Source organism: Chinchilla lanigera, unplaced genomic scaffold, assembly GCF_000276665.1.
Source record: "Chinchilla lanigera isolate Chin_1 unplaced genomic scaffold, ChiLan1.0 scaffold00014, whole genome shotgun sequence".
Classification (NCBI taxonomy): Eukaryota; Metazoa; Chordata; class Mammalia; order Rodentia; family Chinchillidae; genus Chinchilla; species Chinchilla lanigera.
This window is the reverse complement of record NW_004955415.1, coordinates 30,577,655-30,711,891: the sequence shown is the minus strand read 5'-3', so window position 1 is coordinate 30,711,891 and position 134,237 is coordinate 30,577,655. Positions and strand designations below refer to the sequence as shown.

General features: G+C 47.1%; 5 protein-coding genes and 1 long non-coding RNA gene across 12 annotated transcripts; 2 read left to right on the top strand and 4 right to left on the bottom strand.

The window, feature by feature from the left end:
• Positions 1–10,731: 10,731 nt before the first annotated feature.
• On the bottom strand, positions 10,732–13,374 carry LOC102008089 (cystatin-C-like). The gene is made up of 3 exons (XM_005380979.2): positions 13,053–13,374; positions 11,781–11,882; positions 10,732–11,068 (listed from the first exon to the last, which is right to left on the bottom strand). The coding sequence occupies exons 1-3, from the start codon at positions 13,293–13,295 to the stop codon at positions 10,985–10,987; spliced, it is 429 nt and encodes a 142-aa protein (XP_005381036.1). The 5' UTR covers positions 13,296–13,374; the 3' UTR covers positions 10,732–10,984.
• A 1,117-nt stretch (positions 13,375–14,491) lies between these two features.
• LOC106148107 lies at positions 14,492–16,651 on the bottom strand. The gene is made up of 3 exons (XR_001233277.1): positions 16,487–16,651; positions 15,878–16,039; positions 14,492–14,634 (listed from the first exon to the last, which is right to left on the bottom strand). It is a non-coding gene; the product is annotated as an uncharacterized LOC106148107 (long non-coding RNA).
• A 23,126-nt stretch (positions 16,652–39,777) lies between these two features.
• LOC102007547 (cystatin-C-like) lies at positions 39,778–63,209 on the bottom strand. Of its 5 annotated transcripts, none has more exons than XM_005380977.2 (5): positions 63,129–63,209; positions 52,528–52,656; positions 42,106–42,350; positions 40,791–40,892; positions 39,778–40,115 (listed from the first exon to the last, which is right to left on the bottom strand). In XM_005380977.2, exons 2-5 carry the CDS (start codon positions 52,601–52,603, stop codon positions 40,032–40,034), a joined length of 507 nt encoding a protein of 168 aa, XP_005381034.1. In that variant the 5' UTR covers positions 52,604–52,656; positions 63,129–63,209; the 3' UTR covers positions 39,778–40,031. The 5 variants fall into 5 exon arrangements, with proteins under 5 accessions (XP_005381034.1, XP_013367856.1, XP_005381035.1 ...); XM_013512402.1 differs by having other exon boundaries at positions 52,502–52,656; positions 63,129–63,208; XM_005380978.2 differs by lacking the exons at positions 52,528–52,656; positions 63,129–63,209 and adding an exon at positions 62,979–63,101.
• A 2,573-nt stretch (positions 63,210–65,782) lies between these two features.
• On the bottom strand, positions 65,783–77,302 carry LOC102007223 (cystatin-C-like). Of its 2 annotated transcripts, none has more exons than XM_005380976.2 (4): positions 77,248–77,302; positions 68,259–68,503; positions 66,851–66,961; positions 65,783–66,080 (listed from the first exon to the last, which is right to left on the bottom strand). In XM_005380976.2, exons 1-4 carry the CDS (start codon positions 77,267–77,269, stop codon positions 65,997–65,999), a joined length of 462 nt encoding a protein of 153 aa, XP_005381033.2. In that variant the 5' UTR covers positions 77,270–77,302; the 3' UTR covers positions 65,783–65,996. The 2 variants fall into 2 exon arrangements, with proteins under 2 accessions (XP_005381033.2, XP_013367589.1); XM_013512135.1 differs by lacking the exon at positions 77,248–77,302 and adding an exon at positions 68,733–68,756.
• A 21,393-nt stretch (positions 77,303–98,695) lies between these two features.
• Positions 98,696–104,824, top strand: LOC102012640 (cystatin-SA). The gene is made up of 4 exons (XM_005381141.1): positions 98,696–98,774; positions 100,757–100,872; positions 102,083–102,184; positions 102,875–104,824. Exons 1-4 carry the CDS (start codon positions 98,696–98,698, stop codon positions 102,956–102,958), a joined length of 381 nt encoding a protein of 126 aa, XP_005381198.1. The 3' UTR covers positions 102,959–104,824.
• Positions 104,825–127,967: 23,143 nt separating this feature from the next.
• On the top strand, positions 127,968–131,228 carry LOC102006343 (cystatin-C-like). 2 transcript variants are annotated; one of them, XM_005380974.1, is made up of 3 exons: positions 127,968–128,357; positions 129,910–130,011; positions 130,897–131,228. In XM_005380974.1, the coding sequence occupies exons 1-3, from the start codon at positions 128,115–128,117 to the stop codon at positions 130,978–130,980; spliced, it is 429 nt and encodes a 142-aa protein (XP_005381031.1). In that variant the 5' UTR covers positions 127,968–128,114; the 3' UTR covers positions 130,981–131,228. The 2 variants fall into 2 exon arrangements, 1 of the variants encoding a protein (XP_005381031.1); XR_001233254.1 differs by lacking the exons at positions 127,968–128,357; positions 130,897–131,228 and adding an exon at positions 129,410–129,749 and having other exon boundaries at positions 129,910–129,998.
• The last annotated feature ends 3,009 nt before the right edge of the window (positions 131,229–134,237 follow it).

Genomic DNA, 134,237 nt, shown 5'->3' with positions numbered 1-134,237 from the left:
AAAAAAAGAGCAAAAGAGGCTTGATCTCCCCTTCTTCTCTTGTCACTTTTGCTGTCTTCTGCTGCCTTGAACTGTTGTCCCTGTGCCATGCCATCTTGCCTTGGAGCCAGCTGGTTGCACACTAAAACCTCCACAAACTGTGAGCTAAATAAACTTTTTCTTCCTTAATTTTGGGTGTTGGGTATTTTGTCTCAGCAATGAGAGAAAAGTAATGAAGACAGGACTCTTTATATATTCCATACTGGCCTTGAACTTACTGTGTACCTGGTACTGACCTTGGATTTGCAGGAATCCTCCTAACTTAGCATCTGAGGTGTTGAGATTACATGTTTGCACCACTATGCCTATGCCTGAATGCCTGAGCACTGTGAAATGGGACCCAAGAGAACTTGTTTGAGCAGGCATCTCAGTGGCTTTCTTCTCAAATGAGTTTTCTAGTTTTTACTTCCCTGAGCCTGTGAAAGATGAGGGTCTTGCTGATTCCTAAGATGCACTCAAGTCATCTTTCCTATTGTCCTGATGCAAAGTACTTGGCTTCCTTTTAAGGCTAATCTTTTCAGCAACCAGCTTTCCTTCACCTCAGCTTTGCAGGCTCATCTTTTCTGATGAAACTGCAAACTTCTCACATGTGATTTTTGCTTTTGATTTTCATTGTAGGTCTGGTTTTAAGCAGCCAGCAGTACCCAACCTGAACAACCAGCTCTGAACACTGGGTTGCTTGAAATTTACTCTATCAGATTAATTATTCCACCGTCCTTAATTTTGGTCTCCTGCAAAGTCTTAGGACAAGAACAAAATGAAGACAAATTTTCCGCCATGTGTAACACAGTGGGCTCTATCTAGCACAGCTGCCAATGGAGCCCTCCTCAGCCTACCTTTTACTCTCTGCATGCCTATCAGCATTCTGGTCATCATTCATCTCCAATCAGAATCTCTGATCAAGCTCCACCTACAGCATCCTAGGGCTTCTCTAGCTGGCATCTGCAAACCTTTCCAAACTCTTACAAAAACCAGTTCCAAAAGCTTCTAAACCATATGGTTATGTCGGTCAAGTGATGACCCCATTTCTTTGGTACAATGTTTGTCACTGAGACAAAATACTCAGCATCCACAATTTAAAGCATTTTGGTCACACCTTGTAAAGAAACTAACAAAAGAGCCCTTTCAGAATGGCTTCAATAAGTGGCAAGAATGATGGGATAGATGTGTTCAGATGAGGGGGAGTATTTTGTGGGGCACTAATGGTGATGCGTCTTTTATTATAGAAGTTTTTTAAATTTAAAAATTTACCATATTTGTTGGCCACATTTCATACACACACAAACAGACACACACACATCACGTATGTCATACATATGTGTATGTATAGTATGTGGAAGATCTATGTCTGAGTCTCTTAAATAATCAAAAATTCTATTAAATGATCTGTGGAAAATAATATCATTTTCAAGTGTTAAGAAGTTTTATTATCTGAACTCCTGACATCAATCAGACATTCATTTTTCTATCTAATGTCACAGAAGGAATGCAGATCAATTGTACTAAATCTAAAATCAATAATTTTGAAATATAGCCATCAAGATTTACTTTATAATCAGTAATACCGAGTAAAAGCCTTTAGTTACTTTTGAATACATTTCTAAAGAGATTCTTTTTGACAATGCACCAGAAACTATTTGGTTTATAACAAGACTTCCTGGAGTACTTTATAGTATTGATCTGTTTCTCTGCCTGCGTGGGCAGTTAGGACACCTGCTTTAGGAGAGCCCCAGATCAGAACCGTTGCTCTCTGTTTCTGAGGGAGCCCTCATTTGTATGTATGATGAGGAAGATGCTGTGTTTAAAGGTACTGTCATCCTGCTGAGAAGGGCAGGATTCTCCTCAGAACCCGACCTCTCCATACTCTGCAGTGAGGACAGACCACCAGGGACAGTTCCATTTTGAAAATCCCAGAAGTCTCTGCAGCTGGGGCCAACAGGTACCCCATCCCTGGGGTGGGGAGGTCAGCTCAGTGCTAGGCAAGGGTGCAGGGCTGCTGAGGTATGTGAGGCCCACCTCTTGGCACAGGTGGGTCCCCTCACACTGGAGTTTGTCCTGGGGGCAGGCAGCAGGGTTCCCAAGCATCAGGACATTGGCAGAGGGCTGGGAGGGGACATGTGCCAAGCTGCCACTTTACCATTTCCTGGGGATGGTTTCTTCCTTTACCACCAGGTTTTTATTTTATTTATTTTTTTACCGGAAATTGAACTAGGGACCTTGTGCTTGCCAGGCAGGTGCTTGTGCCACTGAGCTATATCTCCAGCTGCCAGCAGGTTTTTAAAATCACCTGCCTTTGCAGATAATAAACCACCTGTTTATTATCTGTGGGAACATCCCCTCAAGGCACTGTTAGGTGACTCACAAATCTAAACAGAACATTCCCACCTGAGGACAGATGCGATGCACAACCCATGTCCAAGAGAGATGGGACTGCGGGGGAGACACATTGGCCCAAGTGGATTTCCCACCCCTGCAAGGGGGCCAGAGGTCCATGCATGAGGCCCACAGGAAGCCAACGTAGGTTTTCAGGTTTTCAGAGTTTAGCAAATGAACATCCCTTGAGGGGATGTTCCCACAGGGACATGCAAAGGCAGGTGATTTTAAAAACTTGCTGGCAGCTGGAGATATAGCTCAGCGGCACAAGCACCTCCCTGAGCATTAGAAGTGATGTCACCCATGAACTTCGTCAGAGCTCCATCCATGCCCTAAGCACAGCGAGAGGGCCATGTGGGAGAGAGACAGGTTGGCCCAACTGTCTCGCTTCTCCAAGGCCACGTTCCCAGCACTGTCACTCCTGGAAAGTGTCCTCAGGGACAGGAAGATGTGCAATATAGTGTGCTATAGGCCAGGCCTTGCTATAGTGCACCACAGGCCAGTGCTCATGCGGAGGCCAAGTGAACCCATAGATCCTGCTTCAGCCCCCAAAGGAGGACGGGGAGCTGGAGGAGACCTAGGGGAGGCAGAGACCTGGGGGAGGCAGGCGGGGAGAGCGATAAGGGAGGGGAGAGGCAAAGAGGGAGAAGGACAGGGAGAACTGGAGCACAGTCCTGATCATTATGTCCGAAGTATGTCTGCCCCAGCCTCTTTCTTCCTCGTACCCCTCTGTCCTAATCTCCCCTCAGGACTCAGGTTGCTTCCCTTCCACACAGCATCCTGGTTGGGGCTGTGGGGCCTGCAGTGGCCCCTAGGCACGTCCACACTTATCCTTTTTCCCGGCAGCCTGGTCACCAGGAGTGACAAGTGTGCAGTGTCTCTCATGCCTCACCGTAAGTCCTTCCTGAGTAGGGGCAGCTTCTTGCCGAGCACTTGGAGATGATGCTGGCTTCTTCCTGTCCCAGGGGAGGGAAGTGTGGCTGCTCTCAGCAGCATCACTCTTGGTACCATGAGCTGTATCTGCCTTTGGTGGAGGTCATAGGGGAGGGACTAGAAACCACCTGGTTGGTGTGGATGGTGTGGCGCGTACCCGAAGCTTAGGTCTGCAAGGAGGAGCAGTGCCTGGGTGTGCACACAGCAGGTGGCTTCCTAAATCCTGGAACAGCACTCCAGAGCCTCCTCTGGCCCACAGGGCACTGGCCAGGCCCTAGCTGACCCCAGGGAATTGGTGTCCTATAGGGCACATTTCCATACTGTTCACCAAGTTGTCACCACCACAAGCCAAGCACCGGAAGCAGATGGGAAGGAAAGTCACTGGAGCGGCTCAGGCAGCTGACACAGGGCAGAGGCCCAAAGCCAAGGCCAGGGCCAGCAGCTCCGGTGTGTACAGCCAGGGTGTACAAGACTTGCTTCTCATCAGCAAGTCCAGGCCTTCACAGTCTTATCTAAAGTCATAACCAAGTCACAGCACTTTTTGGAAGTAAGTTAAGTCCGACGACTGCTCAGCCCACATGCAGCTATATGAGTCCCCCAAGTGTCTGCTCGTCTCTCTCAGAGGCACCTGCAGAGTTGCATGAGCAGAGGGGCTGATCCCAGAGACCCCACGGTACATGGACAAGCTTGCCAACCACACAGACACAGTGTTCGGGACAGCATCCTGTCACACTGGCCGAGTCCAGGGCAGACACTGGGCAGGGAGGTTCGAGGGCAGATGCCACAAAGGCTAAATAGCAGCTGGTCACTGCTGTCAGCCTTGGGGGCAGTGACTCGCTGAATGTGGTTGTCATTGAGGGCAGTGGGATTAAGATGAGGCAGGAAAGATGTTCAAAGGACAAAAGGGGATTGGACAGAGAGCTCAGGAGTCGTCCTGGTCAGAACTCGTCCCTCACCCCAAAGCCTCAGAGTGCACTGTGTGTGTGTGTGTGTGTGTGTGTGTGTGTGTGTGTGTGTGTGTTTCTGTCCCTGTCCTGGGCAGCACCAGGAATTAAGACCAGCCCTCCATGATGTGGGAGGCACACGTGTCAGGGACACTGCAGAGGAGGCTGAGGAGGATATGTGGCAGGGATTCCAATCAAAGAAAAGGCTCAACTTCCTCTTCTTCTCCGTAGAGCTGGGGCCCTGCTCTGCGGGCCAGGCTGGCCTTCAGCTCCTGGGTTTTCCACCTTGATCTTGTGCTCCAGAGTAGTTGTGCACCAGCTTGCCTGCTTCTTAAAATAGACTTTCTCCTCTCTGACAGCACAGAAAGGGTGGGGGCCTGGGCCGGAGGCACAGGCAGGTGGCTGGAGAGCCTGCCATGCTGTTTAAACTTCTCAGAGGCTGCTGGAAATTAGGTGGGGCAGCGTTAGTGAATAGACACCAGCCTGAGAATAAATTCTGCAATTATAGTCTGGTTCCAGAGTGGGCCTCCAGGACAAGCATGCTTGGCCCCTCCTGCCTTCCTGGAATCACTGCCCCAGGAACCCAGTGTTTTGTGTTCTCAGCCTGCTCAGTGTTGACAGAGCCTCAGAGCTATGTGTGTAAGTGTTTCAGCTGCTTGCAAATCTGTCTCAAAATGAAACCTAAACTCTCCAGGCTAAGTTAGAAACAGAGGGCAGTTTCAGCCCTGAATTCAGTGGGAAAAGGGCCACAAGCATCCCATTAATTCACACTGGCTCACAGCCCCAGGAGGCAGCTCATGGACTCTGTGTTCAGGGCTCCTCTCTCTGCTTTCCCTGTGGGGGAGGGAGTGCGTCCTGGGAGCTAGGACTTGGGGCACAAAGTGGAGCCATGTGACAGAGGGTGACAAGGGAAAGAAAACTAAACCAACGCCATCTTGTGTTCTAGGGCCATTTTAAAGCTGAAGTTTCTGTTTCCTTAAGTTTGTTTCTTGTAAATGTTGTCATAGTTACCTAACCCGATGCCACCCCATGCTGTGTCAGAAGACTGCTTGACCCCTACGTAAAATGTCAAAAACCTTTGTTCCTTTGCCACAGGCTAAGCTTTGTACTATTTCTGTAGCTGCACTGAATTATACCAGCACCCCTTTTCATTGACCCAGAACTAGACTCAGAACTAGAACTGTATATCTATTCTCCCCTCCTGCCCTTCAGGGTCAGTGCTTGGTCATGTACTAGGTACCCACCACCGGCCCCCAATAAACTTGCTTGTCTCTGCATCCAGCCTCCAAGAGTGACTCAATTAATATAACTGCATTTGCTACAACAAGGGCATCTCAGCAGCCACAGCCCCTTTCTCCAGCTAGCTCAGCTCACCTCACGACAGCCACTGCGAGAGGTCCAGGAGCTGTGCTGCAGACACAGCCTCAGCACCTGGATGCGCCTCTCTGAGCTCAGTGCTCAGACCACAGGGTCCAAACCACCAGGGTGTTCGGACAGATGCTAAGTTTGGAGGGAGAAAGATGAAATTCTGAATCCCTTGACATGAACTCATGTGCAACAAAACTTATACTCACAAGTGGGACATTTGTCCCATGGTTTCCACAGGGATTAGTTTCAGGATCCATGGATACCAAAGTCTGGGATGCTCCAGTGCCTTTTGTGAAATAGCATGGTGTGTCATCTAATAGCCATTTAATAGTTATCTAATAGGCACCTCCTCTTGTATACTTTGAATCATCTTTAGATGACTTACAGTGCCCAAAACAATGCTATACAAATAGTTGTTATAATGTATTACTTAGACAATAAGAAGAAAAACGTTCATATATATTCAGTACTGATACAATTTTTAAAATATTTTTGATCTGGGGTTGTTTGGAGTGAAGAACAGACTAGTTCACAGGGTGGATGGCTTGGGTCCCCAAGGGGAAATTGCTTGACTTCTCTCTAATTTCCACCTTCACAAATGCTTTGTTGGATCCTTTTCCCTTTGCTTGATCAAAACTCAAAAGCTAGGATGATTTTCCCATACTTGTAGTCACTGCACCATAAATGTCCAGCCTGATGCAACTCAAAACCACCATCTCTTGTGCATTCAACCCTTCAATTTCCAGTTTGAGAAGATAGAGGAGGGACAGAAATTGTAGGAACTGAGGTTATGGCAGGTCCTTCGGGGAGTTCTGGTCTACCCTTGCAGCACTGGGGACAGTGTTCGAGTTTTGGTTATCAAGAAGAAAAGTGCTGTCTGCTGGGTGGAAGGCTGGCTCTTGGCAGTATGCCCCCTGGAGAGTGAACACCTTGGACCCATACCTTCAAGATGAGCAATGCTTTAACAAGCATGGAGGAAGAAGCAGTTTTTCAAAGAACTCACAGTCATCATTGAAAATATTTTTATTGTTATGCGATTTTATTGTGAGGAGGATGGAGATGTGGCTATTCAGATTTTTAAAATCATCTTCCTAATGCAAGATTATGTGAGCTACAAAGTCATTCATTAAAAACAATGAGGCTGGAGATATAGCTCAGCGGCACGAGCGCCTACCTGGCAAGCGCAAGTTCCTAAGTTTGATTACTGGCACCAAAAAAATAAATAAATAAATAAAAATAAATAAATAAAAACAATGAGGAAGATGAAAATTTACAACAAAATAAGCATTTTTGAAGAATTGGTTATTGGCCTGAAAAAATAAATAAGGATGTTTCATGAGATACATTTCACATTTGTGAGGATTCCTTTTTGCTATAAAAGTCTTTGAAAGTAAGTATCAAAATAATGCAAAACACAATCTCAAATTTCTGTACGACACCATATTATACAACTAAGCAATTTTTAAATTTTTCAAACATTTGATCCTATTATACTCATTAACATATCATTAGTACTGGAAGATTTTAAAAATGTCTTCATATGATATTCATCATCTATTCCTACATGTCCCCAAATGTAGATGACATGTAAGTACATACACAGATACACATACATTTAAGATCATAACTGTTTGGAAATACTAGAATTTTCAAATTGAAAATCAGCAGTGCAAAAGCCTTTATACCCCCAGATTCCTGGGCCTCGAGTTCAGGGCCTGAGCAGCTGCCTTGTGCCCATATGGAGCCACTTCTGCCGCACAGAAGCTCTGGGACTCCGCACTTGCTGGGCGCAGACTGGGCCCTGCAACCTCTTCCAGATGCCTCCTCTGAACTGTTCCCTGCTTTCTGGAAAGAGGCAGAACACCAGACTTGTAGTTTATCTTTAGGAAGCATAAATTTCTTGAAACCCAGCAGGAAATGTGACTCTGACTTTGAAGTACAAATGTGTCTTTGACTCCACCTTTCAGTTGCCCACCTCCTTCCTATGTGCAGTCTGCCTCGTAGGAGCAGAAGCTAAGAGGACATCTGTTTGTAAGTGGCCAGTTGTGGAGGAGCCCTGGAGAACCCAGCAGAGATGCTGAGGGGCAGAACGGGTGAGCCTGGTGGCAGTTTTGCATTATCAGCTAAACTCAGAGTCTGTCCCCCCAGGGAAGGCCTTTCTGATCTCTGAGCCATCACACAAAGGATACTGGCCACAAAGGGGCATGAATACCTGGATAGGTGTGGCTCTCTGAGCTCTGGGGTGGGGTAGCCCAAGGGTAGTACCAGAAGTGCTTTAGGAACAACTATGGGAGGCAGAGCCTGGGAGAGTCAGAGTCAGAGGTGTCCTAGGAGACCTGGGTACATGGCTACATATGACCTCCATGAAATCTGGGATGTGGCCACATATGATGTCCAGGACATCTGAGACATGATCATGTATGACCTTCAGGAGATCTGGAGAAACAGACACATCTGTCCTCCAGGAGATTTAGAATATGGCCACATATGACCTCCATGAGATCTGGGACATGATCATGTATGTCTTCCCAAAGATCTGGGGACATGATCACATGTGATCTCCAGATTTGGGACATGATCATGTATGTCTTCCAGGAGATATGGGACATGGCCACATATGTCTTATAGGAGATCTGAAACAAGGACACGTATGACCTCAGGAGATCTGGTACATGACCATGTATGACCTCTAGGAGATCTGGAACATGGCCTCAGTTCATCGCTGATTCTCTCAGAGTACCATTTCTTTCCTGCATGAGCTCCCCAGTTGTCCTTTTGTGCCCAGATCCGGTCAACATCACCAAGACAGTCCTCCAGGATGCTCACTCACACCATGTCAAACTGAGACAATGGGGACCAGATGTCACCAGTTCAGCTCTTTCTTATTTAAGATGTATTTGAAGCATGAAAAATTATATTCAGCCTCAACAGGGACCTAAGTGTTCTGGATGATACGAACTCGCTTTTAAAACCTGCGCTTCAGGCTACTAAATGAGAATTTTTCTTATATATATAATACCCTTATTTGACTGCTTAACTAACGGGTACTGAATGCGATCAATATTTCCCTAATAACGCAAGGCCATGACTGCAAACACCATGCACTGCTCAGCAGTGTCATACAGTCACTTGCGCAGAGTCTACCAAGAGTGGGAATTGGGGGAGAACAGTTTGCAAACTTTGAGAATTTTACTTGGGAACACAATTTCTCTGGATTTAGATTCCTCAGGACTTCAGATTGCAATGGAAGTTTCTCATGCACTTCAGGTATTCCTGAGAAAAAGATAGCAGTGGCTGGGTGGGTGGTAAATTTCTGATCAAATCTGGGGCAATTATACAACTGTTGGTAATTAGAGTAAGTGGCTGTTATATAATTTTTTGAAACATTTTGGAAAACATGAGTGGAAATTATTAGGGATGGAGAAGAAAAGAGGAGGTAAGCATTTCCCTAGTGAAAACTGTAACTTCAGTGATGATTTTTAAACAGATTTTTGGAGAAAAATCATCCATGTCGCACAAAGCTCCGATTCAAAATTAACAATGCAAGAGTTCTTAGCATATTCACAATATCATGCACGTGTCTCCACAATATCATTTTAGGCCATTTTCATGGCCCAAGGGAACCACCTCCTCAGCAATCATTCCCCACCCCACTGCCCTACCTGGTAAAAAAATAACTCACCACTCGGCCTTAAGTTTGCCTTCCTGGATGCTTCAAGTGAATGAGAGGAGAGACTGAAATGTTCTGCTTTTGATTTTTTCCTATGGCATACTTTTGAGATTCTTTCAAATTATGCCAGTATCAATGTGTCCATCTTAAAGAACTGACAAATAATATCGCCTTGTATTCTTTATTTAATCATGGATGGATGGATATTTAGGTGGTTTCTCTTCTTTGTTTTCTTGTTTTGAATCCTACTGATATGGACATTCATGTAGACATTTTTGGTGGAAGAATGTTTTTGTTCACTTAGGGTGGGAAGCATTTATGTGTCCCATGGAAACACAGTGTTTACAGTATTGGAGACTCACCAGCTATTTTCCAAGCAGTGTACTTTTTCCCAATCCTCTAGTTATACGTGATTCGCATTTTGTCCTGAACCTGTGATCATCTGGATTCCAGTGAAGGGGGAGCCCCACTGATTGAGACTGACACAGACACAGAGTCCTCTTCTGGAAAGGAAACCATCCCTCAGACATCAAGATCTCAGAACTATGACACATGATGAGACACTGACCACCTGGACCCCTGCCCACCAGCCAGTCCTTAACAGTGGCCTCTCACCTGTGTCACCGGTCTGAACCCCTGTGTCAGGGTGATCCCTCCAGTCACCTAAGCTGGATCCTTTCCTGTCCTCCCTGAAGCCTTCCAAACAAAACTCAATTTCTTTTCTTTTTTTTTTTTTTTTGGTTTTTCTCCGGTACCGGGAACCGAACTCATGACCTTGCGCTTGCCAGGCAGGCGCTTTTGCTGCTGAGCTAAATCCCCAGCCCCACAAAACTCAATTTCTATAATAAACAATACTGTAACAATTAGCTTCAGGCTACGTGGACAAAATGCCGGTGAAAACTGAGTGCATTTCTTGCTCAGAAGTGGGTCCATTCCCCGGTAAAATCATCATGTGTGTGAAGGTTTCCCACAATCCCACAGATCTCTGAGACTTGGAGCATTCTGGTCCCAAGCAGCCTGCAAAAAAGACTCTCAGCCTGCAGTCAAATAAAACCCCACCGTGAGTCACAGGAGCCGTAGTCTAGACCTGCTTCAGGGGCTCTGCTCATATGGCCCCTGAGGCTGGGGTGGAGAGGGCACCAAGCCTGGCTGACCAGGTCACTTTCTCCAAGTCTGGTCCCCAGGGCAGAGCCAGGGCCTTGCAGAAGGCTGGAGAAAGTGGACAGGAGGGTGGGCCCCCAGGAATGTGGGATGGTGATAGAGTTAGGGGCCTCAGTGACTGACTCCGCCCCACCTTGGGTATGTGACAGTGCCCAGGAAGACTGTGTGACAGTCAGACAGCATCTAGTTATGGGGACAGCTCCCCTAACCCTTCCCCTGCACTCCAAGAACACACCACACAAGGGAGCTGTGCAGGTTTTATTGAGCAAGTCAGAGGCGGCCTGTGTGTCCCCCACAGGTGTGGTTGAGAAGCACAGGAGAAAGGAAGAGGGTCCAGCTTGTGGGTGTCCATGCTGCCCAGAGTAGCCGCTGTCCTGGAGCCCAGGTGCCGGGGCACTGAGGAGACTACATCAGGACTAGGCTCCATCACATGGTTAGAGACAAGGCAGGGGACATAGGTAAGGGGTAGTCATTTTGTCCTGGCCAAAACAGAACCTTAGGTAGTGTGACAGGTGGCACTTATCACGGCCATGTAGTCGTCCCAAGCCCTGTCATAGACCACGAAGGAGCAGAGCTGCGTCTGCCAAAGGAAGAGAGAGGGACGGTGAGTGTCGCTTCAGGAGAGAGGGAGGACGCCGGCCATGGACATCAGAGGGCAGGAGTGGTGGAGGGGAAGTCCCTGCATGGCGCTGTCCCCAGCTCAGGGATCCCAGGTCCTTCTTCCCCACAGCCCGCAGGGGGCAGCCAGCCAAGGCCAGGAGCTCAGGGGGCACAGGCCGGGCAGGTATGACTGCCTCAGCACCTCTACCCCAGCCCAGGGCAGCACTGAAAGGCACCCAGGGAGGAAACAGGCCTGGCTACCAGGGGACAGGTGGGGTGGGCAGGGTGACAGGGACTCAGTGCCCGGAGCTCTGCCTCCAGGGATCTGGCAGTCAGGAGAGGCTGAGGCTGAGGGTAGCATGGGGTTTTGGTCCTCTCAGGCCTGACCTGCTCAGGATGGCTCTGGCGGGGCCGAGGCTGGGACTCCCAGAGCCCTCTCCCTCCTCACCAGCTTGCTGTTGCACCTTCAGCCCAGCAGGAGAGCCCCAAAGCAGGGGTCACCTCCCAGCACCCCACTTCCCAGGGTCCCACTCAGGACCCCAATCTACCATGTGTACAGCCCTGCTCGGCTACCCACACACACCATCTCATAACCAAACACACACGCACACACACATGCACACACACACACACACATACACACAAAAACACACATACTACTTGTGCTGCCCCTGCCCACTTCAAGCTCATACCAGCTCCCCACTGAAGGGACAGTCATCCTGGGTGGGCTGGTCCTTGGCACATGTGGTTCTGCCGATCTCCAAGTCCAAGTAGTAGTTCATGCCGCCCACCACCTAGGGAAGAAGAGCAGGACTCTCTCAGCGCTCCGTCCACCTCACTGCTGCAGTCACTGGCTTCACTGGACTCACTGTGCTTGCCAGGACTCAGGCCAAACCCATCCCAGCCCACTCTGCACCACATCTGCCTGTGTTCAACCTGTTCCCTTCCAAGGAACTTCAAAGAGGAGTCTTATGCAGCAGAGCAAGACAGAAATGGAACGGGCAGGTAGGAGCCTGGGCTGCACCCTCTGATCTGGGCCTTGGGAGGGAGGCCAGCTTGGGGAGCAGCCCAGGCACTGAGCCAGCACTTCCTGTCCAGGAGGCAGGGCGGGTCCACCCCAGCAGGCTCTATGCCCAACAGGACGCACTGGATGCGGGTGCGGGAGAGCTGCAGCCTGAGGACTAAGCCCAGCTGCTCCCTCAGTAATCTGGTTCCCCTCCCACAGGGTCCTCTTTACTGGTGCAGCAGTAGGGGGTGACCCACAGCCCACAGGGACCCTTAAGGCTCCCAGGGGAGATACCCAGGACTGGTTTAGTATCCTTAGAAGTTCACTGTGCGATATTATGGAAGCATCCACCCAAATCCATACAGAGCCCCACGCTTTATTGGGAGCAAGGAGCAGGGCCTTGTGACCAAGGGTGACCACTCGGGGGAGGGCAGGCACAGGACCCAGGACGCCCTCTGCTCCTGCTGTGCCTACTCTACAGACCTGAGGTCGTGACAGAGGCAGCAGCTGAAGGACAGCAGGTGGAGGTTGGGAGAGGAGGGAACAAGTGCAGGATTCCTCTTCCTGCTGTGGGGTCACTTGATTCACAGTTCCCTCAGATCCTTGCCCAAGAGGTGGTCAGCGTTAGCCAGGAACCCCCAACCCTTGTCTGGCGCCTGGTGTCTCTGCCAGCTGGCATAGGAACAGCATCTAAGGAGAGGTGTCACCTGCTATGCCCAGCAGGACCCAGCTCAGGATTCCCCTGCAGTGACTGAGGGACAGAGCAACACCAGGGATGGGGCTTGGGTGAGAGGCACAGGGGTGCCATCCCCGGTGGGCTCGCTCAACCTGGACAGGGCCGCAGAGTAGGCAACACAACCCCGGTGAGGACAGGGGCAGGGAGCAGAAGGGGAGCCGCAGGGCGTGCAGAAGGACAGCACTTCCTGGGTAGCCCGCCTCAGCCCTGGTGACCACGCACCTGCTCACGGGCACGCACCACCTGCACCAAGCGGCTGAGGTTCAGGTCTTTGCTGTCATTGTTGTACTCACGGAGAGCAAAGTCCACTGCTTCCTGCACACCTTTATCGTTAATGTCCACATCTTGCAGGCCCCCAGGTAGGTAAGGCCCCTTCTGATGGAACTCCAATGCCATGGGGGTCATGGCCAGGTCCAAGACCACTGCAGCCAGGAGCAGCAGAGGGACACGCAGCAATGAGGCCATGTCTGCAGGACACAAAGTTGGAGCTATAGGATACAGAGAGCAGCAATCCAGAGGCCACAGTGCTGCCCTGGGCTGCCCTACTTTATCCTCTGAGGCCCCAGTCCCTCCCCTCCCACCTGTCCAGCCTCCCAACCCAGCCCCTCCTTTTCTGTTGGCCCCTCCCATCTGCTGGTTTCTCCAACGCTGGCTACTCTGTCCCTCTCTGCTCCAGGCTGGGGCCTTCCACTTTCCTCCTTCCTCCCTCCTTCTCCTCTAGTGCCCTCCCTGACTCCTGCTCCTCTGACCCTCTGAACTGTCCCTTTCCTCAGCTCCCCCAGACTCGGACTCCCTGTTCTCCACAACTCTGTGGGAACTAAATCCTGTGACGTAGAACACTACTTCTGCAGGAAAGGGGACAGAGCAGTCTTGGCTTCTCAGGTGCTCTGAAGTCAGGGGCCTTTGAGGTCAAGGGCATGACTCCTGGGAGGAGAAAGGGGATTCCAGAGGTTCTGGGAAGCCCAGGCCCTGCCCTGTCCTGAAGAACTTCTCTGCCAAGCAGGAGTGACTCCCTTTTACGTGGAAAAGGACAGGGGTTCTCTGTAAGGACTCAGAATCAGTCAGTCAATCAACAGATCTCCCAAGAACTACACCAGGTCAGGTGGTTCAGGCCAGAGATGGGCACAGGAGGCAGAGCCCAGAGGGGACACCTGGGAGGAACCCCCTAGAGCTGGGATACTGGCCATGTATGTATTTAAAATTCAGGTAGACATATGAGGAAAGTAAAAAGAACAAGTGACATCATGTTAATAAAATGTCTATTTAACCTTTACACCAAATGTTAGTTCATGATACAGGACAATTCCTAATCAGGAGCTTCAATCTGAGTGTGTGTATGTGTGTGTGTGTGTGTGTGTGTGTGTGTGTTTTCTTTAGAATCTGGGTGTTTGTGACCTGCAGAGCAAGTGTCCATGCGGACTGTGCACATTTCTAGCCCCCATGAACCCGTGTGGTGATAGCTGAGCTCCAGCTTCAGGGTAGGAATCTGGGGACTGGTAAAAACTCTTCAGATCAGGGAAGCACAGGAGAGAAAGGACTGGAGACAGAGAGCTGGATCCTTTCTCCTCCAAACCCACCCTCTCTGACTCACAGTGACCCAGGATAGTGACTCTAGGGTGATGGTGGTCCACTTTGCCAAGTCTCTGGGCCCTTACCTGGTACAACAGTTTCCCGCACTGCAGAGCAGATTCCCAGTGTAGATGAAATGGTGTTGGGTCAGCATGAGAGACATCTGGGATTTCACAGTAGGGAGAAGTCAGCTCCTGCTGCACAGCATGAGGCCAGGCTGACGTCTGGTCAGGAGCTAAGGCAGTGGTGAGGTCAAGAGGACTTCACGGTCCTCCACCATGCTGAAAACACTAGAGCCTAGAGCAGCCAACTTCACAGTGCCTGTGGCCTGCTAGCAGCACAGGAATATAAACCAGGTGACATTTCTCACAGGTGTGAAAGTCTGGTTCAGGATTTGAAAATCAATATGAACCATCACATCAACAACACAAGCAGGAAACTCATATGGTCATTGCATAGACAGAGAAGGAGCGCCTGAGAAAGTACAAAACCTTCCATGACAAAAACTCATAGCAAAAATATAAAGAGGGACCGAGGTAAAGATGGCTTTGATGAAGAACATCTACAGAAACCCACAGGCACATCACATTCACTGCGGATGATTTAGAAGCTTCCCTCTAAGAAGAAGCACAAGGCAGGAATGTCCTCTCCATCTACACTGTGCACCATGACACTGGAAGTCGTAGTTAATGCAGAAAGAAGAAGGGCAGTGATAGGTGGGCAGGTGGTGAAGGAAGTAATAAAGCTGTGACCCACACACCATGATCAATGGGTCTGTGCAGAGGAGCAGAGGCCATTCCACGAGAGGAACAGCCTCTCCACACACTGGGCTGGTACAGCTGTATGTCCTGGGAATCCAGACCTAGACCTGACTCCCTTCACACATCTAGCTCAGGATTGGGCACTGGCCCAACGTGCCATGCAAAGCTCCTGAGCTCCTAGGAAGCAACAGGAGGAGGCCTTGATGGGCTGAGGCATGGCCCAGATGTCTTAGATGCAGCCTCAAAGGCCTGGCCCAGGAAAGTCAGAACCCATGAGCTGGGCCTCAATCAAATGAGAAACTTCTTTTTTCTAGAACTCAGGGTCAAGAGAGCTGGGAGATCAGACACAGAGACGGGATGTTTTCATAATGCACATCTTTCAAAGCATGATTGCTCAAAACAAAGCCTCAAACTGAACATGAAGGAAATAAACTCAATTAAACAATGGGGCACAGACCTTAAGCAAAACGGACCTCCAGGTGGAAGTGAGTACCTGAGAACAGGGGCCCTGCCCACTGTCAACAGGACATGGAAGGTGAACGACCAGGATGCATCATGTGAGAATCACCTCTGCCAAAGTGGCTGGAATCCAGATGCTGACAAACCCAGTTTTGGAGAGGATGTGGAGCAGCAGAAACTCATCAGTGCTGGGGAAGGGAAGGGTCGAGCCTCTGTGGAAGAGTTTGATGGGCTCTAAAACGGTAAGCAAACACTCACCCTAAGGTCCATCAATCCAGCTCTTGACATTTCCTAAAAAGACCCATAGAGTTACATCCGCATTGGTTTCTGCATACAAAGTTTCATCCGAAGCAGTCACAGCATGCCAGCAAACCTTCAGTCAGGGCTGTGGGACACCAGGTGCATCCAGAGAGTAGAGCACTGTTCAGAGCAAAAGGAAATGAATTTTCAAGTCCTGAGCAGACTTGGAGAAAACTTAGAGTCCCATCATGAAGTGAGGAAAGCCAATCAATCTGAAAGGCTGCATCTTGTGAGTCAACTCCAGAACATCCCGGGAGGAGGCACAATGGGGACATCAGAAAGATCAGGGACTCTCACTGGAAGGATGTCACAGGAGCCTGGAGGGTATGGAAGCCATGGGACTGCTCTGACGACCCTCTCATGCTGTACACAGCCCTTGCACTTGTCCTACACGCAGGCTGCAGGCCGGGCATTCTGGTGTGAAGCAGCTCTGGGGAGGACAGTGCAGGGCTGCAGGGAAAGCCGCTGTTCACCTAGGTCCAGCTGGAGGAGTCGGCCATGTAGGAAACGGTCAGTGTGCGGGCAGAGAACATGCATGGGCTCATGCTTCTGCAGTTTGCTCCTTACCTGAAACTGCTCTTTCAAAAGGTGCAGCTGAAAAGGACCATCAGTTTAAAATGAAAACAATAATAATAACAAAACAAATCCCAGCACACAGCCCAGCGGTAAGCAGTGTAGTGAGCTGAGAGTCTCTCTGGAGGGCACAGAATGGCCTTAGTCTATGCTGCATGCTTTCTCTTCTGCTTTGGGGTTTCCACACTGGACAGGAACTTGAGCTGTGTGTGAACTGCACTCACCCTGATTTAGATCTGTTCTTCCTGTCCCTGTGTTTGTCTGGATGTCATGGCTTTGGTTGCCTTATGAGGATAAACCTGATGTCATCAGTCTTTTTTTTTTTTTTTCATAAGTCTTGATCTAATGTTTTTATTTTTATTTATCTCTCTTTCTCTCTCTCTTTCCCTCTCTGTTGCTCTCTCTCTCTCTCTCTCTCTCCTTCTCTCTCTCCCTCCCTGTCTCTCTTTCTCTCCCGTTCCTCCTGCAGGCTCTGAGACCACCTGTTTCAAGCCCTTCCAAGTCCTCTAGGCTGCCCTCATCTCTTTTTTCATGGCCCCATTCCACCCAGCACCTGCTTCTGCTATCATAGGTCCCGTGACTCTGACCTTATGCCACTGTCCCAGAATGATCTTGGTGATGACATTGGCCCTAGCTGCATGGACAGATCCTTAGCTGAATCAACTCAGCAAAAACCCTCTTGCCATGTAAAGTGAAGGAGTCACAGGCTGAGAGGGGTTAAAGTGGGGACTCTCAGGGAACCTCATTGTGCCCAGCACCCTCCATATGTCACTCGCTTTCTTCTGTTTAGAAGGCCATGGTTAGAGGACACTGTCCTAGTTTCCCAGGCTCCCTGCAGGAAGCAGCTCCTGGTTGCTGTGACCAAAAACCTGACAAAGGAGGAGGAAATGGCTCCTGGGCTCATGATCAAAGAGGTTCCAGTCCATGGTCGGCTGGCTCCATGGCTGTAGGCTGACTGGGGCAGACATCATGGTGGAGGGCTGGTGAAGCAGAGCTGCTCACCTCATAGCAGGTGGGAAGCAGAGTACAGGAGAAAGAGCTAAAGAGGAAAGGGCCGGATCCAGATCCTCCCCAAGGCTATGCCTCATGACTACTCCTGTCCCTCGCTGTCTTTGTATCCTCTCCTGCTGATACAACCAACGCTGACCTCTTCAGTGGACTCATTCAGCAGTACAGTTAGAGCCTCACAATCTGATCACCAGCCCCAAGGCCATTCTTGGGACACAGGAGCTTATTTTGGTGGGGATATTTTGGATCTAAACAGTAGCACAGCTCTTTCCTGGCTATTGCAGGTTGGTTCAAGGGTCAGGGCTGCTGCTCAGGCTCACACATCCCTCTCACTGGTGTGGGGCTGAGATGGGGACCCTAGCTGATTGCTCACGTGGACTTGGTCACAGGGAAGCCCTGCGAGCAGTGAGGGCATCAGCTAGGACATGGCTGCAGAGGTGTGGGGAGAAGAGGTGAAGGCAGAGGGGAGGAAGAGGCAGCACAGACCATCATGCCTCCATCCTGTGGTGCTGCTCCTCTACCCCCTCTAGACAGTGTCCTCGGTCAACACCCCACATCTGCTCCACAGCTACACTAACTGAAGCACAGGAGCCCATGCGACAGCTCCAGCCTTGCCCTCTCTGCCACCTATCAGGGCCTGTGCAGCCTCTGCTGCCTCCAGGTCTCCCTCCAAGCAATGACTCAGCACACTGAAACCCCATCTGGCTGCACATGGTTGGCCCCAGGGAGGGGGGAAAATAGCTACCCTGCAGAAAGAAGAGCCAAAGTACTTGAGAAGCTGCATTGTGTCTGGGCTGAGACCTGTCCCCTGGGCAGGGAGAGAGAATCAGGACAGGTCAGGAGCTCAGACTGGGAAAGGTCCCTGCGGTATTTTTTCTCCTTGAATCAGCTGTGGGGAGCCTGCCCTGGACACATAAATGAAAACCTCATCAAGGCATAGGCAACAGCTCTGCAAAACAATGCTTTGAACAGCAGACTTTTACAACACAGAGCACCTGTGCATTTGAACTGACTCAGGCTCTCATTCTCCAGGGAAGTTTAACAAAGTCTCCTCGTGCCTATTAGAAGAGCATACACAACCGCTGTGCATTATTCCATAGACAGAAAGGCCAAAGCTGCGAAGCCAGAGTGTGAATAGAGAGCAAATTATTTCCACCAGTAATGAACTGGCTTTGGGCGAGAAAGACTGAGGGGAACCTGCATCACTCTCCAGATGCTGCCCAGCAGCGACCACGGAGGGCAGATTTGGGACACAGAGCAGCCATTCTTCTTGTCTACATGGAACAAGGTGTCTTTGGACCAAACTGGCCAATGGGCATTTTCTTTTTAAAAAATGCTGACTGCTTATGCAGTGGCCTCTCTTTGTGGGATCACTGAAGCAAAATCCCTCCCCCCAGGTCTTCAGGTGAAAACGTGAAAGAACAACCTCACTTGGCCTGGGAGTTAAGAGAAGGGTTAGATACCACCTGCACACACACAGTTTTCGCTGATCCCCAGATCTCAGGGATCCATATGCATGGGATGAACCTTATTCCTGCGCCAGACAGGAGCAAGAGGAAATCTGGAGGCTGCTGCAGGCAGGGAATGGCTGAAGGAAAGTGGCAGTGGTGTAGTGCAGGGGACTTCACAGGGGACCCAGCAATCATCAAAGCAAACCGTGTGGCCAATGCCACCACTAAATGTGCAGCTCGCTGCAAAGAAATTCTCTAGCTCCCCTCAGCCCACCTGCCTCTCTGTAGTGGGGGCTCTGTTACTCTGAAGGAGGTCTGGACACAGCAAAAGGCTAGACTTTCGGATGTCTCCTGTTTCAGGGTGCAGTGCCTGACAAACAAGGACAGCTCTGCTTGCCAGAAAAGGAAGCCAGGAAATGTACTAAATTTGCTCATTATTCAACCCCTTATGGAAGAGAGACTCAATACCACCTCTCAGAGAGGAAAGACTCCAAACATAAAGGAGATGGTGGTGGAACTGAGAAGACAGTGTGTGCACTGACAGCAAATTAACATTGAAATGAGCGCCCTGTACCTTATGAGAGAGGGAACCTGCAGGCCAGAGGAATGTGGTGCTGGGAGGGCTGGCAATGGCACTCCCAGTCCTGCCAGCTGCAGCAGGACCAGCTGAATGTCTCCTAGCTGTGTGAGTGCTATTCCTGGGTGCATCCTTGCCTTCCCTTGCAAAACAAAGAAAGAAGGAGAAGTCATGAAAAGACTTCTAAAGGAAAGTATTCCTAGGTTTGGGTTACCCTGGTCTATCCACAGTGACAATGGGCCTGCTGTTATTTCAAATGTAGAGGGTGGAGTTTCCCACATCCCTGGAATACAATGTAGGGTACATGCAGTGGGGACCCCATAGTCCTCTGGAAATGGAGAGGACCACCTGTACACATCAGGTTACCCTGGCCAAACTGTGTCAAGAAGCTTGTGAAAACTGACTGAAACTTTTCCAGTTGCTATACATGCCTCAGAGGTGCCCCTAAAGTGTGCTCAGGGTCTGAAATCCTGGGCAGAAGTCCCTTCCATGAGGAACTAACTTCCCCACACAAGCTGAGATGGAAATTGAGTTGTCAATAAAACACACACTCAGTACAAGACCGGTGATGTCAGCCCTTACTAAGTTTGCAAACCTATAACTTCCTTTTCCTGCAGGGATCTGACTTCACCCCATGAACCAGAGAACTGGGTTTATTTAAAGGCCTGGAAACCAGGGTCTCTTCAGAACCAGTTTAACCCAAAGTGGGCAGCACCCTACCCACCACTCACTCATGCTGTAACCTCCATGGTACAGCCCCCTGGATTCACCATGCCAGAATGAAGTGGGTTCAAGACCAACGGACATGAGGGAGCTTTCAAGAATCTACTGCTGGGAACCAGGAGGAGGACTCACCCCAGAGATAATCTGCAAAAGTGACTGTGCATTTTTGTCACTTCCCTGAAACCAATCTGCGTGAATTCCATTTATATTACATTTCTCCCTACTCTTGTATTTGCTTGGAAGGATAACTCTATGTTTGGAATCTCTCAAATCCTGGCTGAGGCAGGACATTTAACAAACTGATATATCACGCCAAATCCCTCTTACTCCTTTCCCCTCTCATGGTAAGTGCAAACTCAAGGCCAGAGAAGGCACCTGGGCCTGCCGGGGAAAGGGTCTCATTAACATTGGTGGAGAGCCCCCAGGCTCAGGCTTATGGACAGGTTTTGGCTATTGAGGGACTGCATCTCAGGTCCTCCTTTTCACAGTGAACTCAGAACTGTAGATAGTGCTTCATACTTCAGGGAGCTTCTTCTCATGCCCCTTCTAGCACCTCTTCACTCTGCTTCAGCTTACAGACACATACTAAGATGTGATGAATTTTAAAATTTTCTGTCATAGAAAAGCAGCTGTACTTCCATCCTAGTCATCACAGTTCTCAACATTAGGGTTCTCTCACCCAAACACACTATGGGCAGACAAATCTCTGACATACTTGAGCTTACTCTGTGGCAACAACTCTGAACTCCCCTGGCCTCAGATTCCTCTCCCACAGAGCAGGGCACATGGAGCCCTCAGATCCTGGAAGGAAGTCAATGAGCATCGGTGGTCTGGATCACTGTGGAGAAATCTCATGAAGCTGAGGACACCAGGTTCCTGTGATGCTTCCAAAATGCTTAACAATAGGGCAAGGCCATTCTCCTGTGCTTGTGAGGAGCAAAGCTGCCTCTGCTGTGGGCCAAGAGTGAGGTCACTTAGTGTCACCTGCACACACGATCAGGCCTTCCAGTGATATGTCTTCAAGTGTCTCCCACCATACTCAGCACCATGTGTGCATACTGCTTGGGTGCTGTAGTTGAAACTACAGCAGCACTGGTAAGCTGTGGCTGAGTCTTCATTCTGGCTCCACCAGCTGAGTCAGAGCTGTTCCTGAGGAGCTCCAGAAAAGCACTGCAGCAGCCTAAGCTGAGTCAGAGGCACGGAAACTTGCTGCCTCTCATTATTCAAACTACATGGAAGGAGACAAGGCAGAGACTGCTGGGAATCAGAGTGGCCCTGGAGATGCGGAAGTGGATGCCTGAAATCACTCGAAGAAAGGAGAGGGGTCTGCCTGCTGGGGAGGCTCTGGGGCATGGGGAAAGTTTCAGGCTTCTGCAGCCCCAGAGTGTGGGGCAGGGCCCAGTGGCAGGCTGCTTACCAGTCAGCAGGAACCTAAACTCCTCACTGCCTACCTCTCTCCCTAGCAACCCTGAGGATTCCCAAGGAGCCAAGGTGACCTTGAGGAAAGCACAGAGGTGAGGCAGCAGCAGGAGTTCAGGGGGACTCCTGGATAGCTCCCACTCACTGACCTGCCCTCACCTCTGCAGCCTGGGTTCTGCAACTGCTCTGTCTAGGGGACAGTACCCGGGAGTAGCAGGCACCGTGGGACCTTCAGGACTATTTAGAACCCCAAGCACCTCAGCTTTTTGGTTGCCTTTGCCCAATCACACTCAAGCCTTCTCCTGGAGCTGTCCCTCTCCCAGCCTGTCCCACATCCACACACAACTGTGATCTCACGATATGACATGACGCTAAAATTATGACTCCTTTAAAGAAGAAGGGTCATTAAAGAAGAAAATGTCTCCTGTGCTTCCATGGGAAAACACATGGTCAAGCAAGGCGGTGACCTGTCCTGGCAGCTGACACTGGCAGAGGAGCTGAGAGGCTCTGCACATGGTTTTAAAAGTGATGCCTGAGGAGTCAACTGACCTGGATGGATAGCAAGAGCTTAATTTTGATTAACGCAGCTCTCACTTTTACTTGTTCTTCAATGACCAGCAGATAATTATATCCAAAAGACTTATGAAAAGTAATGCCATCGTAATAAAGGCTAGATAGAAAAAGGGATCTCTAGGCACTACACTGACCCTGCCGGCACTCTCTAGTTACACCTGTCGTTAACTGGGATGATGGTTTCATGAGACCAAGAAATCCACAGGAACAGTTGTAGGTGCTCAGGAAGAACCTTTAAATTCCACAGCTAAAATTGTTTTTCAAAACCACTGACCTCTCCATCTCCTACAGTGAAAATCAGAGGGACTTGTGCATTAATAAGTAAAACTTGTTATTTTGTGCACATTGATGTCGGAGAGACATAACTCCCAGGCTGCTAGATGTTAGAGGTGTGGAGCTTGTGTTCCATGAAATAGAAGATGAATTCCAAGTAACAGCGGAGGTTAACAGTGGGAAAGGTTCATTGAGTGATATAGGACACACTCAAGAGGGAAGTGCAGGTGCTGAGAGGAGTGAGGCTCACACAGTTGGGACCCAGTGATTTCTTATGTTTTGGGAGGCAGACATCCATGGGATTCGATAATCTATAATCTGAGTCTTGTCTTTAGTCTTTAGCCTAGCCTTAACCTTAGCGTTAGCTTTAGCCTTAGTCTCAGTGGGTGAGAGAGGATGGGTCAAACTTAGTGAAATAATAGTCTTATTTCTATGAGCAATCCCAAAAGAGGTACCAATTACAGTGTAATCTCAAGCTTCCTTCAGCCCTCAGGGAAGTATGTATATCTGGCCACTGTGACTTTAATCTTGAGGTCTTACATTCTCAGACGCACTTCCAGCCACAGCTTTAAAGTGTTTCTATCTCCTGTACTGGGCCTCAAGAGCCTAGCCTTGTCTGACTGACTATTAATTTCTACTTGATTTAGATGTCTATGATACCATCAAGTGAAATAAAATGTTAAAACAATAAAATAAATATCAGCATTATAGATTACTTGCATAAACAGGAAGGTCCAGGACCCAGCTAGTTGCAATCCCTATTGCAATCCCTTAAATGTAGTGTCTAACCTGGGCTCCTTCCAAATCTGTTGTTTCAATCTGGTTCTTATGTTTGGGCCATGCAGTCTTAATCTCTTGCTTACATTTGTCTCTTTTACCTGAAGGCTGTCGAACTCCAAATGGTCATAAAAGAGGAAACCACCTCCTGGGGTGAAATTGGGCAACTGTGGGCTAAGTGTACCTCTAAACTCCCTGAGCAAATCGATGGATATGACCCCAGCTATGTCCAGATATGACTATAAGATTAATGGAGCATAAAGGTCTTGCAAAGCTCCACCAGAACTTCCCGCTCTCCCTTGATCTCTGTTCACAGCCTTAATCACTGCTTTGCTTCTGGAACCTGGCTTCACACTGATTTCCAATGAAAAATCGCCCCATAAGAAAGAAACAATGTTTTTCATTTAAAAAAAAAACAACCAAAATAACAAAAACAAATACATAAATAAAACAGCAGAGAGAAAAACAAAATTTATATGTATATATAAGGATAGCTGGATTAGCTGTATTTTTGATGTCTGTGGTTTATTGAGAGAAACAGTCAAGGCTTGAAATTTTCTTTTTTCTTGACCAATTTGCATGCTTGAATTTGGTAATCAGAATGGCTGATCTGAAAACATTATGCAGTATTAAAACCATTGTTGAATTCTTACCATCTTGTATGGTGAAGCTCTGCATCATTTCCAATGTTGTTTTTATTTTATTTTTACTTGGAACTGTCTTTGACTGTTGGATCTATCTTATATTCTCATGTCTAGTGGACTGAGCAACTTCACTGAAGATAACAGAATGTAATATAGCAACCATAGTAAATTTCTATCCTTTTGTTTTGAGGCCACGTATCATTTTTGTTTTTGTGTTGTTTTGATTTTGTCTTCATTATTGTTTTGTCAGTTTTTAAATTTTTAAAATAAAAAAGAAAGAAACAATGTAAAAAGTGGAAACAAAGCTTTGTTCAAGGATCTCAGGGAGACACGAGTACCTTGTGGAGAGGCCAGCAACTAATGTCTCTGCCTCTAACTCCATGTACAGGTGTTTTTGTATGGCAATCCTGCTTATCTTCTGCTTTGGTCACGTGGATGGACCTATGGTGACGTGGTGCTAACAATGAATGTGCTGGAGCTAACAATGAATGTGCTGGACTCCTGCTATCAAAGTCCACTAGACCAATCTTCTGACATGACTTCATGAGTGTTAAACCTCAACATAACTCCTACCCGAGGCCTCTTAGATAAAGCTCTCTGGAGAAAGTCCTTGACTGAGTCTCCCCTACTTTGATCCCTTTCTGCACCAAGTGGCTAGATTTGGTCTTTACCTGTTCTCCCTTAACATCCCTTAAAGATTCTTCTTAAAGGGAGGAAATGTAGGAGATAGTTTATTTAGATAGGTGAGGAGTAAGGCAGCTAGCTAGTGAAAGGGCCTGAGATAGAGTGGGGTGACCAGACATACTGATAAAAACTTAAGAATAGACAGTAAACTAGGACCTTGGACAAAGAATAAATTTCCTCAGGCCGTGTGGAATGCTGCTGCCCACTCCCTACTAGAGGGAGGGGTGACCCCTCCCTCCTAAGATCTTGGATTTCCAAGGAAGTATAATATAAATTACTACATTCCTTCTGAGATCTAACTTTACAGTAAATATTTTGTGAAAGAGGCTGAGTCCCAAATGCTCATTTGAAATCACCAGAGTCACCTGGGATAGGTGACCACTAAACAATCACTCATTTCCTATACCCTAATTTCCCATAAGCAATTCTAAATTGAGAGGCCATGTGGCCACCCCATTCCTGACCTCATCTGGAAATTCAGGAGCTCTTCTCCTTCTCCTTATTTCCAATAAAATTTCCTAACAACAGAAAACAAAACAAAACAAAAAATCTGTCCTGAAATTTTATGGAGAAAAAATTTCCACACTGTTCCCCATGTTGTGGGTTTGTACTTTAGGCTCCAAGCCCCACGTGCTGAGTCTTGTGTAGATGGAGTCTAGGTATTGTTTGTCTTCCTCCCCCTGGCCTACACGAGCACCAGACACAGATGCTCAGCAGGTTTGAAATGAAAAGCTACACAAGAAGCACCCAGCTTGTCCTACTTGAGATGCCAGGGGTCCACTGTGACATCTCTGACTGTCTTTGTGGGGCACCAGGCAGAGGGCAGAAGCTGTGCCATGTGCTCAGGGAGCACCAGACACCAATCTTGCAGCTCTGGCTGTGGCAGTGATTCCTCAGTATTTCACAGCAGACAAGAAGAGAGTTCTGGAGAGGGGTTGTGGGCTCCATGTCCACTGCAGCCTGTGGGGCCTCTGTGACAGGGATTATTGATCTGGGACCTCCAAATGATATAAGGAAACATTATATCTCTCAATCGGCTGGATGTCAGATACACTGAGCTCATAACAAGATGCCAAGATGAGCCTGGGCAGAGTCAGATGGTCGGCCTCCTCAGTCAGGAGGACAGTTGCAGCAAGAGCACACATGCAAGGGGGCCAGCTTTGTGCTACCCCATCCAGCTGTTTACACAAGCAGGACACTGGCTTTTCCCAGGAGCCAATGGTCTGGACTAGCACCCCAATGGCCATCATTTTCCATTCATTCACTTAGAGAGTGAAGGGCTTGCTCAGTTTAGGGAGGCCTAAAGCTGGCACCTCTCGAAGCTTCTTTTTAGAGGTCTGAAGGTGGTTGATTTTTCTTTTTCTTTCCTTTGTAGCTTCAAAGAAGAGTTTTGCCAAAATAGCATAGTTTAGAATCCATGTTCTGCAGAAGCCTGAGGCCCCCAAGAAGTCCTGCAATTGCTTTCAGGTCTTGGGCTCAGGCATATTCTGTATCACCACCTCTCAGGCTGCTCCCAATTTCCTCTCTCCCTTGTTTAGACAAAATCCTAGGGTTATGGTTGATACATGTGTCAATTTGAAAAGTTTAGAGGGTTAACTAAGTGACTCAGCAGGCGGCCAGGGTCCTTATTTTGTAAATATCCTCATCCTGTGCAAGAGGAAGGTGTGGAGATTGTGTGAGTGCTACATCCACCCTGGTGGGTAGTAACTGGGAGTTGGTAACCTGCTTGCAGTACAAGGGAGGAAAAGAGGCTGGTTCCCCCTCTGTGGCTCATGTGGCTTTTGCTGTCTTGTGCCACCTTGAACTGCTGCCCCTGGGCCATGCCATCCTACCTTGGAGACAGTTGGCTATGGACTAAAACCTCCACAAACTGTGAGCTAAATAAACCTTTCCTTCCTCAATATTGGGCATCAGGTGCTTTGTCTCAGCAATGAGAGAAAAGTAACCAAGACACCCAAATATTTGACCACCATGCAGCACAACTGTGCCTTTTCTGGGAGCACTTTCTATCTTTCATGCAAGGCTGTCTGAGCAGCTCCTCCCAGCCTTTCTTGCATCCTTTTTTGTTTTTTTTTGTCCTAGGGGTAGGTCATTAACATACTGCAATAAAGTGCACCCCAGAGTCTGTGCAGGGAGTGAGTGGTGGTCTTGTGCTAATGCCTGCCTGAATATGGTGAGGGAGTTCCTAAAACCTTGTGGCAGTCGAGTCCAGGTGAGTTGGCTGTGCTGTCCAGTGCTGACTGATCCCCACTGGAAAGCAAAAAGCAGCTGGGTCTCTAGAGCGGAGTGTATGCAGAAGAAGGCATGTTTCAAATCTGGACAGGTAACCCACTTTACTGAAGCTGGCAATGGTTCTAGTAGAGAGTAGGGATTTGGAATGGTGGGGTACAGGGTCATGTGGCCTCATTGATTGCTTGGAGGTCTTGGACTTGGCAACAGTCTCCAATATCCACCTTCCTGGCTGGAGGGAGAGGTGTGTTCCAGGGTGACTGGCAGGGAACAAGGATACCATAGCTTTGTAGTCTCTCTAAGTGTGGCTGAATTTCCTGCTGGGCTGTCTGAGGGACCAGGTATTGATGCTGAGTGACCAGCATGACGCCTTGTTTGAGTTCTACCTTGACAGGGGCTGATCTACAGCCAGACCACATGAGTTGTCTTCCATTCAGGGCTTTGGGCCATTGTTCAAGCAAGTCTCTGTCCCTCTCAGGGACCCTTTGAACTGGTCTGTGATGATGGGTCAATCAAGCTTAAGATCAATCATGGCAGGAAGCAATTTTTGCCCTCAATTTAGCCAAGAAATCCCTCTTTAAGAGGGGAACTTGGCAATCTGGCATGTACAGGAGCTGATGCAGCACTTCATGGCCTTCTATCTTCCAAATCCATGGCTGGCAGAAGGCTTGAGCTTTTAGATCACCCTGTGACCCTTGTGATATTAACAGTCTGGCTGCTTAGGGGCCCAGCTGGAGACATCACAATGGGATAGTCTGTCCTTGTGTCTCTCAGAATTGTATTGGCTTGTATCAGGACTGTGGCTGGAGGCACATCTGAAGATTAAAGTCACAATGGAATTTTTTATACTTACCTAAGGATTGAATGGAGGCTTGGGACTATTGATATCACTGTTTCGAGATTTCCCATTATCTCATTCGGGGCATCCTTTCCCACACACTAAGACTAAAACCACTAAGACTAAAACTAAGATGAAGACTTAGATGAAGACTTCTAAGACTAAAGACAAAACTAAGACTATAAATTATTAACTAAGGTTAATGATGTCATCTCTGTACCCTTGCTACCATTAGTTCAATATTACCTGTGCAACAATGCTTGCAATCTTATTAGTTGATCATAATTTTGCCCCATGTTGTACCTGCCTCATGATTTTGTTCTACAAAACTACTTTTGAGGGATGAGCTCATTGGCAACCCATATGGGACCTCTCCTGTCTCTCAGGAGCTATTCTTATTCCCTTTCTCCATTACTCATTCCTATTCCCTATTCTTTTTCTTCAGTAAATTTTCTTACTCTTAAACTCTGTTGTTCCTTAGAATTCATTGTTTGACTTCAGGGGACACTGAGCATTCTTTGATTTTGTATTTGACATCTAGCCTTTCCCCTATATCAATAGGACCTCCATATGATATAGGGAAATATTATACCTCCCAAGCTGCTAGATGTCAGATACACTGAGTTCATGTTCTCCAAAATCGAAGAATGAATTCTGAGGAACTACAAGAGGTTAAGAGTAGGGAATTTTATTGAGGGAGAGACAGCTCCTTCCTGGAAGAGACAGGAGGAGACCCAGAATGTGGGTTTACCATGGACTCCACTTTGTGCAGAAGGTTTCATAGAGGAAAATCACAAGGTGAGTACAATGTGGGACAAAACTATGACCTAGAATATTTCTGCCTAACTTAGCTATCTATAGCATATCATCACCCTTGGAGCCTCTTCCTGCTTGAAGATGTGCTGAGTGACTGCCAGCAGGAGCCTGTGGGTGACTGTCTTCTGCTCACTAAAGCAGCACTCCAGGTCTCCTGGTGGAGATTCTCCATGTCTTTTTTTATTTTATGGAGAAAAAGTAAAACAAAATTTAATAACAAAGTAATAGGAGAATAACAATAGATAATACATGTCATGTTGTTTATCTTTAAAGTAGTTGCTCAGGGTACAAAATATAGACATAAACATTTCTCCAATCAATATTAGCTCAAATCTTTCCTTTTAATGAAGTAAGAGCCACGAATATTATAACTGACTTACATTTTTCTCTTTTCCCTACTGTCCTTTCCCCTTTAACCCATCCTAGTTCTTTTTTCCTTTTAAAAAATTTCTTCCCATTTCATATCTGTTGTACATTTTAGAATGTATTTACTCTTTCAGTTTCTCACACCAGGGAGACAGCTCAATGTTTACACATGTGAGTCTGATTTATTTCATTTGTGAGTACAGACTCAAGTTGCATCTATTTGCCTATAAAAATCTAATCTATCCATCTTTATAGCTGAGTAGTGCTTTATTGTATAAAAATATCACATCTTTTTTATTCATTCCTTGATTGATGGACCTGCAGCAGCCAGACTATGGCAAGTTCAATTTTTTCTCGATAAAATGTAGGACTCAGAAGGAGTTCTTTCAAAGATTTAGCTATTACAAATTGTGCTGTTATAAACATGGGTGCATATATATTGCTATGGTATGATGCTTTTAATTCTTTTGGGAACATACCCGGAAGGGAAAGAGCTGGGTGGAATGGAACCTCTAATTCTAGCTTTTTGAGGAATCTCCACACTGATTTCCACAGTGGTTACACCAGTCTACACTCCCACCAAGAGTGGAGAAGGGTTCTTTTTCCCCCACAACCCGTCCAGCATTTGTTATTGGTTGATTTCTTGGTGATAGCCATTCTTTCTGGGGTGAGATGAAATCTCAGTGTTGTTTTAATTTGCATTTTGTGAATGACCAATGCTGTTGAACATTTTCCATGTATTTATTTGCCATTTGCATTTCTTCATTTTAGAAGTGTGTATTTATCTCAGATGCCCATTTTTGGATTGGGTCTTTGAATTGGGAAGGTCTGATTTTTTTTTCAGTTCTTTATATGTTCTAGATAGAAGTCCTTTGTCTGAGGTAAAAGTGGCTAAAAGTTTTCCCATTCTGTGGGTTGTCCTTTCAATTTGTTGATGACTTCTTTTGCTGTGCAAAAGCATTTTAGTAAGATGAGATCTCAGGTGTTAATTTTTGAAGTATTTCCCATGCAGTTTGGTTTTTGTTCATGAACTCTCTGCCTACTTCTATGTCTTCAAGATTTCTATCTCTTTTCCAGTAGATTTAGTATTTCTCCTTTAACATATAGATCTTTAATCCATTTGACTTTAGTTTAGTTCATGGTAATAGACATGGTTCTAGTTTTAGTCTTCAGCATGTAGAGAGCCAGTTTTTCCAGCTCCTTTATTAAAGAGGCTATTTTTCTTTCAGTGAATATGTTTGGCCCCTTTGTCAAAAATAATTTGACTGAGTGTGTTTGGAGTTGTGTCTGCATCTTGTAATCTGTTCCATTGGTCCTCAGGTGTTTTTTTTCCCCAGTACCATGCTGATTTTATCACATAGTACATGGTATCTTTGTAGTTTAACTTTAAGTCAGGGATTGTGATGCCTTCTGCCTTGCCTTTGTTGCCCAGGATTGCTTTTGCTATTCTAGGTCCCTTCTGGTTCCAAATGAACTTTAGGAATGTTTTCTCTAGCACTGTAAGTTATACTGATGATATTTTGATTGGTATAGCATTAAACCTGTATAACGATTATGGGGGTACACCATTTTCACAATGTTGGTTCTTCCTATGTATGAGTAAGGGATATCTTTCCATTTTCTGAAATCCTCTTTGATCTCCTTTTTCAGAGTACTATAATTTTCAATATAGAGATCCTTTATTTCCTTTGTTAGATTGAGTCCTAAGTATTTTTTTTTTTTTTTTTTTTTTTTTTTTGGGTTTTTCTCCGGTACCGGGAACCGAACTCACGACCTTGCGTTTGCCAGGCAGGCGCTTTTGCCACTGAGCTAAATCCCCAGCCTAAGTATTTCATTTTTTGGATGCTACTGGGAAGAGAGTGGTTTTCCTAATTTCTCTCTCCATGAGTTTGTTGTTTGTGTACAGGAATACTATTTCTTCTTGAGTGTTGACTTTTTATCCAGCTACACTACTGAATTTGGTTATTAAATCTAGAAGTCTTTTGGTGGTTTTTGGGTGTCTTCTTTGTAGAGTGTCATGTCATCTGTGAATAATGATAATTTAACTTCTTCCTTTCCTGTCCTCATTCCTTTTATATCTCTCTCTTGTCTAATTGCTCTGGCTAATGTTTCCAGAACTTTGTTGAATAATAGTGGTGACAGTGGACATCCTTGTTTTATTCCTGATTTTAGAGTGTAAGCTTTCAATTTTTGTCCATTTAGTATGATACTGACTGTTGGCTTGTCACAGATGGTTTTCATCAGACTGAGATAAAGATCATCTATTTCAGTTTTTTGTAGAGTTTTTATAACGAATGAGTGTTGAACTTTGTCAAAAGCTTTTTCTGTATCTATTGAGATGATCATGCAATTTTGGTCTTTGGTTCTTTTGATCTGGTGTATTACAATTTTTGATTTACATATTTTGAACCATCCCTGCATTCCTGGCATGAATCCCACTTAGTCATGGTATATAATCTTCTTGATAATTTACTGCATTGCTGGTATCTTATCAAAGATTTTTGCATCTACATTCATTAGAGAGACTGGCCTGTATTTCTCTTTTTTGATTAGGTTTGGTATCAGGGTAATACCTTCAGGAATCAGTTAGGGAGTCTTGCTTCCCTTTCAATTTCATTAAAGAGTTTGAGGAGTATTACTATTAAATCTTCTCTAATTTTCTTGTAGAATTCAACAGTGAATCCATCAGAAACTTGGTTTTCAGAATTTTAAGATTGCAGTTATCTGTTGCAGGTTGACACAGGAGTCATTTTCCTCTCAAAGAACAGTCAAAGTTGAGTGTATAGGATTAAATGAGAGGGAGTATGGCTGGCTTGATGTGAAGGAGATGTCCTCCCAGGCTGTAAGTTTGTGCCTGGAAGAAGGGGTGAGAGGCAAGAGTCCTGGTTGCCCTGGTGATGGTAATTTTTTGACAGAGGGAATTTTGAAGGCAGAGTTCTGTTCAGTTGTCTACCAGGTAAGTCACAGGTTTTCCCCTGATTTTTTCAATGACCACAGGCTCTCAGGGGCCCAATTTGATAGAGCTTGGTCTGTCCTATCTATTAAGGCCCAACAGGGTGCAACTCATTTTTCAGGGCTGTCAGTCCATGCCAGAGACCTTCCAGTGCCTGTTCCTTGACAAAGTCAAGACTGGCAGTGGGTACCTGCAAAGCAGGATCAGAACTGAAAGTAGTTAAAGAATCAGAGCCCAGGATAAAAGGCACCCCTCCAGGGTTGAAAGGGGAAGTAAAATCCACCACAGAGATTTGCATCAATCCCCTACCTCCTGTGTGGCAATATTCACCCACTAGAACAGGAGGGAAGTGCTGCACAAACCTCAGTGTGTGGGAAAACATTGGGCGAAGGCCCTGTGTGTGCTGGATTGGCTCTAGGTGGAGATATTGTAAATGTGGGTCCTGTTGTCCAGTAGACAAGAGAACAATTCTGTGAAAAATTATACCTAATCAAGGACACCTAGTGATTGATCTTTTTGCTTCCTTTTACTTGCTTTAGAAAAGTTGATTTCCTGCTAGGGTTGCAGCCAGATGGTCGGTTAAACATGTCTGAATCTGTAACTAAAATGGAAACCTCATTGCATCTAAGAGTTTCATATGGAATTGCAAAACTATATAGCAAAGCAAAAAACATTTCTCTGTGCCAGAGGGGCCTTGCTCAGCTGTCCCACCAGAAGGACCTCTGGTGACTGTGTTGTTTGTTTCTTCACCCACCTGCGTCATTCCCTCCTGCAGGAATCTCCTGGACCTGCTGCAGCCAGACCATGGCAAGTCCAGTTTTTCCTCAATAAAATGTAGGACTCAGAAGGAATTGTTGACAGTCGTCTTGGATGGGTATTAGATGATGCCCATCTGACCAGGATAGGTCTATGAGCAGAAAGCTCTGCAGGGAGGGCCTCTGTGGCTGAACACAGGCAATGGCTAGCTAGAACCAGTTCAAATGGCTGGAAGAAGATGAGTCTGTGGTGGGAACTGAAGCTACAGTGTTGGTAGAAACTGCAGGGGCTGATGAAGGTGCCAAGATGGAATTCTCAAGAGTAATAGGCCTTTCCCTGTTTTTTTTTCTTTGACATGCAGGTAGCAGTTTGTTTACATTTTTAACTTCATAACTGCCAGTTTTCCTGCAGTTAGGGACTGTGGGTCTTAAAAAATTAATTCCCATTCTGTCTCCTTATACAGCATTTGTTGTGTACCCTTGAACAATCATGAAACAAACAGGACAGGTGTCCTTCAGAGAGAGACAATTCAGATGCCAGACTGGCTGCACCTCTGTGAAGACTTAGGCACAACTTAGCTAAGGAGGGTACAAGGCCTCTGTTATGCTATATGTCAACCACCACAGAACCACAGGTGAGGGCCCAATCAGCTACTTGACCAGTGCATCCCAGTCTTGGTGCACGGATGGGGCAGCCTATTGCTTGTGCTGTCTGTTCCACTCATGCACAGTTCCACTGAATAGGCACTCAGACATTAAAAATTCCAACCCCACTTCCCTTGAGGGTGGCCATAACTAATAAGACTTGATCAAGTTCTTCTGCTTGAACTGAGCAGGACTGACAGACTGACTAACTAACTAGGGTGCCCCCAGGGGTCTTACCAGAATCAGACAGGCAAGAAGGTCAGCAGACAGACAGACAGACAGACAGACAGCCAATGTCCTCCTCCTTTGGGGAATGATGTGAGCCACTGTAGAGGGAGCCAATAATCCTTCTCAAGAACTCTGAGGGGACTCAAGAAATCTCAAGGGTGCACCTTTCCAGCAGGACCTAAGAGGTCCTTCCTCTTTCTTGAGGGTCACAACTGGTGACCAAAGAGGTCAGCATAGTCAGTCTTCCCAGCTGACACAGCAGATACAATGGCAAGAAGAAATACCAAAATGATACCCAGGATTTGAAGGCAGATTTATTTACATTGACATGCACCAATTGGGGTAATCCCCAAAATATCAGGCCCTTATCTCTGGTGCTCTAAGTCTTACACTGGATAAGCAAGGAGAAAGTACAGAGGCAGACTGGCTTGTCAATTAGGGATTGATTCCTATAATTTGCATTATAGTGACCAGCTATGCATTACAGTAAGCAGCCATTTCTTTCTTCCTTTTTCTTTATCTTTTTCTCCAGCCATTTCTAACAGACAGGAGCAAGGAGATCTGGAACAGGAACTATTACCTGGGCGACTAAAAAACTGAAGTATACTTGCTGAGTGGGCCATTTTCTGTTATAGTTTTACCCTGTGGTGGGGAAATTTAAGAAGGATAATGGGTAGAAGAGAGATAACAAGAAATAAATAAAATAGAGACCAGGCTGGAAGAATAAGGATGATGACCAAGATTTGGGAAACTAGAGAAGAGGACAGAAGAGAAAGAATGAAGGTGTAAGCAAGAGATTGTTGAAGTTGACCAGGAAAATTAGAAAGACTATTCACTCATAAAAATATGATTAAGTCTAGAGAGGTAAATTGAGGAAAGGGGAAAGAAGACAAATAGATTGCAACAAGAATATATGCAAAAGACAAAAAAAAAAAAAAAAAAAAAAAAAAGAAAGGAAAGAAAGAGGAACAGAAAATAAAACAGCAAAAAAGAAGAAAAATAAAATAAAATAAATTCCTCTGGTGTCCACCAAGAGTCCAAAACTACTGAATAACACTGACAAGCCTGTAGTAGAGTTTGTGCTGGATGTGAGGCTGATCTTGGCCTCCAGATGTGGGGACCTGGGCCAGAGTCTTCAGTCAGTACTCTTTATATGTCCCTTAGTGGTCTCCCTCTCCCTATCCTGTTTCTGGGTAAGGAGCGTCTCTCCCAGTTGCTGTACTGTATTGAGACAGAGACAGAGGGCTGTTTCCAGTCCCATGCACCTTTGGCTCTTCCTGGTCCTTGCTCAGCTTTCTCTGTTCCTCTTCCGCTGGTGAGTCTCTGTCTTCCAAGGTCCTTTGTTGCAGGGTGGGGTGGGGTACTGCGATACGCTCTGGTCCTCTGCTCTTGCTATTGCAGTCCAAGGCTGCTCAGTCTCATTTCTTACTCCTCTCCCAATGTGGGGTGCTAACTTCCCACTCATTGCTTTACAACTTCTGCTGCCACCATCAGCTACCTCTGCTGTAGTCTGCAACTCCCTCAGGTGAGATTAAGGTGTGCTGTGAGGTGCCTATCTGTTCCTGTCCCCAGAAGCATGAGGACAGCCCTGGGCTGCACAGTCTCAAGGTGCAAATCTGTTCAATTCTCCATGCCTCTCTAGCCACAGGTCATGTGGGAAGGGTTAGCTATTGTATTTACTAAGCACCCCCGTGGTCTTTAATCTTGTTCCTGGCAGTTCCAGTTAGTGATCTGGTGCACACAAGGAATGGGAAGAAAAGAAAAGAGAAAAGGAACTGAAAAAAAAAAGAGGAAAGAAAAACCTAAAATGTGGAAAACTGGCCAATCATCAGGAAGGGAACAGTTTGTGTCAGCAGAATTTACTGTTGGACTGTAGTGTCTTCTGTTTGGAGGAAGGCAGAAGAGGCAGGGGAACTTATAGCTCAAGGGGTGATGTGTGGCTTGGTTTAACCACATTATTTTAGTATATCCTTTTTTAAAAATTCTTTTAAGATTCCAAGTATGGCAAGCAGTCAGCCTGATCCAGCAATCCACTGGCAACTGTGTGGACTGGCTGGCCATTGTCTTAAGTCCTTTATTTATGTTTTGCTTGATCTATTAGTCATTTATGTTGGGATTGATATTAGTTTCAGGGTGTATACTCATCTCCTTTTTTCCAATGACTTGTGTTTTAGTTGAATTTCTCTGAGTAGCTCTGAATAATGCTCCTCCTCTATTCAGCCCTGTTGTCTCTGATTCTCTGTGTCTTACACCTGCAGGACAAGGAGTAGCACACAGCAGTAGGAGCCAGGAATGCTGAGAATGCTGTCTTTATCTACTCTGTCTTTCTGGAACAGGACACCTGAGCCTTGGAAATTATAAACAAAGGAGTTTCATTTCATGTATGGTTCCAGAGGCTGGAATTTGAATAGTATGGTGGGATATATCTAGCAAGCACCTCCAGCTGCTTCCTCTCATGGTGGAGAGGGAAGACAGTGGCTGGGGGCAGAAGAAAGGACCATGGGAGAGGCAACCTCGCTTTGCTATGACTTCCTGTGACACACCTAATGCAGGCACGAGAGGTCAACTTGCAATGGGAGTTCCTCATACACTTCAGTATTGCTGAGAATAAGATAGCAGTGACTGGGTGAAAATTTCTGGTCAAATTTGGGGCAACTAAACATCTGATGGTAATTACAACTAAGTTGCTGTTTTGTAATTTTATTGAGGCTTGTTAGGACAACATGGTGGGAAATTATTAGGGATGGAAAAGAGAAGAGGGGTAAAAACTTGCCTGATGAACACTATAGTTTCAGTGAAGATTTTAGACAATTTTTGGAGAACATCTATGTTATGCAAAGCTCCAGTTTAAAATTTACAATGCAGGGGTTCTGAACATATTCACAATATCCTGCAAGTGACTCCATAGTCTAATTTTAGATTATTTTTCATGGCCCAAAGAAACAACTTACTCACCAGGAATCACTCCTCACCCCACTGCCCCAGCATGGTAACTGTTCTTCCACCACCTGACCCTGTAAATTTGCCTTCCTGGCTGTTTTGTGTGAATGAGATCAGAGACTGTGTACTGTTCTGTAGCGGATTTCCTCCCTGTGGCAGATTTTTGAGATTCACTCACCGTAAGCCTACACTGGTGTGTCAACTTTAAAGAGTTGCTAAGTAATATCAATATTGTATTGTTTATTCAATCCCCAGTAAATGGGTATTTTGGTTGTTTCTTTTCCTATTTTGGTTGTTTTGAGTTCTCCAGCTATGAGCATTCATGTAGAAGTGAAGTTTTCAGTGGGACAGTGGGTTCATGTAGCTGGGATGGGAAGCATGGCTGGATTGGGTGGCAATTCTCCATTTACCATGTTGAGGATTCCCCAGGCTGTTTTCCAAAGCATGCACCTTTTCCCACTCCACCAGCTGCCAAATTGGGGATCCAATTTGTTACCATCTCCTTTTCAATTAAAGCCATTTGCTGGGTGTCAGTGGAGGTACGTTTGTATCCTAAAAGAATATGTTTTATCTTATTGAGAGGAAAAAGAGTAATTTGTCCCAATTGAGACATTTTGTGATTTGTCTTAGAGGTAAATTAAAAGAAAGAGAAATTTCTAAAGAAACCAGTAAGTAGAAAAGAGATGCAAAGAAAGATATATGTAAAAGAATGTCTTAGTTAAGAAAAGATTTTTCAGAATGAAGATAGACAGATAAATACAAGATCAGAAATGTAATGCAAGTTGCAGAAAGTTTGTGAAGGGTGAAACTTGGGAGAGAAAATTTCAAAGTGTAGTAGAGTTCATGATGCTTTCAAAACATAGTTATAGAAGTTCTCAGAAAATAAACTTTGTAACATTGATGCGCAAATTCCATGTGTAAAACAGTGTTTTCTAAAGGTTGATCCACTCTTCGTACCAATTGACAGAAATTACCCTTCAAATAAGAGTTGTGTTTTATGAAGGCAATTACTTCTCTCTTCTGCTATTAGGCTTTGAGTACTGAGGAAAGAGTCACAACACAGTCTTAGATTACTTAATGATCAGTTTATAACTCTCCTTAAATTAACTTCTGTTACTTTAAGTTATTATACTATGTTGGCAGTTCTTATGTCTGAGACTAAAGATATATAATGCAAGGATTAGTCATGCTGTGAGAGTGTGCATAGGTTGTGAGACTAATGATGCATGAGTGTGATGTGTGCAGAGTAGCCAGTAAGTGCTGTCTCATACAGCACACACAGCATCTGGACCTGACACTTACAACATGGTCAGTAGAAACTAACATTTCTGATGCTATTCATTACCATTCAGGTGGCGAAACTGCCACTTGGACAACACTACCATTTTAACTATGGTCTACATGTATGGACTGTAACTCAATAATTTATTGCACAAATGAGATGCAAGTGTACATCAGGTAAGAAGCTTACTTGCGGGTAACACTACTGTTTCCAAATGTTGTAAGAGATCAAAAGCTACTCTCTAATTGCTTTGTATCATTACTGTTAAACTTTGTACATCTCTTAAGTACAATATCACATGATTATAGCTATACTACTGACCACAGATTCTAAATTTTACCTCAAATGTGAAAAGATAAATTGATATGTAAAAACTTCTAGTACTGGTACTGCTAATTATGGCTGACTCATCTGCATGTTAAATGCGTGTTACTCCTGAAGTGCACAAGCCTTCTGAAGTATAGGGATGCGGAATATTCCTTGATGTACTGGTTTTCCCCACAGAACCAACATTGCCTTAATGATAGACATTATTTCAGCTGTGTTCCTAATTGTGATACCATGATTAGATACGGCTAAATTCGGTGGCATTAGTGACCTAAAAGGCACATTTATAAGCAACTGCATTCTACTTAAAAGGACCCTAATTCTGACAAGACTAAATTATCAGTTCTGTCTCTTATACAATGATCCTGTTTTGCTCTTGGTATCTTTGTTTTGGATTTTCTGTGTAAGATTTGCAATTGTGATCTGTCCACATTTCTCAGGGTTATAAGTTCTAGACAACAACATGAAGAGAACTTTGGGGAGACAGGCCATGCTCTGTGAGGTAGATGGGATCTGACATGGACTCCAAGTATCCAAGGAGAATGACAGTAGGAGGAGCTCTGCTGCTCACATGGAGACTGGTGCAACTGACCTTGTGGGTGTCCAGCAACAGAGGACCCAGGCTAAGGCACTTACTACCTGATCATTACCAGCATGCCCTGTGTTTTAGTCTGGGACAGGCAGGGACTTAATCGCCACTTCTGCCAGAAACCATGGCTCTTCATTTGGGCTACAGATGCCCAATAGGCAACTAACATCAGAAAACTGCTTGACCACCATTTCTGTCCTTGTCACTGTAAGTCCTGGGTTAGATCCCTTCTCAGCTCTGTGTGGGGCCTCGTGGTCATTTAGGATCTGGCTGGACAGGGCTGGTCAGCCCTGAATTCAGAAGGTCTTACTCTCTCCAAGACAGGACCCAAGGTGAGAGGTTTACAAGGATATTTAGCTCCTCCTAAAAGCCTGCAGCCACTGTCCTGAATCTGTGATCACCCAAATGCTAGGGAGAGTGGAACCCCCAGGTGACAGAGACCTCAGGGTGGCAGAGTATTGTCTGGAAAGGAAACTATCCCTCAGCCATCAAGATCCCAAAACTATGACCGAGGTGGTGAGACACTGAGCACCCAGACCCAGTCCACTAGTCTGTCCTTAACAGCAGCCTCCCACCTGTGTGGAGGGTCTGTCTGAACCCCTCTATCAGGGTGACCCCTCCAGCCACCTAAACTGGATCCTTTCCTGTTCTCCCTCTGACATTCCAATGAAATATTTCTTCCTATAATCTTTAGCTTTAGGCCTTGTGTACAGGATTCTCAGGCATGGGCCTCATCCCCAAGTAATCTCATAACATGTGTAAAGATTTCCCACAATCCCACAGATCTCTGAGACCTGAAGCACTCTGGTCCCAAGCACTCTGCACAAGGGACTCTCAGCCTGCAGTCAAATAAAACCCCACCATGAACCACGGAGCACCACGGCCAGACCTGAGCCAGGGGCCATGCTCAGGTGGTCACTGAGCCTGAGATAGAGAAGGTACATTGACTGGCTGACTGGGTCACCTTCTGTAAGCCTGGTTGCTAGAGCACAGCCAGGACCTTAGAGAGCTGGAGGGAGTGGACAGGAAGGTGGAACCCAGATAGAGTTTGGGAACCAGTGACTATGACTCAGCCCCACCTTGGGTGTGTGACAGTGCCCAGGAAGACTGTGTGACAGTCAGATAGCATCAAGCTGTGGGGACAGCTCCCCAACACTTCCTCTGCTCTCAAAAACATGCCCACAAGGGAGCTGCTGCAGGTTTTTATTGAACAAGGAAGGGGCGGCTGTGTGCGCCCCCAGAGGTGTAGTTGAGAAGCGCAGGAGAAAGGAGGAGGGGACAGGCCTAGGGTGTCCACGTTACCTTGAAGCTTCTGCTGTATTGGAGCCTGCGCGCTTAGGCACCAAGCAGACTGCACCAGGGCTGGGCTCCATCACATGGTTTGAGACACTGCAGGGGACACGGGTAAGGGGTGGTCGCTGTGTCCTGATCAAAGCAGAACCTCAGGCACTGTGACAGGTAGTGCTTATCACAGCCATGTAGTCCTCCCAGGCCCTGGAGTGGACCACAAAGGAGCAGAGCTGGGCCTGCCAAAGGAAGAGAGAGAGACAGTGAGTGAGACTTCAGGAGAGAGGGAGGACGCCTGGCCATGAACATAAGAGAGGAGGAGAAGTGGTGGAGGGGAAGTCCCCACATGGTGCAGTCCCCAGCTCAGGGATCGCAGGTCTTCATCCCCCACGGCCTGCAGGGAGCAGCTACACAGGGCTAGGAGCCCATGGGGCACAGGTAGGGCAAGTGCTCATCGCTCTAGTGCCTCCACCTCAGCCCAGGGCAGCACGGAGAGGCACCCAGGGGAGAATCAGGCCTGGGGACCCCGAGAGAGCTGGAGTGGGCAGGGAGACAGGGACTCTGCGCAGAGTGTCACCTCCCAGGATCTGGCTGTCAGGAGGGGCTGAGGCTGAGGGCACCACAGGGTCTTGGCCTCCTCAGGCCTGACCTGCTCAGCCTGGATCTAGCAGGGACGAGGCGGGGACTCCCAGAGCCCTCTCCCTCCTCACCAACCCTGCTGCTGCCCCTCCTGTCCAGCTAGCACACCCCGTATTCAGGGGCTGCCTTGCAGCACCCCACTTCCTAGGATCCCACTCAGCACCCCAATCAACTGTGTGCACAGCCCTGCTCTGCTACACACACACACACACACACACACACATACACACACTGCCCCAGTACTTGTGTTGCCCCTGCCCACTTCAAGCTCATACCGGCTCCTCACTGAGGGAACACTCCTCCTGGGTGGACTGCTCCTTGGCACATGTGGTTCTGCCGATCTCCAAGTCCAAGTAGTAGTTCATGCCGCCCACCACCTAGGGAAGAAGAGCAGGACTCTCTCAGCACTCCGTCCACCTCACTGCTGCAGATACTGGCTGTGCGGGACTCACTGTGTTTACCAGGGCTCAGGCCAAACCCATCCCAGCCCACTCTGTGCCAGATATACTTGTGGGATGGCCCTGCCCTGCATTCAACTTGTTCCCTTCCAAGGAGCTTCAAGGAGGTGTCTTGTGCACAAGAGCAAGACAGAAACGGAACGGGCAGGTAGGAGCCTGGGCTGCACCCTCTGATCTGGGCCTTGGGAGGGAGGCCAGCTTGGGGAGCAGCCCAGGCACTGAGCCAGCACTCCCTGTCCAGGAGGCAGGGGGGGTCCACCCCAGCAGGCTCTGTGACCAACAGGACGCCCTGGATGCTGGTGCAGGAGAGCTGAGGCCTGAGGACTAAGCACAGCTGATCCCTCAGGGACCTGATCTCCTACACACAGGACTCCTCTTCCCGGCTCACAAGCAGGGGGCTCCCTGCTGCCCACAGGGACCTTTGAGGCTCCCAGGAGAGATGCCCTGGACTCTTCTACTGTCCTTGGGGATTCAGTGTGTGATGTCATGGAAGCATCCACCCAAATCCATACACAGCCTCATGCTTTATGGGGAGCAAAGAGCAGAGCCTCGTGACCAAGGGTGACCACAAGAGGGACAGGTGCAGGATCCAGGATGGCCTCTGCTCCTGCTTTGCCTGCTCTGCACACCTGAGGTAGTGGCAGAACCAGAAGCTCAAGCACAGGCCTTGGAGGTCTGCAGAGAAGGGAACAGGTGCAGGATCCCTGTCCCTGCTATGGGGTTATTTGGTTCCCAGTTCTCCAGATCCTAGGCCAGGAGATGGTCAGCATTAACCAGGGAACCCCTGATCCTTGTCTGGCACCTGGTCCCTCTGCCCGCTGGTGTAAGAATGAGGTCGAAGGACAAGTCTCATCCATTATGCCCACCAGGACCCAGCCCAGGCTTCCCTTGCACTGACTGAGAGACACACTCAGGACAGGCTGCAGGGACAGAACAACACCAGGGATGAGGCTTGGGTGAGAGGCACAGGGGTGTGCATCCTGGTTGGGCTCGCTCAACCAGGTCAGGGCTGTAGAGTAGACAATACAGCCCCAGTGAGGACAGGGGTAGGGAGCAGAGGAAGGGGAGCCGCAGGGCGTGCAGAAGGACAGCATTTCCTGGGTAGCCCGCCTCAGCCCTGGTGACCACGCACCTGCTCACGGGCACGCACCACCTGCACCAAGCGGCTGAGGTTCAGGTCTTTGTTGTCATTGTTGTACTCACGGAGGGCAAAGTCCACTGCTTGCTGCACACCTTTATCATTAATGTCCACATCTTGCAGGCCTCCAGGTAGGTGAGGGCTCTTCTGATGGAACTCCAATGCCATGGGGGTCATGGCCAGGTCCAAGACCACTGCAGCCAGGAGCAGCAGAGGGACACGCAGCGATGAGGCCATGTCTGCAGGACACAAAGTTGGAGCTATAGGATGCAGAGGGCAGCAATCCAGAGGCCACAGTGCTGCCCTGGGCTGCCCTACTTTATCCTCTGAGGCCCCAGTCCCTTCCCTCCCACCTGTCCAGCTCGAAACCCAGCCCCTCCTTTCCTGCTGGCCCCTCCCCTCTGCTGGTTTCTCCAACGTTGGCCACTATGTCCCTCTCTGCTCCAGGCTGGAGGTTTTCTCCTTCCTCCCTCCTTATCCTCCAGTGCCCTCCCCCACTCCTGCTCCTCTGACCTCCTGAAATGTCCCCCTCCTCAGCTGCTCGAGGCTTTGTTCTCTGTTCTCTACAACTCTCTAGGAACTAAATCCTGTGATGCAGAACTCTACTTCCACAGGAAAGGGGCCAGAGCACTCTTGGCTTCCCAGGGGCTCTGAGGTCAGGGGCCTTTGAGGTCAAGGGCGTGACTCCTGGGAGGAGGAAGGGGACTCCAGAGGTGCTGGGAAGCCCAGGCCTTGTCCTGTCCTGAGGAACTTCTCTGCCAAGTATGAGTCACTCCCCTCTACTAGGGAAAGGACAGGGGTTCTCCTTAAGGACTTGTGATCTGTCAGTCAATCAACAGATCTCCTAAGAACTACTACCAGCCAGGTGTTCCAGGACAGAACAGGCACAGGTGGCTGAGCCTGGAAGGGACACCTGGCATGGCCCCCACAGAGCTGGGACACCAACCATGTGTGGCCTCAAACTTCTGGTAGACATATTAGAAAAGTAAAAAGTACAGGTGAGGTACTTTTAACCTTTACAAATAAAGGTTAAAATGTCTACTTAACCTTTACACCAAATGTCATTTCATGATACAGGATGACTCTTAATGAGGGGCTTTATACTGAGTGTGTGTGTGTGTGTGTGTGTGTGTGTGTGTGTGTGGTTTTCAAATATGAACACTTGTGACTTGCAAAGCAGATGCCCAAGAAGACTGTCCCAATTTCTAGCACCCATGACCCTGTGTGGTGGTGGTTGAGGCCCAGCTTCAGGGAAGGAATTTGGGGACTGGTGAAAAGTCTTCATATCAGGGATGCACAGGGGCTCCACTGGAAGGAGAGCAAGGACTAGGGACCGAGAGCTGGATCCTTTCTCCTCTAAACCCACCCTCTCTGACTCAGAGTAACCCAGAACAGTGACTCTAGGGTGATAGTGGTTGGCTTTTCCAGGTCTCTGGACCCTTACCTGGTACCCAGCAGGTACCCACACTGCAGAACAGATTCCCAATGTAGATGAAATGGTGCTGGGTCAGCACGAGAGACATCTGAGATTTCACAGCAGAGAGAAGTCAGCCCCTGACTGCACAGCATGAGGCCAGGCTGGACGTCTGATCAGAAGCTAAGGCAGCTGGTGAGGTCAAGAGGACTTCATGCACCTCTACCATGCTGAACGCCATAGAGCCTGTAAGAGCAGCTGACATCACACTGTCTGTGGCCTGTGAGCAGCATAGGAAAGCCTGGCACTTGGGCAAGGACGATGAGAGCTTTCTGGTCCGTGTGGGTTTGTGTGTGGTCACCTGTGACCCTGTTTCCAGTCTTGGTCTGGCAAAACCAAGAGCTGAGGAGCATGGGCTTCCTCTGTGCTTCATTTCTACAGAGCCTGTGTTGTTGACCTGAGTCCTTTAGGCACACATGGGCTTGTGGCTGCATCTGCATGAGAACTATTTCATATTCGGATGCCTCAGCCTGGTCACATCTGTTGTATGCGGACATTTTACTGAGAATGAACAAAATCTGGTGAGCCCCTCTCATAGAATGACACGTTTGTCGCATGTGCTAGAATTCTTCATTTTAAAAGGCAGCAAAGGAGCTGGGGATTTAGCTCAGCGGCAAAAGCGCCTGCCTCGCAAGCGCAAGGTCGTGAGTTCGGTTCCCGGTACCGGAGAAAAACCAAAACCAAAAAAAAAAAAAAAAAAAAAGGCAGCAAAACCAATGACATGTCCATGTAAACCGGGTGGAATTTCTCACAGCTGAGAAAAGCTAGTTCAGGGTTTGAAAATCAATATGAACCATCACATGAGCAACACAAGAAGGAAAACTCACATGGTCATATCCATAGACAGAGCTGGAGCACCTGAAAAAGAACAACACCCTCCATGACAAAAACTCCCAGCACATTACAGAGAGGGACCTGGGTAAAGATGTCTTTGATGAAGAATATCTCAGAAACTCACAGGCACATCACACTCATCGAGGGTGATTTAGAAGCTTCCCTCTAAGAACAGACACAAGGCGGGAATGTCCCCTCCATTCGTGTGATGCAAGATCACACTGGGGGTTGTAGCTAATGCAGTAAGAAGAAGGGCAGTGAGGCATACAGGTGGGGGTGGATGAAATAAAGCTGTGATCCACACAGCATGTTCGATAGGTCTGTGCAGAGGAGCAGAGGCCATTCCACGAGAGGAGCAGCCTCTCCACACACGGGGCTGGTACAGTTGATGTGGAAAGGGAATCCAAACCTAGACCTGACTCCCTTCACACATCTAACTCAGGATCAGGCACTGGCCCAACGTGCCATGCAGAACTCCGTAGCTCCTAGGAGACAACAGGAAGACACCTGGATAAGCTGAGGCATGGTGCAGATGTCTTAGATGCAGCCTCAAAAGCCTGGCCCAGGAAAACCAGAACCCATGAGCTGGGCCTCAATCAAATGGGGAACCTCTTTGCAGAACACAGGGTGAAGAGAGTTATTAGATCACACACAGAAGGGGGAATGTTTGCAAAATGCACAACTGCCAAAACAAAGAAAGCTTTGCTCAAAACAAAGAAAGCTTCAAACTGCACATGACGGAAATAAACTCAAACAATGGGGCACAGATCTTAAGCAAAAAAGACCTCTAGGTGGAGGTGAGTACCTGAGAATGGGTCCCTTCCTACTGTCAACAGGACACAAAAGGTGAACAACCGGGATGTGTAATGTGAGACATCACCTCTGCTAGCATGGCTGGAGTCCAGATGCTGACACCCTCAGTGCTAGAGAGGATGCGGAGCAGCAGGAACTCATCAGTGCTGGGGAAGGGAAGGGAGAAGCCTCTGGGGAAGAGAGGTTTTTTTTTTTGGTCTTTTTGAGACAGGGTCTTGCTATGCAGTTCAAGCTGGCCTTGAGCTCACTTTGTAGCCCATGCTGATCTCGAAATTGCAAGGATCCTCCTGCTTCAGCCTTGGGGAAGAGAGTTTGGTGGATTCTAAACAGCTAAGCAAACACTCACCCTAAGGTCCATCAATTCAGCTCTTGACATTTTCTGAAAAGACCCGTAGAGTTACATCCACTTTGATTCCTACTACACAGTCATCCAAATTGGCGACAACGTGCCAGCAGCCAGTGTGTCCTTCAGTCAGGGCTGTGGGGTACTGGGCACATCCAGACAGTGGAGCGTTGTTCAGAGCAAAAGGAAATGAACTTCCAAGTCCTGGGCCGACTTGGAGAAAACTTAAAGTCCCATCATGAAGTGAGGAAAGCCAATCAGTCTGAAAGGCTGAATCCTGTGCATGAACTTTCTTACATCCAGTCTCAGTTACTTCTCTTTTATTGCTGAGACAAAATATCTGACACCCAATTTAAAGAAGGAAGTGTTTACTTGGCTTGCAGTTTGTAGAGGTTTCAATGCATAATTGGCTGGTTCTGAGACAGGGTGGCACATAGCAGAGGGGCAACAGTTTGTGGGGCCAGAAGACAGCAAAAACAACAACAGATGAGAGAAACAAGCCTCTTTCTGCCCCTTTTATCTTATCCAGACTGCTAGGTTTAGTGCAATGTGAAGCCTCCACTACTGTCCTCCTGTCTGTGCCTCTCTGGCTATTACAGTGAAGAAGGTCTCATTGAATAGTGATCTATGGGTCACTGCTTAGTGGGTTCCTTGCCCTGGACCTGCAGCATCCCTGATCTGCCTGCCTGAAATCCCTGCTGTCCAGGAATCATCACTGTCCAGGTGCTGGAGCAAGATACAAACAAGGAGAAAAGGAGAGACAGACAGTTCCCTTGTTATCTCCACCAAAGGACACAGAAAGTCACCTGGTTTCCTAGCTGCTGCCATGAGCCTTGGTGCCTTAACTTCTCACCACCTCTGAGGAGTAGATGCCCAATGAGCTCTGCTGCTGTCAAGGAAATGAATTGCAATTCTGGGCACATGAGATGCAGGCAACATAACAGCTCCACAGCATTTGGTCTCCAAACAGAAAGAGAAGCATGAGGCACAGTCCTGAGAGCCTGTGGGTGAGTCTGAGCATTTTCCCAGATGGGAGCCTCACTGTGAAGCAGGCAGATAGGAAGAAGGGAGGGGCCATGGACAAGGCAGGTCATGCCCCAGGGAAATCCCAACCAGGCCCCATCTCCTAGTGGTGGATTAATTCACTAATGAGTGTAGTTACCCATGATCCAGACACCTTCCAAAATCCCTGCCTCTGAACACTGGAGACCATGGAGGACATTTCAGATACAAACCATACCAACATCCTCCTTCTGCTCTGTGATGGACCTTGGCTAACAACCTGTTATGTCCCAGGGAACAGGCTGGTCCCCACAGCCCAGCGACACACTCAGCAAGAAGAGTCCTTCCCCAGAGGAAAGGGTCTAGGGTAAACTTCCAGGAGCAGATGGTGCCTCGTTTCCCACTGCTATGCAACAGGGACACTATCTGGCCCAGGGTTCTCAGCCCTACATGGTAGGAAAGAGACTCCTGTGTTCAAGACTGGGGCCAAGATGTGTAGTGAGAACCTGTGTGGCCTCAGACTAAACACCCAGTCTCCCTGACTCCCCTCTTGCACCACACAGCTCAGAACAGGCCCATCTTTGCCTTCCTTCCTGAAGTACCCTCCTTAGGCAAGTGACAATTTCTTGCGTGGGACACAGTCTGGAGGAGCAAACCAGGCAAGGAAAGGAAGAGGACCAAAAGAGCAGGACTCAGAGTTAGACAAGCTCTGCTCTCTCTGAGCCATTGGCTGAAGGACCATGGAGCACAAAGAGCCTTCTGTTGCCTGGACCTGAGATGTTGCATCAAAGGTCAGGGCTGAATAACACTGGGCACAGCCCAGCCGAAGGGGTTACACACCATTTAACCTGTTTCCTGTAGCCTCAAAGCTCAACTTCCTTGGACTGCATCCATGAGAGTGAGCCACTTAGCGAGGGCGGAGGCCTGAACAGGGCATCAGTCCCATTTCTTTGAAGGAAGACAGCGATGGCAGCTTCTGAAGCTGGGGCACTGTGGGAAGCACCCTGTGTTCTCAAATTGTTCTGGTGATCCAGAGCTCAGGGACAAGACCTCTGCTCAGTCTATCGGATTCCAGGGGGTTCCATTTGAAAGAAAGTGAGGTGTGAAGTGAATGAACTGCTTACTGTATGCAGAATCATGCACTGGACAGGACCTTAAAGCACAAGAGGACACAAATAGCAGATTCCAGGAACTTTGCAAGAATATTAAAATAAATAATCAACCCACCAGTAAGACTTACTCTTAAATGAGAGTGTACCAAACACCAGTGCCTCAAAACAAGAGAATAAAATGGGGCTGGGGATTTAGCTCAGCGGCAAAAGTGCCTGCCTGGCAAGCGCAAGGTCGTGAGTTCGGTTCCCAGTACCGGAGAAAAACCAGAAAAAAAAAAAAAAAAAAAAAAAAAACAAAAACAAGAGAATAAAATGTTTCAGAAATGAAAGGAGAAGCTGGGCATGGTGGTGCACACCTGTAATCCCAGCACTCAGGAGGTTAAGGCAGGAGGGTCGTTGCAAGTTTGAGGCCAGCCTGGGCTCCAGATTTAGTTGAAGGCCAGCCTGAACTGTATAGCAAAACCCTGTCTCAGAAAGACCAAAAAAGGGCTGGGGGTTTAGCTCATCGGCACAGCACCTACCTGACAAGTGCGGGGTTGCGAGTTCAATTCCTGATACCAAAAAAAAAAAAAAAAAAAAGAAAGGAAAGGAAAACAAAAAAGGAAAAAGGAAAAGGAAAGGAAAGAAAGAAAGAAAGAAAATGAAATGAGAAATTCACAATCTTCAATTATAAGGAGGATTTAAATAGCTTTCCATCACTGACTGACAGGTGTGGTAGAGAGTATGCAGCAAGGCTATAGAACACCCAGCCGGCACGATCCACTAGCGGTGTCTGAGTGATGTGCACAGAACCCTCCCTGAAGCATGCAGAGCTCACATGATGTTTTCAAGCATTATGGCATATACACCTGGATAGGACATGAGTGACCAAGAAACCAGCCTCAGCAAGTATGCATTCTCAAAAATCATATAGGCTATGTCTTCTCTGAAGAGAAAAGAATGAAACTAGAAATCAGTAACACAAGGGAAGCAGGAAAATCTCCAAATCTTGTGATACTCTGTGAGTCAAAGAGAGAAACTACAGGAAATAAAAATGCACAAAACAATAAAATTAAAATACAGCATATCAAATATGTGGAATGTAGTGAAAGCCATGCCAAAAAGAACTTTTTATTTTTAAATGTTTATCTTAGACAATAATTAAGATCCAGGGTCAATAATAATAATAATGCTAATAATAATATAAAGTCCCATTTGAAGAAATTAGAAAAGCAGGAACAAAATTAATATATGAAGAAAAGAAGTAACAAAAAATTAAAAATAGGAAAACAGTTGAGAAAATCAATAAAAGAAAAACTTAAACAACCGCTGTTGAATTCCTACCATCTTGTTTAGGCTTTTCTCTTATTGATTTTCTCACTTGTTTTCCTATTTTTAATTTTTTATTGCTTTCTTTCTTCATTTATATTAATTTTGTTCCTGTTTTTCTAATATCTTCAAATGGGACTTTATATTATTATTAGCATTATTATTATTATTGACCCTGGATCTTAATTCTTGTCTAAGATAAACATTTAAAAGTAAGAAGTTCCCTCTTGGCACTGCTTTCACTGCATTCCAATTGCATTCTTACATGCGGTAATCTGAGCAACTTCTTTGAAGATAAGAGTATGTACTATAACAACCACTGTTCATTTGTTAATTCCTATCATTTTGTTTTGAAATCCTGTGCCACTTTTATTGTTTTCTTGTTTTGTTTTTTGGTACTGGGAATTGAACTCAGGACTTTGTGCTTGCCAGGCAGGTACTTGTGCCACTGAGCTATATCCCCGGCGCTCGTTTCCATTGTTTTTGTGTTGTTTTATTTTTGTCTTTGTTGTTGTTATTTTGTTATTGTTTTCTATTCTCTTTAAAAGAAAAAAAGAGAAAAGCCTGCTTCTTCACAAAAAAATAACAAAATTCTTAAACTTCTACAAAGCGTGACAAAGACAAAACCCAGGTGACACGGTCATCAGTGTCAGAACTGAAAGAGGAACTAGGACCAAGGATCTGCATCCGCTGCAAGTGAAATAAGTGAGTTTCGTGACTTCCGCTCATAAGATTATCTGTTTAGAAGTAGGGCACCACTCTTTCAAACACCACAAACCAAGAAAGCCCAACTAACAGAAAACAGAAAATCGCAATTGTAATACAATTAAAGCGACTGAATTCATAACTTAAAAGCCTCCTAAAAATCTCCAGGTTGCCTCACTCACTGCTCAGGCTTATACCCAGATGTCTATAAAGCCTCGTGCAATCTTAGGTGGGGCTTCTGGAAGGTGTCTGGATTACAGGGGCTTATGGCTGAGCTGCAGGGGCCTGGCCAGGGGGGAGGTCACTGTGGGAGTGACCAGGAAGGTCATGACTTCCTCCTTGGGTCCTCCCTGTTTTCTAGTCACTATACCATGAGCAGCTCTCCCCTGCCCAGGCTCTTCAACCAGGCCATCCTGCCTTGGAGCAGGCAAACTGTGGACTAAAAACCTGAGTCAAAATAAACCTCTCCTACTTTCATGTGTAGCTGTCGGGTATTATGTACCAGTAATGAGAACAGTGATTAAGACTCTTAAGAATTCTACCAAAACTTTTAAAAATAAGTGTTATGCTATCTCTTCCAGAAGATAAAAGAGGAGGAAACACTTCTTTATAGATTTCATGAGACAAAAATAAGACCAAACTATGTGAGAAGAAAACACAAACCAGTATCTTTCATGACCTTGTGCACAACAGTCTCCATAAAACAGTAGCACATGCTTAGCAGTAACTACATTATGAGCTCCTGTCATTGATCTTGTGTAGCTATGACTCAACATTTGAAAATCAGTCAATATGACAAACAATATTAACAGGCCCACAAATTAAAGTCCCATGATCACAGCAGCTAATGCATGAAAAAGACAAAATCTAAGAACCATTCTTAGTGAAAACTCTCAGCAAAGGTGTAGAGAGGAAAATACTTAACACAAAAACAGCATCTACCAAAAATTTACCACTAGCATCATGCTTAGAAGTGAACACAAACAACCTTTCCTTGAGGTGGAGATAAAGGCAAGGAAGTCTCTTCTCATTTACTCAACTGTAAAGGAAGTAAAGCAAGGGAAGAAAAGAGAAAGCTAAAGAGGTACAGAGCTATGAGAAGAAGAAATCAAACCACCTCAAGTTCCCACCTCTTCCCAGTTTTACACTAGTGAAACAATGTGGTGCTTGCACATGCATGTCTGATTTATTTCACTTATGAGTATGGTCTCTAGTTGTGACCATTTACCTATAAAAGCCTCAAGTTTATCTTTCTTTATAGCTGTGTAATATTCCATTATATAAAAGTACCACAATTTTCTTATCCAATCCTTGGTGGATGGACATTTGGGTTGCTTCCACAATTTAGCAATTACAAATTGTGCTCCTATGAACATAGGTGCACATATATATATGATCTTTTATGATCTTTTATGTGATATGATCTTTTATGTATGAGTAATGAGAACAGTGATTAAGACACTTAAGAGTTCTACCAAAACTTTTAAAAATAAGTGTTATGCTATCTCTTCCAGAAGATAAAAGAGGAGAAAACACTTCTTTATAGATTTCATGAGACCAAAATAAGACCAAACTATGTGAGAAGAAAACACAAACCAGTATCTTTCATGACCTTGTGCACAACAGTCTCCATAAATTACAATTACAAATTGTGCTCCTATGAACATAGGTGCACATATATAGCTGTGATATGATGTTTTTAGATCTTCTGGGAAAATACCCAGCAGGGGGATACCTGGGTTGAGTGGGACCTCTAGACCTAGTTTTCTGAGGAATCTCCAAACTGATTTCCAGTTCAAGGTAATATGATTACCTATGTAGAAAATCCTAAGGAATTATAAATAAATAGGTCAGGACATACATAAATAAATCAACTTCCTAAAACTAAATGGTGAGCAAAGCCAGTCACATAATAAGAAGAAATATGCATAATGTACAAACCAGGATTAAAACCACAGTATCATTTACAATAGCTTCAAGTACAATAAATACCTTAGTATAAACAAAATTTACTGGAACAAGCATTATAAAAGAATTAAATAGGACTTAAAAAGTAGAGAAATACACCATGTTCATAGATTGGAAGATTTAATGTAGTAACAATGTCAACTCTCACCAAATTGCAGTTTTAGTTCCTACCAAAATCTCTGTAAGATTTTTTAAAGCTTTATTGAGGTATGATTCAATTAATACACAGTCTTCCCATTTAAAGTGTAGCATAAGGGTCTGTAGTATGAGCAGAGTTGTACCACTGTTAAAAAATCTAATTTTTGGAAATTTTCAATCCTCCCATAAAAGACTCTAGAGTCCATTTACAGTCACTGTCCATTCCCAGTAACTCCACTCCCAATCCCAGGTGTTATGGCTTGTGTCTAGATGTCCCTCAAAAGCCTCATGTGCTCATAGGTGGGGCTTTTTGGAGGGGCTTAGATCTGGCATATGTAAGCATAGAATGAGGGTGTGTGATAACTAAAGTAGTCCACTGACTGGTTTAGCACAGTTCTGGTATGGATACTGGGAAGGCCCACCCTTGGATGTGAGTGGCCCCCACCAATAGGTGTATAGCCTGAAGGGAAACGTGGAAGTCAGGACTGAAACCTCAAAAATTATGTGAGCTGAAATAAACCTCTACCCCTTCAACTTGTGGATGCTGGGTATGGTATTTCAGGGATGAGAAAAGTAACTAAGACACCAGGTATACACAAATTTACATTTTGTCTGTCTGAATTTGCTTATTCTAAATATTCCATCTGTATGAAAGTATATAATATGTGACCGTCTATCACTGGCTTCTGTTACCTTAGCATAATGTCTTCAAATCTCACCCATGTTGTAGCATAGACCAGAATTTCCTTCCTGATTTACTTCTGAAAAATATTCCCTTGTATGGAGGCACCACATTTTATTTATGTTTCATCAGTTGATGGGCACTCAAAGGTGCTGGAGGTGGGCCTCTAAAAGAAGAAAAAGAAACTTGATGTAAGCCTCATTTACATACACACACACACAAAATAGATGACAGATTTAAGCATCAAAAACCATAGAAGTCTTAGAAAAATATAAAATTACATGTCCAGAAATCAGACCTATCAATTACTTTCTAGATGAAAAATGTACAGCCCATAAAGTAACAAATTAAAAAGCTGGACTACATGAAAGTAATTTCCCTGCCAACATTCCCTTAGCCGCTTTGCAGTCTCTCACCAGACCCCAGCTCTCTCGACCCCTGCTGTGTCCCCCTGTGTTTTCATGGCCCCAGAAGGCCTTGGACAGATCCACACAGCATGAGGCTTCCTCCTAGTCATGCCACACACACTGGGGATTCCTCCATGTCTTGTGTAAGGGTAGATCCTGTCTCAAAATATCTTAAAGTGTGTTCATAAATCATCACTTAAAACTTGAAGAGAAGACAGGTGGGGATTATGATAAGAAAGGGAATTGGGGAAGCTGAGGTAAGCACTTAGTCCTTGAAGCAGCTGCAGGTCGGCTCCATCATTACATTCTCCCCTGCTTCCTCCCCCACCACCCAGCACCAAGAATTCAGGGCTGGCTGTCCTGGGAATGGGAGGAGCCTACATCAAACCCTCAGCTTTCTGATTCCAGAGAAAGTGCTGTAAAAATTATGTGCTTTATATCTCCCTCAAGTCGGTGCTTTTAGGACCATACCAGAAATCCAGAATACATTAACCATATGACCTCCCAGAGTGGTGATTTTAGAAGTCAGCCAAAAGCAAGTGAAGCAGGAAGGTTTAATCAGGTTTTCCCTTGTTTTCGAAGGCTGGCACCACAGCAGAATGGGCATTGTATATGTGACTGTGACTCCTCTCTGCTGATCAGGAAAACATTCATGAACATCACCCTGACAACCCTTCTGAGGAGGATGAATGTCTTATATCATCATGTCTGACTTTAGAAGGACATTTGAAATGTTCTTAATAAGAGATTTCTAATTTTTCCCCTAAATCGCTTATTAAAGTAACAATGGACAGCTTGTTATATGCCAAGTCCTGCTCTTCGCTTTCATACCAGTTGATTTTCTACTTGAACAACTTAAAATATGTGTTTGAATGAGGCAGAAAGCACCATAACTTTACTCATAAAATACAGCCTTTTCCCACTATCATGTTACACATTGCTCATCAGGCAATAAGTGAAACCAACACCCTCAGTAATTCTCCAGTTTCTCCTCAACTGTGAGATTTAAAATTAAATTGCATGGACAGCTGTATAGGAAGACCCTCCTCCATGCCAGAATTGGTTGCAGCATGAGATACAAAGGTGTGGAACTAAGTCAGTTCAGTGCTAAGTACCTCTGCAGAGCCAGCATGAGGACTTGTGCTGCAGAAGGCGAACCCAGAGGTATTGTGGGACTGACTGTGCAGCAATAAGAACCACTGCCCTGGTGAGGGCACCGCCCCTGCTCACCGAGCACCTCCTGTGGCCACTCTGCTTTATCCTTGCCAACTTCTCACAGTACCTGAGGCTGGTGCTGTTACTCCCTCTGAGCAGCTGGCCCAGGCCATCTCTACATCCCTCGAGGCAAAAGCCAGGTGATCAGGGAGGGCAGACAGAGGTGGCATCCTCTGTAAGCCGGCGATGTTGGATTGGATCAGGGAGAGGGCCTGGCAGCTGCTCACAACAACTCAGGGAGAAAGCCACCCGAGCAGAAACCTCAGCAGCTAGCCTGTGGATGACGGGAAAGTGTGTTTGCAGTGAGAAGATGGCAGTGGTGTGCACGTCCCCGAGGTGGCTTGTTTAAAGCCAGCCCGTGGGGCAAAAGTACTTCTAGAATAGCCTTGTCCTAGGAACTTCTAATGCATGAAAATTACTTGAGTGTTTTCCCCTTGATGAAAGTGCTCCAGTAAATCCTTGTTTCTGTAATTCTGGGGGATGGCTGTGTAGGTGAGGTAGACATTTTGTGCACAGGGCATTGTGCCATAAAGGAAAAAATAAATTCATTCCACCAGTTATTTAGGTCACCTCACTGGGTAGTAATTCATCATTCCTGATTAGATCATTATGATATTTATGGTTATTTCGGTAAAACATTTGGGATCCATTCCATAATGCAACCCATAAGTAGGACTCCCTTTGGCAAAAAGGTTTAATACTTGCTGGTTTTATTTTTTCTGGAAGGACTTGAGGATGTTTTGGACCCCGAAAATATCCAGCAGATGGTGGTCTCTCCAAGGGCAAATGGGAGAAACTACTTTCTTAGTAGAATCCAAAACCAAACTAAAAGACACCTTCAGGGTCTCCCTCGTCACTCAACACAGTCCATTTTATGAACAATGGGGGAAATTTTTCTGGAATCTACTGCCTCACTTCTCAACCTTTTGGCTAAGATCAAGTGTGGAATCCACTGGGCTTTGGTCTTCATGGCTCCACTGGAGTCATCCATTAGCAAACCCCTTTCATGAGATACCATTATGTTTTTCCTCAAACTATCACACATTCCTGGGAAGTCTTCAACGTGAAGAGTCTGGGTTTGTGCCATGGACTGACTTTCTCACCCACAACTACAATGAAAAGTGAAACCACCATTACAAACCCACAGGTGAACTCTCCATAAGAGAGGAGTGCCTGTCCCTACTCATGGGTCATGAATTCGGTAGCCTGATGTGAATGGAAATAAGGACACTTACATGTATTGGGAAGTCTAACTGTACAGGCAGAAGTAGCCAGAAGAGAGAACTGGGAGTGTCCTCAGGGCAAAGAAATCAGGAATGATTGAGGTGATGGATCTACCATCATTTAAATTTGACCAGCACACATTTTATGTTTCAAAATATCACACAGTATCCTATAAATATGTGAAATTATTATTTTAAGCACACATTGACAAAAACAACACCTATCATTCTTTTATAGGGAGAACGTTCAAAATTCTTTCCTCTAGTTTCTTGAATGTACAGTATAGAGATATGATCTATAATCACTGTACTATGTAATAGCATGCCAGAACTTTCAGCTATCTAACTATAACTTATTACTTACTAGTTACTTCATTATTTAACTACAAGGACTAACTATAATGTAGTGCACACTGATTAAATTTTCCTCATCTCTCCATCCTCTTCCATACCCTAGGTCTCTGGTCAGTACTCTTCTGCTCTCAACGGCTCTGAGATCAAATTTTAGGATTCCACATGGGAAAGAGATAAGGTGTTAACTGCCTTTCTGCACCTGGCTTCTTTCACTTAATAATGAATTCCAGTTCTACGTATGTTGTTACAAATGCTATAATTTCATTTTTCTTCTATAGCTAAGTAGCATTCTGATTATATACATGCCACGTTTTCATCTATTCATCAGTTAAGGAACACTTGGTTTTCTTTTTACATTTCCTGGCTGTTGTGACTATAGCTGCAGTAAACAAGAGTGAAAATGCTCATTCAGTATAGCAGCCTTGTTGAAAATTAAGGATCTGTACATGCATGGGTTTAATTTTAGACTCTCCATTCTACTGTATTGGTCTGTATGTCTGTTTCCATATCAATATCATGCTTCCTGCTTTTTGTTTTTGCTGAATATTGCTTTGACTAATGTGTGTATGTGTGTGTGTGTTTGTACACATATGTGTCAATTTCCATACAAATTTTAGGATTATATTTTCTACTTCTGAGAAGAATGTCATTGATATCGTGAAAGAAATTGAATCTGTAGACTTCTTGAGTTAATATCAATATTTTGAAAACCTTGATTCTTCCAATCCATGCACGTGGGATATCTTTTCATATTTTTTTATCCTCTTCAATTTTTTCATCAACATTTTTTAGTTTTCATTATAAAAAACTTTACTTCTCTTTGGTTGTATTTATTCCTGTATATTTTATTTTTGTGGCTTTTGGAAATAGTATTGCCTCCCTGATTTTCATTTCAAACAGTTAGTTATAGGTGTAAAGCAATGCTGCTTATTTTTGCATATTGATTTTTGTATCCTGCAATAATCCTGAATTAATTTATTTGATCCAATAGCTTGTGGACAGAATCTTCGGGGGTTTCTGTACATAAGATAATGTCATAAATCATAAGGATTTCTCTTTTTCCTTTCCAGTTTGGATGCCCTTCATTTCCCTGCCATGTCTGATTGTCTGCCTGGTACTTCCAGGTCAGCCTGGAACTAATGTAGTGAAAGTGACCTCTGGGGCACGTGTTAATCAGATGCTATAGGGCTGGAACTTTGAAACTTCAAAACCTCTGAACACAATGATACTTTGTCAGGAGAGACACTGGCACCTATGGCAGCATCTTCTCCAGGCCTCCAGTTTAGACCCACTCCATGCAACCAAAATTATAGCCTTTATCCAGGCCTGACTCAGAGTCAAACCCCTGACATCCTCCTCAGCCTTTCACTCCTAAGCACTTGGTTGAGCTGCCTTAGTAAGCCTCTCAATCATTAGTAAGGATTTAATCTTGACTATCCCACCATGACTAAGGGCTTCCTGAAATCCTTACACAGAAATGGAAGAATGTGTTGAGTGAGGTCATGGTGTGAAACTCATTTAACTCATTGTCTGATACTGAGAAGCAGAGCTTTCACACTAGCAAAGCCTAATGCTTACATGGATTGAATAGTATTTTCCAAGAGGTGTAAAATTATGCCCTTGGTTAAACTATGTATTTAAGGAAATAAAATATTATTTAAATAACATGTTTGACTTCTGCAAGCAAACTGGGAGTAGGAAGAAAAGAGCAGCCCCTGGGTAAATACAAGTGATAAGTTGAAGGGAAGCCAGGCACATCACATCTGTCAGCTCCTCACCAGCCTACTGTCCCCTGGTGCTTAGATAGGTAGGGTGAATGGAGGCCATGGTACATGGGATCCACATCGGAGTTCAGAGTCCAAGACCCACTTGCCACCCACTCCTGCCTCACAGGACAGACACAAATGCACAGCAGCATGCAGCACTTAAATAATGATGGAAAATCATGGCTATTGAGTATGTTAGCATCATTATATGTAAAAATATTACACCAGTCAAGGGACAGTGAAACTCACTTTAACAATATGGCTTTTTCTTTCTTAGAATTTCATGGCAAATTTAAACTATTCTTCAGATTGCAGGGAGAGCACTGCTGTCTCTGTGACTTGCATCGTCCCAGCAGAGGAAGCAAGTTGTTAGGGACTGGGAGCAAAGCTTTCATAGACTCAGAGGACAGCAGGGCTGTGTGTGCTACAGCCAAGGCCAGGCCTGGACAACCAGTTCCCCCAGCTCCTATTTCACTAAACCCATCAAGCTGTGTGACCTTCTGCAGAGAAGCCCTGCCCAGAGCCCCAGGCTTCTGTGCTAGCAGGGACAAGGACCTCAGGCCACCCGGTGCTGTCAACTGCCAGCATCTTCCCAAAGCCCTGGGAGCAAAGCCTCTCCCTGAGCACGGGACCAGCAGCAAGTCGGGGCTGCACTGACATGCAGGGCTACGGTGTGGAAGCACTGTTTCCGGTTGGTGATGGGCCATGTCCTCTTCTGCCCTTTCGTGCCTGCCCTACCAGTGGGAGGGCAGGTTTCTCCTTCCTCATTCCACCTGACTTTCACTTACTCACACAGTAGTTTTACTAATCAGTAACCTGGCACGACCTTGTAGTAACTTCCTCCTCTATTTTCATATCCAGCTAATGTACCATCATTTGCATTGTCCGGTGATATTGACTCCACACCATCACTTCCTGTAAATACAAAAGATGGGTGGGCCAATCTTCCAAACATGCAAGCAGTTTTGTGGAACATCTTTTTTCTGCTTTCTCAACTCTACATAAGTACGGCTGTGTGAGTTTTCCAGGTTGTTTCAAATCTGGAAGAGTCCCCCTCAGTTTTCTCCCATTCAGGAGCACTCGGAGGTTCCTCGGTTTTCTTGATTTGAGATTGATGAGTTTAAGACTGAATGGACAGCGCTCACTGAACAGTCACCTAGCACTGAGCTTCCAAGCCCTTGTGGCCATGGAACGCGCACTGCACTGAGGAGCTCGTGGAACCTGCAGAAGGAGCTCCCGTGAAACAAGTGTTTCTTCAGGTTGTGTCACCACCCAAGCCATGACCTCACCCTGTCTTCTCTGGCATTGCCAGCTCTGTCAGGATGAGATGAGGTGTGAGATGGCAGGTCCCATGTGAGGGATTTATGCCACTGTACACACACACACACACACACACCCTTCCTTGCTCCTGGTGCTTATGCAATGCAGCTGTGTGCCCTGCAAATGAGGGAGGTCAGGAAGCTCCATTTCATCCAATTCTATCAAAACTAAAGACTCATGCATGCACTGTGCACACATTGTCACATGTACCATGATGATGAGCACTTTTGCTTCAGGTCAGATATCAAAATGAATCAAACTCTCCACTCCTAATATTTTATCTTTGTTGTGCCGGCCAGCTTTCCTTTATTGGGACAAAATATTTGAAGTACCTGGGTGGAGGAGAAGTTGATGGTTTCAGCAGCCTCAGGAACTAGGCTCTCTGGGGCTAGACTGCTGCTCTGGGGCTGGACTGAGGCTGCTTATCATGGTGCCAGGCTGGAAGGGGAGGCTGCTCCCCTCATGGCAGCTGGGAGGCACAGAGAGAGGTAGATGTCCCAGTGTCCCCTCCAAGGATGCACCTCAATACTTGACTTCCCTTCAGGCTTCACCTCCTGATCATCCCAGCACCTCCTTAGCACCCTGGGCTGGGGATCAAGCCTTCAGCACCCAGATGTGAGGCAAAGTTCACATCCACACTTGAGCACCATGACAGGAATGGTTTCCAGCAGACCAGCCTCGGGCTCCAGGCATTGCAAGCCTCCTTCCCTCCCCACTGACAGAAGCTTCCAGAGTGAGCTCTGGGACATGTGGTGGCCAAGACGCAACCTCTGTCATGATCCTCTGTGTCAAAACCTGGGTGGATGCACTGCTGTGTCTTGAAGCCTTTCCTTTCCTGGGATCCCCAAAGTGACAGAGACCTGTGGGAATCTGCAGCACTGGCCTAAGGCAAAGACTTCCCTAACTGGACTTCCCCTTCCCAGATGCCAGGGAGGCCTGTGTCACACTTATCACCCAAGGGGAGAAGGGACAGGGGGTGGGAGGAAAAAACCAAAGATACTGGGCTCAATGCTCAGCACCACAAAAAGAAGGAAAAAGGATTAAAATAATGTAGAAATGATGCAAAATAAACTTTGGACACAAGTTGGATTTTGTCCCATGTCTGGCCACCAGTTACTACCCTATTTCAGGAAATTATGCCTGATGGCACCCGGCATGAGCTGGGTACCCCAGAAGCTGCAGGCAGCAATCACAGGGCTGCAGGGTGCTGAGACCCGGGGACCACAGAGGAGGCCCCCACCCCCGGAAGGAGGGATGCAGAGTGGGAAGTGAAAGGGACTCCTGCAGGTGGCCTTACCTGCATTGGGACTCAAGGGAGGTGTTGGGTAGGGAGGGTCAGGAGGCAGGGTTCCAGACAGAGGACCACAGAGGAGCTGTGAGGGCACAGGTTGCTCAAAGCACTTGGAGACACAGTTCTGGAGAATCAGTGTGGGAGGCATCAGGCTGGGGGCAGCGTGTCAGGCACACGTGGAGCTTGGAAGCCACACTTGGCTCATGGATTCCCGCTTTATACAAGTTATAAGCAGAGAAGCAAAATATTGAATGTGTGAGCACTGGGGAGTGTGGATTAGAGAAGGGAGGAGTCGGATGCTGGGAGGCTGTGGTCTCACTTCTGGTTTGGAGGACAACCTGGAGCCAGGGCAGCTTCCGTGAGGTGCCTGTCTGTGTCCAGGCCACCCGCCACTGGCATGGTGTGGCAAGGAGGCCACCAGCTGCAGCTTCAAAATGCAAGCATTCACTTGGAAACGCAGCACAGCAAGAAACTCAAATCGTTCAGTGATTTCTCCCCTGGAGACAAGTTCCAATTCCCACGAGTGTCAATCTGCAACCCTCGGTCCTAAATGGGTGGGGGCTCTGGCTTCTAACTTCACATCGAGGACCGAGCAGTTCCATCTCAGCTCCTTGTTTTAGAATGCAGAGGCCACAGTCTTCAAACAGCAACAGGGCACAGGATCCTCAGGGCACCAGGCCCAGATGCCCTTGCTCCACATTCTAGGAAAGGCAGGGTTTGCAAGGATGGGGGTGAAGGGGCAGCAAAACCTCAGCCTCCCATCAGTGCCCTTTGCCTGCATCGTGTGCAGAAGGAGCCGGGCTCGGAGGTGAGCACTGAGACCCCTAGACCCTGCCCGCCTGCCTTCCCCCAGGCACCTGTTTCATCATTCCTCCTCAGGGGTCTTTCTGGACCCTTAGTCACCACTGTCCATGACAGAGGAGGTGGGCAGGCATCCAGCAGGTCAGAGAAGGTGGCAGAAAGGCACCAGTTAGAAGATCAGGGCGAGGAAGCACAGAATGTTGCCCTGGCAGTGGGAACCCACGCAGCAGGCTTGGCACAGGCAGAGGCAGGGATGCAGGCGGGTGGGTCCAGGTGTTGCAGTGTGAGTGAGTGCCTTGGAGCTTAGGTCAGAAGCTCAGTCCCCCGTGCAACGGTGTTGAGCTGGGACCCTGAGAGTGGTGAGTGGTGAGGTTCGGAGTGTGGAGTGGGCTATGCCACTGTCTAGGCTGGGCTCCTCACACAGGGACAAGTACCTCATCCCCGCCTTCTCGTCCCCTCCATTCCTTTGCTCTTCCTCCCTGGAATGATGCAGCACCAAGCCTCTCAGCAGGCGCTGTGATATCAGACTGCCCAGCTTCGAGGACCAGGAGAAATAAATGTCTGTGCTCATGCATGGCCCAGCCTGGGGTGTGCGGTGACAGCTGCAGGAGAGATGCTAAGATAAGGCTCTTTGACACCACACTAATGGCTTTCAACGCCCGCCCACTGCCCTGTGTCCCGAGGGGCTTCATAGCGATATGCACACAAGGAACTCACATCAAATGGTGAGAAACAGTGAACCCTGAGCAGGCCCCCTAGGGAGTATCTCCCCAAGAGATTAAAAGCTCTCAGTAATCTACAGGAATAAAAGACATTTGAATTTGCTAAACAAGCCCACTTCCCAAGGTTGCTTGGTCAGTAAATGCTTTATTCACGTAAAGCATTATTAGCTACTGTGAACTGAGCAAGACAACAAGGACAGTGAGGACCCATCCCTCGGGTCCTGCTCTAGGGGACAGCAGGAAGCCCTCAGAGGTGGGAAAGCCCATGTGGTGTGGTCATCCACAGCAGGCTGGGCCATGGTCTGGACAACGCCCTCCTGGTATTCTGCAGTTTGTTGCGATATTGCAGAGCTCCCAGCAGAGATGTGATCTCTCTCCCCTTCCCACACATGGTGGTTTGGCCGACAGTAAGTGTGTAAATACAGATGTACATGGGAAGGCTGGGAGAGACTTTCACATTCCACTGTCGCCCCAGAACACAGCCACGCAGCCTCTGGTCCATGGAGGAAGAAAGACAGAGGTAGGTCCAGACCCACCCAGCAGCAGAAGCAAGGCCAGCATGCCCTGTGAGGCCAGCCAGGACCAGCCAGGCCCACTGCCCTGAGACACGACACCAAGCTCTGCTAGAATCGCATGCTATATGTATAAGAAATGAAACCACTTTCTGCATTGAAATGAAAGACGGGAAACACACACCTAGTCTGGATCATACTGAGGAGGTAGTAAAACTGCAGGGCTTGCAACGTACATTTCAACTTCTGGAGTGAGGGGATAAAGAACATAATGCAAGGCCTGGTAGACAAGAAGTTGAACCAGAAGCTGCTAAGCCACAGATCTTGCCTGGACACTGAGAGCTCTAGCTTTCTGCAAGGCAGGAGATATGTGAATGTGTAAACACAGCCAGGCCAAGTGAGTTGGACATAGGACCTCCAGCCCTCCCTACCCTATCCAGCGGCCAGGCCTCCTTTCTAGGTAAAACGCTGAAGATGTTTCCCTAAACCACTGAGCGGCAACGGGAAGCCGTGCAGATGCTTAGCTAAAGATACCAAGGTGCAGGGGTCACAGCAGAACTGCATGCCCAGGTCTTGTCACAGTGAGCCCATGGTCCACAGGGTTTATTCATGACCAGGGCTCCTGACCACTGTCCACCTCCTCTTTGAAATGAGACCATGGTCATCAGACATTAACGAAATCTTCTAAAATAAGACACAAGCAAACCAGAAGGGGAAGTAAGCGAGCCCTGGAAATAAAAAACAATGGATCCTCCGTCCACCAGCATAACTCTGATCAGAAGGGCTGGGACCAGAGGGGAGGACGCCCAGGAACTGGGGACAGGGAGGGTGCTCACCTGCAGTGACCTCAGTTGGAGGGACACGTGATGGAACTCACCGATGGAAGGAGGAAGCGGAGTCCCCTGACACTGCCTCTGTCCTGCAGCCATGACGGGAAGTGGGAGGAAGCTGGCTGGAAAAGGGAGAGGAGAAACAGAGCAGAGAAAGAGGAGGAGGGGGGACCCGTGGGAGAGAACAGAAGCCAGACCTGTCCTCGGGTTCCACGGGGTCACTGTCACCTGCTTCAAGGAAGTCCCTGTGTCCCCATGGGTCCCCTTCAGGCTCCGCTGCTCCTCCCAGTAGGCGCAGCTCCTAGCAGGAGCAGGGAGGAGCTGCGGTACAGGACGCTGCTGCCCTCTGCTGGCGCTTGCTCCTCTCCCTGATGACCGGTGTTTCCTGGGCCAAAGGCTGCAGGACAGGGCCAAGGAGACGGCTTCCCGAAGCAGGGACAGAGCCGGGTATTCCGGGCGCACAGCTCCTCCTGCAGGCAGAGTTGATCCCTGCAGGGCCCAGCCTAGCAGCCGAGTGGGCTGCACTAGAGGCCAGGCCTGTAGCTCCTGAGCAGGCGCGTGCTGCTCTCTGCTGGGCATCGTGGTCAGTGCAGCATTCCACCCATCCTGGGTCATTCCTGCTCCCTGCTGTTCTGGAGGACACCCAGAAGGACTGGGGGCCTGCAGTGCCCACTGACCAGATGCCACGTGCTCCTTGATGAGTCTGTTCTTGGAGTCCTGCAGGACATGCACACTCACACCCAGCAGCAGGTCCTGGGTGTCTGTTTGTCACGGCCACCTGACCCTTCTTGCTTGGTGGCTAACACATCAACCTGCTCACAGGGCTGGGCTGGCCTCAGGAAGGTCCAGCAGGCAGGTCCTGCTTGGAGACTCTACATGGTACAGCCAGGATGGCTGGAGCTGAGTCTCCTGGGCATCCAGGTGGACAGGACACCTCTACCCCCAGGGTCCACTCAGTAGGCAGTATGTAGTGCTGGCTTTGGCTTGGAGCTTGGTTAGAGCTGCACCCAAAGCACCATCAGGAAGCCTGTTGGGCACAGTGGCTTTGGGGAGCTGGACACTCACAGGGACCTGGGATCCCCAGGATGAGGGCCCAGGAGATGATATGGTGGTGGTGACCTCCCTGACTGCCTGGAGTCACCACCTCATAGCTCCCCAGGTCAGGAGGTGGGGACATAGCCCCATCCCAGTGTTGATTGGGAGGTTCAGGGCAATGTGTGAACCACTTTGATGTGGAATTCTGTCCCTGGAGAGAGGTCTAACTGTTCCAAGGACTCAACCCGTGTCACACACAACACTCCAGCTCTTTATGTGGAAACCTTGCATAACATACAGACATGTGAAATGATTAACATTTGTAAGGTAACAGGAGCTCTGGGATTCCCTCTGGGGTGTGTGGGTTGCAGTGACCCCAGGTCTGAGTGACTAGTGACTCTTCAGCTCACTCAGAGCCCAGGGTCCTGGTTCCTCAAGGATCAACCTGCACCCTGGGGGTTGTGGCTGAGGCCCTAGACTGAGGGAAGAAGGGACAGACACGGGGGGCAGAGGGACTCGGCACACTCACCACCATCCCCAATATCCCAAGGAAGAGACCTAGATGGTGACTAAGGTCACTTGAGTTCTTCATTGGGGGTCACTTGAGTTCTTCTCATAAGGTCACTTGAGTTCTTCTTGCATAAACTGCAAGCCCCTGTTACAGGGACACTGAGTGAGAACCACCACTGCTTCAACTGTTGCTCTGTCCACCACCCTGTGCTGTCAGAGGCCTGGTCATGGAGTCCTCTAACCAGAGGGTCTCTCTGGACTGCAACCCTGGGAGCAGACACCGGGCACTTCTCTCCCTCACCAAGGACTGATGTTGGTAACACCGGGGCAAAAGTTTGGAGGCAGGTCAGAGAGGACGTAGCCACTTGCAGGTGCTCCGCCTCCATGTAGGCTTGGACTTTGCACCCTGAAGCCCGCAGTGTGCTGGCCTTTGTCGCTCATCCTTAGCATCCCTGACAGTGGCCATCAACACTTCCCAATGTGCTGAGTGTGGAGGGCATTGAGACCTGGACTCCAGGGGCCGGGACAGCAGGACTTCCTCCTCTGCCCTGGGCACCCAGGAGAGCAGGGAGGGACGGGTCACAGAGCACAAGGTTTAGGACTCAGTGTCCCTGTTCTGTGCACCCATGGTGCCACCAAGCGACCTTATGAACTCAACCTCCTGCAATGACAAGCAAGCCCAGCGCAGGGCAGCCCTTTTCTGCTCTGAACGCTGTACCCCTGGGTGGGGGAAGAGGATCCAGCTGACCTTCACACGCCAGCTCTGGGCACCCATGGGCGGAAGCCAGATGCACCTGCCCGGGTGTGAAGGTGCTGCCCATCCTCTGACCCAGCTTCTCCTTCTCGGGTCCTGGCTGGTGCTTTCCCCACCAGCTCCGCACACAGATGCACTTTCCCTCTGTCTCACAAGGGGCCCAGATCCTCCACGGGCGACGTGGACTGGAAGCTCTGTTCTTTTTGTCTTCAGGTAAGGTGAGCAGGGGGAGGCGGCCCTGCAAGCATCAGCTCTGCACCCAAGGGTGAGGCCACCGAGCTGTGCCCTGTGACTGTCCCTGTGTGCAGCCTGACTTCTGTTGCAAGGCACAGCCAGTAGCAGGCCAGCAGCCTGGATCCCTGCTGCCCTGTCCATGTCCAGGAGCCACCGTACTGGGTGGCTGTGTCCCCTTCCATCTGCTCTTTGTCTCCCTAAGATCCAGGGATTCCAAAAGGGTGGCTCTACCCTGACCTACAGGAGTGACTGAGTGGGTCCAGCCCCTGTTTGCCCCCAAATCTTCCCCTGCATCCCAAGACCACAGGACCCAGGAAGAGCTGGTGCAGGTTTTTATTGATCAAGGCAGGGGCAGCCGTAGGACCCATGCACAGGTGTGGCTGAGATCAAGAAGAAAGGGAGAGGGGAAAGCTTGTGTGTGTCCGTGCTGCCCGGAGAAGACCAGCAGTGCTAGGGCACCAAGGAGTTGGGGACCCTGACAGAGAGGGAGGGGGTAAGGGACACTCAGCATGGCCTGGCCTAAAGCAGAAGCTCAGGCATCATGACAGCTAAAACTGGTCACAGAGATGTAGTTCTCCCAAGGCCTGTTATAGATCACGAAGTTGCAGCGTTGATTCTGCCAAAGGAAGAGAGAGGGGTGGTGAGTGCGGCTTCAGGAGAGAGGGAGGATGCCCGGCCATGGACATCACAGAGAAGAAGGACTGGTGGAGGGGAAGTCTCCACAGGGCACTGTCCCCAAGTCAGGGATCCCAGGTCCTTGTTCCCCACAGCCCCCAAGGAGCAGCCAGGCAAGGCCAGGAGCCCAGGGGCTGCAGGCAGGGCAGGTCTGCTTGCACTGTGGCAGTGACTGTCCCAGCACCTTGCCTCAGCTCAGAGCAGCACTGAGAGGCACCCAGGGGAGAACTAGGCCTGGGAAGTGGGAGACAAGCTGGGTGGGCAGGGTGACAGGGACTCAGTGCCGGAGCGCGGCCTCCAGGGGCCCAGCTTTCAGGAGAGGCTGAGGCTGAGGGTAGCGTGGGGTCTTGGAACTCTCAGGCCTGACCTGCTCAGCCTGGCTCTGGATGGGGTGAGGCTGGGTCTCCTGGAGCCCTCTCCCTCCTCACCACCCAACAGGAGCGCCCCAAAGGCAGGGATCATCTCCAAGCACCCCACTTCTGAGGGTCCCATTCAGCATCACAATCAATCTTATATGCACAACCCTGCTCTGCTACCAAACATGCACACAGATGTATACACTCATATATTCACATTCACGCTCCTCCCTGTGTGACCCAAATGGTGCACACACCCTCCGTAACACACTCATGCACCTCATAGTCACACAGGAACACACGCTCACAACGCCTACTACATGTGCGATTGGCCCGGGACACCTCAGACCCAGACCTTCAGCAGATCTTGCTGTTGGAAGGGACAGCTGGCCCGGTTGGACTGGGACTTGGCACATGTGGTTCTGCCAATCTCCATGCTCAAGTAATAGTTCGTTCCGGCTGTGACCTAGGGTAGGAAGAGGAGGGGCCACTTAGAAACCCATCGCCCTCACACAGGGCAGCTGCCTGCTGTGTTAGGGTCACTGTGTTTCCCAGGTCTCAGCCTGTGCTCATGAGGGGCCAAGTCCACCCCTGCGGGAGGCAAGCCATTCCCTCCTGAGGGGCGGACGTGGGACCTGTTTGCAACTTGTTTCCTGCCAAACTCCAAGAAGTCTTCTGCAGAGTGAGAGCAGGAACAGGGAAAGAGCAGGCAGTTTCAAGGACTGGACGTGCTAATGTACTGCAGGATGGGAGGCTGCTGTGGGGACCAGCTGGGCTGTCCAAGAGGCAGGGAGGGTCCAGCCCTCAGTGCAGGCTCTGTGCCCAGCTCTGGGTGCACTGGATCCCGGCACACACACCTCCTCAGGATCCAACCTTACCCGGAGCCCCCAGGATGGATCAAGACTGTGCCCCCAGCTGGGTGGACCCCAACAGGCCAAGATCCCAAGCACAGAGCAGCTGCTCCAGGGGAGAGGAGGCTGAGTCAGGACAGGCTGGGCACGACAGTGTTCTCAGGCAGGGCACGACAGTGTTCTCAGTAGACACTGGCCACACCGTGTGAGGCTCTGTGGGTGACTGAGTGTGAGTGTGGCTTCCTGAGGTCAGCCTGGTCCCAGGTGTGGAGAGCAGGTCCTCGTGGACAAGCAGTGTCCACTGCAGGGTGCATCCCTGTGATCAGGAGAATCCTCCCAAACCACACATAGCTCCATGTGCTGTGGGGAGACAGAAGCAGGGCCCAAGTGGCCACGGGAGGGACGAGCACAGGGCCCAGCACACCCTCTGCTCCTGCTGCTCTTGCTGATCCTGCTCTGCAGATCTGAGGTTGTGTCAGAGCCTGGAGCTGAAGGGCAGGAGTGTGGAGGTCGAGAGAAGAGAGAACCAGCATGGGGTCCTTGTCCCTGCTGTGTGGTCACTGGTTCACAGTTCACATGGATCCTAGTCCAGGAGGTGGTGATCCGCACTAAACCGGGGGACCCTGACCCTGTCCTAGCACCTGGTGCCTCTGCCAGCTGGGACTGGAACAGTGTCTAAGGACAGGAACCACCCACCCTGCCTGGACCCAGACCCTGCTGCAGATGAGATGCTCCAGAGACAGCTGCAAGGGGCTGGGGTGGTGGGAGCAGGGATCCCTGCTGAGTGGGAGTTGGGGTCGGTCTGCAGAGTGCAGTTTGAGGGGCACCTGGAGGGCAGTGGCCAGAGGTTTGCTTAGACACAAGACCCCCAGGGCAAGCCCATCCATCACTTGAGCCCCAGAGGACACTCACCTGATGTTGGGCGCTGACCACCTGCACCGTGCGGCTGAGATGCTGGTCATTGTTGGCTGCATTGTAGACACTGAGGGCGAAGGCCACCATCTGCTGCACACCCTCCTCACTGACATCTGCCTTCTGCACAAAGCCCCCTGCTGTCTCTTGCTGGGGTCTAAAGCTGGCCCCATGGCTCAGAGCCAGGGCCACAGCCAAGCAAGACAACAGGAGCAGGGCCCGGGCCATGTCTGCTGGATGTGGAGCTGCAGGGAGCAGAGGACAAGAGTGCTGCCTGTTCTGGGCCCTCCTCTTATCCCAGAGGGATGACAATCCTGCTCTGCCCTGCCCTGCCCCATTCTCCTCTTCCTGCCACCCCCCAGCTTCCTTCTCCTCCCTCCTGCTCTCCTCTCCTTCCTCCTCCACTGCCCCTGCTGCTCCTAACCCTGCCCTGCTTGTCTGTATGAGGGCACCAAACTCTGGAAGGTGAAAGACCTGTGACCACTCAACTCTGCACACACAGAAATGGGAAAAGAATACTCTCAGCTTCGTGCAAGCCCCTGAGGTCAGGGCCTTCTTGAGCCCTGCATGAAGCTTGGGGAATTCCCAGAGCAGGAACACTATTCCAGAGGTTCCAGGAAGCCCAGGCCCTGCCCTGTCCAGGGGAACTCCTCTACCAAACAGTAGTAACTCCCCTTTACTTGGGAAAGGACAGGAGTTCTCCTTAAGGACTCGTGACCAGTCAGTCAATCAATAGATCTCCCAAGAATTACTCCCAGCCAGATGGTTCAGGCCAGAAACGGGCACAGGTGGCTGATTCTGGAGGGGACAGCTGGTAGGGCCCCCACAGAGCTGGGACACCGACCCCTGTGGGTTTTCCGGGTAGACATATCAGGAAAGTAAAAAGAACAAGTGTGATCATTTTAATAAAATGTCTATTTAACCTTTACACCAAATGTTATTTCATGACACGGGACAATTCTTAATGAGGCGCTTTATACTGCGTGTGTGTGTGTGTGTGTGTGTGTGTGTGTGTGGTCTTTGCAGTCTGGCTGTTTGTGACCTGCAGGGCAGGTGTCCACATAGACTGTCCCCATTTCTAGCCCTTGAGCCCTGTGTGGTAGTGGCTGAGCCCCAGCTTCAGGGCAGGAATTGGGGGATGGGTGACAACACCTCAGATCAGGGAATCATGGCAGCTCTGCTGGAAGGAGAAGCGGGACTGGGGACAGAGGTGAGGACACTGGACACTGGCCAGAGGTTTCCTGGGACCTGAGACGATGCGAGGTTCCTCCTGGACCAGGATGCAGAGCAAGCAGAGGATGCAGTCAGGGGCAGGTCTAGGGGAGGGGCTCACTGTCCCAGGAGCAAGGAGCCAGGGCTCAGGGCCACCCAAGCCCTGTAGTGTCCACATCTCATGGCTGCAACTTTCCCTGGGTGCTGGTCATAGAATTATGGGATTTAGTGTTTGCTGGGCTGGGTTTCAGACTTGCTTTTGCTGCTTTTGACGAAGAGGCCATCAGATTCAATCCTCCATTCTTGCCTTTTGGAATGGGAATGTTTATCAGGTGCCACTATGTCAGCAGTGCTTAACTTTCTTTTTTTGTTTTGACAGGGGCTCACAGCTGAGAGTTTGCTTTGCTTTCAGAGGACACATTGGAGTGCTGGAACTGTTACAGTCTTGGCCACTCTTAGAGATGGACTAAATGCAAACTGCATAAAGAGATATATGTGAGTCTTTTGGGGTGTGGGGGGGGATGTTATGGTTCAGATCTAAAATGGCCTCCAAAGCCTGATGTTCAAAATGTAAGTGGATCGCCAGGGTTTATAGCTGAGTTGGTGTAAGGAGGTAGGGTCTGGGCAGAGGAGCCGGGTCCCTGTGGGCATGGCCTCAAAGCATGTGTCTCCTTTCCTGGCTCCTCGCTTGGCTCTCTGTCTCCCCAGCACCACGATATGTGCAGCTTTTCCTCCACCGTGCCCTTCCGCAGTGTAGCCCTCCAACAACGGACTGCAACATGAGGCAAGACAAACTCTCCCCCTTTAAGTTGTGGGTGTCCAATATTGTGTCCCAGTGATGAGAAAGTGACCTAGACAGATGGCCTCGGTAGAGGAGGAGGTGACTCTCAGCCAGCAGCCGCTCAGACCTGGCTGGGCAGGGTAGCATCAGCCAGAATCAGCAGCAGGTGAAAGAAGAGCCCCTGGACCGTAAAAATGGGAAATGAAGAAAGTTGCCTAGAAGACCTAGCTGCATGAAGATGGCTAAAATAAACAGCAAAGTGTCAATGTAGATGAAATGGCCTTCTATTAGAAGAGGCCATGTAGGATTTTTGAAGCAAGAGAAAGGAAGTCAATGCCTGGCTCCATGGCTTCAAAGGAAGGCTTTCTTGTTAAGGGCTTAACATAGCTGCTGACTTTAAGATGAATCTGTGCTCTTCACCACGCTGAACATCCAACAGCTCTTAAGAATTACAAGGCATCACTCTGCCTGTGCTCTGTAAAGAGCACCCCAAGGCCTGGGACCACAGCAGAGAGGCCCTGTTCTTTCAGGTCCATGCAGTTTGCATGTGCTCATGTGTGACCCCTTTGCACCCGTGTGATGTTGGTGAACCTCAGAGCTGACGAGCACAGGCTGCCTTTGCTCACTCCTTCACTCACTCATTCTGCTCCATGAGTCCTCTCAGCACTCATGGGCTTGTGGCCACATCATCCACAAAGACGATTACCTGCTGCGATGCGCACAGCCTGGCAACGTCTATGTGAATAAGGACATTTTACTTGCAAAGGAAAAAGTCTGATCAATTCTTTCTATGTGCCAAAGAGTGATGCATATTATGGATTAGTGAAGACCACTGTGTGGGCCTGGGAATGCCTTCCAAATGGACTAATGATTAAGTGAAATACTCTCATTTGTGAAGGCTTAGATGTTAAACCAATAAGGTTTAAAGAAAAACAAATATTAAAAGGAACAGTTAATGTGTAATTGTTTAATCAGTCTTACATGCCTATATCTGGTTATCTGTGCAACCACTTTGAAGACAACAATATGTAATATAACAACTATTGTTAATATCCTATCACCTTGTTTTGAAACTCTGTATCATTTTTTATTGTTTTCTATGCTGGTTTATGTGTTTGTTTTTGTTATTTTGATTTTTTTTCTTTACTCTTTAAAATGAAAAACAAACTTTACATATATGTACATGGATAACTGGGGTAGGTGTATTGCTGATGTCTGTGGTTTAGTGAAAGGAACAATTAATGCTTAAAATTTTCTTTTTCTTCACCAATTTTGCACGCTTGTATCTGGTAATCAGAATTACTGATCTGAAGTCAACAATATGCAGTATAAGAACCATTGTTGAACTCCGACCATCTTGTATGGTGAAGTTCTGTATCATTTCCAATTTTTTTTTATTACTTGTTTTTGTTTGATCAATCTTACATTCTTACATCTGGTGGACTGAGCAACTTCACTGAAGATAACAGTATGTAGTGTGACAACCATTGTTAATTCCTATCATTTTGTTTTGAGGTCATGTATCATTTTCATTTTTGTGTTGTTTTTGTTTTTGTTGTCATTGGTGTTGTTTTATTAGTTTTTTTCTCTTTAAAATAAAAAAAATTTAAAAAGAAAGACTTGCATAAGATCAGAGTTTCTGGGAGGTGACACTTTTCATGGCAGTGCAAGCAACTGCAGAGGCTGACTCCAAGCCAAAGCCCATGCTGGGCCACTGCAGGATGAAAGCCACTGGGACAAACCTGTTAAAGTGCCAGTGCTGGGCAGGGTGGCTGGTCCTGACTGAAAAGTTGCCATCTGAACACTGATAGGGTGGAGTGCTGCCAGGAACAGGCTGCTAAGCTTACAATAGCAAGAACACTACAAGAGGAGGGAGTAGGGGAGAGGGAGAGGAGGAGGGTGAGTTATAAGCAGGAGGAGTAAAGAAGGATTTTCCATGGTAAAATAAGATTATGTTCTAAAGTGAAATGACTGGACTGATTTACTGAGGAAAAGGAAAGGTAAATGCATAACCACAAACCTTAGGCAAATAAAAAAACAGTCTGAGTAAATTGCATAAGGTTCCTGGAAAATAAAACTTATGAAAATAAATTTATAGTGGTTAAATTGTAACAATTCAACTTATTTAGAGTTTTCTAAAAATCAAACCTTGATTCACTCATCTAAAACTAGAATCTAACTCCTATGCTTAAAGTAATAAGATTTTCTTAAGATGCTGATCTGCTGTTAGTAAAATGTATAAATAAGAACTGGCCTAGGAAATAAAGATTTTATCAAGATTATTTCTACTCTCTTTCTTAGGTTTTTTATTACTTGGAAAAACGAAGTTATTATGGTTGATACATTGTGTCAACGTGGGGAGTCTAGAGGTTTGGCTAAGTGACTCCGCAGTTCTGCATCTTGGGGTGACAAGGACATGCCCTTACCCTTCTGGAATGTTGTTCATTGTGTCAATTTGCGAAGTTTAGAAGGTTAACTATGTGACTCAGCAGAGAGCCACGGTGCTTACTTTGTATTCATCCTGAGCCTGTGCAAGAGGAAGGTATGCACAGGTTGTGGGTGTAGAGGATCAGCACCCCCCAGGGCAGGTAGGCTGCATTAAAAAAAAAAGGGAAATGAAGAAGGACTGGGTGCTGGTTCTTTGAAGGAGCTCCAGTCTTCACCTTCAGCTTGGTCATCTCCTGGCTTCTAGTGCAGACTGTTGCGGAGTCTGCCTGGGACTCTTCAGCCTTCTGGTGTAAACTCTCCAGCCTTTGCTGTAGATTCTTCAGCATTCCATCGCAGACCCATCAGCCCCCTGATATGGGCTTGCATGGACACTGCAGTGAGCTCCAGACCTGGGACTGGGCTCTTCAGTCTCCAACATGCACACACCCTCTGCACGCTGCCTAATCCAGCTCTGTGGCTGACCACTGCAAGCCGAACTTGTAATTTCTGGTGCATTTGTGTATCTTGTGTTATATCTGTTTTTATAGTAAAACCTGATTGATACACAAGTCATAAAAGAATTGAGATTTATTTAAGTGTCTTTTATTTTAAAGTCTGTTACATAACCCTTTAAAAGTCTGGTCAACAAAGCTTTTGACATTTCTGCTGTTTGTACGCAGTAGCATTCAGAAGGGAAAATGCTAACATTTGGAGAGCCCTGTCATCTAAATCCTGGACTTCGTTTGTTTGCTTTCACTAATAATTGTTTTATTGTTGTGTAATGAGGTGTTGTTGCACACAGGGTAATGAGTCCATATGTGGTTAGTGCTCTTTCCTAAACTTGTAAAAGGACTGAATCCATTGTTTGACTTTTGTCCCCCTGATAATGGAAAAGACTGGACATTAACCACCTAGAGAACACATCTGTAAGCCAGGGAGAGCCCCCGGTCCTGACATAATGCAATCAGTCATATTTGTTATTTCAAAATGCTACCTATAAAAAAAATAACTGACTGGTCTGGTGAGTTGCAAAACGCTCTTCAAACTTCATACCATGATTGCTTTTTGTAGTTTTTCAGCCACATTTGATTACTCTCTGAAGCATTCATAATCAGATTCATGGAAAAGCCTCCAAAAAATACTGCAGGCAAGTTGGTCCTTCATTTGATTATCCTTGGTAAAAATTAGCATGAGTAAAAAATTATGTTTCTTGGTTCAAAATTGACTGAGCAAATGGAACTTGTTTTGCTTTTGTTGGTTTTGTTTCATATTGTTTTGAACCTTTGTAACTGTTGTCTCTTGCAATTGCTTAGAACTATAACTCCTAATAAAATGATCTGGCCTGATGCTTTGAGATTTACCCATCACCTATAAAACAGATCCAGGTAAGTTTAGACTGAGAGCTACTGCTCAGTCTCTTTGTTGACATGAGCCCACAAGGGCCATGATACTCTCAACAGTCAGTCCCTTCCCTTCTCTGTGACAACAAAGAAGACCAGCACCAGGTGAGGACTCCAGAGCTAGGACTATGGAAACACAGCTACAATAGGGCTGAGCAGCGAGTTCTTCCGAGGAACTTTGAGAAGACAGGATGAAGTAAAAGAAAGCTGGAGAGCTGTCCAAACGGAATCACTGTGTCCCACATCCAAGACGTACAGCTGGAGGCTGTGAAGGAAGGTTTTACTGATGACTGCCTTATGACAACAGTCACAAAGGACTCTGCCGGAATCACAGGTTCTTCCTGAGCCAGTTTGAGGCTGACCTAACACAACTGTCATTGAAGAGTCCAGACTTGAGATGGTGACTGGTGAGAGCAAGTTTATGGACCGAGGACAATGCCAAACTGTGTGCACGATCGTAGGGGAAAAAACTCTAACGCCAAAATGAAACAAAATTCCCACACAGCTAAACTAAAAGAGATCACAAGTGTGCAGTGAGCTACCTGTGACCCCCCCCCAGTCTCACACACTGGCAGCACCCTTGATGTAGTAGAACTGTTGCATCTGGTGGGTCTGGAGTCTAGGGATCCCCACACTCATGCTAGCCAGGCTTGTCTTTCTCTCTGATGCAGAAAGAGGAAGAGGAGATGGAAGACCAGTGCAGAGCACTTTTACTGCAGGTATTGAAAGAGGAACTGGTATAAAGCCACTCCGAGGAGAAGGGGGTCCAGAGCTGGGGCTTTGATCCTGTTTTGTGGGATAGGGGCCTAGCCTCCATCCTCTCTAAGGGTCACTACTTGATTGGTTATTGAACTTGTTGCCAGGGGCCAGGTTTGGTGGGCTAAGAAGGGAATGTTGAGGGGAGAATAAACTACTTAAGGGCAGATTAAGAGGGTCAGTAGCAGCTACACAGAAGGAGTCAAACCACAAGCTGTCAGCTCAGCTGTTTGCTGCAATGCAGAGGCTATTTCCTTTCTACTCTTCAGATTAGGTCAGGCTCCTCCTACCTGAGGGTCCCAACTTTCCCTACAGAGCCATTGTGAAGCTATAGTAATTCTTCATGGGCACAGCTGGGCAACTGCACTGTTAGCATGAACTGTACTCGGACTCTTCTTTAAAAACACCAAGTGACTTTCATTTGCTGTGAGAACACATGAAAGTAGTGAGCCTTGCTGGGGTGCACTGTGTTGATGGCTGGTGGATGAGGGCAACACAGGAGGCAGTGAGAGGGAAACTCCTCTCCCTACTGGAAGAAACAGTGGCAGTTCTCTCCACCCTCTGTCAATATGGCGGACACTGTCATCAGTGCAATCTAGTCACCACCAGGATGGCAAGGTCAGACAGTATGTCCAGGCACAAACCACATGCCTTGGGTGTGTGATGATCATAGATGTCATTGCCCGCTCTGTAATTGGGATGGAGGAAGCCCTGGGAAGGCCTTGTGTACCAGCCCACGTACCTCCTTCTGCATCAATGATTTCTAACAATTGGGATGCAGGAAAAGATAGGAGCAGCTCAAGCTACCTACTGGCTGTTCTTACACGCTGGCTAGACTTTGTCTTCCTATTTTGATTTAATGTTTTTCTTTATTAATACTTTTCTTCTTGGTTTGTATTACTTTTGCTCTTATTTTTCTAATTTCTTCAAATGGGAATTTATATCTCTGAGTCAAGTTCTTAATTATTGTCAACTATAAACATTTGAAAGTATAAAATTTACTCTCAGTCCTTCATTGTGATAGGCAGAATTTTATTATTTATTTATGGGGAGACTGAGGCAGGTCCTCACTGTGTAGTTCAGGCTGGCCTTCAACTTTCTACCCAGCCCAGACTGACCTCAAACTCACAACAAACTTCCTGCTTCAGCCTACCGAGTGCTAGGATTACAGGCATAAGCCACCATGCTTGGCTTGGCAGTATTTTAATTTTGTTCTATTTTGTGTACTTTGAATTTCCTGTAGTGTTTCCTCTTTGACTCATGGAATATCAGAAGGTTTGGAGATTTTCCTACTTCCTTTGTTTTCTAGTTTCATTCTATTCTCACCAGACAACGTACAGCCTATATGAGTTTAGAGAATGCACCCTTGCAGAGGCTGGTTTCTTGGCCACTCATATTCTATCTGGATGGATATGCCATTACTCTTGAAAACATCATGTGAGCTCTGCATGCTTCAGGGAAGGTTCTGTGCAGGCTGCTCAGATCCAGTCAGTGGATCATGTGGGCTGGGTCTTCTGTAGCCTTACTACATTCTGTCCACTATACCTGCCAGTCACTAACTGGCAGTCATTTAATCTTTATTTGTAACTATGGGTTGTGCATTTTCATCTCATTTCTAAAACCTATTTTCTTGTTCCATGGCACTGTTGTTTGGTGCATTTATATTAAAGATTAGGTCTTTCCAATGGGTTGACTGTTTATATTTTAATAGTCTTGATACTAGATTCTAAGGACTTCAGAAGCAAAGACTCTCTACTCTCTTCAGTGTTTAGTTCCTTAGAACTAGGAATTACTCCTTAGTTCCTACAGGAAGGCTGGCACAGAGGATGTATCCTTTCTCTGGGTGTTAAGTAAATGAATGAAATATTTTAAACATAAAAGATTTTCTAATCCAGTCATAGTAGCTCATGCCTGTAATGCCAGCACTCTAGCAGGCTGAGGCAAGATAACTCAGAGACTGAGCCTGTCCTAGGCAATGTAGCAATTTAGTGTGAACTTGTCTCAAAATAAAAAAATAAAATAGAAATGAGGATTAGTCCTTAGTACCATGAAGTATTCTAGATTAGTATGATTATTTCACAATGGAGAAACTAAAATGCAGAGTATATCTTAGTTTTTTATGGTTTCAGTATCCAGGTAGGGAGCATGGAGGTTTCTGTATATAAAATATCCACTGATATAAAATATCCACTGATATGCATGTGTATGTATGTGTGTGTGTGTGTGTGTGTACAGCACATATTGTTGAGAATGAGATCAAGACATAAAGAAATAAAAAAAGACCCCAAGTCCTGAGATGTCCCTGGCATCTGCTCTTTGTGTTCTCTTGTGCTTTAAGGTTCTGTCCAGTGCATGATGCCACACACAGTAAGCAGTTTATTCATCCTTCACTGCTACTTTATTACTCACTTACCTTCAACTGGAACCCCCTCCATCAGATTGAGCAGAGGTCTTGTCCCTGAGCTCCAGGCTGCACCTGAACAATCTGAGAACACAGGGTGTTTCCCACAGAGCCCCAGCTTCAGAAGCTGCCCATCGCTCCCTTCCTCCAAAGACATGGGACTGACACCCTGTTCAGGCCTCTGCCCTCACTAAGTGGCTCACTCACGTGGATGCAGTCTCAGGCAGCTGACCTTTGAGGCCACAGGAAACAGGTTAAATGGTGTGTAACTTCTTCAGCTGGGCTGTGCCCAGTGTTATTCAGCCCTGACCTTTGATACATCGCAGGCCCGGGAAACAGAGGGCTCTTTGTGCTCCAAGGTCCTTCAGTCAGTGGCTCAGAGAGAGCAGATCTTGTCCACTTCTGAGTCCTGCTCTTTTGGTTCTCTTCCTTTGCTTGCCTGGTTTGCTCTTCCAGACTGTGTCCCATGCAAGAAAGTGTCACTTGCCTTAGTAGAGTGCTTCAGGAATGAGGACAAAAATGGGGGCCTGTTCTGACCTGTGTGATGCAAGAGGGGAGCCGAGATTAGGTGTTTAGTCTGAGGCCACACAGGTTCTCACTACACGTCTTGGCCCCAGTCTTGAGCACAGGAGTCTCTTTCCTACCATTTAGGGCTGAGAACCCTGGGCCAGATAGTGTCCCTGTTGCATAGCAGTGGGAAACGAGGCACCATCTGCTCCTGGAAGTTTACCCTAGACCCTTTCCTCTGGGGAAGGACTCTTCTTGCTGAGTGTGTCGCTGGGCTGTGGGGACCAGCCTGTTCCCTGGGACATAACAGGTTGTTAGCCAAGGTCCATCACAGAGCAGAAGGAGGATGTTGGTATGGTTTGTATCTGAAATGTCCTCCATGGTCTCCAGTGTTCAGAGGCAGGGATTTTGGAAGGTGTCTGGATCATGGGTAACTACACTCATTAGTGAATTAATCCACCACTAGGAGATGGGGCCTGGTTGGAATTTCCCTGGGGCATGACCTGCCTTGTCCATGGCCCCTCCCTTCTTCCTGTCTGCCTGCTTCCTGGCTGTCATGAGTCAAGCAGCTCTGCTCCCCCGTGCCCTCTGCCAGGACATTTCTGCCCTGAGCCAGATGATTAGACCTAGACAGAATGCGCTGAAACCATGAGCCAAATTAAACTACTCCTGATAGGTTGTCAGTGTGTAGTATTGTGTCTCAGCAACAGGAAGGCTGACCAGTATCACATCCCTGGAGGTGTCCAGTGCCCAAGTTCTCAGCACGGTTTCCGCTCTTGTCCCTGGAGGTCAGGAGAGCTCTAGCAGTGCTCACAAACTCCTGCTTTTTCTCTACAGTGTGTCCAGGGAGATTCTTTCTCTATGCTTTGTTCTCAGTGGACGCTGTGTTTCTCATAGTTAAGAAGTCCTTCCAGAGCAGACAGAGTAGGATCTCACCATAGAGAGCCAAGTTTCCACCTGTGCTCTCAGTCAGAATCGATTTCCCCAGGCTAACCTTGTGTACCTGACAGATGGTTTTCTTGTCACAACTGTAGCAACAATGCTGCTCTTTTATAAATTGGTAGTGCATGTCTGCAGGGCTGTTTGTCCTCAAAATGGTAAGCTCTCTTCTGTGTCTTGTCTCTCATATCCCAGGTTCCCAGGGAGGGAAATTCTAAGGTGTTTACATTTCAAAGCTTACAGCCATAGAAACAGTCATAACTCATCCTGGGATAAGTGGCAAGGAATGTCTGGATAGAGAGCTGTGAAAAAGTCTCACTCCCACAATACTGTCTTCTGTATGTGATATTCTGTCATCAAACTGGTTCATTCTGCTGCATATATTTTCAATGGAATTTTTAATCTCCTGAATATCTGTTTGAATCTGTTTCATGGATTCCATTTCTTTCCAATGTTGGGCATTCATGGTTTCTATCATTTTCCTAAGAACTTCTATTTTTTTACATTTTTATCTGCTCTAGAGTCACTGAGTATGTCTCTCATTATGGTCACCATCTCTGTAGTTATAAGAGAAATTATTTCTGACTTAATTTTTTCTAGAGCCTCACCCATCTGCTTTGTTACTTCTTCTATTATCACTTGGCCTAAAGTCAAGGTGGGTGGCTTTCAGATTGTTCTACCTCATTACCACCTGAGTTTCGCTTTGGTGAGCTGAAAGTCTGGGCTGCATCTTGTTTACATGTTTTTTCATTTTCTATTTTTTTAGTTGAATTCCTGGGTTGATGCTTGTAAATTGCCTATGCCAAGTAGCTTTATTGCTATATTTAGGACCCTTAGGAAATGACTACTTCTCAGAAGTATCTTCCACGTATAGTTCTCATTTGGGTTTTGAGTCTGTTGCAAGAGTATACGTCTTCAATTTATTTGGGTTTATGTATTTCTGCCATCTCTGCCAGACAATACTGGAAGGCAGAGTCAAGATCTGAGTTGATCAATCCCAGCAAGCCAGCTATAGACTTACAGCAGAATGATTGATAATGCTGGTGAGCCTGCACCTTTAGTTCTGCTGAAGTGAATTCTGGTTTCTGGCCTAGGGCTGGCACAGATTTATGTCTCCTCCTGGCTTGAGCTTGGCTTCCTGACCCTGATTTCCTGACTCAGAGCCATCAGATAGAGGCAGCCAATTTATTATGGATTGAAACTGGTGCAAACTGTGAGCTAAGTAAACCTTTCTTTTCTTAATTTTTGGCATCAAGTATTTAGTCTCAGCAATGAGAGAAAAGTAGCTAAGATAACCCCTGTGACTGCATGAGGCTTTGGGGGGACATCCAGACACAAACCATAACAGTGAGTTTAAAAATCCAGTAACCTAGCACTGAAGGGTGTAGTAGTGACAGTGTGAGGGGACGAGACAGTTGAGGACTGTTCTATTCTGATCACTAGAGCTGCAGAAAGGTAAATTAACCTCAAACATTGCTTCAGGCACACAAACCTAGTATATAATACACCCAATATTTGATGCAGGACAAAGAATCCAAAATTAATCATATGGAAATTAGAAGGTCCAGGCTTTCGTTAAAAAGCACAAATGTGTGTTGTAGGGCTGAATATGAAGAGAAACATGGCAGATCTGTACACTGCCAGAGACAGAGGGATCAGCAGATACATCTTCTCTCCTGGTGTAATTAAGAATTATAATTGAACACTGAAGGCTGAATATAAACCTAATGAGTCAAGAGAGAAAACAGGAGGAAGGGAAGTGAAGTTCTTCTCAAGCTGACTCCCATCTCAGGGAGAACAGACAAGAACAGCAGGCAGTACGTATTCCTGGGGTGAGCCCCAGCTCAAAGAGGCACAAATTTCCAAACTTCATTAAAACATCTCCCTATCTGTAGGTTACCACAGTCTAAGATATTCTGGCATAGACAATATATGAACACTAACATATATCAAATATGTAGAAAGACAGCATGGATGGCAATATTGTCATCAATGCAGTAAAATTCAAGGCAAAAAACTGTAAGAAAAGAGGAAAAACATCACAGTGGGTACATAACATTGATGCAATCTCATGTACTCATTAGAACTGCACCAAACTATATGAAACAAAATTGATGAAATAAAGTTAAGAATTCATAGATGATAAGTATGGCAATTAGAAATACAGCTGTCTCAGCCTTTGAAAAGTCCAGAAGACACACAAAAAATAAGGATGCGAAGAATGAGGGGTAGGATTTAAAAACTGTTAGCTTTTGCAACAAGAAATATGCTTGGATTTTTTTAGAAAACTTTGAGGAAACTCACCAAGTATAATATCCAAAAAAATAGTAGATAAGAAACACTGGTTGTATTCCTTGTTAGATTATAGTAAAACATGACACAGATGTGCAGAAAGATGCAAACATTAGCCGAATATCTAAAAGTATTTGGGTCAATTTAGTGGACCTATGGGGAAATGGAACCCACGTTTGGAATACTCAGCACCTTGGACAGACCGTGAGCCCAGAGCTCTTGGCACTGATGAGCTGATCTGGTGGGCAGAACGTTGAGCTTTGTCATCCTCTCTACCCGCATCATAGAGGAGGAGATCCAGGGTGGAACAGGAGATCCAGGGTGGAACAGGATGAATCCCTCACCCAAGACAGGGTCACAGGTCAACACTCAGAGCTGTGTGCACAGTTGTGCTCCAGGGCTCTGTTAACCACAGGGGTAGAAACCTGTGTCTTCACCTGTTTTCTCTAGAATTCGCTCAAGTGAGGCTTAAGCCTCCACCCTTCACAGTATCAGGGTCACTATGATCTCCGCATTGCTGAGCCTGAGGTTCAGTTCTTGGCCTTCATCCTCTGTTTCAGCAGCATCCTGCTACCTGATTCCCTGAATCTTTACTTGCTTCCTCGCACAATGCCTTCTTTCAGTCACTCCACTTCATGTCTCCCTCCTTCCTTCCTGCCTCCTTGACTCTGAACTGTGGTGGCCCAGGATTTCCTCTTGGGTCTCTACTCCTCTGATTTAGGTGACTAAATGCATTTGTCATGGCTTCAAGGATATCAATTTGAATTAGTGATGTTTGCAACTCCTTTACCTTGAATTTCAACCCTCCTTCATCCCTGGAGGATGAAAAATGCAAACCGCATGCTCAGCATTTCCATGTCTGTGCCATGCAGAACAATTCCTGCGTGATATGTCCACACCACAGGTCCCCTTAACCCCACTTGCATTACCACACTGACCTGTGCTTTCCCTCACTTCCCCTGTCCTGCTTACAGTTCCTTTGTCCATCCAGCAGTGTGGGATGAGGCATCCTGAGTCCTCATCCATGGCTGTATTAGTCAGCTTTCCTGTTGCTAATACAAAGTACTCAACACATACCACTTAAAGGAGGAAAGATTTATTTTGGTTCATAGTTTTAGGGGGATCACTCCATGGTCAGCTGACCTAAAACCGAAACAGGCTGAAGAACGAGCCAGTGGAGAAAAGCTGCTCATGCCATGGAAGGCACAAAGCAAGAGAGAAAGCAGGAGCCAAGAATGAGAATGGAGACTTCCAGGTCACACCCACCAGTGACCCACCCCTTGCAATCAAGGCCCACATTTGAATGTGAGAACTGGGGAGAGTATTCTAGATCTAAAACATAACCAAGGACCAGGAACATAGCTCAGTGGCATAAGTTCCTGCCTGGCAAGCGCAAGGTCCTGAGTTCAATTCCTGGTACCAAAAAAAAAGAAAAGAAAGAAAAAAAAAAACCCTAACAGATCTAAAACATAACCTTCTGTCCCTGGGCCCCAAATGTTTCATGCCCAGCTCCTTATGAAATATGCACTCAGTCCATCCCTCCCTAAGATTTGCCAACATTTTAACAGCTCCAGAACTGCTGAAAAGTCCAGGTCAAAATGAGACAGAGGAGTGCCTAAATTGTTCACTTTTCCCATGCTACTGGAGGAGGGAGTGGCTTGGCAGGAGTTTTCTGCCCCTCCCCTTGCCTCAGTTTGCTCCTCCTTGCAGCCCAGTGGCCTGGGACAGTTTGCTTTGGTGCCCTTACTGGCCATCAAACTACCACTCTCCACTCCAACATGATTGCATCCATAGGCAGTGTGGTTCCCTCCCACACCCTGGCGCCTTCAGAGGATGCTGTTGCCTTTTAGAAGGAAAAGAAACCCTGAGTGGGTTTGATCAAGGATGAAGGAATCTAGGTCCCTTATTGGCATACGCAGAATTCAGAATGATCTTTCAGCCCTCCCCCTGAATCATCCAGGTCTGCACCTGCTATATAAGCAGCACTTTCTCCCCAGCCACTTCTTGAGTTAGTCTAGAAAGTCTTCTTCCTATGTTCTAACCTTTATGTGGTGCAGCACAGGCCCTGTTAAAATACTCATTTTAGTGTTCCTATAAAACTGCTCTTACCTTATTTCTCAGGTAATGCGGGCTCCCAAAGTTTGATAAATCTAGTTGGGATTTTTTAAAAATACTGAATAGTGTCCATAGAGCAATAAACAGTGCTCTTAGCACTAAAGAGCTCCAGAGACCGGCAGACAATGAAGACTCATGGCAGAGACCAGCACATGTTGCCATTAGACAGAGATGACCAGCACCTGGCTGTGTCTACTGTTGGCATCCAGCACTATCTGGCATCATCTGGTGACATCAGGACTTCTGGCAGAGCTGCATGTTGTCAATTCATGATTTCCATCTGAATCATGCAAAAGAACATTTTTGGCTACACAAAGTATCTTCTAAGATAAAAGGCAAAGTCTTAGCTGTCAGATCATTGTTATAATTAAAAAGAAGGTTAGAAACTTCCAATAGATAATGGCCCAAGGTAAATATTAATGTTCCAAAAGGAAGGAATAAGGGAATAGACAGAAATAGGATCAAAGCAAGACTGAAACCCAGCAGGGCAAACATCTAATCCTGTAGCTCCTTGTCCAACATCCAGGGCTGCTTGTAGTGAAATGTGAGCCTCCAAGGGTCTCTGCAGTCCCATGCCTAGGGTCCTATCAGTTGCAGCCCACATGGTCTCTTGGGCTGGCTCTGCTTAGTGCCTGAAGCTCTGCTTAGCTGATATTTCCTGCTCCTGGCATCTGAAACTTTCTAAGATCTATGTTGTACTATTGGCTTTCTATCACAACTTTACACACTACACTTTCATGGGCTCTTGGCAGGAATGAGTCCCTGTGACACATCTTTGCCAGGTCTGCCAAGGCTTGAGAAATCTAGGTGGAAGAATCCATGATCCTGTATCTCTTGCATCCTGCATGGCTGAAAACCAGCACTGCGTTGATGACACCAAGATTGTCTGAAAACTTGAGCAAGATCTGGGATATCATGGACCATGGCTGAAGCACCCTCTGTAAGATGTGAATAAGCAGACATTCCAGAGAATTGCTTCTCAAATGAAGAATTAACAGTTTCATACTCTTGAATCTATAATGATTTCTCAGAAACTCTCAAGATATCTTTCTTCTTGCATCTTTAGAAAGGATGTGGTTTCTTTTAATGCTAAATTTTTCAGCCACCATGTTCTCCTTTGCCCAAATTTTTCAGGAGCTGCCATTCTGGTAAAACTGTAAATTGTCCACATCACTAAGCCCTGCCATTTGCTCTTGATCCTCACTATAGATGTGGCTAAAATCAGATAGCAGTACCAATACCACAGCATGATGGTTGTGCTGCCTTGAAACTTCCTCCCCTGGGGGCTGGGGATTTAGCTCAGCGGCAAAGCGCCTGCCTTGCAAGCGCAAGGTCGTGAGTTCGGTTCCCGGTACCGGAGAAAAACCAAAAAAAAAAAAAAAAAAGAAATTTCCTCCCCTGGATTAATTCACTTTAACGTCCTCTAAATCTCAGGGCAGCTAGCATGATGTTTCCCAGGTAGTAATCACTTTGTCATGAATGTTGTCCAAATGATTAAATAGTCTGAAATCAGCTTCCTTGCTGGTTCCTCACAACATTCCCAGCCCTGTGTCAACATCTTGTGTTTCATACCCATTGGATCCCACAGTTGCACTAGGGTTAGGGCCCTGCTCTAAGGTTCCTCACTTTTCTGATGAAGACAGTGAGACTGGGTGGGCATGACTAGTTGCCCAGGGCTGAGAGCCCAGTCCCACATCTGTGTCCCTTCTGAGCCTCATTGGCTGTGACCTGGCTTGGAGGGTGCACATGTTCCTCTTTCCTCCACAGCGAAACAAGCTCAGAGCCTTCATGCGAAGCTGTTAGGACTGTGAAACTGAACTTCTAGGTTGATTCAGTTTTAACTAATTTAAATGTATATAGTTACACATGGCTAGTGGCTGTCATGTTATACAGTGTAGTTCAGCATAACCACATACAAACCGCATCCTCCAATATCAGTTTGTGCCGACATTTAGAAGAAAATAGATTCCTTCTATAATCTGCATATTCTTGTTTCCCAGAATTTTTATGTTGAAATCTAATTTGTGGTGTGTTGGTGTTAAGAGATTAAGCTTAGGAAGGTGACCAAGTCACAAAAACAGAACTTGTAGGTGGGGCAACTGTCCAGACTCTCATCTTTTCTATGGGGAAGTAGTCTTTGGATGTGGAGAAACATGGTAACAGATAGAACAGAGGTGCAACGTGAGTGCTTGTCCACTGCTGGTTTTCAGAGTGAGAGGTTCAGAGTATGTCCATCAGGAACATAAATGTTCTGTCCCCCATGGCCCTCAGGTGTCCTGTGTGCTCACCTACAGGGAGTGAGCAGCCTGGGACATCCATCCAGCAGGTGACCCTAAAGTTACCTCAGGCAGGGATGGTGCTGCTGCTTTGGGGGCAACTCTCCCTGCCCTGCCCCCTGAGTGCCTGAGCAAGCAGCTCTTCGGGGGATGTAACCATCACTCCACAGTGCTGCTATCCTGGCAAATTTGAAGCAGCATTGCCAGGGCTCTGGGTCCCTCAGGCCACCTATGTGAAGGCTCCGTGCAAAGGAGAGCTGAATGATGGGGACTCTGCTCATGTCACAAGGGTCAGAGTTCCAGGCCAAAACTGGGCAGCATATGCTACAGCCCAGGTCTCCTGGAACTGCTTCCAAGTTGGCCCAATCCCTTCCTTTGCTGTTCTTTGCACTTTAATGCCAAAGGTGAGCTAGGAAAACCAAAGGAAACCAGTGCCTGCCTTGACCTACCAGTGTTCCCCGCACGGCTCTCCTGTCATTGTCAGCATCACTCAGGACCTGGTGTGGAGGTCTCTCCATAGCCATGGACCATGTTCTCCATGCATGCATGGTGCCATCTTCTGCTGTGTGTGGCAAACTTGTGCTTCCTGACACAGAGCTGGTGACAGGTATGCTCTGTGACATGCTGTGAGTGGAACTGTTAGTGTGCTAAGTGTGAGAATAAGTGGAAGAGATTGGATGCATTGGCTGCATTTCCTCCCCAGCCTTCTCACTACTGCAAGTGGAGGGGTTCCACTAGCCTTATCTGTCTCACTGAAAGTGGAGCAGACTTTACATGGAGTGAAACAGAGCCTTGGCTCAAGCTCTGAGGATTCAGAGACTCTCAGCTGAGCCAGCTCAGATCCACCTGCTGTAGGTCCCTGCTTTACCTGCTGTTGGTCCTGGGTCCCTCCAAGTCCCTGCAAGGACCTTGGTAAAGATCATCCTGGGAGCTGACCATGTCCACTATCCTAACCAGGACAGAGACCACAAGGAGGAGCCTCCTTCTGCTGCAGCAGCTGTGCTTGTGTAGACATTGGTCACACTGTTGCCCACTGTGCAGGGTGTCACAGCAGGTTGAAACATTGCAGAGGGACCATGTAGATTGGGTCTTGGGCAGAGGATCGAGAAACAGAAATGCAGCTAAAATTATAGACTGATCACATATGTGAGGCAAGCCATGAAAACAAATCATTCCAGTTCTGAGAGTGTGAGGTGCTCTGGTGAGAGGTGTTCAGGTGAGACAGGCAAAGTTGCTAGGCAGAGGGGTTAAAATTGACATCAACTTCCTAAGTGTATAAATAAACCTTCTGTGGGGGTTGAACAGTTCCTTTTCCTCTCAGCTGGAAAGAGAGCTCCAGCTGACCTCAGCTTTCTGTTTATTGTCTCTTGTTTTTATTTCTCCATCCTCTACATCCTACACCCTGGGAACTTGAAGAGCTACACTAGACATAGCTTACTGGCACCTGAGCAGGAACCGGGGTTTGAAGAAATGGTGGGTGAGAGGACACTTCTCACTGTGCTTGCAAAAGGGGGAGAAGTCCATTGATCGCAGAGTTTGATTAATCACAGAGAATACTGATTAATCACAGAGTTTTATTGATATTGATATTATCAGGTGTAAAACTTAAGGCAAGAGAAAAATGGGCTCATTAGGGCCAAAGAGAAAAATGGGCTCAGAGGAAACAAAAGTGAGAGACAGATTCCTCCTTTCTCAAGAACCACAAATGTATAAGGAACTGTTTGTTGTATTCCTGATTCCTGTATTTACTTTACTTTTGTTGATTTGCATTAGGGAGTTCTTTAATGGTCATAGATTTGTTGGGATAACCATAAAGGATTTGGCTCGGAGCACTAGTTTACAATCAAGTTCCAAGCAGGAAAAAGATGGTGGAATAATAACCACCCTGATAACCTTAACTGAGCTACAAGCAGCAATGCCCACCTTTTCAGTTCAGAGAAATTTTGCTGCATCACAGGTTGGAACTTCTGTCTCTCAGAGAGTAGAGCCGTTTTCTCTCATTCCATTGCAATTGGCACAAAAAGAAGCCAGATGGGTGGGGGAGTCCATGGAGGGTTTTCAACATGTCTGTCCTGTTACTGAAGTTCAAGTTCCCTGTAATCTTGGACAAGTTATACATCTTCATGAAGCTGTACCCTTTAAGACCTTAAAAATATTAAAACAAGTGATCCCTATCTATGGCCCTAAAGCCCCTTTTACCTTAGGTTTAATAGAACTTATAGAACAACATATTATAGCCCCAAATCATTGGAAAGGAATAACTGCAGCGTATTTAAATCTGGGAGATTATTTTTTGTGGATAGGAAATTTTTTTTCAATTGTGCATGAATCAGGCTGCTCACAGGGCGCTCATAGCATAACCACTACAGAAGACATGTTAACCAGAGAAAGTGCCTTTGCTGCCACAAATCATCAACTTACTTTTGAATTACAAGTATATGAACAAATTAAAATAGCTGCCACAAGGGCTTGGAGGGAGCTTCTTCAAAAGGTGAGACACCCCTTGATTTGACTTCCATTCCTCAGGGTTCTGATGAAACCTGAGATTTTGTGGCATGCTTATTGTAGGCTATGGGAGGATTGTAAGTGATATAGAAGCTAGCAAGTTAACAGTTCTACAGTTGACCTTTGAAAATGCAAATAAATGATGTAAAGGGGTTTTAAAGAGCCCACAAAAAATGGGCTATACTGGCTGAGGTTATTTGAATTTGTGCAGACATTGGCCTCTCATATGTGCAGGGGGTTACCTTGGCATCAGCTATCACTTAGGTTATTCATCCACAGCCTAGAGGAAAGGGGAAAAACAGGGTTACTTATTTCAGCTGTGGGGGCAGCTGGGGCATTTTGCCAAAAATTACTCTGCTGCACCTATAGGGGTAGCACAGCTGCTATCTGTCCCTTCAATAAAACCTTCTGCTATCTGTCCAAAGTGTAGACAAGGGAATCATTGGGCAAATGAATGTAGATCCAAAAACTAATGTGGAAGGCAGGCCCATTTCTGGAAACTTCCAAGGGGCCTGTTCTGGTCCCACTAGACAGTGGAGACACTTTCCCTAATTTTTCCCCAATGCTATCCTCCCACACCAAGCATGTTTCTGACCTCTGCTGAGTGACAAAAGACAGTGGAGGCTTGGACTTCTGTCTCTCCTTCAGATTCATTATAACTCCTGAAGTGGGACCTCAAATTATTCCTATTGGAGTCTCTGACCTTTGCCTCATAGAACAGTGGGACTCACGCTAGGCAGCAGCAGTCTCCCTTTAAAAGATCTTCAGCTGTTGCCTGGTGTCATCCATGCTGAATATATTAAGGAAATTAATGTTATGGTTCAATCTATCTGAAACACTGTTCAAAGTCACACTAGACTCTTACATCACACAACTGATCATGTTTTCCCTGAAAAATATTGGAAAAATCTATAAATAAGGAAAGGGGATTCAAGAGTTTTGGGTCCTCTGATATGTATTGTGTTCAACAGATTAAAAAGGATCATCTTGAGATGGAATTGATTATTGAAGGAAAAACATTTAAAGGGCTTTTAGACACAGGTGGGAATGTTTCAATTATTTTCCAACATCATTGGCCTATGACATAGTCTCTGGACATTGCAACTACAGATCCACAGGGTGAGATCAGTGTTGCTTAGTTCTAACTCTTTGGTGACTCATCAGATGTTGCAGGAAGTCTTCCTTCCCACTGAAGGGCTTGGTACAAACAACCAGGGAAGGAAAGAACCTCTTCCAGTTTTCCAAAATGACCATTTTGATGTAGGCTACTTGCCTTCACATTTTGAGGAGGGGTCTTGATTTGTTCTCTGACCCCACAGATGGCATCCAAGATAACTTGGAAATCTGATGACTCTGATTGGGTTGATCAATGGCACCTCACTCAGGAGAAGCTTACAGCAGCTTATACAGTGGTTAGTGAACTGATGATGGCAGGGCACCTGGAATCCTCCCCTAGCTCTTCAAAAACCCCAATTTTTGTAGTAAAAAAGAAATCAGGATGATAGAGATTACTACAGGATTTGTAGACTCTTTATCACACCATGGAACCTATGGGAGCACTTCCACCAGGATTGCCTAGTCCCTTAGCTATTCCTTTACATTTTTCTATCATGATGATTGATTTAAAAGACTTTTTTTTTTTTGCTATCCCTCTCCATCCTCAAGATAAAAAACGTTTGCCTTTAGTTTACCCTCTATTAATCATTCAAGTCCCTACACACCTCTTCCAATGCTGTTGTCTGCCACAAAAAATGGCAAACAGTCCCACCCTATGTCAAGAGTTTGTGGCTGCAGCTGCATTGTCAGTCCTTCAGGCTCATCCATCTGCTTATCTTCTCCATTACATGCATGATATTCTTCTAGCACATGAATCCTCATCCACCTTGCACCAAGTATTTTTTCAATTAAATAATGCCCTTCATAATTCAGGCCTAGTACTGACCACCCCCAAACGATGCAAACCACAGCACCTTTTTCATATTTCGGTCACCTTATCCAGCAAAGACATATTGTGCCCCAAATTGTTCAGATTCAGGTTAATCATCTTGCAACCCTAACTGACTTTAAGACTCTACTTAGTAATATTAATTGGTTCTGCCTAGCTCTTAAGCTAATTTGTCTTTTTTTTTTTTGGTACCGGGAATTGGTCTCAGGATTTTGTGCTCTCCAAGTAGGCACTTATGCCACTGAGCTATATCCCTAGCCTTCAGTTCTTAAGCTAATAACTCATGATTTAGCCCCTGTCTTTGATATTCTTAAGGAAAACCTGGCCCCCTCTCTCCAAGAGTACTTACATCAAAGTCTGAAGCCACCTTTGACAAAGTTAATATGGCTCTCTCTAAAGCTCAGCTCTCTAGAGTTGACACATCTTTGCCAATGCTTTTAATTAGTATTCCAAATCAACATATGGCCACTGGGGTCCTTTTGCAGTCTCAGGGCCCTCTACAATGGCTACATACAGCACATCCTCCACATGAAACCATTGCACCCTTTTGTGATGCTGTGCAAGACTGATCACACATGGGCAGATGCATGCTGCTCAACATTTTGGATGTGAGGTGCAAAATATTATTGTTTCCTTTTCTTCAGTTCAACAACAATGGCTAAGGAAATTCTTGTTTTCTTGGCAAACTGCATTAGCTAACTTCCCTGCTGTTATTGATTGTCATTATCCTCTAGATAAATTAATTCAATTTGCTTCCCTCACATCCTTTGTCTTCCCGTCAAAAATAAGCTCAGTTCCCATAGCAGGAGGGTTCTCTGTTTTCACAGATGGCTCCTCCCCGGGTAGGGAGGTAACGTTACAAACTCTTCTTCCTGAATAAAGGATATGGGGTTTCTCTTCTGCACAAAATATGGAATTGGAAGCTGTTATATGGGCCTTACAAGATTATTCATCCCCTCCAATTAACTTATTTTCAGACAGTGCTTATGTTTGCAGTGCGATGTGCCACATTGAAATTGCCACCATTCACACTAACCAGGAAGATCTATTTCATTTATTTTACACTCTGCAATTTGCCATTCAGTCACATCACGTCCTGTTTTATTGGTCATTTGCATTCTTATTCCCAACTGCCAGGACCTCTCCCTGAGGGAAATGCTGCAATAGAGGGATTCCCAGCTACTGTTACTGTCATTTCCTCAGACACCATTCAACAGGCTTCTGTTTCCCATGTCACCTTTCATCAAAATGCATAGGACTTACATGTATAGTTGCATTTAACCCAGGAACAGGCTAAACAAATTGTTAAACACTGTTCCTCATGAGTAATACATTTTCCTTCACCTTCTTTGGGGGCTAATCCCCAAGGATTATACCCCAATCATCTCTGGAAAATGGATGTCACTCACACTTCTGAGTTTGGCTCTGTATGCTGAGGCCACATTTTAGTAGATACTTCCTCAGGATTTGTTTTTTGCTTCAGCCCACACTGATGAAGCAACTAAGTGTGTCATTGCTTATTGTTTGAATGCATTCAGTAGCCTTGGCTGCCCATGGGCACTAAGACTTCCAATCACCCATCCTATACAAGTGCTGTCTCCCAAATGCTTTGGAAAACTTTTCACATTTCCCTTACCACAGGAATTCTTTCTAACCTTCAAAGTCAAAGAATTGGTAAATGTGCTCACCATATGCTCAAAATTCAATTACAAAACCAAAATATAGAATCCTTCCCTACAAAATTTACATGTCATGATAGACTTCACTTGGCAGTATATATGATTAAGTTTTTAAAATCCTGCTAGGCATACGACTACAACAGCAGAAAGATAACCCAATCAGGTAAAAGAAAAAATAGCTAGGAAATGTCCTTTGGGAAGACCTTCACACTGGACAATGGAAAGGACCCAGTCCAGTGCTCATTTTAGGTGAAGGGTTTGCTTGTGTCTTTCCAGAAAATGCTGAACAGCCTATCTGGGTACCAGAGCATGCTAGCTGGTGTATCATGGACCCAGGCCTGGAGAAGGAATTATCTCCACCTTTCAAGAAGCTGATGCTTGGTCTGACGACAGTGATGCCTTGGAGGCTGTTCTACAACTGATAGAGAAGCATGGGGCTCCTCCTGACCTGAGACCAATTGAAGGAATTGACCCAGAATGTCTAGGAAATGGTATCCAAGAAAGGGAAAGTTCTGAGTAGGTGGTAAAGTGCTTGGAGATAACTGAGCTGCAAGTTACGTGAAAGAAGGGGACACAAAATTCATAAGTATTCTTAAGACAAAATAAAATACAAACATTACATGTTAATCACAGATAAAAGATTTTATTCCTTCCAAATTCTTCTCATAAGAGATCTCTGCTAACCAACTTTCAAATAAATTTGATTACTCCATTTATAACTACAAACTTCTAAAATTGTAGGAGAGTTCTTATAATTCAGTTTAGTGAAATATATGAGTGCACTCTGACTATACAAGATGTTTGTCTGCTTGTCCAATCTGTTAAGCTGTGTATTTGTTTATTTGCCTGCTTGTCCTTTTTGTGACCAGCTGTTTTTTTATTTGAGCACAAAGTTTTTCTCTTTTTTCCTTTTTTCTTTTGCAGTTTTGGGTCATTTGTCTTTTTTATAAAATAACTTGGTTTATAGATTTAAAATCATGCTTCCTCCTGGGTTGCCAACTGGTCAAAATGATATCAAATTTGGTTTTCTCACAGGTTTTCAAAAATTGTTAAGCTAATTACACAAAAATCCCTTTGGGTGCAGGGAAATTGCTGCACAGGATTCCAATTGATAGGTAAGAAAGGAGAAGCCTAGAGACATTATCCAATTCTTGTTCACTGATGGGAGTTCCCAATGATCTCATAGCCTTATGGGAGAGACCTCAATAAATGTTATTAAAATATGCTATTGTAATATGTTTGCATTGCTCATTCATCAAAGTATTAAGTTTTCTAGACCATAAGGTTTTTGACCTCAGAGTGTTCTGGTACAAAGGTTTTCATATGACTATGACAATTGATTGTTATTGATTCTTATTTTTTTCTAGTGTACTGAATATATTCATGCCTGCAGATGTGCAGGTCTTCCAAACTATGAAATGAGGATTGCTTATAATGACAGACTTTTCTTTTAGATTCAGACATCCGCCTTCACTACAAACTTATATGATATACATCCCATTAAAAGGCAATGTTAGATGAAAATATCTTATGTATTAGATAGAGCTGATTGATTAAAAAGGTTATGCTATGTCCTGCGATGACTGTATTGCTGTTGTCTGATGGTGTACTGAAATGAACAGTTAATGCTCACAATTACGTATGTTCTGATCGACTTTGCATGCTTGTGTCTGGTGGTCTGAGTAACTGATTTGAATGTAACAATATGCAATGGAATTACAATGGTGAACTCCTACCATCGTGTCTAGTGAAACTCTGTTATCTCTAATGTATTACTGAAGAATTATTTTCTTATTCTCTTTAATGGTTTGAGCAATCTTTCATTCTGACATCTGATAATCTGAGCAATGTAATTGAGGATAGCAATATGCAATGTAACAACCACTGTTCGTTTGTATTAATTGGTCTTGAAAGCTGCATCACTTTGAATGTTCTTGCTTTGATTTGTTTATGTTCATGATACTGGTATGCTGCTACTGTTCTATTTTTTGCTTGTTTCTCATGTACTACTCTCTTTAAAATGAAAAAAAGTTAAAAAAATAAATAAAGTTTATGCTATGTCAAAATGGAAATTTAAGTATGTTACAAAATGTCATGATTATTATGCTGCAATATTATGTATGGCTTTTGATTTCTACTTTTCTATGTAAAATATGTATAGTGGGCCCAGGAGAGTGGTCACAAGAGAAAAAAAATCTCCCAAGCTTACACAGAAAGAAAATTGGTCAAACAATGGCTGTGACTCATCCAGAAGGCTGACACTGACAGAAGTACTAAAAAGTACTGTGCATAGTTTCAAGCTATATCCTGAGGAGACTTCACTGATTTTGATAGATAACAAAACGCTGATTAACACAGGTCTCATCTTAACTTGATCTTGAACATCGAACAGAAAAGTATAACCACAAGATGTACAAAACAATACCTTGGTAATATGATAGCTATAACAATTTAAATCACTAGCACCTTTTGACAATTGCAAGCTACACTGGTAACTGATAACTGCGATGGATTAATGGAGTGTATAGAGTTAAATTTCTGAAAACAGGGACCCAAAATCCTTGGACTTGGAATCTATAACCTACATGAGTAAGTTCACTCAGAAAGGAAACACTTTGAGAATGAGAAGGTCTTCTACAGAGTCCTCCAAATGCAGCTCCCCCACCTTCAACTGACTACCCATCACTTGCAACCATAAAACATAAAGGGAGATGGAGGAGCAGCTAAAGCTGGAGATCAATCACACTTGTGAGGAGAGCCACAAAAACAATCTGTTCCAGCTCCAAGAACTCTAGGTACTCAGGCAAGTCAGCTACAGGTGCTAGGCAGAGAGGTTCAAATTGACATCAACTTCCTGAGTGTACAAATAATATTCTGTGATGGTTGAGTAGTTCCTTTTCCTCTCTGCTGGAGAGAGGGCTCCACCTGACCTCAGCTTTCTGTATATTGTCTCTTATCTTTATTTCTCCTTCCTCCCACCATTCCTCCCCCCAGGAATCCTCCCACATCATGGCAGCAGCTAGGAAACTGGGTAACTTACTGTATCCTGGGGTGGAGATAACTGTCTGTCTCTCCTTTTCTCCTTGTTTTTTGTGTTTTGAACCTGGACACTGAGGATCCTGGGCTGCAGAGATTTCAGGCAGGCAGAGCAGGAATTCTGCAGGTCCAAAGCAAAGAACCTGCTAACAGTGACCCTCAGATCACCACTCGGGGGATCCTTGTCACCCTTACCACCCAACTGGCTCCTTCCACCAGCACAGCTGTCCAGCTCACTTTCTGTGTCCCCTGGAGAAGGGGGAGGGGGACAATGGGGTAAGACCAGGAGTCTCCTGGAGAAAGCAGATGGGAGAAGCAGCAGAGCCAGAGAGGAAGAGACAGGAGGAGAGGGGAGGAGAGGAAACCACTCTCCTCTGTTCACAGTGCCAAAGGCACCTCCCCTCCCATCACCCACCAGACTCCCTGTTAAACAGGCCTCAAACTAGAAGTGATCTTGCTCTCAGTTGGAGGAATCTACCCTGGTAAACATGACTCCTTGGCTACACAGTGTCTCATATTCTCTGACACATTTCTGGTGTATGTTATGATTTCGGTGCTGAAAATACCTTCCTATTGGCCCCCAGGGTCTTAGGTCACACCAGAGACCCTAAGGAAGATGCGCTCCCTGAGAACAGCATGAGAGAGGAGGACTACTGGGTGCTGAGGAGTGGGGGCCTCAGTGACTGTCCATGCATTGTGACTGACCCCTCAGGAAATGGCTTTCCATTGATGGCACTCAGCTTCTCAGTCCTGGTGTCCAGCAGACTGTGGCTGTTCTTGGCTGGTGTCCATCGCCTCTGCACTCAGCTCAAGGTCACTGCTGTCACCTAAGGGTTCTGTGGGCCAAGACCAAGCAGCTGGCTTGCATTGCCCAGCTGGCTGTCCAGAACGGGGACCTGAGACCTGCTTGTTGTATGAGGGTTCTGCCTCTCATGGCACGAGCACTGCAAGAGAACCAGGATGCCTCACACCTGTCCGCTACCCTGCACCCTCTGCTGCTTTCTGCCTTCTGTGCTGAGTCACTGTGCTGTTCACTCTCTGAAATGGAGCATCTCCCCACTTCTCCATGGAGGACCATGCTTCAGAGCCTTGTTTACAGCCACAGAAGAACTTGCCAAAGAGCAGTGAAGAACCACAGTTCCAGACCAGCACTGCCCTGAACTAGAACCTCAGGTGCTTGCTATGCAGGGGGGTGCTCCCCTAATGCATGAGCCAGAACCTTAGATCCTGCCTGCAGGTAGTGTGGTGGGCCCTCAGAGTTTGATTATTGGCAGGGTTTTGGGAGCAAGTAGCACCCTGATGGTGAGCAGTGAGATCCTACACTTGGGGCCTGCATCGGTGAAATATCAGGAAGTCGGTATAAAGCAAGGTTGGCTCTTCTTACCCCACTCTTCTGTCCCTGGACAACGTCCTACATGCCCCGTCATGACAGAAAGCAGCAAGAGTCCCTAGACACTGCTGCCTTGCTGTTCAAAATCCAGCCTCCAGAAACTTTTCTCGGAAATGAAACTCTTTGGTTCTTAATTTCCTAGTCTCAGGGGACCCGTTCTAAAAGGAGGGAATGGATGAAGCAGTGTCGTTGGTGTTCCTGGCTTGAGCTGACACCTGCTATGAAGTTTCTGCATTTTGACTATAATGGAGCTCAGCTGAGCTGTGATGAGAGCCCAGGAGCAGGGGGACAGCACCGCCTCCCCTAGGCAGTGGTCCAGACTCTAGCTCTCCAAGGCCCCAGCCTCCTAGCTCTGTGCCTCTGCTGCACACTGACTTCACTCCAAGCTACAGGGAAAGCATGCAGTGCAGACGGAGGCTGCTCTGTGCCCTGCAGAGAAATGCTCAGCTCCTTACTCTGCTGACCACTGGACTGTGTCTGTACTGGTATGATTTGTTTTGATTATTTTTATTTGTTTTAAGTGGTAGTCTTATCAGCTGCACCTTTGGGAAGAGCAGTTTCAGGTGAGAAGCAAACTGCAGAAAGCAGATCCTCACCATGTCCGCTGCCCACACACTGACAGTTGCCCCACCTTGGCCTCCTCCTCCAGCTGGACCTTGGCCACCAGCTGCTGCCCCCTTGGCCCTGCACTGTCCTCTCCTGAGCTGCTTCACACCAAGACACCTTGCCTGCACCCTGCAGGTAGGACAAATGTGGGGGCTATGTCCAGCACAAGGTTGCACAAAGCAGCCGCATGACCTCAACGACCTCCATGCTCCAGGGCCATCCTTCCAGTGACAGTCCCTGATCTTTCCAATGTCCCCATTGTGCCGCCCTCCCAGAATGTCACAGAGTAGTTGATCAACAGGATGCAGCCGTTTAGACAGATTGGTTTTCCTCACTTCATGATGGGACTTTAAATTTCCTCTAAGTCTGCCGAGGATGTGAAAGTTCATGTCCTTTTGCTCTGAACAGTGCTCCACTGTCTGGATGTGCCCGCTGTCCCACAGTCCTGTCTGAAGGGCATACTGGCTGCTGGCACATTGGGGCCAATTTGGATGCAACTCTGTATACAGGACTCTAAATGGATGTAAGTTTATGGGTCTTTTCAGGAAAGGTCAAGGAACTGGATTGCTGGACCTTAGGGTGAGTGTTTGCTCACCTTTTCAGAACCCATCAAACTCTTCCTCAGAGGCTGCTCCCTTCTCATCCACAGCACTGATGAGTTTCTGCTGCTCCACATCCTCTCCAGCACTGGGGGTGTCAGCATCTGGATTCCAGCCACGCTGGCAGAGGTGATGTCTCACATGACGCATCCTGGTTGTTCACCTTCTGTGTCCTGTTGACAGTGGGTGTGGACTCTGTTCTCAGGTACTCACCTCCACCTGGAGGTCTTTTTCGCTGACGTGTCTGTTAAGGTCTGTGAACTCTAACCATTTTGTATGGTGAAGCTCTGCATCATTTCCAATGTTTTTTAAAAATTATTTTTATAGTTTTTAACTTGTTACTGTCTTTGATTATTTAATCAATCTTACATTCTTATGTCTAGTGGACTGAGCAACTTTGTTGATGATAACAGTATGTAGTATATTGTAAATTTCTCATTTTGTCTTGAGGTCATGTATCATTTTTGCTATTTTTGTGATGTTTTGATTTTGTCTTTGTTGTTTTGTCAGTTTTTTAATTTTTAAAATTAAAAAAAAAACAAATTCAGTACAATAAAATTGTTTCCCCACCAAAATAATAAAAAAGATCTGTGCCCCATTGTTTAATTCAGTTCATTTTGTTCATGTTTAGTTTGAAGCTTTCTTTGTTTTGAGCAATAGGGTTCTGAAAGTTGTGCCTTTCGCAAGCATTTCCCCCTCTATGTCTGATCTCCAGCTCTCTTGACCATGTCTTCTGCAAAGAAGTTTCTCATTTGATTGAAGCTCAGCTCATTGGTTCTCCCTTTTCCTGTGCCAGGCCTTTGAGGCTGCATCTAAGACATCTGTGCCATGCCTCAGCTCATCCAGGCCTTCTCCTGTTGTTTCCTAGGAGCTATGGAGTTCTGCATGGCACGTTGGGCCAATGCACTACCATGAGTTAGATGTGTGAAGGGAGTCAGGTCTGTGTCTGGATTCCCATCCATGTGTGGACGTCCAGGTATACCCGCCCCGTGTGTGGAGAGGCTGCTCCTCTCTTGGAAAGGCCTGTGCTGTGCTCCTCTGCACAGACCCATCAATCATATTGTGTAGATCAGAGGTATATTTCTTCCTCCCTCCCCTATGTCATTGCCCCTCTCACTGCATTCACTATGACTTCCAGTGACCTTGCACAGCAGGGATGGAGGGAACATTCCTGCCTTGTGCCTGTTCTTGGAAGCTTCTAAATCACTTGCAGTGAGTGTGATGTGCCTATGGGTTCCTGTAGACATTCTTCATCAAGGTCATCTTTACCCAGGCCCCTCTCTGTAATTTGCTCTGAGTTCGTGGCATGGAAGGTGTTGTTCTTTCTCAGGTACTCCTTCTCTGTCTGTGCATATGATCATGTGAGTTCTCCTGCTTGTGTTGTTGATGTGATGGTTCATATTGACTTTCAAATCCTGAACCAGACTTTCACACCTGTGAGAACTGTCACTTGGTTTGTATGGATATATCATTGTTTCTGTTGACTTTTATTTAAGAATTCTAGCACATGTCCTTTTAACATGTGCTATTCTATGAGAGTGGCTCACCAGATTTTGCTCATTCTCAGTAAAATGTCTACATCCAATAGATGTGGCCCAGCTGGGGCATCCTTGGAGGAAATTGTCCTCATGGAGATGCAGCCACAAGCCCGTGAGTGCTGAGAGTACTCAGGTGAACAACACAGCTCTTCAGAAATAAAGCACAGGGGCAGCCTGTGCTCCTCAGCTCTGGGGTTTCCCACACCCAAGGACTGGAAACAGAGTCACAGGTGGCCACATACAAACCTACATGGACCTGAAAACTCATACATCCTGGCCCCAGGGCCAGGTTTTCCTTTGCTGCTTGCAGGCCACAGGCAGAATGATGTCCCCACTTCTTACAAACTCTAGGGTTCTCAGGGTCGTGGAGGAGCATGGAGTCATCTTGACCTCACCAGCTGCCTTAGCTTCTGAGCAGAGGGCCAGCCTGGGCTGATGCCTTGGAGCCAGGGCCTGCTTTCTCCTCTCTACTGTGAAATCCCAGATGTGTCTCATCTAACCCAACACCATTTCATGTGCATTGGGATGCTCTGCAGTGCAGGAGCCTTACTCAGGGTCTCAGCTGGTCCTCAGAATAACTCACTACAGCTTTCACACCAGGTTGCTGGGACTCTCATATCACATCCAGGGGCTCCTGTCCTACACTGCTGCTGATTTCTGCGATCCCTCCTCCCATCCCAGCAAAGTCCACAGCAGGTTAAGGTGCTGGTGGACATCGCCCTACTACACCCTGTGCAGTCCTACTAGCTGCCAGGTAAGGGTCCAAGGACCTGTCAAATCTGGCCACTTTCACCCTAGAGTCACTTCCCTGGATCACTGCAAGGGAGAGTGCATTTGGAGAAGAAGGGTCCAGCTCTCGGCCCCAAGTCCTTGCTCTCCTTCCAGCACAGGCACTGGGCTTCCCTGATATGCAGTTTTCACCAGTCTCCAAATTTCGTCCCTGAAACTGGGGCTCAGCCTCCACCACTAGGGCACAGGGGGGCTAGGAATGGAGACAGTCACCATGGACACCTGCCCTGCAGGTCACAAACACCCAGATTCCAATACCACACACACACACACACACACACACACACACACACATACACACATACACATTCAGTATAAAGTACCTCAGTGAGAATTATCCTGTATCATGAAATGACATTTGGTGTAAAGGTTAAATAGACATTTCATTACCACAATATCAACTGTTCTTTTTACTTGCCTGATGTGTCTATCAGAAGTTTAAAGCCACACATGAAGAAAAAGTCACATACGGTTAGTGTCCCACCTCAAGAGGATCATCCCAGGTGTCCCAGCCACAATCAGCCACCTGTGACAATCTCTGGCCTGGACCACCTTGCTCAGAGTAGTTCTTGGGAGATCTGTGGACTGAATGATCAGAGGGCTTAAGGAGAACTCCTGTCCTTTCACGAGTAAAAGGTAGTAACTCCTGCATGGGAGATAAGTTCCTCAACGCAGGGCAGGGCCTGGGCTTGCTGGAACATCAGGAAACACCTTCTTCTTCCCAGAAATTCCTGACATTGGCCTCAGATTTCCTTGACCTCAGAGCCTCTGGGAAGCTAAGACTGCTCTGTCCCCTTTCCTGCAGAAATACAGTTCTGAGTCACAGGACTTAGGGCCAAGAGAGTTCTGGAGAACAGGGAGCTTGTACCTGGGGAAGCTGAGGAGGGAGACAGCTTAGGGGGTCAAGGGAACTGGAGGAGGGGACAGCATGGGAGGAGGAGGAGGAAGAAGGCACCCAGCCTGGAGGAGAGAGGGACAGAGGAGGAGCAGCCAGCACTGGAGGAACAGCAGAAGGGAGGGGCCATCAGGAAAGGAGGGGTTGTGCTGGGAGGTTGGGAGAGCATCAGGGAGGGGCTAGGGCCTCAGAGGATAAAGCACAGCCCCACAGGCCAGCGCTGTGGCCTCTATACCACTGCCCTCAGTGTTCTGCAGCTCTGACTTTGTGTCCTGGAGACACGGCCTCATCCCTGTGTGTCCCTCTGCTGCTCCTGGCTGTGGTGGTCTTGGACCTGGCCATGACCCCCACGGCCTCTAAATTGCATCAGAAGTGGCAATCTTACCTAGTTGGTGGCCAGTAAGATGTAGACCCTAGTGATGAAGGGGTGCAGCAGGCGGTGGATTTCGCCCTCCACGAGTACAACAATGATAACAACGACCTGAACCTCAGCCGCTTGGTGCGGGCGGTGCGTGCCCGTCAGCAGGTGCGTGGTCAACAGGGTGGGGAAGGCTGCACAGGAAATGCTGTCCACCTGCACATTGGTGGCTCCCTTTGCTCTGATCCCTGCCAATGTCCCTACTCCAGGTATGCCCCCTGCTCTGCAGCCATGGCCGGGTGAAGGAGGCTCTACTGGGATGGACCACCACGTGCTTCTCACCCAAGCCCCATCCCTGGTGTTGCTGTTCCTGCAGTCTGTACTGAGCGTGTCCCTCAGTCACTGCAGGGGAAGCCAGGGCTGTGTCCTGGCGGGCACAGAGGGTGACACTTGTCCTTAGATCCCATTCCAACCCCAGCCGGCAAAGGCACCAGGTGCCAGGCAAGGGTCAGGGATTCCCTGGATAATGCTGCCCACCTCCTGGAAGAGACCTGAGGCAGCTATGAACTAAGTGGTCCGGCACCACTGACAGGGATCATGCTTCTGTTCGCTCCTCTCCAGACCTTCATCCACTGTCCTTCAGCTCCTTGCTCTGACATGACCTCAGGTTTGCAAAGCAGGCAAAGCAGGAGCAGTGGGCACCCTGGTTCCTGCACGCACCTCTCCCATGGTCACCCTTGGTCACAGGCCCTGCTCCTTGCTCTCCATGAAGCATGAGGCTCTGAATGGACATGGGTGGATGCTTCTATAACATCATGCAGCGAACCCCTAAGGACACTAAGGCAGTCCAGGGTATATCCCCTGTGAGCTGCAAGGGTCCCTGTGGGCTGTGGGGTGTCCCCTGCTGCAGAGCCAGTGAAGAATATCCTGTGGATGGGGAACCAGATTACTGAGGGATCAGCTGTGCTTAGTCCTCAGGCTGCAGCTCTCCTGCACCCATATCCAGTTCTTCCTGTTGGGCACAGAGCCTGCTGGGGTGGACCCACCCTGCCTCCTGGACAGGAAGTGCTGGCTCAGTACCCTGACTGATCCCCAAGGCAGCCTCCCTCCCAGGGCCCAGATCACAGAGTGCAGTGCTGGCTCTGACCTGCCCGTTCCCTGCTTCTGTCTTGCTCTGTTGCATGAGAGTCCTCTTTGAAGCTCCTTGGAAGGGAACAAGTGGAACACAGGGCAGAGACACCCCTCAGGCAGATCTGCTGCAGTGTGGGCTGCAATGGGTTTGACCTGAGCCCTGGCAAGCACAGTGAGTCCAGCGCAGCCAGTACCTGCCACAGTGAGGTGGACGGAGCGCTGAGAGAGTCCTGCTCTTTCTCCCTAGGTGGTTGGGGGCATGAACTACTACTTGGACTTGGAGATTGGCAGAACCACATGTGCCAAGGAGCAGTCCACCCAGGAGGAGTGTTCCCTCAGTGAGGAGCTGGTATGAGCTTGAAGGGGGCAGAGGCAACACAAATACTGGGGCAGTGTGTATGTGTGTGTGTGTGTGTGTTTGGTTATGAGATAGTGAGTGTGGGTAACAGAACAGGGCTGTGCACACAAGCTTGACTGGGGAGCTAAATGGGCCCCTAGGAAGTGAGGTGCTGGGAGATGACCCCTGTGTTTGGGTGCTCCTGCTGGGCAGGAGGGACAGCAGCAGGGCTGGTGAGGAGGGAGTGTGCTCTGTGAGTCCCAGCCTCACCCCCATCAGAGCCAGGCTGAGCAGGTCAGGCTTGAGGAGGCCAAGACCCCACATGGCCCTCAGTCTCAGCCACTCCTGACAACCAGGTCCCTGGAAGCTGCACTCTGGGCACATAGCGTCTGCCACCCTGTCCAGCTTTCTTGTCCCCTGTTCGCCTGGGCTGTCTGTCCCCTGTGTGCCTGTCTGTGCTGCTCTGCACTGAGGTGGAGGTGCTGGGGTGGTGACCACCTGCCCTACCCTGTGACCCCTGGGCTCCTGGCCATAAGAGGCTGGTCCCTGGGGGTCGTGGAGGATGACTACCTGTGATCTCTGAGCTGGAGATATTCCGGGCGGGGACTTCCCCTCCACCACACCTCCCCTCTCATGCTCATGGCTGGGCGTCCTCCCTCTTCCTGAAGCCACACTCACTGCCCTTCTCTCTTTCTTTGGCAGACGCAGCTCTGCTCCTTTGTGGTCCACTCCAGGGCCTGGGAGGACTACATGGCATTAATAAGCTCCAGATGTCACGAGGCTTGAGGTTGTGTTTCTGCCAGGCCAGCACGCCCACCCCTTACCCGTGTCCCCTGCAATGTCCTAAACCATGTGGTCGAGCCCAGGCTGGTGCAGTCTGCTTCATGTCCAAGCACCTGGGCTCTGATACAGCAAGATCTTCAGGGCAACGTGGACACCCTCGACCTGTCCCCTGTTCCTTTCTCCTGTGCTTCTTAACCGTACCTGTCGGGGGCACACATGGCCGTCCCTGCCTTGTTCAACAAAAAGCTGCAGCATTTCCCCTTGTGGTGTATTCTCGGGTGCACTAGAAGGGTTGGGGGAGCTGTCCGCACACCTCGGTGCTGTCTGACTGTCACACAGCCTTCCTGGGCACTTCACACACAGAGGTGGGGCCGAATCATGGGCACTGATGTCCCTCACTCTGTCACCATCACACTTTCTGGGGAGTCTGCCCTTCTGCCCACTGTTTCCAGCTGTCTGCAAGGCCCTGGCTCTGTCCTGGGGATCAGGCTTAGAGAAAGTGACCCAGTCAGCCAACCAAGGTGCCCTCTGCACCCCAGCCTCAGTGACCATCTGAGCATGGCCAGTGGCCCAGGTCTGGCCTCAGGACTCCTGTGGCTCATGGTGGGGTTTTATTGAGAGTCCCTTGTCAGGCTGAGTCCCTTGTGAAAGTGCTTGAAGTCAGAGTGCTCCAGGTCTCAGAAATCTGTGGGATTGTGGGAAATCTTTACACACATGATGAGATTTCCTGAGGATGGGACCCATGTCTGAGTACTCTGCACCCATAGCCTGAAACTAATTGTTACATTATAGATTATAGGAAGAAAGGTTTTATTGGAATGTCAGAGGGAGAATAGGGAAAGATTCAGCTTACATGGCTGGAGGAGTCACCCTGATTTAGGGGTTCAGACCAGCCCCCAAAGAGTTGGGAGGCCACTGTCAAGGACTGGTGGGTGGGCTGGGGTCCCAATGGTCTGTGTCTCATCATCTTGATCGTAGATCTGAGATCTTGATGGCTGAGGGATGGTTTCCTTTCCAGAATGGGACTCTGAGTCCCTGGGTCTCTGTCACCTGGGGCTCCCACTTCCCTGGAATCCAGGTGATCACAGGTTTAAGACAGTGCCTGCAGGTTTCTGGGAGTAGCTGAACATTCCTGTAAACCTCTCACCTTGGAACCTCATTCTCGAAGAGGACAAGACCACAAGAATTCAGGGCTGATCCTAATTCACAAGAATTCAGGGCTGATCTTGCTTCCTAGCAAGATCCTAAATGACTACCACTCCCTACACAGAGCTGAGGAGAGATCTGACTCAGGATTTACAATGACAAGGACACAAAACACAGTCGTGTTCTGCTGTTAGCCACCTATCGGTCATCAGCAGCCCCACTGAAGGGCCATTGTTTGTGGCAAAAATGGCATTTAAGTGCCTGCCTATCCCAAAGCGAAACACAGATGACATTGTTAATGAGGAGGTAGCAAGTGCCTTAGCCTGGGTCCTCCATTGCTGAACACCCACAAGGTCAGTTGCAACAGTGTCTGTATTGGCAGCAGGGTTCCTCCTGCTATCATTCTCTCTGGACACTCAGGGTCCATGTCAGATCCCATCCACCTCACAGGGCATGGCCTGTCTCCCCAAAGTGCCCTTCAGGTTGTCTGCTGGAAGTCATAACTCTGGGGACTGTGGACAGATCACAATGCAAATCTTGTAAGGAAAACCTAAAATAAAGATGCCAAGAGAAACACAGTATAATTGTACAAGAAACATAATTCATAATTTAGTCTTGTCAGAATTAGAACTCTTAAGTCGAATATATTTGCTTAGTAATGTGTCTTTTTGCTTACTAATGGCACCGTGGTTACCCATATCTAATCATGCTAACACAATGAGGAACACAATGGAAAATTATCTATCCTTACAGGCCATGTTGGTCCTGAAGTGGAAGCCAGTACATCAAGGGGTTTTCCTTATCCCTATACTTCAGAAGCCTTGTGCACTTCTGGAGTAACACGTATTTGACATGCAAACAAGTCAGCCATAACTGCTAGTAGCAGCATTGTAAGTTTTTGTATATCAACTTAGCTTTTCAACTTGGAGGTAAAATTTAGAATCTATGGTCTGTAGTACAGCTATAATCATTTGATTTTGTACTTAAGCGATCTAAAAAGTTTAACAATAGTGATTGAAAAAATCAGACAATAGATTTTGGTCTCTTACAACATTAGGAAACAGTCACGATGCCCACAAGTAGGCTTATGATGTGATGTACACTTGTATTTCATTTGTGCAATAAATTATTGAGTTACAGCCAATATGTGTAGACCATAGTTAAAATGGTAGTGTTGTCCATGTGGCAGTTTCCCCAACTTGAATGTACTGAACAGCATCAGAAATGATAGGTTCTACTGACCGTGTCATAAGTGTCAGGTCCAGATGCTGTGTGTGCTGTGTAAGACAGCACTTACTGGTTACTGTGCATGCATCACACTCATGCATCATTAGTCTCACAATCTTTGCACATTCTCACAGCGTGCGTAGTCCTTGCATTATACATCTTTAGTCTCAGACACAGGATCTGGCAATAGAGTAAAATAACCTAAAGTAACAGAAGTTCATTTAAGGAGAGCTATAAACTGATCATTAAACAATCCAGGACTATGTTGCTACTCCTTCCTCAGCAGTCAAACCCTAATAGCAGAGGAGAGAAGTAATTGCCTTCACAAAATACAACTCCTGTTTGAAGGGCAATTTCTGTCCATTGTTACTAAGAGTGCATCAACATTTAGAAAACGCTGTTTTACACGTGGAATTTACACATCAGTGTCGCAAACTCTATTTTATAAAAACTTCTTCAACTATGTTTGGAAATTATCACTAACCCTATCACATTTAGAAATTTTCTCTCCCAAGTGGCACCCCTCACAAACTTTCTGCTACTTGCATTACGTTTCTGATTGTGTCCTTATCTTTCTGGTTTCATTCTGGTAAAACTTTTTTATCTAAAATATTGTCTTACAAATATCTTTCTTTGCATCTTTTTTCTACCTACTAGTGCCTTCATAAATTTTTCTTTTTCTTTTAATTTACCTCTAAGACAAATTACAAAATATCTCAATTGGGACAAATTACTCTTTTGCCTCTCAATAAGATAAAACACATACTTTTAGGATAGAAACATATCTCCTCTTTCACACACAGCAAATAGCTGTAGTTGAAAAGAGAGGTGGTGACAAATTAGACCCCTCAATTGCCAGCTGGTGGAGTAGGGAAAAGGTTCATGCTTTGGAAAACAGCCTGGGGGGTCCTCAACAACGTAAACAGAGACTTACCATCTGACCCAGCAGTACTTCCCATCCCGGATACATGAAAACACTCTTCCACTGAAAGCTTCACTTCTGTATGAATGTTCATAGCTGGAGAACTCAAAACAGCCAGACAAGGGCAAGATACCACCAAAAACCCATTCATTGATGACTGAATAAACAATACAGTGTGATATTACTTGGCAATTTTTTAAAGTAGACACACTGGTGTAGACTGTATGGTGAGCGAATCTCAAAAATCTGCTCCAGAAAGGAAATTCAACAAAAGAACAATATACAGTCTCTGATCCCATTCACACAAACAACCAGAAAGGCAAATAAACTTACAGGGTCAGGTGGTGGAAGAAAGGTTACCAGGCTGGTAAAATGGGGTTAGGATTGATTCCTGGTTCAGGAGGCAGTTCCTCTGAGCCATGAAAATGATCTAAAGTTAGACTGTGGAGATACTTGCAGGATACTGTGAATATGATAAGAACCCCAGTATTGTAAATTTTAAACTGGAGCTTTATGTGACATGGATGGATTTCCTCCAAAAATTGTTTTAAAATCTTCACTGAAACTATAGTAGTCAAAAGGCAAATTTTTTACCCTCTCTTCTCTTTTCCATCCTTAATAATTTCCCACCATGTTTTCCAATCAAGCTTCATCAAAATTACAAAATAGCAACTTAACTCTAAGTACCATCAGATGGATAACTGCCCTAAGTTTGACCAGAAATTTTTCCCCAGCCACTGCTATCTTATTCTCAGCAATACCTGAAGTGCAAGAGAAACTCCCATTGTGAGTTGACCTCTGGTGCCTGCATTAGGTGTCCCGCAGGAAGTCTTGGTAAAGTGAGGTTGCTTCCCCCAGAAAAAGGTTGGTCCCTTTTTCTGCCCCTGGCCACTGCCCTGCCCTCTCCACCATAAGAGGAAGCAGCAAGAGATGCCTGTTAGCCACCCCTGACACACTGTTCAAAAAATTCCAGCCTCTAAAACCATACATGAGATGAAACTCTCTTGTTTCTTATAATTTCCAAGGCTCAAGTATCCAGTTCCAGAAGGAGACAGTGGATGAACAGAGTGTTTTCAGCCTTCTGGGCTCCTGCTGTTCTGTGCTACTTCTTGTCACCTTCTTTACAGGTGTAAAACACGGAGGATAAGAGATAACTTGGCTGCACAGAGGAGGAGCCTCGGTCAGAGCTACTCAGAGAAATTCAACTAAAACACAGGTCACTGGAAGAAGGGAAAGGAACATACATCCTGAAACTAAAATCAATCTGACATAAGCCACTAATAGATCAAGGCAAACATAGATAAAGGACTTAATAAACAGCCAGCCAGACCACCCAGCTGCCAGTGGACCACTGCATCAGAAGAATTGCCTGCCATACTTGGAATGGCGAAAGAACAATAACAAAAAGATCTACTGAAATAATATGGCTAAAACAGGCCATACAGGACAGACTTGGGATATAAGGTCCTCAACCTCTTTTGCCCTCCTCCAAGCAGAAGACACTACAGTCCAGCTGTAAATTCTGCCAACATAAAGTGCTCCTTCCCTAATGATTGGCCACTTTTCCATTTTTCAGTTTTAGTCTTTCCTTATTTTTTCCATCTTTTTGCTTTTTCTTTTCTTTTTTCTTTTCTTCCCATTCCTTTTGTGCACCAGCGTGCTAACTGCAACGACCAGAAACAAAATTAAAAACTTCAGCAGTGCATAGTAAATGGAACAAATAACCTCTACCTGAGACCTGTGGTTAGAAAGGCATTGAGAATTACATAACCCTGCACCTCGGGACTGTGCAGGCCCAGACTATCCCCATGTTATGGGGTGCAGGATCAGAAATGCACCCCATGGCCTTCCACAGTCTCCCCTGAGTAAGTTACAAATTACAGAAGAGACCGGAGATGGTGGCAGCAGAACTTGTAAAACAATGAATGGGAAGTTAGCACCCCACCTTGGGAAAGAAGTAAGAATTGGGACTGAGCAGCCTTGGACTGCAACAGCAGGAGCAGAGGACCAGACAGTATCACACCATCCCACTCCACTCTGCAATAAATGACCTGAGAGAACAGAGACTTTCCGGTGGAAAAACACAGAAGGCTGAGCAAGGACCTGGAGGAGCCAAAGGGTCATGGGTCTTAGAATAGCCCCTTGTCTCTGTCTGAATACAGTACAGCACCTGAGAGAGATACATCACCAAGAGAAACAAGGTAAGGAGTGGGAGGGAGGCCAATGAGGGACATACAAAAAGTACTGGCTGAAGACTCTGGCTTCAGAGCCCTACAGGTAGAGGCCAAATTCAGCACAAATCATACTCCAGGTTTATTGAGTAGTTTTGGAATCTGGGTGGATGCTACAAAAATTTTGGTTTTTAAATTTAATTTTATTTTTATTCTACTTTTGCTGGTTTCTTTTCTGTTCCTTTTCCTTTTTTCTTTTTCTTTCTTGTTTTTTTTTTTTTTGTTTTTACCTATACTTTTGTTCTAATCAATTTGTCTTCTTTCCACATTTCCTCAATTCATCTCTCTAGACTTAATCATATTTTCATATTGAGTACTTTCCAATTTTTCTGCTCAACATCAACAGTCTCTTGCTTACTCCTTCATTCTTTCTCTTCTGGCCTCTTCTCTAGTTTCCCAAAGCTTGTCTGATCATCATCCTCCAGCCTGGCTTATTACTTTTCAGTTATCTCTGCTCTATCCACTATCCTTCTTTAATTTCCCAACCAGAGAGTGAAAAATTGTAACAGAAAATGGCATCCCAGCCAATATACTTCAGTTTCTTATTTGCCCAGGTAATAGTTCCTGTTCCAGATCCAGTGGCTCTTGTCTCTTAGAAAGAGCTTGTCACTGTGATGCATAGCTGGTGACTATGATGCACGTTGTATAAACCAACCCAATTGATAAGCCATTCTGCCTCTGTCTTTCTTGCTTGCTTATGTCATATAGATTTTTGACCACAAGGGGTCAGGGCTTGATATTCTTGGAATGATCCTGATCAGTGCCTGTTGACATAAATAAATAAATCTACCTCCAAAACCTAGGTATTGTTTCAGTGTTTCTGCTTGCTAGTGCAAAGCCACTCTGCCAAGGGGAAATACTTTGATTAAAAGCTTACAACACATAATTGGTTCTGTTATATAACTGTAGATTTTGCTTCTTTGATAAAAGGTCCAAACTTAATTACCACAGTTTGTAATTTTCTAAACTGTGCTTCATGCTATTGTTAGTGCTAATTATATTACTTCAGCTAGGATGTTACAGCTGTTTTAATCAGTTGTTCTCACTTCTGTAACAATACTAAGAAGTTCTGGGGTAATAATCTCACCACACCCAGAACCAAAGGACTGAGCCAAACGGATACAAACATTTCACTCTGAATTAATTGGAAAGGTAGCCCCGTGGGACAGATATCAACCAAGAACCTCCTACAACCTGAAGAACAAACCTGTCTACAGAGGCTTTTATACTAGTAATAAAGCTATCAACTACAAAAACTTACAAGGGTTAACACATAAAACAAGATAAGGACTTTTAAAATACAAAATGACAAGACACAGGTATAGTATATGGCCTATTTTAGAGACTGTCCCAAATGCAAAATGTGACCTTAGACCTCCAGTCCACCTATAACAAGTCCAGGAGACAATGAGATAGAGGAAAATGGAAGACACACACCTAGTATTTCTAAAATGACACCAACTGAAGTAAAGAAACAAATCCATGAGGCTGTAGAGGAAATCAGATCATAGAGAGTATCTCAGGTAAAAAAAGAACTGTCACCATTTATAAAGGTATGGCTCAGCAAATCTAGAGTAGATAAAGGTAAAATAGAACATGATAGGAAGAGGAAAGAATTAGGAATGATCAATATAGGAAAGAAATACAGTGCAAGCAATGAATTCAAACAGACATCCAGGAAATTAAAAATTGCACTGAAAGCTGGCAAAACCTCTGGAACAAAAGTGAAGACAGACTTTCAGACCTTGAAGACAAGATCACAGCTAGCAATAGTGAAAGGAAATATTTCTTAAAAATAACAATAGAACAGGAAATAACAATTCAACAGCTGCAAGATGATACAAAGAAGAATAATATAAGAATAATTGGTGTCAATAAAAAAGCAAGAGTCAACACAAATGACATAAAAAATCTATGTGCAGAAGTAATAGCAGAAAATTTCCCAAACATGGGAAAAGAATCTCACGTACAGATAAGTGATGCATATAGAACTACAAATAGCATAACAAAAATAATTATATACCCAGATATATAATAGGCAAGATCCCAGAAATTCAGCACAAGAAAGAATATGAAAAGCTATTAGAGAAGAGAAAGAGATCACCTATGAAGGAAAGCTCAGCAGAATCAAAGCAGACTTCTCATCACAAGCCCTCAAGTCAAGAAGAGCTTGGAGTGAAGTATATCAAGTCCTGAAAGAAAACAACTTCCAACCCAGACTGATGTACCCTGCAAAAATATCTTTCAAACTGAATGGGGAAATAAGATACTTGCATGACAAAGAACAAAAGAAGAAATTCATGACCACCAAGCCAACACTACACAGGGTACTGAAAGATATTTAGACAGAAGTAAAAATGACCACAAATCCAAGAACAACAACACAGATAAACCATCAAGCAGGGCAAGCAATTAAACAAAGGGAAAAGTAAGGAAGCAACAGCAGCAAAATAATATGACAAACATAAGCCAATGCATATCAGTTATAGCCATCAATGTAACTGGCCCCCATTAACCAATCAAAGGAAACAGACTGGCAGAATGGATCAAGAAATAAGGACCAACAATATGCTGTATACAAGAAACAAATTGAATGCAAAAAGAAATTTATAGACTAAAGATCTATGAATGGAAAGGATGGAAAATAATACTCCATGCAACAGGAGCCCAGAAAAAAAGCAGGGGTACCCCTTTTGTATGCAAACAATGTGGACTTCAAACCTAGAGTGATCAAAAGGGATTAAAAAAAGGTCACTACATACTCGTTAGGAGAAAATTTCTAGAGGAAGAAATAACAATCATAAATATGCATGCACCAAATATGGGAGCATAAAACTATATGAGACAAGTATTAATAGATACAAAAAAATCAAATGAGTAATAAAATAATTGTAATGTTGGACCCTAAGAGCCCACTGTCACGAATAGATAGATCAACCAGACAAAAAACTAGCAAACAAATATCAGAATTGAACTAAACCTGTGAATAAATGCACTTACTAGATGTTTACAGAGTGTTCCACCCAACAATATCAGAATACACATTCTTTTCGATTGCACATGGGACATTCTCTAAAATACATGAAATACTATTGCATAGAATGTGTTTAATTAAATGCAAAAGAATTGAAATTATCCCATGTATATTTTCTGAACATAGTACAATGAAGTTGGAAATTAATGGAAATCCATAAAGACATGGAAATTGAATAACACCCTCCAACCAATGGGTCACAGATGAAATTAAAGGAGAAATAAAACAATATCTACATTTCTAAATGAAAATGCAGATACCAGAAATTGTGGGACAAAATGAAAGCAGTCCTAAAAGAGAAATTTAAAGCAGTAAATTCTCACATCAGGAAAACAGAATTAGCACAAATAAACAAACTAATGTTGCACTTCAAGCTTCTAGAAAAACAAGAGCAAGTCAAGCCCAAAGCCCATAGAAAGGAGGAAATTATAAAGATCAGAGCAGAGATTAACACAACTGAGACTAAGAAAACAATACAAAGAGTTCATGAATCAAAGTGTGCTACTTTGAAAGAATACATAGAATTGATAAGCCATTAGCTAATCCTATCAAAGAACAAAAAGAAAAGACTTAAATGCATGCAATGAGGAATGAAAAGGGTGAAATCAATACAAACCCTGTGGAAATTCAGAAGATCATTAATACCTGCTTTGAAAATCTTGACTCCTATGGGAGTAAAGGCCTGAAAGGTGGTGATTCAGTACATGCCTGAGCCCAAGACCTGAAAGTAATTAAGGGAGTTCTTGGGAGCCTCAGGCTTCGGCAGTATATGGATCCTGAACTATGCTGTTGTCTTGGTCAGGGTTTACTAGAGGAACAGATATAATACAAGATAAACAAATGTACAAGGAATTACAAGTTTGGCTTACAATGGTCAGCTACAGAGTTGGATGAGGAAGTGTGCAGAGGGGTCTGCCCGCTGGAGATTGAACAGCCCAGCCCCGGGCCTGGAGCTCGCTGCAGTGTCCTTGCAAGTCCGTATCAAAAGGCTGATGGGTCTGCGACGGAATGCTGAAGAATATACGATGAAGGCCGGAGAGCCAACACCAGAAGGCTGAAGAGTCCCAGACGGAAGCCCAACAGTCTGCACCAGAAGCCAGGAGACGACCTAGCTGAAGGCGAAGACCGGAGCTCCTCTGAAGAACCAGCAGCCAGTCCTTCCTCAATTCCTTTTTTATATAGTCTACCCACTCTGGGGAGGTGGGGGTGGTTCTCCACACCCACACCCTCTGCATGCCTGCCTCTTGCACAGGCTCAGGATGAATACAAAGTAAGCACCCTGGACCCCTTCTGAGTTGCATAGTTAACCTTCTAAACTTCTCAAATTAACACAATAAACAACATCCCAGAAGGGTAAGGGCATGTCCCTTTTCACCCCAAGAGGCAAACTGCTGAGTCTCTTAGCCAAACCTCTAGATTCCCCAAGTTGACACAATGTATCAACCATAACAGCTGTTTTGACAAAACCCTTCTGTGAAGCTACAATGAGAGGAAATATGAACCTCTGAGTGGGGAAAAAGAATAAGGAACTGCCTTCAAAGTCCTAAAAAAGAAGCTACAAGACACACTGGCATTAGACTTCTCTGACCTGAGCAAGCCCTTCACCCTCTACAGGATTGAATAGAAAGTGACAGCCATTGACGTGTTTGTTGGTTCCTGGGAAAGCCCAGAAGCCTACTTGTAGAAACATCTGGATGGGATAGCACAGGGCTGGCTCCCTTGCTTGTGAACCCTCAGTGCAACTGACCAAAGAGGCTGACCATCTGACTCTAGGCCAGGATTTGTGAGGAAGAATTGCACACACAGTGGTCATTCTTATGACTGCAGAAGGAAACCACTGGCTCACCAATTCATGTCTAACCCAGTGTCAGAGTTTGCTCTGTGGGAATCCTCGAATTCAGGTGGAGGTTCCCAACAATGTGAACCCAGACATCTCTCTCCACAAACATGAAGGACCCCAACATGATTGTGAGGAGCACATACAGCAGGTCTACTCCAGCTGAAAGGACTTATGCAATCAGCCCCTTCCACAGCCCAATATAGAGTACTTCATGGATGGGAGCAGTCAAGTAGATGAGAAATAGAGGGGCTGGGCTTGCTAGTTGGCTGTCTCTCTAATGGAAGTTATAGAATACTGACCATTGCTATAGGGGACCTTGGCACAGAGGGCAGAATTAATAGCCCTAACCCAAATGGTGGAATTAGGAAAAGGGAAAGGACTGAATATCTGCACTGATTCTAAATATGCCTTCCTACCTATACATGTACACAGTGCTCTATAAAGGGAAAAAGGACTGCTCACAGCAGGGGCAAAGGATTCAAGTACTCCCAAGATAATCTTCTACTCTTAGAAACAGTTTTGGCTCCCAAAGAAGTTGCTGTTGTCCATTGCAAAGCACAGCAGAGAGGAAAGGCTAAGGAGGAATTGGGCAACAACAAGGCTGGCCATGAAGCCAAGGCCACCAGCATGAGGCCAGACACTGTACTACTTGCCACAGTTCCCTGGGAGTTGAAGGAGACACCAAGGTATACCCTAGAAGAGGTTCAATGGGTGGAACAAGAAGGTTGAACTAAATGACTGGGTCAATGGTACAGACTCCCAGATGGTTGAGGTGTTGTGTGCAACTGCCTGAGGCCCCAGCTGGTGCAGATGGCTCAGGAGTCCACCCACATAGGGAGAGAAAAACTAGCAGTTCTGCTTGGTCAGTACTTCTACATCCCCAGATGACTGCCTTCACTAAACAGATCATTCAGCAATATGTCACTTGCACCCAGCACAAAGTTGGCCCAGGGACTCAAATAAGGGTCTAAAAAAATGGAGTCAGCACCATTTAAATATATCTAAGTTGATGTCACAGAACTGCCCTAGTGTGAAGGTTTCTACTACTTCCTCATCATGGTTTATACCTATTCCACTTAGGTAGAAGCTTTCCTTTGCTGACCTGAAAAGGTCCGAGAAGTAACATGACCACTGCTGCAATAGATCTTTCTCCACAATGGTTTCCCTTTGAGTGTGGGGCCTGGCAATGGACCAGCCTTCCTGGCATTGGTGGTTCAAGTGGTGACACAGTCACTGGGAATTAATTACAGTTTGCATGCAGCCTATTGGCCCCAGAGCTTGGGAAAAGTTGGAAGAATGAATAGGAGACTAAAGATAGGGCTAGGGAAACTTGATCAAGAGATAGGAATCACCTGGTCCATTGTGCTCCTCTGGACAAAACGCACTTCTCAAACAGCACAGGCTCTTCCGCTTATGAGATTTTGAATCCCAGTCATCCTCCCATCCTAAGAGGGCAGGCTTATCCAGTAAGAGTAGTGGGGGAATCATCCTTAGAAAAACAACTAGCTGAGCTGGGAAAGTTTCCCAAAAGAGAGCTGCTTGGATATTAGGGAGGATATTATGGATATTATGTATCCCCTTGCACCCCTTCTCCCGAAAGCTCAGTCAGAGAAAATGTCTGAGTCAGGACAGCCTCAATCGAAGGTGGAAAGGGATATTAACAGTCATTTTGAACATCCCACAGCACTCCGAGTGGAGGGAATCCACATGTGGATCCACCATATTCGGGTGAGATGGGCAGTAACTACGGAGTGGAGCTACTCCAGGGACCCCCACCATGACACCAGAGTCATCCTGACCTTGAGGAGACCCTCATGGGAATGAAGGATGCTGACTGCCACCTTGGGAACATCCCTGAGAGGCAATGGCCCTGTTCCAGTCGCACCTGAGACTAACTAGTCTGCACATTGCAGAAGTCTGAGGACACACATCTCAGTATGACACTTCCTTTGAGACTGTTTGTAGTGAACTTGTCTCTAACTGCACTTGGGTCTCTAACCTTGCTTTTTGCCATAGTCCCCACTGAGTCTGCCCCAGTCAATTGGAAATGCAGTGAAAGGTGTCAGCTAATTCCCATTTTCCTTCTGTGCGTGGGGTGTATCATTGTAATCTGCTGTCTATAGTAGGGATCCTCATTTTTATATGCCAAGAGTGACATGTGCAGAGGCAATGCCTGTAGAGGCAACCAATCACTGTGACTCCTGCCTGCATATCACTTGGACAGAAAGCTCCATCATGAGTGTTCTATTCTTTCACACTTACTATAATTATGGTGGTGAGATTGTCGGGACCTGTCCTGTCAAGGTTTGGGGTTTTGTCAAGGGGAAGCAATATCATAAAAGACGCATATTTTATAAGATTATTTATAGTAGTCACCCAAAGAATGATATACAAAATGATATGCAGTGCAGGAAATCTGTCCACACACTAAAGACTGGAGAATCCGGCCAAGGGCCTGGATCCCACAATAATATCCTGCATGAGTCCAGCTGAAGACCTAGAGCCCATAACAATGCCTTCCATGAGTTCAACTGTAGGTCTAGAGCCCATGACAATGTCTTATGTAGGCCTGTTTCACAGATCTGCGCTGGGAAGACCCAAAGGTCAGTGGTGGAAGCTACAAAATCTACCCCAGTGAGATGAAGGATCTATGCTAGCAAGCTGAGGGATCTGACTGGAGCCAGGAAATGATGCTCAAAGTAAGGACCAGAGCTTCCCTGAAAAGTACTACAGTCATCCTCAGCAACAGTGAGGTCCCAAGCTCCTCTGATGATGAGGAAAGCTGAGCTGCCATCAGGAAGGCCAACAGGACAAGCTTCTCCAGGAGACTCAACAATGCACTGGAGCCAGGAAGCAGTGCTTAAGCTGAGGAGCACCTGAAAGCAGTGCTTAAGGTGAGGTTCCCCCTAAGTGAACCAAAGCCATTTTCAGTGACAATAAGGTCCTGAGCTCCTTGGATGATGAGAACAGCCTAGTTCATCAGGACAGCCAGCATGACAAGCTCCTCCAAGAGAGCCAACAGCTCCTTACAGCTTCTAACAGCACCCAACAGTGTCTGCCAACTCCCAACAGCCTAAAACTTCTTCCCCAGTTCTACCTCTTATGTTGCTGGCAACAATGCTCAGGTGGGTCCCCCACACCCAGCACCATGCTGATTCAGTTCAGCTGGGTGTGTTATAAGTTGGTCACCAGTTGTCAGTCTATCACATGTGCTCATAACTTATTTACAAGACCTGTAAGCCTAAGGATGGTACCCCACCTCTCCGCTTTGATGTGGAAATGGTAGCCATATGGGAGTTTGAAATTCAAGCTGTATCTAGATGGGAGATAACTTGGGAGAAGAGAGAAAATGGATTGGATCCTGATAACCAGAACTATGGGGGCAAAATCCAGAGACCTAGTGACCTTATATTTTGATGCAGGCACAGCCATTAACTCTACTACCAAGGCAAACAAGCTGTATCCACTAGAGGAAGAGAAACTATATTGCCCTTTATAGGATGTGGAGGCTTAGGATGGGAAAGAGATTACAGCTATAATAATAAATATATGTGCCCCTGGATAGACAGGACCTGGTGTAGCAACATACTCCAGGATGGCTGTGTATGCTGCACAGGTATAAAACAGGTCACCTGGCAAACTGGGACCCCACCCTTAATAAAATAGAAGCTTCTACCATCCTGTACCATTGGGAAGTGCAATCCAGTCACTGTTAATAGTCTAGGCCCTCAGGACCAGGATGGGAAGAAGGCAAAAGTTTTGATCTTTCAATAGATGGCTGGGGTTACAATGGTTTATATCAAAAGGTACACTTATGCCCCAGCCTCCTCTGATTTCCTAGTTTTCCATTTATTTTATGAGGAAATGACACAACCTTGTTGCAGATTCCCTCTGTGACCCAGCACCTCTTCATGGGATGAGCAGAAAGCATAGCACACTCACCTGATCCTATGTGTGTGGGCAAAGCTTGGTGGGGGACCAATGTCCTGGGAAGCCAGGAATGGGACCCAGCCCATCATAAGGCCCTCAAATTGGAAAAAGATAATAAGAACAGGGTCACACGGCCATCTATAGAGAAAAGCAACTCATGGGTCCTGAAGTCCAACATCACTGAGAGATATTGTCTTATGCATGTTACTCCTTAAGTGCACAAGCCTGCTAAAGTATAGGGATGGGGAAATCACCTTGACGCATTGGTTCCTACTCCCAGGACCAACACTGCCTATAACGACAGAAATTTTTTTGGTTGTGTTCCTAACTGTGTGCATGTTCCTAATTGTGTGAATGATTAGATATGGCTAAACTTGGTACCATTAGTGACCTAAAAGGCACATTTGTAAGAACATATATTCTACTTAAAAGGGCTCTGATTCTGACAAGACTAAATGATCAATTGTGTTTTCTACATCACTAGTCTGTCTTGCTCTTACTATCTCTCCTTGTAAGATTTACAAGTGTAGTCTGTCCACATTCCTCAAGGTTATGATTTTTAGCAGACAACCTGAAGAGCAGTTTGGGGAGGCAGACCATACCCTGTGAGGTGGACGGGATCTGACTTGAACCCTGAGTGTCCAGGGAGAATGACAGCAGGAGGAGCCCTGCTGCCCACACGGAGACTGGGGCAACCGACCTTGTGGGTGTGCAGCAACTGAGGACCCAGGCTAAGGTGCTGGCTACCTGCTGATTACCAGTGTGCTCTTCATTCTGCTCTGGGCAGGAAGGGACTTTAATGCCATTTTTGCCATGAACCATGGCTCTTCACTCAAGCTGCAGATGCCTGATAGATGGCTGGCATCCGGGTGGTCCATGTCTCATCATCTCAGTCATAGTTCTAGGGTCTTGATGGCTGAGAGATGGTTTCCTTTGCAGAAGAGGACTCTATGTCTGTGGAGCTCTCCATCACATGGGGCTCCCCCTTCCCTGGAATCCAGGTGATCATGGGTCCAGGACAGTGGCTCCTCAGTCTTGAAGGAGATGAGACCTGAATTTATGGATGATCAATCCTGTCCAGCTGGATCCTAAATGACCACCACTCCCCACACAGAACTGAGAAGACGATTTATAGTGACAAGGACACAAATGACGGTGAGCTGTGTTCTGCTGTTAGCCTGTTCCTAGGTCACTGACAGGCAGAGAGGGTGCGGTTGGGAAGAAAGGCTCCAGCTGTCTGTCCCCAGTCCTGCCTCTCCTTCCCACCTGTTCCCTCCTCTTCCGATATCCACCCCCTTTTGTTCAGCTCCTGGCTCTGACATGACCTCAGATCTGCAGAGCAGGTGCAGCAGGAGCAGAGGGCATCCTGTGTCCTGCACCCATCCCTCCCGTGGTCACCCTTGGCCACGCAGACCCTGCTCCTTGTTTCCCATAGCACATGGAGCTGTGTGTGGGTTGTATGGATTCTCCTAATTCATGAGGTGCACCTTGCAGTGAACACTGCTCACCCACGAGGACCTGCCCTCCACGATCAGGACCAGGCTGACCTCAGGAAGTCACACTCACACTCAGTCGCCACAGAGCCTCACCCGGTGTAGCCAATGCCCACTGAGGATATTCCAGTGCTCTGCAGCCTGTCCTGACTCAGCCTCCTCTCCTCTTGAGCAGCTGCTCTGTGCTCATGACCTTAGCTGAGTGCACAGTCCTGAGCCCCGTGGGGGACTAGGTAGGGGGGATTCCAGCAAAGATGGATGACAGTACAAGGGCGTCCCTAAGATGACTTGGGTTGTGACCTCGTGGCTGTCTCTACTGTGATTGTTTTCTATGCCTTTCTCACAGTGAATCCCTAAGGACCCCAAGGCAGTCCCTTGCAGGCCTGATCTGCTCCTTTGGGCAGCAAGGCAACCCCTGCTGCTAAGCTAAGAAGACACATCCCATGAGTGGGGGACCAGGTCCCTGAGGGTTCAGCTGTGCTTGGACTTCAGGTCACAGCTCCCCTGCAACAGCATCCAGTGTGGTCCTGCCTCCTGGGTAGGAAGTGCTCACTCAGAGCCCTGGCTGCTCCCAAGCTGGCCTCCACTCAGGTGCTGCCCCACCTTCTGGTGTTTCGGCTCCTACTCTTGTATGTAAGAAAATTGCTTGGAGCTGTTCAGAAGAAACAAGGTGTAAGCAGGGCCTGTGGGTGTCCTACAGGACCAGGTGGCTTGTGTCTTCCTGGTGATGGTTCAGGCTGCCCATGCACACAAGCCTGAGTCCTAGGAAACACACTGATCCTGACAGAGCAGGACGCTGCCGCCGGCAGCTAAAACTGGACAGAGCACTGAGTCCTGATCTCTTCCCTCTAGCCCGGGCTGGCACTACATACGACTTGGATGTGGAGATCAGCCAGACCACATGGGGCTGGAAGGCCCAGCCCCACCGGGCTGACTGTCCCTTCCATGAGCAGCTGGTATGAGCTTAACATGGGCGAGGCAACATGAATAATAAGGGTGCATGTATGTGCAGGGACATTTGGAATGTTGTGTGTGTACACGTGTGCACATTCATGTATCATCGTACAAGGTAACTGTGCACACTTGTAGATCACTGGGGCAGGTGATTGTGCACAGAAGTGTGTCCTGTGGGGAAGTGCATGTGCGCATGTTTGTGTGGAGTTCCCTCTTATGCACATTTGGAGCCTGGACATTCTTCGTTCAGGAGCTGTGTTCTGCAGGATATTCGTCAGCATCCCTGACCTCTGCCCACTAGATGGCGCTAAGAACATCCTTAGCTAACTTGTCTCCTCTCGGCAAATCCTGGCAGGGGCTGGATCTTGGAGACACAGAGGAGCTTTTCCGAGTCCCAGATCGGCGTCAGCGACCCCTGTGGCTCATGCAAGGCCCAGCACGCGTGTTCTCACTGCCTGCCTGAGTCGCACTAAAACCACATCCTCACAACACACTGCTGAGGGTGGAACCGCACCCCACCTGCCCTCAGCCAGAAACACAGGGCTCAGCTGCAGGGATGTGCTCCCTGGATGTGCTCTGCCCTGCGTGCTGTGCTGAAAGTCTTGTCCCAAGTGACAGTGCTGAGAGGTGGCAATCCTGAAGACAAGGGGCTCAGTGGGCATCAGGTCCTGGGAAGCATCTGTGCTGGATGATGAGTGGGTGTGGATTGCTGGGCTAGGTTTGTTCCTGGGAGGCTGTGTCACACACCTAGGCACCCTTTGCCTGGCCCCTTGTACAGGCAACCATGTGCTCTTTGTGTCTCTGCTTTGTTGTAATATGGCCAAGGGGACTTCGTCTAGACTTCAGAGCCATGCTCCTGTGACTCTCCAGTCACCAGAAAAACCTCTTTCCTCTGTGCAGTACTCAGAATCAGGTGTTCTGTTATAGCAACACCAAACACCCAAGACAGAATGAGGAGAAAACATGACATAGATAGATGGTTGATAGATAGATAGATAGATATTAGATAGATGATAGATAGATATAAAATATTGACTGATAGATATTGAGACATAGATAGATGATAGATAATAGATGAAGATAGATGATTGACAGATAACTGATAGATGATGATAGATAATAGATGATGATAGATGATAGCTGATAGATGACAGATGATTGATAGATGATGATGACACATAGGTGATAGATATAAAAAGATGACTAACTGATAGATGATAGATATGTAAACAGAGAGACACATAGATGATAGATAAATATAGATAGATGATTGACAAATTATTGATATAGATAGATAGATAGATATTGATAGATAATGCCAGGTACTGTCTTAAGCACCTCACAAATACTATCTCATTATCTTTCCAACAAGAGTCGGGCGGGGTGGCACATGCCTGTAATTCCAGCCCTTGGGAGGCAGGAGGAGGAGGCAGGAGGATCATTGCAAGCTCGAGAACAGCCTGGGCTACAAAGTGAGCTCAAGGCCAGCATAAACTGCATGGTGAGACCCTGTCTCAAAAAGACAAAAAAAAAAAAAAAAAACAATAACTTTCCAACAAAGCTTTAACCAGTGGAACATTAGCAGGTGTGATGTAACCAGGGCTTGAAAAGCATTGGTAGCTAGGTGTGGCTCACAGTAAAGTATGTGCTTAGAATTCTGGAAGCCTTTGTTCAAACCTAGCACTCAAATCCGAAGTTAGTGCAGTCTGGCTGGCCCTTCCACTTTGCCACTGTGAGGACATGGAGGATCCAGGCCACTGGGTCCTTGGAGGACAAAGTCTTATGGAGCAGAGCTGGATCAGGATCTCATCCCTGACCTTCAGACGTGTGCCCTGTGCACCGGACATGTGCGCTGAGCTGGGGTAGCTGCTTCTCACACAGCAGGGTGCAGTAACACTCACTGGTGGAGGATGTCATGGCTACTCCTGTTCAGCTCACGGGAAACTAAGACCTCATGATATTGAACCAGTGCAGGGGGCAGCGGTATCATTCTTGGAGATGGGGACATTTGCCGTGGGGCAGCTCTGTGGGCTAAAGGAGGAAATCGCTTCTTCACTTACTTTTCATACTTCTCTTCTTCATACCTTGGAATAAATGACAGAGCTCGTATTCCTCTTACTTTTGGCTGAGCCTGGTGAAGACACACAGAGGCTGGCTCCTCTGGAGAGCACTGCGTCTGCCCCTCTGTGGGTGTGGGGGACGCAGTGTGCCACATCCTCAGCCCATGCTGTTGGCAGTGGTGCCCGAGACCAAGCTAGTGAGAAGGGAGCTGACGCCTTGCTACCCAAGATCTCCTGGGAGACATCAAAGGCGGCAGGGGTAGGGAGGAGTGCAGTCTGACAGCAGGGTGAGGGGTGTCTGGCCTCTAGCCCAGGCCTCAGTGTCCCACGGGCACAAGTGTCAAGGACCACCTAGGCGACTCTCCTTAAAAGAGGAGCAATTGCCTCTGTTTTGGCTGAGCGGGACCCTATTTCCATGTATTGATATGTACTGAGCTGGCTAGGACTTTTCCTTATTCCTTTAATCGGCTTTAAGCAATGCATATTGTTCTAGCTGAGGCGCTGATGGTAATCTTTGGAGATGGTAGGCATGTTTCCCCAAACCCCCGCTCATGGCACTCACGTATTTCCCGCCACTCTCACAGTCACTCATCCTCAAGCCACTCCCTTCTTCACAAGTGAATAAAATCTGGGTTCAGTCCTGGGTACAGGCCTTTGTTCTGGATACCCATCAGCATGGCTAGACCTAGGACTTCTTGGTTCCCCACAAGTACAAATATGCTTTAGTGTATTTATTCTCGCCATGGGTTGCACTGGAAGTGGTAGATTGGAATTAATTCGCTAGAATTCCAATAACTTTTCATGGGATTACAAATTAAACTTCCTGGGCCATGAGGAAGACTGGGAAGGGCTCTCTATAGATAGGCACCAGGAGACAGAGCCCCTCTGTCAAGCTCCTGCCAAAGCAGCCCTGAGAAACAGGTCATGCCTTAGAGGTGCCAGTGGCACTGGGCACAGGTGTGGCTGCCAGGCAAGGTCTATGTGGTGTGGCCACTGCTACTGCTCAGGGAGGCACCCTTGGACAGAGGGGTCAGCTGGCTGCAGCCAGGAAGCTGAGGTGGGGAACACAGGTGTCCCCCAGACCACCCACACTTCAGCCCTGCCACAGTCCCAAGAAGGCCAGAGAGAAACTGTATGAATGTGACGCTCAGCTAGATCTTGAAAATGGAGTCACACTGGGGCCTGCATGTCCTCTGCCTGCACTGTCATAGAAGCGGCATCAGAAGTGCAGGACACCTCGGCATTTCCGGACCAGCCTCTTCCCTCCCTTCTGTCGCCTTAGGTCCAGAAAGGAGTTGCACAACACCCTGCTCCCACACCCAGCAGGGAGCTGAGTCACCGCCCACAGTGCACAGGGAGCTGTGATTCCCTTGGCTCGCCCTGATCCCTGCTCCTGCCTGTGCAGCTGACTTGACTCTGCCCCGGCGCCCAGCCCAGGAACACGCCCGGGAGCACTCCGCTGTCACTCTAAGCTGGGTGTTTCTTTCTCCTCCTCCCCAGGACCCGAGCATCCAGGAGAGTAAGAAAGGGGAAAAGAGGTGAGTGCAGAGAAATGAAGTCCAAAAACCATTTACAGTCGCCACATGCAGGACGAGCTCCACAGCAGGACTCTGCCAAGGGTCGCATACAGTCCCCTCTAAACCACAGGTGTGAGCCAGATCAAAAGCCATATGCCCTGCACTGCAGTGAAACAAACAGGGAACATGTCTGCTTGGCTCCACCAGCCCATCTGTGGGTCCCAGTCCAGAGTCACGAGGGGAGAGACTTATAGGACACTGAGACACAGGCAGCCTGGGCTGGGTTTGTCCTTTATCCTGGTCTTCTCAGGCACTGCGGACCCTAACTACCCAAGGGCTGAGGGCACCTGGGGTCTGACCCTGTGTGACCTTCACACTGGGTTTCAGGAGAAGTCCACATGAGGAGCCCTGGACTGTGGACAGGGGCCTGTAGATTTGGCCAACAACTCCCAACACTCCTGTGGTCTGCACATCGTGGCTGGGTTCTGCTCCATCCCACACATGAACTCAGCTTGCCAGGACCCTGGGCCTGAGCCACGGTGGCAACAGTGCCCAGCAGTTTTGGATTCAGATCTCCACACCAACCATGTATAGGAGGCTGTGGTAGATTGACAACTGGTGGTCAATTTGTAACATTCAGCTGAACTGAATCAGCCTGGTGCTGGCTATGTAAGGCCTGAGGATTGTTGCTGGCCGCATACGAGGCAGAACTGGAGAAGAAGAAGAAGGCTGTTGGGAGCTGTTGTTTCTCCTGGAGGAGCTTGTCATGGTGACTTTTCTGATATGATGAGGCTGTTCTCACTGTTGAAGGAGCTCGGGACCTGGTTGTCACTGAGAATGGCTATGGTTCACTTTAGGGGAGCTCTGGTCCTTCCTTTGAGCATTGCTTCCTGGCTCTGGAGGGGAAGATGGTGCACTGTTCAATGTCTTGGAGAAGTTTGTTGTACTGGCTTTCTTGATATGGAATTGACTGTTGTCATTATTGGAGGAGCTTGGGGATGTTGGTGAGAATAGCTGTGGTACTTTCCAGGGGAGCTCTGGTTTTTACTTTGAGTGTTGTTTCCTCCAATGCAGACCCCTCAGCCTGCTAGCACAGATCCTTCATCCCACTGGCACAGACTTTCTAGATTCCACCCCTGATCTTTGGGCCTTCCCAGCACAAATCCATGAACCAGGTCTGCATGAGACATTGTCACGTGCTTTTGGCCTCCAGTTGGATTTGGCGGGGGAGCCATTGTGATGTGCTGTAGGTCTTTAGCTGGACTCATGCAGGACATTGCCGTGGGATCCAGGCCCTCAGCTGGATTCTTTTGGTCTTTAGTGTGTGGACAGATTTCCTCTTTGTATATGACTCTTTAGGTGACTATTGTAAAATAATCCTATAAATTATGTGTCCTGTATTGTTTCCCTGGTAAACCACGACTCCAACAGAGGCCACACAGCACAGTGTGCCAGGGAGTGGCCAGAGCCAACCTCTATGAGAGTGCACACATGTGCCAGCGCAGGCTGGGGCTCCCCCAGCTGTAAGGTGGGACACTTGTGGGCACCATGGGACTTTGGGTTGCATCACAGAGCACATGGGGAAATGCTGTGGGGGGCACTTGGGGGACCATAGGGAGAGTTTTAGAAAGAACTGTGAGATACTCGTTGTATACCAGTGTTGAATCTCTTCAACTTGATGATTATTTTAACAAGACACTTTTTCTCAGAAGAACTTTCTTGAGCAGAAGGATTCAGAGGCAAAGGGCCACAGTATCTACAGCTTCCTCTCAGAATGCTCAGCAAGGGTGTGTAATATGTGAGCATGTATTTATGTACTAGCCCATCACGGGACACGCACATCCATGAGCCTGGAGGGGACAGGCGGGCACACAGCACTGGGAGACGGTGAGACCCAGGAGCAGCAGAGGAGACAATCAGGGTGGCACTGCACGGCGGCAGGTTGTGCAGTGGTGCAACTGGGAAGTTGTGGCCGGCTCTCAGGAAGAAGGACAAGCGGCAGCTGGCCATGTCTGCAGCCATGGTGTCTAGTGTCCACTCCCTGCAGGAGATCGGCTGTGTCCTTAGCGCTCCTCTGACTATGCTGTCCACCGGTGGTGTATTTCACTGGAATCAGTGCAACGGCACAGCCAGGGAGCACAGCCACTTAAGACAACAGAAAACCAACCATCTAATCTGTTGGTGATTTTTCCATAAATTCGCGGTTTTTCCGGGTGAAACGCAAGGTCTGGGCTACTCCGTCCTCTCTCAATCTCTGCTGGGTGCAGGGCCCTCAGGACAAGCGCCTGTCCTTCACTATCCTGGAATTCTGTCCCTCTGACACATAGTAGCGGTACCGGGCCTGGATCTGTGGCTCACGACCACCCTGAAGGAGGTGACTCAGCCCCTGTGACAAAGTGCCAGGCCTGTACCAGACACAGCGCTCCTCAGTGCTCATGAATCACGTCTCCTGATAAAGCAACCTGTCAGAGAAGCAACATGCGACAGAGGGGGAAAAAACTTTTTTCTTATCTCTTTCATTCGTCTTGCTACTCCCACCAGCAGTGACACCCAGTAGAAGGCACTGGACGTTTGTGTTCGTGTGAAACGTTCCCCCAAGAGTAAGAAGTGTCTCTGTTGTGGTTTTGTGTTTCTTCTTTGACACCATCAACTCTTTGGCATTCGCTTCTGCCCCACCCAGGACACAGCTGGCCCTGGGGCACGCTGGCGATTGTCCTGCTGAGGGGCCAGTGCCTGGCCTCACTGAGGGACCCTCGGGAAAAAGAGGCTTCTGGAGAGGACTCTAGCCACAGCCTATTCTCTGCCTGAATTCTTCTTCTCTGGGAAATAGACACTGGGCAGACTTGACCTGCTGGACATATAATGCTGATATACTTCTCTGGGTCTGCGTTTCCCAGCCAGGACACTTCCTGTCCTTGCAATCCCTTGTCCACAGCCCTCCAGTCTCCAACACAGGCAACACAGGAGTAGGCTAAGTTGGGCAGCTTCTCTCCAGGGCCCTATTCCAGGCAGGCCTGCTCCGACCCGAGCCCAGGCTTTGGTGGCCACATGGTTCCCTGCTGCCTGTGTCCTCTCTGTCCAGCGAGGAAGAGAACCAAACATCAGACTAAGGAAACAACATGAGGGAGCTCAGAAAGGAAGCTGAGGCAAGGATGCAACACAGGTGCTCTCCTGGCGAGTCCACCCCTGGGAAACTCAGGAACAGGAGCAGATCCCAGCCCAGGACAGACAGGGAACAGGGCCGGGTGGCTGTGAGCTCACACCCCAGCCCACCAGGGAGTGGGCTGGCTGGTTACAGCTCTGGACTTTGATAGAGGGGTCACTCTGGGTGAGGTTTATTAAATCCCTCAGTCTGGATACAGACTCAGAGAGTGTCACCATGTGCAAACACCCATTCAAGGTGTCCATCAGGGATAGAGGAGCAGAGCCCCAGTGTGATACCCAAGGGGAGAAGCAGGAGCAGACTGTGGGCTCTGATGTTCAGCCCTCAGTGGTCCCATTTGCCTGCCCCCACCACCAGGTCCTGGCCCCAGCGTCCAAGTGAGACAGCAGATCATTCGTGCCATGCCAGAGACTCCTGGCTACTGGCTTCTAGGACAGTGAGCCCCTGCCGCAGGCCTGTCCCTCTGCTGGCTCTGAGTCCTGGTCTAGGCAGAACTCAAGTCTTCTTGGGTCCCAAGAGTCCTCCAGCCAGTGTTCAGTGTCCTGGCCTCTGTCCCCAATCCTTCCATCTCCTTCCACCAGGGCTGCCATGATTCCCGGATCTGAGGTGTTGTCACCCATCCCCAAATTCCCTCCCTGAAGCTGGGGCTCAGCCACCACCACATGGGGCCATGGGAGCTAGAAATGGGGACAGACCCATGGACACCTGCCTTGCAGGTCACAAATACCCAGATTCCAAAGAACACACACACACACACACACACACACACACACACACTCAGTGTAAAGCGCCTCATTAAGAATCCCCCTGTATCATGAAGTGACATTTGGCGTAAAGGTTAAATAGACATTTTATTAACATGATCTCACCTGTTCTTTTTACTTTCCTGATGTATCTACCGGAAGTTGAAAGCCACATATGGTCAGTGTCCCTGTTCTGTGGAGGCCCCCCTAGATGTCCCCTCCAGGCTCAGCCACCTGTGCCTGTCTCTAGCCTGGACCGTATGGCTGCGAATAGTTCTTGGGAGATCTGTTGCCTGACTAATCACGAGTCCTTAAAGAGAATCCCTATCTTTTCTCAAGTAAAGGGGAGTCACTCTTGCTTGGCAAAGAAGTTCCTCAGGATAGGACAGGGCTTGGGTTTCCTGCACCTCTGAAATCATCTTCCTCATCCCAGGAGTCCCTGTCTTTGACCCCAGAGGCCCCTGACCTCAGAGTCCCTGGGAAGCCAAGACTATTCTGTCCCCTTTCCTGCAGAAATAGGGTTCTGAGTCACAGGATTTAGGGCCCAGAGAGTTCTGGAGAACAAGGAGCCCTAGCCTGGGGGAGCTCAGGAGAGGGTCATGTAAGTGGGTCAGAGGGGCAGGAGAGAGGAAGGGCATGGGAGGGGCACGAAGGGGACAAGGAGCAAGGAGGCTCCCAGCCTGGAGGAGTCAGGGACAAAGGAGGAGCAGCCAGCACTAGAGGAGACTGCAGAGGGGAGGGGCCAGGAAAGGAGGGGCTAGGCTGGGAGGCTGGGAGGGTAGCAGGGTGGGAAGGGGCTGGGGCCTCAGATGATAAAGCAGAGCCACTCCAGGCCAGCGCTATGACCTCTGGATCATTGCCCTCTGCATCCTACAGCTCCATCTTCGTGTCCTGCAGACATGGCCCTGCCCCTGCACATCCCTCTGCTTCTCCTGGCGGCCCTGGTCTTGAGCCTGGCCATGACCCCCACAGCCTTGAAGTCCTCCACAAAGAGGCTTCCTCTAGTGGGGGAAATGGAAGATGGAGACATCAATGACAAAGAGGTGCAGAATATAGTGGACTTCACCCTCCGGGAGTACAACAATGATAACAACGACCTGAACCTCAGCAGCTTGGTTCGGGTGTTGCGTGCCCGTCAGCAGGTGCGTGCTCACTGGGGTTAAGGAAGGCTTCAAAGAAAGTGCTGTCCTCCTGCATACCCTGCCACTCCCCTCCCTCTGCTTCCTGCCCTCCACACACCCCCAGTGCCATCTGAGTGGACTGCATGCTGTGTAGCCTGTGGCCTTGTCCAGGGATCCTCCCCAGGATGGACGACCCAGTATTTCTCACCCATCCGGTCCACGGTGTTTCTCTGTTCCTGCAGCCCTTGGTGGGCGTGTCCCTGAATTCCACACATGAAGCCTGGCCTAGACCCTAGCAGGCTCTGTGTCTGACACCTGACCTTTAGACCTGGTTCCAATCCCAGCTGGGACACCAGCTGCCAGGCCAGGGTCAGGGTCCCCTGGGTTAACGCCGACCACCTCCTTCTGGACCGGGATCCCAGTGAACTGTGAACCAAGTGAACACACAGCAGGTATGGGGACCCACTCCTGTTCCTTTCTCTCCCAAACTCCAACCCCTGTTCTTCAGCTCCCGGCTGGGTCACAACCTCAGATCTACTGAGTAGGCGCAGCAGGAGCAGAGAGCATCCTGGGCCCTGCCCCAGATCTTCTCACGATCACCCTTGGCCACGCGGGCCCTGCTCCTGGTACCCCATAGCATATGGAGCTGTGTGTGGGTTGCGTGGATTCTCCTGATCTTTGGAGTGCACCCTGAAGTGGACACTGCCCGCCCATGAGGACCTGCTTTCCAAGCTCAGGATGAGGCTGACTTCAGGAAGCCACACTCACTCAGTTGACACAGAGCCTCATGTGGTATAGCCAGTGTCCACTGAAAACTTTTCTAAGACCTGCAGCCTGTCCTGACTCAGCCTCCTCTCCCCTGGAGCAGCTGCTCTGTGCTCCTGATCTTGGCCTGTCAGAGTTCTCCCAGCTAGGTGCACAGTCCTGAGGCCCAGGTGGATCCTGGCAAGGACGGATGGGTTGTAAGGGCGTCCCTGTGGTGACACGGCTGTGATGTCGATGCTGCCTCTCCTTGTGTGTGTTCTCTATGACATCACACAGTGAACCCTTAAAGACCATAAAACAGTCCAGGAGGTCTCCACCATGAGCCTCAGTGGTTCCTGTGGGCAGCAGGATGCTTGTGAGGCAGGAAGTGGAGTTCTGTGGGTGGGGTCAGAAGTGCTTCATCTCAGATCACAGCTGTCCAGGAACAGTGTCCAGTGCGTCCTGTTGGGCACAAAGCCTGCTGGGGTGGACTCGCCCTGCCTCCTGATCAGAAAGTGCTGACTCAGAGCCCTGGCTGCTCCCCAAGTCGGCCTCCCCTCCCAGGGCCCAGATCAGAGAGTGCATCCCAGGCTCCTACCTGCCTGTTCCTTATTTCTGTCTTGCTTTGCTGCATGAGACTCCTCTCTGAAGCTCTTTGGAAAGGAACAGGTTGAACACAGGGCAGGGCCGTCCCACAGGCAGATGTGGTGCAGAGTGGGCTGGGATGGGTTTGGCCTGAGTCCTGGCAAGCACAGTGAGTCCAGTGAAGCCAGTGACTACAGCAGTGAGGTGGACGGAGCGCTGAGAGAGTCCTGCTCTTCTTCCCTAGGTGGTGGGCGGCATGAACTACTACTTGGACTTGGAGATCGGCAGAACCACATGTGTGAAGAACCGGTCCAACCAGGTCAACTGTCCCCTCAGTGAGGAGCCGGTATGAGCTTGAAGTGGGCAGGGGCAACACAAGTAGTGGGTGTGTTTGTGTGTGTGTATGTCTTTAGATATGAGATGGTTTGTGTGTGTATGTGTATGTGTGTGTGTGTAGGTACATATGGAAAGTTGCATGTGTGCACACATGTGAGTGATATGGAAGGTGAACTGTTCACATGTATACATCATACTCACATGTGCGCTGGTGGGGACATATGTGTGTGTGTGGAGTATAGTGGGCAGGTGAGTGTGGTGTGTGTGTGTGTGTGTGCACTTGTGAGGTAGCAGAGCAGGGCTGTGCACACAGTTGATTTGCATACTGAGTGTGACCCTGGGAAGTGGGGTCCTGGGAGGTGACACCTGCCTTTGGGGCGCTCCTGCTGGGCTGGAGGGGCAGCAGCAGGACTGGTGAGGAGGGAGAGGGCTCTGGGAGTCCCAGCTTCGCCCCAGCCACAGCCTGGCTGAGCAGGTCAGACCCAAGAGGGCCGAGACTCCACGCTGCCCTCAGCCTCAGCCTCTCCTGATGGCCGGGTCCCTGGAGGCCGCACTCTGGGGGCTGAGACCCTGTCTCCCTGCCCACCCCGCCTGTCTCTGGGTCCCCAGGGCTGGGTCTCCCCTGGGTGCCTCTCAGCACTGCCCTGGGCTGAGGTTGAGGCTCTGGAGCAGTGAGCACCTGCCCTGCCTGCACTGTCTGGGCTCCTGGCCCTGCAGGGTTGCTCCCTGGGGGCCATGGGGAACAAGGATCTGGGATCCCTGAGCTGGGGACAATGCCATGCGGGGACTTCCCCTCCACCACTCTTCCTTCACTCCTCCTCTCTGATGTCCATGGCCAGGCGTCCTCCTTCTCTCCTGAAGCCATACTCACCACCCCTCTCTCTTCCTTTGGCAGACGCAGCTCTGCTCCTTCGTGGTCTACTCCAGGTCCTGGGAGGACTACACAGTCCTGACAAAGTCCAGATGTCGCAAGGCTTGAGGTTCCGTCTTGGCCAGGAACAACAACCACCACTTACCCATGTCCCCTGCAGGGTCCCCAACACAGTGATGGAGCCCAGCCCTGGTGCAGTCTCCTTGGTGCCCCAGCACCCAGGCTCCAGTTCAGCAGGCTTCTCTGGGCAACATGGACTCCCACCAGGTGTCCTCTTCCTTTCTCCTGTGCTTCACAACCACACCTATGGGGGGCGCACAGGCCGCCCCTGCCTTGCTCAATAAAAATCTGCACCAGCTCCAGCTGTGTCCACCCTCCTGTCCACTCCCTCCAGCAGTCTGCAAAGCTCTGGCACTGCCCTGGGGACCAGGCTTAGAGAAGGTGACCCAGTCAGCCAGGCAGGGTGCCAACTCCATCCCAGCCTCAGTGACCATCTGAGCAGGGCCACTGGCGAAGGTCCTGCCTTGGGGCTCCTGTGGCTTGTAGTGGGGTTTTATTTGACTACAGGCTGAGAGTCCCTTATGCAAAGTGCGTGGGACCAGAATGCTCCAGGTCTCAGCAATCTGTGGGGTTGTGGGAAATCTCCACACACTTGATGAGATTTCCTGGGGATAGGACCCACGTCTGAGCACCTTGTTCACGCACCCTGAACCTAATTGTTATAGTATGATTCATTACAGGAAGAAAGCTTGAATTGGAATGTCAGAGGGAGGACAGGAAAGGACAGCTTAGGTGACTGGAGGGGTCACTCTAATACAGGGGTTCAGGCCGGCCCTCTACACAAGTGGGAGGCTGCTGTCAATGACTGGCTTTTGGGCTGGGGTCCAGGTGCTCAGTGTTTCATCATTTCAGTCATAGTTCTGGGATCTTGAAGGCTGAGGGATGGTTTTCTTTCCAGAAAAGGACTCTGAGTCCATGGGGGTCTCAGGTACCTGGGGCTGCCCCTTCCCTGGAATCCAGGTGATCACAGATTCAGGACAGTGGCTAGAGGCTTCTGGGAGTAGCTGAACATCCCTGTCAACTTCTTACCTTGTGTCCTCAGTCTTGAAGGAGATGAGACCTTCTGAATTCAGGGCTGATCAATCCTCTCCAGCATAAATGACCACCAGGCCCCACATAGAGCTGAAAAGAGATCTGACTCAGGGTTTACAGTGACAAGGCCATAAACAATGGTCAAGCTGTGTTCTGCTGTTAGTCACTTATTGGGCATCTGCAGCCCATGTAAAATGCCATGGATCATGGCAAAAATGGCATTTAATGTCTCAGAGAAGAACGCATAGCACACTGGTAATGAACAGGTAGCCAGCGCCTTAGCCTGGGTCTTCTGTTTCTGGATACCCACAAGGTCAGTTGCACTAGTCTCCATATGGGCAGCAGGGCTCCTCCTGCTGTTATTCTTCCTGGGCACTTGGGGTCTGTGTCAGATCCCATCCACCTCACAGGGCAGAGCTTGTCTCCCCAAAGTGCTTTTCAGGTTGTCTGTTAAAAATCATAACCTTGAGGAATGTGGACAGACCACACTTCCAAATCTTACAAGGAATATCCAAAACAAAGACACCAAGAGCAAAATAGGATAATCATATAAGAAACATAATTCATAATTCAGTCTTGTCAGAATTAGAGCCCTTTAAGTAGAACATATTTGCTTCCAAATGTGACTCATTTGTTTGATAAATTATTGAGTTACAGTCAATACATGTAGACCATAATTAAAATGGCAGTGTTGTCCATGTGGAAGTTTCCTCACCTGAATGGTACTGAATAGCATCAGAAACATTAGGTTCTACCGACCATGTTATAAGTGTCAGGTCCAGATGCCCGTGTGTGTTGGGTAACACAGCCCTTACTGGCTACTGTGCACGTGTCATTAGTTTCACAGCCTTTGCACATTCTCGCAGTATACATAGCCCTTGCATTCTACACCTGTAGTTTCTAACATAAGAACTGGCAATATACTATAATTACCTAAAATAACAGATATTCGTTTGAGCAGAGTTGTAAACTGATCATTTAGACAAACCCTCACTGTGTTGCACATCATTTTCCTAAGTAATCAAATCCTAGGAACAGAAAACAGAAGAAATTATCTTGATAAAATACAGACCTTTGTTTCTCAGGGAAGTTTCTCTAAAATTATAGTAAGAGTGAATCAACATTTTAAAGAAAACATTGATTTATGTATACAATTGGGTTTCACACTGATGTTACAAACTTTGATTTATAAAAATTCTAAGTTTTGTAATTATTGCCAAACTTCCCATGCTTCGAAATTTTCTCTCACAAAATTTGTTCCTCACAAACTTTCTTGTTTGTAGTTTAAAAAATTTATTTGATACATTTTAGATATACATAATGATAACATTCATCATAGGAAATCTGTACCTGTACATGACATATCTTGGTTCTTTTTTCCCATTCCCCTCCCCTCCCTTCAATCCTTCTTCCCCTCCTTGTTTACAAAAGCTTTATTTCCTTCTCTTCTCTTTTTTCTTGTCCCTTCCTTTACCCTCCACCCTAGTTCCTCTTCCCATTTGGACATTTTCTTCCCATTTCCCAATATCTATTATATACTTTGGTCCTTATTTACACATTTGGTTTCCCATACCAGACAAACAATGTAGTATTTAAACATGTGTGTCCAATTTATTTTACTAAGAATATGGTCTCAAGGTGCATCCATTTAAGTAAAAAATCTCTCAGGCTTATACTTCTTTATGGCAGAGTAGTTTCCATTGTATTTAAAAAAAAAAACACACACACACACATCTTCTTTATCTTTTCATTGGTTGATGGGCATTTGGCTCATTTCCAAGATATAGCCATTACAAATTGTGCTGCTATAAACATGTGTTTGCATATATTGCTGTGGTATGATGCTTCTAATTCTTTCCGGAAGATACCAAGAAGGGAAATAGCTAGGTCAAATGGAACCTCTAGTTTTAGGTTTTCAGGAATCTCCACACTAATTTCCACAGTGGTTGCACCAGTCCACACTCCAATCAACGATGGAGAAGTGTCCCTTTCCCCCCGTATCCCTGTCAGCATTTGTTATTGGTTGATTTCTTGGTAATAGCTGTTCTTTCTGGAGTGAGATGGAATTTCAACATTGTTTTAACTTGTATTTCTTTTTTTTTATTTTAAAGAATAAAAGAAGGATAACATAATAATAGGGGGGACTTAGCAAATTACAGACAAAATGGTAGGAAATTATCAATTGTTATCGTTTTACATATTATTATCTACAAAATAGTTTCTCAGGAAAACAAATAGACAAATAATAGTGAGTTAGAGACAAAAGAGGTAGG

Coding starts and splice junctions, on each gene's coding strand:
- LOC102012640 (XM_005381141.1), top strand. CDS start 98,696: ATGTCTACATCCAATAGATGTGGCCCAGCTGGGGCATCCTTGGAGGAA. Junction 98,775..100,756: donor GGAGATGCAGCCACAAGCCC/GTGAGTGCTGAG, acceptor AGTAAGATGTAG/ACCCTAGTGATGAAGGGGTG. Junction 100,873..102,082: donor CGGTGCGTGCCCGTCAGCAG/GTGCGTGGTCAA, acceptor CTTTCTCCCTAG/GTGGTTGGGGGCATGAACTA.
- LOC102008089 (XM_005380979.2), bottom strand. CDS start 13,295: ATGGCCTCATTGCTGCGTGTCCCTCTGCTGCTCCTGGCTGCAGTGGTC. Junction 11,883..13,052: donor TGGTGCGTGCCCGTGAGCAG/GTGCGTGGTCAC, acceptor CTTCTTCCCTAG/GTGGTGGGCGGCATGAACTA. Junction 11,069..11,780: donor GTCCCTTCAGTGGGGAGCTG/GTATGAGCTTGA, acceptor TTCCTTTGGCAG/ACGCAGCTCTGCTCCTTCGT.
- LOC102006343 (XM_005380974.1), top strand. CDS start 128,115: ATGGCCCTGCCCCTGCACATCCCTCTGCTTCTCCTGGCGGCCCTGGTC. Junction 128,358..129,909: donor TGTTGCGTGCCCGTCAGCAG/GTGCGTGCTCAC, acceptor CTTCTTCCCTAG/GTGGTGGGCGGCATGAACTA. Junction 130,012..130,896: donor GTCCCCTCAGTGAGGAGCCG/GTATGAGCTTGA, acceptor TTCCTTTGGCAG/ACGCAGCTCTGCTCCTTCGT.
- LOC102007547 (XM_013512401.1), bottom strand. CDS start 43,634: ATGTCTCTCGTGCTGACCCAGCACCATTTCATCTACATTGGGAATCTG. Junction 42,351..43,555: donor GGGTACCTGCTGGGTACCAG/GTAAGGGTCCAG, acceptor TGTGTCCTGCAG/ACATGGCCTCATCGCTGCGT. Junction 40,116..40,790: donor GTTCCCTCAGTGAGGAGCCG/GTATGAGCTTGA, acceptor TTCCTTTGGCAG/GCCCAGCTCTGCTCCTTTGT.
- LOC102007223 (XM_005380976.2), bottom strand. CDS start 77,269: ATGGAGGGGGTTCCAGTTGAAG. Junction 68,504..77,247: donor GGAGGGGGTTCCAGTTGAAG/GTAAGTGAGTAA, acceptor TGCTCCCTGCAG/CTCCACATCCAGCAGACATG. Junction 66,081..66,850: donor AACAGCAAGATCTGCTGAAG/GTCTGGGTCTGA, acceptor TTCCTTTGGCAG/AATCAACGCTGCAACTTCGT.